The sequence below is a fragment of the Pinus tabuliformis genome, chromosome 7 (genome assembly GCF_031772625.1).
Source record: "Pinus tabuliformis cultivar Carrire ecotype Pingquan chromosome 7, CPIR1, whole genome shotgun sequence".
Taxonomy (NCBI): Eukaryota; Viridiplantae; Streptophyta; class Pinopsida; order Pinales; family Pinaceae; genus Pinus; species Pinus tabuliformis.
This window is the reverse complement of record NC_142293.1, coordinates 1,122,389,142-1,122,533,320: the sequence shown is the minus strand read 5'-3', so window position 1 is coordinate 1,122,533,320 and position 144,179 is coordinate 1,122,389,142. Positions and strand designations below refer to the sequence as shown.

Here is a 144,179-nt window from a genome sequence, read left to right as displayed (position 1 = left end):
CTTAGGAATTGATTTTAGGCTAACCCACATGAAATTTTTCCATTGTTATATTTCAGACTTCAGAAACAGAATTATTCAGAAATAATAGTGACCCAAAATGTAGATCTAGGAAAAATTCTTGATACACATTAAACATAAATGACTTATTAATGTATTTAGCAATTTTTTAGTTAATTTAAAACCACTTGGACATGTTTTTCACCACTGTTAGAAAGGTATATGACTGTTGTAGCAAACAATGAGGAAAAAGATGGTTTAGAGATCAAACCCTTAGGCTCTAGGCCTTGAAGATTACTTGCCCAAGTTGCTAAAAAGATTTCAATATCTGAAACACAAATTTTTACCAAATTTTCTACAAAAGCCCACCAATGATTAGCTTCAAAAAATCAAATATTCAAATCAGAAATGGAGCAAGGGAATCTAGGGCCAATGAGAGCTAGCACTAGGCCCAATAGAACTAGCATTGGGCTAGGAGAAGGCAGATCTGGGCTTAGGAACCCAAAAACTTGAAACCCTTGTTCTGAAAAAAAAAAATAATAATAATAATAAATCAAATAAAATAAATAAATAAATAAAGATAAAAATAATAATAATAATAATAATAATAAATAACTAAATAAAAATTATATATATATATATATATATATATTACTTTAGATCTTCAGATTTATTGCAAAATTTTTAATGGTTGGCCTTGTAAAAAGATTTGGGATAAGATATTTCCCTCCACGGCCTAGATCTGTCTCAAAACCTCTAGATCTACTTGAAAAATCTCAGATCTGAAAATTTACTTGGCTGATTTCTCAAATCTATTCCTGCAAACAATCTCTGAGCCTAGATCTTGCCTTCCAAGGACTATATCTAGCTCAGATATGAAGATTTACTTAGCTTATTTCTCAGATCTATTCCTGCAAACAATCTTTGAGCCCAGATCTTGCTCTCTAGGGTCTAGATCTAGCTCAAATCTGAAGATTTACTTGGCTGATTTCTCAGATCTATTCCTGCAAACAATCTTTGAGCCCGGATCTTGCCCTCCGGGGTCTAGATCTAGCTCAGATCTGAAGATTTTCTTGGCTGATTTCTCAAATCTATTTCTGCACAAGTGAAAGAGAAAAACCCAATACCCAATATGTACAAAAATAGAGAAAATCCCAAAAACCCAAGTGTTAAAATTAAGTTACAAAATTTCATACCTACACAAGTAAATAACAGATCTATACAAATAATTTACAAATCTATCAGATCTGAGGAGTATGAGTCCAACTCTGCTCCTAGATCTGATAATCTAAGGCTCTTAATAGCCAGATCTATCAATTTTTCCACAAAATATTTAAAAGATTTTGAAATTTTAGAGAGGTACTAGACCAAAAACACCATGCAAAAAAGATATTATCGTTAGATAAATCCTGAGGCTTATATGAAGTAGGCTCTTCAGAAAATATGTGTTGAGAGTCGACTGGTCCAACCGAGAACTATCCCCAAAAGCTCAATGAGAACCTGAGAGATCTTCTGCAAACATTAGATCAACCATCAAATCAAGTAGAGAAATAAAACAACAATAAAATTGTGAAGAAATAGAGATACCTGCTACTTCAATCAAATTAAAAATGTTACCCTAGATCCAACAAACTGAATAAGATACTTGCATTCAGATTATTCTAAGAGAGCTATTGATTGATAGTTTTCAAATAATATTAAGCAAAAATTAAAACAATGTTACCATAAATTCATGAAGAGGAACACTACAGCACGTTGAAACCCCAAAGACTTGCATTAATTCAAAAAAGTATACAAAAGAGCTTGAGAGCTTAGTACACGATCCAGAGATCAGATGATATCAACTGACAACTGGCCTCCTATTTAAAGATAAATCTTCCAATGGATAGTTCGAGTGATCATTGTCGAAGTAATCTCGACCATTGATGAGGATCAAAATTTCTTTTAATCTCATCCGTCGAAATTTTAATTATTGAAGAATTTCGAATTTTTCAATTAATGCATTTTAATTAATTCAAAAATTAATTTTTTGAATTAATTTCCTCAAAATTTTGACTTTAGCTTAACCCCAGGGACCAAAGGCTTAAAATTTAGCAAAATAATCAATTAACCTTAGTCCCTGTTCCTCCTAAAATTAAATTTTTAAAGGACCCACGAATTTTGCCTTTGGAAAATTTAAATTTACCTAGGACTTATAATTAATTAAATTTTTGGCTTAGGATTTTAATTAATTTTGGCCAGAAAATTTAATTAATTAACCTATGAGGGGATAAATTATTTTTCTAACCCTCAAGACACTTTACATCATGATTTTTACATTTTTTACATCTCAAGGAGAAAACACATTTACAAAAGACCCTCATAGAGTACCTAGTTCTGCGACACAAATATAATCTAGTAAATCAAGCAATTTGTAATAAAATAGCCTAACCAAATAGTTAGGATTATTCCCAAATCACTTTTACATAGACTCGATTTAGAACACTAGAACTCCCCTAAGATCCCAATGACAAAATCCATTCCGGCTTTGGGGTAAGGCTGAAGGAAAACTCTGCTAACCATCTGAGAATGGATAGGTGAGACAAAAAACCTGCCGGAATGTAGATCCTCACCAGAAAAGTAGGTTTACCTAGGTGATTACATACACGACATGGATCTGCTGAGATTATTTACATTATACACATGCACACTGGGTTTACATTATAAGATGATCCTCAGGCTGATGATGATAGTTGGATGGCAGGACACATCGATCGGCCGCTATCCCTTTTCCGAGAAAGGGGGTGTACTGCTATGGGTCTTTGACACATAATGGTCAACAGGCTCTACTTGGTGAACTAACATATTTTCTGAGCCTCCAAGTTCAACAAACTGAGAATGGTATCTTTCTTTCTCAAACCAAGTACCTCAAATAGATTTTGAAGAAATATGGAATAAAAGACTACAAGCTAGTATGCACACCAATGGTAACATGACGTAACCTTAGTCAAAATAATGATTCTCCCTCAGTCAATCAACCAGCATATGGATCTATGATTGGTGGCTTACTCTACCTTACAAGTACAATACTAGACACTATGCATGTTGTTGGCATTGTTGGATGATTTCAAGCCAATCCTAAGGAAACTCATCTCCATGCAATCAAGAGAATATTCAAGTATCTACAAGCAACTCAAGGTTTTTGTCTATTCTATCCAAAAAATGTAGAATTTTCACTTCATGCTTACACAGACACAGGTTTGGAAGGTAATATTAATGATGGCAAGAGTACTAGTGGAGGATCATTTTATTTGGGACCCTGTTTAATATCATGGTTCAACAAGAAACAAAGATCCATTGCTTTATCTATTGTTGAGGTAGAATATGTTTTTGTTGCATATTGTTGTACTCAACTTCTATGGATGATGCAAACATTACAAAACATCAAATCACTTGTCCTCAACCTGTACATATCATTTGTGACCATACTAGTGGTATAAGTATCTCTAAAAACCCTGTCATGCACTCAAAAACCAAGCATATTCCAATCAAATATCATTTTCTGAGAGAACAAGTGCTTGAACAAAAGGTAAAACTGGAATATGTTCCTTCAAAGGAACAAGCTGCAAATATATTCACAAAGCCACTTCCATGTGATTCCTTTGAATATCTCAGACAAAAATTAGGAATGGTTCTTGCTTCATCACTCTACTAATTATTCTGATAGATATTTCATGTTCAAGGGGAGTTGAGACTGTAAATTACCATAATTTACTTTCTATATGTGGAGCAATCCTCCTCAAATGGCCCTTCAATTGATCTCTTACTTCTCCTGGCCAGCTCCATCTCTACAATTCCTTCCTCTAACTCCCACGTGAGCTCAGTGATGGCTCTCTGCAAGCCTAGGTGACTGTAAATCTAACTGCTCCAATGCAACAACCTCCTACTCCAAAACTCTCCTAGAAGGTTGATCCTCCACTATAGCTTCAATGCCCAAACTCCCCGGCAATTCCTGCCTGGATGAACCTACAAGCAACCCCTACATGTTCCCCTTTTGCGTCCACCATAAACAAGCACTCACTGAGAAAAATGTTGAATGATATTACTGTCAAACTCCATTGGCTCTCCTCCAAGGTAGTACGAATTTCCTTCCTCGATTGGCACTCGAAGTCCACTGAAGAAAGGGATGCGATCTCCACTCGGAGACACTCGTGTGCTAAACAGCACAATAACCCAGCTAAGTGGCTCGAGAAACTAAGGTTGAGTTCAATATGTCAAAATATAAGATGTTGAAATTAGGAGAGTTTCCTTCCTTATATAGATTTTGTGGAGCACTTTTCCCTCCATTTTCCCTCCATTGTGGATCCCTCACTTAACCATCGATTTCCCCTCCATGAAAATCAAACTAGGGAATGTGTATTCTCCTAGTGTGGGTGACCCCCACATACAAGTTAACCACATTGAAATAACTTCTACTAAGTCTAGCCTCCTAATAAAATCAAATGGGCCCCATCACCTCCAAAATCGACCCCAAAATGTAGAAATTAATCATGTTCCAAAATAATTTAAGAAGGGACATTACATTCCTCCCCTCCCAAATGTTTCTTGTCCCCAAGCAACTTCAATGTTGGATGCTCGATTATGCGCTCGCCCTCCCAAGTAGCATCCTCATCCAGCAAGCTCCTCCAATGCACCAAAATTCGCTTGTCCTCAAGCAATGTCTGAGCAAAAATCCTCTCTAATTGTTGATCCCCATTGTCACTGCAAAATGTGCCAAGGTCCTAGATGTGCCACTGGATCGTGCCTAACCTCTGCATTATCCTGATATGAATGAATCCTTCAATACCAGGATCATAGGAAATCTTGTCCAACATGATTCTCCCCTCGCTCCACTCACTATCATGCCCGGTGAAAGTACCAAAAGTCCCCTGCTCCATCAATGACTCGCTAAATCCCAATGGAAGATTTGTATGATCTCCCCCTGCAGTATTTGATGCATCCCTAAAGTTTATTGAGTTGTGAAGAGTTGTGATGCCCCATTTCCCTACTAGTCCCAGAACTGTGGTGCCACCATGTTGACATTGCGCTACTCTGACTATGTCATACTCCCTATCATGCACAGTTAGTATCCTCCTCTCCTGGAACTCGATGGTGGAATACTGAAAGAGGCGAGACACATACTTCTTGGGCATCTCCACGGCACCAAGGCCTACCCATCCAAATCTAACTCACGGAGTTGCAACAGAGAATGTATGCCTCCCCATATGATGAAACCCTCTGTGAACCCCCATGAGTCATCCCTAGAGCGAACTATATCACTCTCTGCCGCGAATCCACTCATCACAAGTGATCTATCGATCCACTGAATCCCTGCATCCCATAGCCAGACCTGCTGCAGAATAGCCCTGTCAACCAATGGAATTCCTCTAGATCTCATCTCTATTCCCTACATGTGATCACTATATATGCTCCATATATCATGGGCTAATCTGATGCATGCTAATCTGCCCTATGCCTGCCACTATGTAGTATCAATGATCATTGGAAGCCACATGTGTCAAAGAGCTACCCCCTGAATGCAGCCAAAACATGGATTTGATACTCGTAATCGACTCAGGGTATGTGGATCCCTCCTATCCCTGCCAACCATCTCCCTTGGGTCTGCCATCCACCCTCTCGATAATGTGCCAATATAAGGTCTGGAGCCCAAACACATATTGGGAAACTACCTCATTCATACCTGATATCCTCTGCTCATGCTTGGTCCCGACATGCCCTGGAAAAGAGTGACACGTGTCTCCCTCGGGACTAGCTCCCTAGACGTAGGCTTGGTGATGAATGATATGCCACCCCTGCAGATGATCACCTCATTCCCCAACCTATGGTTGTCAATTGATGCACCACTCCAATTCCACTACTGAAAAGTCCCCTCCCACCCCTAGTGCTTTGAGTGTCACCCAAATATCTCAGGTGAGCTCCTCGTCCCCCACTTCTCATGCTCAGAGTGCAGAAAGTTGACATCAAAATTGATTGCACCTGGGAGGGATGTAGAAGAGGGTCAAGTGTGTGAGTCCCCATAGATACCATCAAGTATCGCTCATCTGTGTCCCTGTCGACCCTGGGTGAACTATGCCCAAAGGTATGCTCGGTGTTTCCATCCAATGGTCTCCCTGGAGGCAACACTCCAAGACCTTGTTGTGTAGTACTATACACCCCTGCATACCACCGATCATCCCAATACACCTAGACGTGTCATTGTACACTGTGGCCTACCCATGTACACCACTGGATACCCTCGACTACGGCTATGCCATCTTGTACCGTCCTGTGTCCCGTCTGTGTTCTGTACCTGTCATTCCCCACATGTACTCAATGCGATGTGAGGCACTCCCACTCCACAACACAGTCCAACATACTATGACAAACCCCCATGTGTATCCATGCCCATCTGCAAACCACTGCTCCACGCTAGATGCTCCTACCCATCCCTGAATGAGATGGCCTAAAGTTGTGTCCATATGTGTCGGCCCGCATCCAACCCAGATCATCACCTCCATTGTCGCATCACCATGCTCTCTGAGGACCTCCCCTCTAAGTCCTCCCTAAGGGATCCAAGAAGTGAACCTCTCCAAGTGTCAGTAGCGATGACACCACTGCTCTTCACCTTTGTGTCTCACACAAATGCGAAGAATCCCCAACTCCATACAAGGCATTTTCTAGTGGCTGCCAATGCCACCTCCTCCGAAAAACTCCTGCCAAAGTATGTTGATCATCCTGAAACCCCATGTACAATTGTCATACCAAGACAACCGAAGGAGTCTACCAAAAAATTGGTTGGCCATTGGTGTTGACCGAAACTCTCCTAGCGGAGGTGCACACTCGACTTCTAGTTCAACTATACCCTCTAGGTCATACTCAAGCGTATACCTGGTAAATAATAGGTGTTCCCTCCTAGATCCCAATTGTTGAAGGAAACGTAACTAGGTTTGGTCTTCGTAAATGTACTTTTGATATTTGTACTTATTCAAGAAAAAGAAATATTATTTTTATAATGTATGTCAATGAGTTTCTTTCTCATTGAAATAGGTCTATCACTAGTTAAAGTGTTATAGGTGAGTCAAATAGTCAAAATAAAAAGGTTGAAGACCTTAAGGGCATGTTACACCATGTATGAATATGTATTAAAGTCAAGAGAATACCTCCAAGCAAAGTCAATACTCCTCCTATGCAAAGGCACCATCAAAGAGGATCCTTCAATCATGTGACAGCACCAAATAAGCCATCCAAAGCAAGACAGCAAGTCGGCCTGCAAACAAGTTAACAAGTTAGCCTTCTAGTCACCCTAAAGGAGGGACATACCTCTATATATAGAGGTTATCCACTCCCTCAAAAGTGAACACACTCCTCTCTGAAATCTGCGAAGGAAAAAGGCAAGAAAGAGCGAAAGAAAAGGGTCTTTAAGGGCAGTGAGGAAGAAGGGTATAAAACCAAAGTTAAAGACGTTTGTTCTAACGCAGCTGCAGTCACACATGCGAGGAAACAGAGGGTTTTCCCTGTGGCTAGGACAGTAGCAATTCATATTCACCCATATATCTTTTTTGGGGGCTAAATCTAGGCCTACAAGGCCTCCTACTCAAGCATAGAAGAAAGACACTCGAGCGAAGGAGAGAAGGGCATACAACACTAAGTGAACCTCCCACATGTGAGAGAAACTAGGGCAGCAGAATAGCAATACATTCATACACCCATATCTCAAGAAGTATCTCATTTGTTCAAAGAAGAAGTCTACTAGAGTAATGTATAGAAGAGGAACACCTCATCTAGAAGGCTCACTCAAGGAAGGTCTATCTCTAGACAAGAAACAAACGAGGAAGACGAAGCGCTGAGGAGCGAAGTGCTGAGGAGAAAAATGTCAGAAGGAGGAAGCCTATGTGTCGGGGAACAAAGTGCAAGAAAGAGGAGAGGACTTGAATTTTTCTAGGAGAATATTCTTAGCAAGGGTCTAGGGTTTGGAATTTATCAATAGAAGCTTCAATAAGAGAAATTCACAAAAGGGTTTTCCACTCAAGAGAAGAGAGGTTTTGGCCCTCGTAGAGAGCCAACATCTTGTGTTCTTATCTTGTGTTTTGGTAGCAGTTTGATGAAGTACACACACATGCATTAATAAGAAGAAGAAGAAAAAGATTAAGCTAACAATAAAAATTAGAAATACTCCACAAATTGTTATCAATTAAAGAAGAATCACACTACACCTATTTGCCCTAGATTCTTCAACATCATATCAGAGGTAAGGTAACACATCAAGGAAAGGGCATCTCAATAAAACTCATCAAGGAAGGACATATACAAGGTTGAAGCATCAAGCCTAGAAGTCTCAATCACTTCAAGGATAAGAAGGTCTACAATCCATCATTCATCAAGGAAGTCTACAAAGCTAGAAGAAGAGCCTTACATAAAGGCACCTACAAAGAAGAGCAGATTGAAGCAGGACCTACATCAAGCTACAAGTCATCAAGAAAATCTCATCATCAAGCAAGTCCACTTGGAGAAGGAAACTTGAAGAACATCAAGATCCTAGGAAGGCAAGCCATCAAGTCTTCAAGGAGAAATAAAATCCATTACATCTCAAAATATATCAAGTACATGTCCCCTTCTGAATATACATCAATGTCTCTTTGCAAGGAAAGCAATAAATTGGTAGGTACCAATAACTTTCTTGCATGGAAGAAGAGGACTTATTTACTTCTCAAGGAGAATGAACTTCTAGAACATGTCAAAGGGAATATCACTATCCCTACGAAGGAAAAAACTCAAGCCTTAGCTAAGTACATTAAGGATGAGACAAGAGCTCAAAGGATTCCGATAGAATCAATCAAAGACTCTCTCATTCCTTATGTTTCCAAATTTGAAACATCAAAATAAATTTATGATAAGCTAGTAGAGATATTCTCGGTATCCACAACCGGAGAAGTAATATCTCTAAGGAATGAATTGTACAAGGTGAAGATAACAAAGGAAGGAATAGCCCCCTACTTCATGAAAATCTCTGAAATGAGAAATCAAATTCAAGAGCTTGGGGAAGTCATGTCTGACAGAGAGATGACAATTGTAGTACTCAATGCTCTACCTAAGGATTGGGGAAACTTCACATCAAGCATATATGCCAAGAAGGAAGCAACCACACTCAGTGAAATGTGGTCTCTATGTAGGAAAGAGGAACCCAGACTTAAAGCAAAGGAAGATGTGGGATCAAAGGAGCAAACATTTGCTACCATGGCCAAGAGAAAGGGAAATTTTGGCAAATTTGGTCCACCAAGAAAAAACAACAAAGGCATGTCCAAAATCCAATGTTTTGGATGCCAAAAATATGGACATTACAAAAGGAATTATCCTAAGCTTAAGAAGGACAACAATAACAAAAGAAAGAGGGAAGAAGCTCACATAACTCAAGAGGTGAAAGAATAAGCAAAGAATAAAAATAAGGAAGATCCTCCGTATATCTACAATGACTAAGTCAAACTATTTACGTCAAGTCTTATTTCAAGTTTTTGAGTAGTATAGGAGCATGTAGGAATATAATAAAATTGCATGGCTAGAAACATCCTCCGAAATATAGAAGCATGATGTACATAGTTCAAACTACTTATGTAGAAGAAGAATTTATAAATAAGAACAAAATGCATGGTTAAAAAAATCTTCTATAATCTAGGAGCTTGGTAAATATAGCTCAAGATATTCATATAAAAGGAGCATACATAGTATAGGATCTCATCCAGGATGAAAGAAAAATTGATCACGATTAACAATATTAGGAGACTTCCATCATCAATAGAAAGAAAAAATTTGCAAGGCAAGGGTCTATAAGATCCTATTATGGAATCCTCAAAATAAGGTTCATGAACCAAAGCATATGTCTCATTAGGAATCTCATTTATGGGATTCAAGAAAAAGATGATATGCATGCAAGCTAAGAAAGGCCACACCAAGGACAACCAAATGAAGCTAAGATGATAAAAGGAGAATCAAGATGAGGTATGTATGCATCAAAGTTTAATCATGTTATCATTTTTATATTATTGAGTCATGGGAATAGTTATATAACATAATCAAGTATGAAAGAATATATTTCACCAAGAACATGCTCGAAGACATGTACTACAATGCAGTGAAAGTCAACAAAAGAATATGCTTACATAAGGAGTATAAGATTGTTGACTACGAAGCAAGAAGAAATGATGATTAATCTAGGAAGAAAGCAATGAAGAAATGCTCTCACAAGAAGCATAAAATGATTGACCTATCTATCTAAGAAGAAGCAAACGAAGAAAGAGATCAAGCATGTGAAGAACACCATGATCACCAAGAATCACTATCTGAAAAGATACTTTGAAGATATCTCCTGAAAGAAGGCAGGACAACTCTGAGAAAGGAAGGAAGGACCCTTGACACCTATGAAGGTCTTGGAGATATAAAATATGCAGATAATTGATTCTACTCTACGAAAATGTCGTGATGAAGAAGCCATCTAGCACAAGAAAAATAAATATTGAAGCAATATCAGGATGAAGTCATGATGGGCTACTAGGTCAGAGCATGTAAACAAGCAAGTACAACGAAGCATCCATGAGAAGAGTATTCCGAAGTATGGACAGATGACAAAGGAGTATCCAAATGACAAGAAAACCTGATGTATGGCAAGAAAGACACTTTCCACAAAGGAAGCAATGACATGACAAACCAGGAAGGAATATGATTGATGGATGGTGCCCTACCTAGAAGAAGTTCGAACAAAGACTTCATGACATCAAGCAAGGAAGGAGATCAAGCAGTTGAAGGACCCACGAAGAAGAAGTTGTTGATGAATGAAAGAGTCCCTAGTTAATAAGGAGTTATGACAAGTCTATGATCAAGAGGGAGTTTTGGATCACCCCTAATTACAAAGGAGTGACAATTGTGTTTTTCCATTTCATGGGTCATGCACTAGACCAGGACTAGCAGTCGTAAGCCTAGATGAAGGTCATGAATGGAAATGTAGACACAAGATAGACTCAACATTCTTGTCTACTCTTAGGAAGAAAGAATGGGGGGATTAGGTAATCATCTGGCATCCGATACTCTTAGAGGATGTGTAGGGTATCCAAGACAAGAGTAGGCAAGAGGACCGACATCCTTTGAGGGTTGGGAACCCAAGACAAGAATAGTCCTAGAAGGTCATATTTAGAGAACACCCGGTTGGGTATGTACCTTGAGAGACAATCATGAAGGTGTCTATAAACAATTGGTCTCGCTAGCATTGTAGCTCATGGTCTCATGAAGAAATGGAGTTGTTAGTCAATGCCTTGCACTATGACAATGTTGATGGATATGATGCTATAACAGATGGATTGCAAATTCGGTTTCTCTTATGTGAATTATTCAAGATTGATAATAGCCAAACACCTTGTATTGTTGTATGAATACCTCCCTAGTTAAGAGGGAGTGTTGAAGGAAATGTAACTAGGTTCGGTCTTCATAAATTTACTTTTGATATTTGTACTTATTCAAGAAAAATAAATATTATTTTATAATGTATGTCAATGAGTTTCTTGCTCATTGAAATAGGTCTAGCACTAGTTAAAGTGCTATAGGTGAGTCAAATAGTCAAAAGAAAAAGGTTGAAGACCTTAAGGGCATGTTACACCATGTATGAATATGTATTAAATTCAAGAGAATACCTCCAAGCAAAGTCAAGTCTCCTCCTATGTAAAGGCACCATCAAAGAAGGTCCTTCAAGCATGTGACACCACCAAAGAAGCCATCCAAAGCAAGACAACAAGTCAGCCTGCAAACAAGTTAACAAGTTGGCCTAAAGGAGGGACATACCTCTATATATAGAGGTTGTCCACTCCCTAAAAAGTGAACGCACTCCTCTCTGAAATCTGTGAAGGAAAAAGGAAAGAAAGAGCGAAGGAAAAGGGTCTCTAAGGGCAACGAGGAATAAGGGTATACAACCGAAGTTAAAGAGGAAACAAAGGGTTGTCCTTGCGGCTAGGACAACAGCAATTCGTACTCACCCATCTATCTTTCTTTGGGGCTAAATCTAGGCCTACAAGGCCTCCTACTCAAGCATAGAAGAAAGACACACAAGCGAAGGAGAGAAGGGCATACAACACCAAGTGAACCTCCCTCACGTGCGAGAAACTAGGGTAGCAAAACAGCAGTACAGTCATAAACCCATATCTCAAGAAGGATCTTGTTTGGTCAAAGAAGAAGTCTACTTGAGTAAGGGATAGAAGAGGAACACCTCATCTAGAAGGCTCACTCAAGGAAGGTCTATCTCTAGACAAGAAACAAAGAAGGAAGACGAAGCGCTGAGGAGAAAAGTGCCGGAAGGAGGAAGCCTATGTGTCGGGGAACAAAGTGCAGGAAAGAGGAGAGGACTTGACTTTTTCTTGGAGGACATTATTATAAAGGGTATAGGGTTTGGCATTGATCAATAGAAGCTTCAATAAGAGAAATTCACAAAATGGTTTTCCTCTCAAAAGAAGAGAGGTTTTGGCCCTGGCAGAGAGCCAACATATTGTGTTCTTGTCTTATGTTTTGGTAGCAGTTTGATGAAGTACACACACATGCATTAATAAGAAGAAGAATAAGATTAAGCTAACAAGAAAAATTAAAAAGACTCCACAGATTGTTATCAAGTAAAGAAGAATCACACTACACATATTTTCCCTAGATCCTTCAACACCAATGCCAGTCAGGGCTTCCAGCATCCCCAGTGTCTGGAAACTCCTGCTGAGCTCCACCTGGGTGCACTACCATCTCCATAGTCCGCTCCACCAGGTATCAAATCATAATCTCTCGCCACCCAACCCCAAGAGAGGGATCGAATGCACGAACTCCCGCACATAGAACAGCCCCAGCATGCAGGTGTTGCACCCTGTGCAACTCGGGTCGTCTTGTCTTGCTATCCTGGTCAATACATATAATCTGACTAGGTAGCTTTGTCTCCCTCTGTCCAATGGGCCAAGGTAACCTAACAATGTTTCCAGCCTCGTCTATGTATGCCTGAAGAGGGTTGCTTTCACACTCCAATGTGCACTCTAGCTGCACCAGTAGGGAATCCAAATGCTCCCCAACGTGATTCAATCTGGTCGTGGACTCGGCACAAACCGCTCTCATGCCCTCTAGCTCCTCATTCTACTGCAGAATTGCCTCTCGCATTAACGCGGCCTTCCTTTTTAATGCTAGAAGGTCAGCCTGAAACAAATGGAATTTTCGCGGGAATCTATCACCTATAAACTTGGTCACGACTCCAGATACCTTAGCAATTCTTAGCATCTCATTCATGGGTGGCACCCCCTCAACAAATGGCTCTATCCTCTCCACCAAGGTGTCAACTAGGGCTATCAAAGAGGTCTCTAATAAATATGACTCCTGCGCCACACCAATTATATCGATGTGCTCCTCACCATATTTTGGGCTCTCAACATCATGCTCAACCTCCTTCTCAGACTCCTGATATCTAAAGCCAGGTCTCCACCAGCAAAAGTGCCCCCCTGTTCTCACCCTCTAACTGTATTTGTCTTGTCTGCTCCTTTGCAGGGGATCTGGTGCCCTAATCTGGTCGACTTTCCCCACACGATGTAGATGGTTTCACCCCCACAGCCTGCTCACCTCTAACGTCTCTATTGTAAGGGTGAAGACGGGTTTGGTCTGTCGCCCTCCTCAACTAGGCCAACTTCTCATTGTCCCAATGAATTCTACCCCAGAATTTCTGCATATTAGATTTCCCTTCAGCCATGGGTTTGTCTCTGGTTTCATCCATCACTACGCACTCATACCCAAAATTTCCATGATCTTCTAGCTAATTTCCCACATCTGGGCCAAGATCATGCTCTGATACCATTGTAATGCTCCAAACTAAGGAAAATAGTGCTATGCAAAGCAAATAATAAAACAACGCCATAAAATTGAAACATTCAGTGCACACCCATAAAAAGTCCAGGAATATTCAACAACAGAGCCATTTTATTATAATTTGGGAGAAAAATACAATAATGTGGAAGAGATGAACCTGGGCTTGCTTTAATGGCAAGTGTGATCAAACCCAGGTGGTAATATGTCAAGCCTAGATAGCACAATAACCACTACAATGATGCCCTGCACTGGCCCTGTGAAACTGTGATGTATTCTGCAAGGATGATCTTGGAAACCCCACCTCTGGTGCTCAAAAAATTACGGAAAATTAAGCCCGACCTATCCAACAAATACTCAGAATAACCCACGAAGGAATTAGCCAAATTTTGACCTTGGAATTTTGGCCCAAATTCCCCTTAGCTCCTTTAGCTGTTGGTTGATTTGGGCCCAGAAAATTCTATAAAATTACAAGTGTGATCCTTGCCCAAAACCCAGAAAGGGTTTCCCTTGGTTCCAACCTTCAAAAATTGACCCTTCATAGCTTGGCCCTCCTCCAATTTCGAATTCTGCTGCTGTGACTGCTCCTATCAATCTTTGTTCTCCCAACTCCAACAATCCTCCTCAAATGGACCTCCAAGTGATCTCCTACTTCTCCCAACCAGCTCCAGCTCTACAATTCATTCCTCTGACTCCCACGTGAACCCAGTGATCGCTCTCTACGCAGGACCAGGTGATTGTAAATCGCACTACTCCAATGCAGCGACCTCTTGCTCCAAAACTCTCCCATAAGGTCGATCCTCCATTGTAGCTTCAATGCCTAAACTCCCCCAGAAGTCACTGCCCGGATGAACCCACAAGCAATCCCTAGTGTTCCCCTTCTGCATCCTCCAAAAACACAAATTGGCTGAGACAAATGTTGAATGATATGACTGTGAAACTCCATTGGTTCTCCTCCAAGGTAGTACAAATTGTCTTCCTCATGTGGCAATCGAAATCCACCGAAGAAAGGGTTGAGATCTCCGCTCAGATACACTCGTGTGCTAAACAACACATTAACCTAGCTTAGCAGCTCGAGCAACTAAGGTTGAGTTCAATATGTCAAAAGATAAGATGCTAAAATGAGGAAAGTTGTCTTCCTTAAATAGATTTAGTGGAGCACTTTTCCCTCCATTTTCCCTCCATCATGGGTCCCTCATTTAACCATCGATTTCCCCTCCATGCAAATCGAACTAGGGAATGTGTATTCCCCTAGTGTGGGTGCCCCTCACGTACAAATTAACCACATCGAAATAACTTCTACCAAGTCTGGCCTCTTAATAAAATCGAATGGGCCCTATCACCTCCAAAATCAACTCCAAAATGTAGAGATTAATCATGTTCCAAAATAATTTAGGAAGGGACATTACAATTATGGTCTTCTATTTGATGTCATTGATTTGATGCAGTCTATTGGTTCAGGGGACACAACTCTTATAACTCTAAAAGATCCTTGTTGGCATTATGGCTCCATAAGGATATCTTGTTGCATATATTTGTGCATGTCTGGATTCTTCTACAATTACTACTGGAAATTTATATGTTATAATGTTGTTATCAAATATTCATGTTGCAGGTTCCTATATGATATATGGAGGTTGTTGATAACTATCATGATCTTACAACCTCATTGTTGAGGTCCTAGTTTTGGTTATAGATATGTCATATATGTCCCTTGATGTAAAGGTCATGTGGAGACCCATGATGTAATCATTGTAATATTCAATCATGTATGGGTTATTGGGATCAAATCATGCTTTGTATGTCATCCCATTATTTTGGGCAATTGATGTAATAATGAGTCAAAAATGTAAACCCAAATGTTTGGGTATCTGATGTAATAATGAGTCATTGGTGTCATTTTTGGTTGAGTCATTTAAATATCTTCAACACATGCTTAGGGGGAGCATGGTCAGTATGCAGTTTCTACAAAGAGGGCCTTCATTTAGCTTTTGGTCAACGCTTTGCCCTTGATGCCAAAGGGGGAGGGACGCTTGGTGTTTGGGAGAAGAATGCTTGGAGAAAGTCTTGGTATTTGCAGGTGTGTTTGCAAGTTTTACAGGTGTTTACAGATAGTGACCAAACACCAAAGTGGAAGCCATCAAGTCAAAAAAGGAGATTGTTGGCATTATGGCTAATGTGTTGTCCTTGATGGCAACCTACTTGATAAAGATGTCAACATTATGGTAACAGGATGATTATGCAGGATGGTACAAATGTGACAGTGATGATGGACAAAGGAATGTCAAGTTCAGAAACAGATGAATGATAAAGGTGAATTTTGGGAAAGTATACATAGATCCTATGCATAAGAGTCGCATACATACGCGAGTATTGTAAAGAAAAGTCACGTACAGAATCTACACCATGGTAACTTGAATACCAGGGGTATTTACCATAGTATTGGCCCATAATAATGAGTGCATCAATGGTTATTTGATCCCGTCAAAGAATGCCAATGGAATTATTAAGGAATTGGCCTAAGGTATTGGCTAAGGCTAAAGCTATCTAAGGAGATGGAAATCAAAGTGTTAGGTGTGCAAGTACTGTGTTTTCTATGAATGATTTGATTTGATTTGAGAAGACTCGGATCTGAAAGATCGGAAATATATTGACATGTTTGCTTAGTATATTATTTACTGCAAATGTTTAGTATCGATGAAACTACGTTGTTATGATCTAAACAATCTATTCAAAATATAATGAAGGTCGCGAAAAGTGAAATTGTGTTTACAGCGAAATTTTTCAGATCTATACGCAGTTATGTTTAGGCATTGTCATGTAAAGACATGACTCCACCTTTGAAGGGTCACATATATATTTTGCGAAATAATTCTTTCAGTATGTGAAGATTTGTACACGGGTGTTGTGCATGGTAAGCACATACATACACAGATATCCCTTATGAAGGTCGCGTACATAAATTAGGGTTTGATTTGCTAATAGATGTTTACAGATCTGATCACTGATGTTTACAATTGATGATTAGTTTACTCATTGATGTATGTCGATGATGTCTTTATTATGATTGAAGTGACGGTTGAACTGTGCAAGTTTAATGGCACAAAGGTTTATGATCTGTAAATGGTTTAGAAATATGTGATTCACTCTATGATCTGTTGATTTTTAATGTACCATGGACAAGTGGTCTCCCATGAGCTAGTCTCTACCTAGGGAAAAGTGTCCAAAATAATTCTTTTCCTAAGTGTGACTTTACAAAGTGAAAGTGACTTTATAAATGGTAAAATCAATGTTAAATGATAAAGTGGTGACTTTAGACATAAAGTACAATGTGGGTATTTTATTTAATGAGTGAGTTAAAAAATAGAAAGTGAGAATTAAATGCACATTTATTCTCATCTCTTGATCTAAATGAATCTGAGCCATTAGATCTTAGGGTTGCCCAAAAGTCATTTAAAGAAACAAAAGGGGGAAAAGAAAAGAGAGACTACATTCATTCTTCATGAACAGATTGGAGAAAGGAGACTGAGCGTTGGAGAAAAGTTCTGAAAGAGAAATTTGTTGCAGCAAGCTGAAGGAGTGATTTATGGGCAAAGCAAGGCATGGAAATAAAAGCATAGAAGACAATAGAAGGTACAATACGAACAACATTGAATTATGTGAGTTGCACGCTATTTGAGAGAAGTTTTTGAAAAAAAATGAAAAAAAAAATCGTACAGTGGTAAGGAAATCCATACAGTCATATACGTACAATAAATATTTTCAACTTCAAGTGGGCACAGAAATCAAGGCAAAGTCGGCACGATTTTCAAGGAGTTTTGGGCTAAAGAGATAAGTTGTATTTTGTTGTTTTGTTGTTTTGTTTTGTCTGCAAATGTATTTTTCCTAAACTTGAAAGATAAATAAATTTGAAGAGCTCTCTAACAGGTTTTCCCCGGAGAAGATTGAAGGGGTTTTTCCTGGGTCTAAGTTGAGCAAAAATCTATGTGTATTTTTATGTGTTGCTAGTCTGGTTATGTCCATATTTATTTTCAACATGTGTTGATAGTCCCATGTCTTTTAATCTGAAAATTTCATTTCCATAATTTTATATGTTGAATGTATGTTTATGGGAAAATGCATTTAACTAAATGGGAGTGATAAGATAAAATTAAAACCAGGTTGGGATTGCAGGAAACTTTTTTTTAGTCATCAAATTTCAACATTGTATCAAAGCTACAGGTTGAAAATGGCAATTTGAACCGCAGACAATAGTTTGGGACAGAAAACAGTGGTTTGGAAAACAAACTGAATTTTTGGACAGCAAACTGATATTTTGGGACAGCAAGGTGAAATTTTACACAGACTGAACTTTTGGGATAGGAAGGTGTGCTGGAAAGTTCATTTCTCCATTTTATTGGTTTTGTAAATTTTGGACAACCGTCGTGGTCATGTTCTTAAGGATAGATAACACACTAAATGAGATATCCAACTATGTCGTTTGGAAGGACATAATTCAAAGAGTGTGAGGAGGCAGATGTTTGGGACATAGTGCGGCAAGTGGTTGTAGTTCCTACTGTTGCAGATGAACTTGTTGAATTCACAAAAAATAATGCAAAGGCAAAAATGATTTTGATGAACAATCTGAAGGATCATGTGGTTCCCTCAGGTGAGAGGAAACACATATGCATATCAGATGTTGACAGCTTTAACCACTCTCTATCAGAGTACCAATGAGAGCAGGAAGATGGTACTCAAAGAACAATTGAAGAACATTAGGATGACAAAGGCTGAAAATGTAGTTCATTATCTTAGCAGGGTCAAATAGGTATGTGATGATTTGATTGCTATTAGTGAGGCAGTTGCACCCACAGAGTTAGTCAGGATAGACGTAGCGGGACTTTCTAAGTCTTGGGAAGTATTTGGAGATACTGTTACATCTAGGGAGAATCTTCCCAATTGGGACAAATTCTGGGATGATTTTGTGCAGCATGAGATACGGAAGACTAGCAGTGGTGGGGTGAAGATAGCAAATGAGGATGATATAGCCTTGACAGCCAGGGGGGAGAACAAAGGGAAGGCCAAGAAAGGGGCCTCATCAGATGAGGCTAAGGAAAAGGAGAAGAAGAAGAAAGATACAAATATGTCCAAAGTCAAATGTTGGGCATGTCAGAAGATGGGAAACTATGCTGCTACGTGTCTTGAGAGGAAGAACAAGGGGAAGAAGGGCACTGCAGCTTCAACAGAGGTGGAGCAGTTTGCTTCACAGTTTGACCAAGACTTTGCATTTATTACTTCTACATCTAGTAGGAGTACACCATTCAATGTGTGGTACACAGACAGCGGGGTTTCCCGCCATATGACAAGTGCATGGGAGTTGTTTTTAGAGCTTGCAGAGAGGGCACTTGATATTGAGATTGTACTAGGTGATGACTGCATTGTGAGAGCTATTGGTGTGGGGACTGTGACCTTTGAGAGGGAGTCTTTGCCTCCTTTCAAAGTCATGGATGTTTTGTATGTTCCAGGGATGAAGAACTTGATTTCAGTATCTGCTATGGAGGAGAAGGGGTTTGACGTCACTTTCTCAGGAGGGCAAGTATTGATGCATCCCAGGGGAGCTTCCATCACTTCGGCCAAAGTGATTGGAGTCCTCTCTAGGAAACTATACAGGTTTAGTTTTCAGTCAGTAGGAGCATTGGTGGGTAGCACATCTAGTAGCACTCACACTAGTACCACCAGCAGTAGAGACTTGTGCGAGTTATGGCACCGGAGGATGGCACATATGCATCATGGAGCTTTGAGAGTACTGAGGGAGATCACTACTAGAGTTCCTAATTTTAGTGTCGAGCATTATGAGGTTTGCAGAGGGTGTGCTTGGGGAAAGTACACCAAGTTCCCATTCCCAACAAGCAGCAGCGGATCTACAGGTATACTAGACTTGATTCATACTGATGTTAGTGGTCATATGTCTCATGTGTCTTTGGGTGGTTATGAGTATTATGTTATATTCATTGATGACTACTTTAGGAGGACTTGGATATATTTCCTTAAAACCAAGGGTGAGGTCTTCACTCACTTTAAAGATTTCAAAGCTCTTGTGGAAAAACAAACAGGTAGGAAGATTTGGGTCTTGAGGTCACACAATGGTGGTGAGTACACCGATGGTGGGTTTTCTGACTTCTGTGCACAAGAGGGCATTTGCAGAGAGTTCACGTTTCCTTACAGCCCCCAGCGTAATGGGGTGTCTAAAAGGAAGAACAAAACTATTGTTGGGGCTGCTAGAGCGATGATTCATGATCGGGGGTTGTCTTTGTTTTCGTGGGTTGAGTACTGCAATACTAATGTTTATCTTCAAAGCAAGAGTCCTCATAGAGTATTGGGGAATATGACTCTGGAGGAGGCTTTCAATGGAGAGAAGCCTCATGTGGCACATCTGGAGGAGCAGAGGACGACGCTGGAACCCATGGCAGAGAAGGGTATCTTTATGGGTTACAACGAGACTTCGAAGGCCTATCAGATCTTCATTCCTCCTAAACGGAGAGTGTTAATTAGGAGGGATGTGAAGTTCGAGGAGGAGAGGGCCTATTGAAGATCACGGGAGTATGATGAGAGAGAGTCACAGACTTCTCCTTAACAGGGAGGTCAAGTACAGGGAGCAAGATCTCAAGGTTCTGGATTGACTGGTACAGCAAGTACTTCAATGTTAGTGACATCTGTGGCATCAGTTGCGAGTTCACTGAGCACTTCTTTAGGGGGTCCACTAGTATAGAGTTCACATGGCACTTCAGCTGACATAGGCACAGGTGCCAATGCAGGTTCTTCGAGGACAAGTGCTAGTACAAGCACACCAGGGTCAGTTGGAAGACCTTCAGGTTCACCAAACTGGGGGGCAAAGGATGAGGTTCCCTATGGGGAAGCTTCTTCAGGGAAGAGGAGGCCCAAGTGGCTTCAAGACACCTTGAAGGAAGAGGAGTCCGTTGGTCCTCCGAAGAGGGTAAATAGGGAGAGTGTGCCACCTGAGCAGTTTTGCAGTTATGTAGCCAAGGCTACCAGCATTGTTGACTCTGAGCCTACTAGCTATGAGGAGGCTGCCAGCTAGGAGGTATGGAGAGAGGCTATGGTGGAGGAGTATGCCTCTATGATTAAGAACAATGTCTGGGAAGTGGTTCTTAGGCCTGAGGGAAACTCAGTTGTGACTTCCAGGTGGCTCTACAAAATCAAGCATGTTGTGGATGGCAGCATTGAGAAGTTCAAGGCGAGGTTTGTGCCTAGAGGGTTCTCACAGATAGAGGGATTTGACTATGATGAGACCTTCACTCCTATAGCTTGGTACACTTCTATCCGATCCCTTATTTCTATTGCTGCAAAAATGGGTTGGCAGATCCATCAACTGGATGTGAAGACCACATTTCTGAATGGAGTTATAGAGGAGGAAGTGTATGTTGAGCAGCCACAGGGCTTTGAGGTACTTGGGCGAGAGACCCATGTATGTTGGTAGAGGCGAGCACTCTAAGGAATTAAGCAATCTATGAGAGCTTGGTATTCGAGGATTGATACTTGCTTGCAGCAAATGGGTGTCACGAAAAGTGATGCAGATCCGAACCTATACTACATTGTTGTAGGGGATGGTTCGCTCATTCTTGTGTTGTATGTTGATGACTTGTTCATTACTAGGGCAGAGAGACTGATTAGTGGTTGTAAGGAGGATCTTGCTATGGAGTTCGAGATGAAGGACATTGGGTTGATGCATTACTTTTTGGGGCTTGGGGTGTGGCAGGAGGAGGGCATATCTTTCTGGGGCAGGGGCAATATGTTGTGTATGTGTTGAGCAGATTTCACATGGCAGACTGTAGACCCATGTCTACACCGATGATCACCAACTAGAAGAAAATTCATGCTTCATATTCTAGTTTGGTGGATCCCACATTGTATAGGTAGCTTATTAGGTACTTGATGTATCTGGTCAACACTAGGCCATATATATGGTTTACAGTGAACATGCTTAACCAGTCCATGGTTGAGCCCAGGAATGTGCACTGGGTAGCTGCAAAGCACGTTCTTCGCTATGTGCAAGGGATTGTTCATTATGGTCTAGACTATAGGCAAGGAGATGGAGTGAGGTTGGCAAGTTACACAGATTCATATTGAGCAGGTTGTGCTTCTGACAAGAAAAGCACTTCAGGGTGTTGCTTCGGATTGGGTTTGACAATTGTGCCATGGTTCAGTCGAAAGCAAAAGTCAGTTGCTTTGAGCTCTTTTGAGACTGATTATATGGCTACTAGTCAAGCTGAGGCCATTTGGCTTCGCAAGTTGTTGTATGGCCTATTTGATCAGGAGTTGAGACTGACGGTTATTCACTGTGATAATCAGGGTTGCATTAAACTCGCGGAGAATCAAGTGTTTCATGACAGGTCAAAACACATCGACATCAAATATCATTTCATCACGGACTATGTTCAGAAGGTGGCAGTGAACCTAGAGTATATATCAACAGATGAGCAAGTGGCCAATGTTCTCACGAAGTCCTTGCCAAGAGGCAAGCATGTCCATTTCAGGGACAAGATGGGTGTGGTGAGAAACACTTTCCTCAGTAAGAGGGAGTGTTGATTTTTAATGTACCTTGGACAAGTGGTTTCCCATGGGTTAGTTTCTACCTAGGGAAAAGTGTCCAAAATAATTATTTTCCTAATTGTGGCTTTATAAAGTGAAAGTGACTTTATAAGTGGTAAAGTCAAAGTTAAATTATAAAGTGAAGATGGGTGAGTTAAAAAATAGAAAGTGAAAATTAAATGCACATTTATTCTCATCCATTGATCTAAATGAATCTAAGCCATTGAATCTTAGGGTTTCCCAAAAGTCATTTAGGAAAAGAAAGGAGAAACAGCATTCATTCTTCATTAGCAGATTGGAGAAAAGATGTTGAGAGTTGGAGAAAAGTTCTAAAAGAGAAATTTGTTTCAGAAAGCTGAAGGAGTGATTTCTGGGCAAAGTTGAGCATAGAAATCAAGACATAGAAGACAGCACAAGGTACAGTATGAACAACATTGAATGTTGTGAGCTACACGTCGTTCGAGAAAAGTTTTTGAAAAAAAAACAAGCAATCTGTATAGCGGTACGGAAATCCATTTAGTCTGTACGAAGTCTGTACAGTGCAGTTCGTACAGTCGTATCCATACAGTACATATTTTCATCTTCAAGTTGGCACAAAAATCGAGGCAAAGTGGGCACAATTTTCAAGGAGTTTTGGGCTGAAGAGATAAGTTGTATTTTGTTGTTTTGTTTTGTCTGCAAATGTATTTTTCCTAAACTTGAAAGATAAATAAATTTGTAGAGCTCTCTAATAGGTTTTCACCAAAGAAGATTGAAGGGGTTTTGCCTGGGTCTAAGTTGACCAAAAATATGTGTGCATTTTTATGTGTTGTTGGTCTGGTTATGTCCATATTTATTTTTAGCATGTGTTGACAGTCCCATGTGTTTTAATCTGAAAATTTCATTTGCAGAATTCTATATGTTGAATGTATGTTTATGGGAAAGGGCATTTAACTGAATGGGAATGATAAGGTAAAATTAAAGCCGGGTTGGGATTGCAGGAAACTTTTTTTTAGTCATCAAATTTCAACATGGTCTGTAGCTGGTGAAATGGTCTGTGAATGATTCGGTGATTAGTGATTTCATTGTTCAGTGTTATGAGAACTGTACACGGATATTATACAGAGAAAGCACGTATATACGCTTGTTTTATTTAGTACAGTCGCGTACACAATTTTATATTTATTGATTTTGGTTGGGTTTTGCATTCAATGTCTTGATACTTTGGAATTTCAATTGATTTACAGTGTGAAAGTGTTTAAAATTCAGTGCTTCAGTTTCTTTGGGTTTATAGTTGACATGGGTCCAGGTGGCCTTCAGGTTGGTTTGATGATTGTTTAACAGGTGGATTCAGTTTGAAACATTATGAAAAGTGGTCCACAAGGAGCCGAGGGTAGCAATTTTCAGAAAGGGAGTTGTAGCTCCCTTCCAGTAGGTGCTAGAAAACAAGAGAAGGTTGTAGCCTTCTGCAGGTGGGTGTCTGCGTACTGATTAGAATCTACCCAATACAAGATTGTAAGAAGTTTTCCTTTATAATAAAAGAAGAAGACATAGACGACGACAGCAATGGTTTTCTCCCACATTGGGTTTCCACCTAAAATCTTGGTGTTCGTGTGTTGATATATTCCTTGTGTGTTGATGATCTATTTGGATCTTACTGCTCATGGTTACTGTTTAATTGATGATTAATGAAGTAATGATGCACTGATTAAAGATGAACAGACATGAAATTAATGATAAATTAGTTATCTAGATATACGCGAGTTGTTTTAATCACAATCGCGTACATACACTTGTTTCCTTAATGGCAATAGTGTACATAAATCAGAATAAGAAATTGAAAAATTGAAGGGTGTAAAATATTGATTCACCCCGCCACCCCCCCCCCCCCCCCCCCTCAGTATTTTTCCTAACACAATTCTCCCTTTTTTGTCGCTTCAGGGCCTTAACCCAGTGGGGATTTCCTTTAGTTGTTGGTTCTAATATGTGGGGTTTGGTACCCAAGTACTTTCTCCATTTGGTTTTAAAGGAGTCAAGTTAGGTTCTAATTCTCTCTAGCAGGGTATTTCCGTAGTCGCTTTGTCTTAGTTTCAAAAGTTGGGTAAATGCGAACTCCATCTCGTTTCAAAAGTGAAAATTATGTGGTATGTTTCGTGTATCACTATAACTCTCTGGTCTTGTTCTTGTTTTGTGTCTTCCTAGAGGGGTTTCATTTGGTGGTCTGGATAGATGACGTTGTGATATATGGGTGACATCCCATATTTGATCTCATTACAACATATTTGGTTTGGTGGGTTGGTTGTCATACTTTCACGAGCCCTTTATTACGACATAGTTTGTGCCATAGCGGTCTCTGGGTACAACCAATTCCTTGAGTTTACTTATTATTCTCCCCTTTTGGTTCACAAAGGCTTAAATTCCATTCCTGGGGTCAGTGGCACTCGTTTCTACTAGCCATTATGTCTCCTTTGCAAAGAATGTCAAGTCGTCGAGGTGGTTCAAGTGGTTCTTCTTCCCACCGACATCAGTTGTTTCGATGGGAGTCAGTGGGTAATTACTTCGATTTTGTCCCTCTTCAGATCAGGAAGGAAATTCTCCTTGAATCAAAGGAGTTTGGCGTTCAAGCATACTTCTCATATTCAAAAATGGGAGGTGTCTCATTAAAGTGGATACCAAACCTATGCAAATTTCAAAAGTGCAAGCTCCATTTCCTACATTCTCTCACAATACATCAGCAGATGGAAACTCTGCTATGTATGGTCCTCCGAGACAAGTAGGGCGACAACTATAAATTGTTTGCAAGACAGGAGGACATCAAGCAGATCCTTAGGAATATCTGCTACAACTTGGACGATATTGTAACTCAGCTAACAAGGGTGGAGAAATTTGTGGTTTCAGACTCTGGTACTGAATCAGGGGAGCTCAACGACACTCCTGTTGTTATCAATGCTCTCACTGACTGTGTCTTCTCATGTTGCTCCTCCTCAAGGGAGTTCCTCACCCCTATCTCCTGTCATCATCGCCAATTGAAGTGGAAAACACCCTTTCGGCACTCGTTTCTTTTTTGATGGAAGTTGATGTCAACCTACAGCAGCGGTGGTCGTTCCTTGAGGCAACGTCATGGTCAACTTCTATATTTTTGGTTTCAGTCAACTTCTATACTTATGCTTCTACATTGAATGAATCTGGTTTTGCTTTTTGCAAAGGGTTCAACTGATGTTATCATTCATAGTTTTTGGACAAATGTACTGAAGATAGCCAAGACCTCAGTAGACTTGTGTATTAATGGGTTATAGGGTACACTTGGATGAAGCTTCTATCTCCCACGGTTGTTTTTTGTGACTTAGAAAACTATCTATGCTTGATGTAATACTTTTATAGTAATAAAAGCATTCGAGGAAGCTTAAAAAAAAAAATAGAACCTTGGAAATTCATAGGATCTTCTTTCAGATTCACGTGGGAGGTGATTGAGTGTATATGGTAGTGAAGCTATACTTTCTAGTGATGGAACGTTGAAAATCCATTGATTATAATCCCTTGAAGACTTGTATGATAAAAGAATTTAGTATTGTCGCTCTATAAACATGATGATGACTTCTATTCAGTCGAAGAATGAAGAAACACTGTTCATATCATAAATTTTATACATACCAGTGCATTCATTCTGCTTCTTTGAGCATGTAATTCCTCTTGTTATACTTGAGATAATGCTTTGTGGATCCACGGCATGATTGAATACCTCAGTTCACTGGCACAAAAAGATTACTCACATTGATTTTAGGAAGAAACTTGAAAAAGTGCGCTAAATAATGCCCAGTAAATTAATATTTTACATGTTTCTCAGCTGTCCAAATCATATGAATACCAAACTTTCGCTGTTTTCAAGTTCCTATGCTACATTTTTGTGGGGTACAATTGCACATATCATACAAATATGATAATATGTTTAAAGGGGCATACTCCTTTGCTGCAACGTTTGGAGACAGTCAAGAATGCATATAAAATTGCAGAAATACAAAATGATCATTTTCCTCTAGGAAGGAACATTCCTCGAAAAGAAGTTTGTCTGCAATTGAGAGTCCTATTTGCTTTAAATGACTATTTTAGTGTGAAAAGTGCCCTAGGGAGCACCTTAATTGGATTAAATTGAATGCAATGTTCAGTCAGCAACAATCAAAATGTTGAATTGGAAGCATTTTTTCCCTTTTGGGATACGTTGCAGAATGGGAAATACAGTCAAAGCAATATGAGTTTTGAAAGGAATCAATAAAGACAATCTCATGCACAACTCCACACATCCATTTGTCTAATTCTGATGAAAATAAATTAGGTGGTGACAGTTTTGAAGGTTTTTTTTTAGTTGTTTACACACTACGTTAATGTTTGACCCTTCTTGAATAGATGCTTTGGAGCAGCTCTTCCATGGAATCATCTTTCCCTTCGAACGAGCTTGCTAATATGGAAGGATTTCAATTCACAATATTCTTATATTTCATCTATTGCCTGGATTAAATATCTATATGCAAGCTTGGTTAGGAATGTAGAAAACTGTAATGCTTGTTTTACATTGTGAAGTGGATTATGTTTTGCAGGTAGCATGTTACCCAGGGAATTCCTTTATTATGAATGTAAGGTGTTTATCATGTCTGGGAAGACATAGGATTATCTTAAAGGGTGGACATTAAATAGAAGCAAATAAATTGTTCGACTCTACAATATAATATCATTTTAAGTTACAGAGAAAGAAGCAAGTAATGAGAAAATAAATTAATAGAGCCAAATTATGAAGAACCTCATATAAAATGTGAACTTCACTGGCTAAATAGGATTATGTAAATAGCAAAAAGGGGGAAACAACTAAAATGCAAAACAAGCTACTCAAATCAGGGAACAAAATACTCACTTAAAATGGACACTAATCATTGTTATACACATTGGTATTGGTCACAATGCCTGTGATAGAAATTAATCTATCAGCTTCTACCTTTCTGGAAAAGCAGATTTTAAAAATCATCTCCAATCAATTTGTTTTCCATTGCCCTCAAATGTCTAACAATGGAACTGAAAGCAAATCTCCACATTAGATAAGAGTATAGAACTAAACTGTTAAATTTCTTGCAGCCAACAAAACAAACCCTCAATGCTCTTTGATAGATCAAATCTGTGTTGTAAACTCATATGCAGTTATCTTCTATGGATAATCCTTTCTTCCATACAAAATGCTATCTCTTTATCTTCAAAATCAGAAACAATAACTCAAATGTTATTAAGTAAGGTTCAGTCCATACCTAAATGAGATGCATAATGAATATGTCTTGTGAAATTATATATCCATGTCACTGAAACTATTGTATTTTTGTTTTAGAATACACATATGCAATGGCATTAAAGCCTATGGGTATAATGAGTAATTTCGAGTCGCCATTCTACCAACATTTCATTGGACCTCCAAATACTGATCTTCCAGATAGTCTCAACTCTCACTTATGCATCTGTAAAGCATGTCAAGGCTGTCTGTTGTTCATGCCTCAGCCTCAACCTTGGCCATATCTAAAACAACTTGAGATCCTTGAGGTGACAAGCAAATCATTGCCCAGATGCTAAACATAGTGATGTGGCTCCAGCATGCAATTCAGTATGCACATTCCATGACAATACAGGTATTCTGTATATATCACTGTGATATACAGATTACACCTCCCGGTCTTCTTATCTATAGTAACAACCAAAAGTTTTCAAGTACACCTTCCATGGAACCTTAAAATGTAAAGATATTAGTTGTTATAAACTTTCTCTAAATATAAGCATAATCAGAGCTTCACTACGCTGACACTGCATAATTGAACTCTGCTAATAATACATAGAACTTCTAGAATGTTTTCTTGTGACACGTGACATGTCTAATAATGTATGGAATAAAGTGATTTTGAATCTGCATTTTCAAAGTAATGTCTCCCTTGCTCATAAATAATTGCAAAGAATAACAGCAGCACAAACTCGTTAGACACATGATACAGGGTAAGGTACCAACATATGAAATGCACGCAAAGGGTGAAAATGCTAGCAACTCTCAGTGCAAGTATCATGTTTATTGCCATTCTGAGGATCAAAATCATTACACACTTCTTTGTCTTCAGCTGAATCACAACAATGAATAGCAGGTTGATTAATACCAAAGAAGCCCACAAGCACTGCTGCACCTCCAAGATAATCTAGTAAGTGAGGCAGGTTCCCTCTCAGTGAATCAACTAATGCTGCCAGAGGGACCTGAATTGTCAGACCAGCCGTTGCTACAGTAGGTGTGGTGAGAAGTACAGCCTTTGCCCACAAATAGTCACTAAGCACATTATCAAGCAGTCCTGAATATCACAGTAGCCAATCTTTAGTCAGCTATCCAAATTTGTATGGGTACCTTAAGCAAAATGTATGAACAAACCAGCCAATTTCAAGGCAACGCAATAAAATCTCAAATTCACTAACTTTTCAATTTTATCTATTAGAATTTTATATAACCCTCTGCCTGGTTATATATTTTATAGGATGCAGAATAACGTAGGATAAACTGAAAACCTAAGGACAAAAGCAAAGACGCTAAAATAAAAAATTAGCTTTGCAAACATGTGGTTCCAAGGGATTGTGTCTGTTCTAAAATAAAACTAGTCAGTCTGTTTTGAAGTAGATAAAAGTGCTTCCACAACTACTTAACTTTGCTGGAAGGCAAGGTCTATAAGTTCATGCAACATAGATGGTTCATTTAATAGTGACTAGAACACAGAATAGCTAGGTCAGTAATACAAAGTGAATTAAAATTGGCCAAGGAGTAGTGGCATTATAAAATTCCATCTTCGTTAAAAATTCTGCCAAATTTATTATCCTCTTCCATAAGGTAATATAACAACACTAGTAATGAAGCCAGGGTAGCAAAAGCAGATATAGCCCTATGCCTGAATAGATATTTTATAGAATGTACAATAACAGATAAACTGAAAACCTGAGGATAAAAGAAAAGAGCTAAAATAAAAAAGCTACTTTGCAGACACAAGTGGTTCCAAAGGTTTAAAATAAAACAAGTCAGTCTGTTTTGAAGTAGATAAAAGTGTTTCTACAACTAGTTAATTTTGCTTGAACACAAGGTCTATAAATTTATGCAACATATATGGTTCATTTAACAGTGACTGAAACACACAACAGCTAGACCAGTAATACAAAGTGAAACAAAATGGGCCAAGGATTAGTGGCATCATAAAATTTCAGCTTCTTTACAAATTCTGCCAAATTTATCATCCTCTTCCATGAAGGTAATATACTAATACAATAACACTAGTAACAAAGCGAGGACACTGGAAGCAGATATTACAAAAATAACCCGTCATTTCTATTGAACAATCGGTCATCAGAGTTATTAAGAGCCAAGATGCCAACTCATTATAACCCCATTCATCATTTCTCCCACCTGGGTCCACATAGGGTTGGCTTTCCCCTTCCCCTTGCCCACACCTTGGGTCAGGGCTAGAATGATGCCCCGGAGGTTGATTTAGCTGAAAAGAAAAGCAAAAGTATAATTGGCCACATTCAACAAGAAAATGTACCACAACAAGCAAAAGATAGCCGAGACATACACATTTAGCACGTGGGCAAAAGCCAATACATGAGCTCTACCCCATCATCATGGCCATCACCCTGGTTCCTATAGGCCCTAGATGAGCCTCCTTTATCATTTAAGAACCCATGATTGTCCCAACCCCTAGTGAGCATTGAACCGTCCTACCTTAAAAGGGGTATCCATTGCTATATCTCACACATCATGCTCTCACCCCTTGAGCCCCTAACAATTAATTAAAGAAAAATCATAAAAGGTAAAAGCAGTGTTGTTACAATCACGATATTATCGTTTAATCGCAATTATTTCAACTAAACGATAAAATCGCGCATAGTAATCGGATAAAAAAAAAATTGCCCGATTTTTTCGAAAAAATCGTGGAAAAAATAATTAAAAATAAATAAATAATTTTATTTTTTTAGGAAGAGGAGGTGACCCAAGCTATCCTTGTCACAAGTAGAGGACATGGTCTACCTCCTGTAGCTCCTAGTTCTTCAACTTCTAGAGCACAGCAGACTCCATAGTCTACTACGGCCTGCCAACTCCACCGACATCTACATCTAGAGGAGCAAAGGAAATCAGTAGTAGTAGACTTTAGTTATTTGGTTCATTTCATTGCATATGACATTATGACTCATGATATGAGATACATTATTATATTTTTTGTTGATCTTTTGAGGTTGAGTTGGGACTCAAGAGTCAGGACTTACTATTAAGGACATGATTCACTATTATGCGTGATTTTAGCGCTAGAAATGATATTAAACATCTTATATATTAGTTCTTTTATCATATTTATGTGTCAATGTATTTATTTTATGTTGTAGATGGTTTAGATATTAAAAAAATTGAAAAAAAATGAATATTTTTGTACCAAACGATTTTTTCCCAATTATTACCGATTTTTTCCCGATTATTATGATTTTTTCCGATTTTTTCCTCGCGCCGATATTATCCCAATAACGATTAGTGCAACATTGGATAAAAGGCATATAAAGAAGGGTGGAAAAATCAAGGTCGAGGCACCTCATGTACCACCACTGCTCCCTCCTATACATTATATACCCAAATGTGGGCTTTCCTTTTACTAGCTACCCTTGTACCCTAGCATGTGGCCCAGGGCTGCCCCCTTTCATTCCCTACTCCATTCATCTCTTTATCACATGCCACCACCTTTTAAAGGATGTACCTTGGACATATTATCCCCTTTAGAAGTATAAAACACCCAATGGGATACTTGGTTAAACCCATTTAGAGCTTGGAGACATTAGCACATGCCAAAGCCCATTATGGAAGGGTATGTCATTATGAAGTTCCCACTTGTTGTTCATGGTTTGTAAGCTCCTTTACTCGATTTCCTTGATGACTTGTTGTACTGGAAGGCTAGGGGATGCATTGAATCTTATGCAGGATTACAGATGGTCTCCATCTTGGGTTTGGTCTCCCTATATGGGATCCTAACCCTCTAGAGGGCTACATTGGCACACGTAAGGTGTGCGTTGAGAGCCATTGGCCTCCACAACAATAGACATCACTCCATGGATCCCCAGAGATGTTCAGAGATTGCTCTAGATTTACGTATTGGACGAGGAAGATGCACTTGGTTCACCTTTGCCCAGGCAGCCCCATAGTTGTACCATGCACTGGGCAGATGACCCAGGACTGGTACGCTAATGTAGCGTCACTTACACCATCATTTAAGCACTTACATATGGTCTGCAGGCATCTTCAACTTACTTGGAGACCCATGAGGTCACTTGTGTGCCCTCACAACCAATGGGAGCATCACAGGTTTATTATGTGGAGAACAAAGGGCCAACCCCTTGTCCATTTCTTTTGGAAGTCCAAGACATCATTTTGGCACTTATGGACTTCATCAGGTCTCTGGGAGAGCCCAACGACATGCATTATTGATTATTCGACCTCTTGGGAGGCTTACTATTTTGTTTATGAGCTAGTTTGGTGGGCTTGTCACCAAAAGATAGTTATTTGCACATTATTTTAGCTGATGGGCTAATGTAGGCTCAAATTAGGTAATTCAAACTCCTAATGAGTGTATAAATAAGAGAGACATGAATTCATTTTGTATCATCATTTGGATTTGGAACTTGTATCTCTTTAGATATTTTCGCTATCCTTCTTGGAGGGCAAATTTTTGGAGCATTGAATGAATTTTGATGTTTGGATAATTTTCATATGTCTTGGAGCTTCTTGATGGCAAGTTTTTGAATGGTTGGATATATTCTTACACATGTACATACATCTTAATACTATTCTTCCTTTCTAATTTTGTCACATACATTGTTGTTGGGATTTCCTTATACTAGGGCTTATTTGTTGCATCTCTTATGCGAAGTGTGGAAGTTTTGTTTCTGGATAGTGAGTGCTTCATGTATGGGCCATGGATAATGAATGAATGTTCCTAGGAATGTTTCATTACTAAAATTCATCTTGATAAGCCATTTATCTTGCAAAACGACGTATATCGTCTTTGAAGTTGTTTTTGTTGCTACCCTAGTGCCAAGTGAAATTGTCTTTGAGGCCTCCTTGACCTAGAAAATTCGAAGGTCCATAGTCATAATTCTACCTGACTCCATTTCTCCCCAAAGGATTAGGCACTAGTCCACCCAAAGGTGATCACCTTAAACCTACTCCCCTTCTCCCCTTTCCTCTTCTCTAGGTCTAATCCTCTAGGTCGCCTAGGGCATCAATTATCTCACAATCTAGCCATCCAAATACTTCGATTTTTGGTCCACAATTGCGTTGGTGTATCCTCAAGAAGCCCTCCAAAATTCATGAGATTCCGACAGTGGGATCTTGAAATATCGCAAGCCCTAGCTCGAAGACCAATTCTTGCCCTTGGTTTCCCTTAGGCTAGAAACCTCACTGGGATCCTTGCATTGCCTTTTATTGAGAATTCATTCCTTGATCTCTTTCCCCTCCCTAATTAGGTCAAGCACATTATTGGTTGCTAAATCTTATCTCCTTGACCTAACCTCGGGTCCACTTGGTCCCATGTGGTCGCATGCACTATCAAGGTTGATTCTTCAAAGATCACCTGGGACCCAAGTTTCCACAAGAATTCTAAGGCTTAGGGACCTCCTTTATAAGGCACATACTCAAAACCTAACCCTTGAAATTCTCCCCAGGCCCTTCCTTTGAGAGCCTTCCATCTTGTCTTCCAAGACAAGCAAGCCACATATTTGAGCCTCTTTTGTGAATAGGCTTCCGTGATCACCCCTCACCCTATCATTGGTCCATCCATTTCGTGATCCTTATCATAACAAGTCTCTTCCCATCGGTGAAAGTTTGTAAAGAGTAGGGAGCCTTAGCCAAGGTGACAGTGGGCTATCGCTCCATTGCTGCCCTTACCCTAGTATTAGCCCTTCAAGGATCCCCTTTTAGGACCCCTACTAGTTTGAGCAACAACATTTTGGCGTCGTTACCAGCAACAAAAGACGTGTGTTTTGTTCCCCGTACGACATATTGACATACCATTATTGGCGCATCCAATGGAAAAACGAAGCCCTTGTTCTTCATTAAACTTCAAAGTCAATGCTTGTAGGGTGAAGCAAGCATTTGTGAAGGCAATTTTAGTTCAGCCTGGCGACTCCCATGATATCAATATATCAAGATCAATGGCTTCTAAAAAGTTTCATGGGTGGTTTCCTGCTTTGGATATCACATGGGTTCAAGGATACCCAAATTGCCTGGATTGGAAGTTTCTGCAAAATATGCCACAATTCAAGGGTGATCCATCCACAGCAATGGACCACATAGAAAAACTTATGAAGCATGCTTCTGAAGTTAATGTGGTCCATCTAGACAGCCTCATGGAGTTATTTATTGCTTCTATTGAATACAAGCACCGAGGTTGGCTTGACTCGTGTGAGCCTGAAAGCATTTCATTGTTTATCAAGTTGCTCAACAAATTCATAGAGTATAAGGGACCCAAATTCCAATCTAATGAAGCTGCTTGTGAAAGCCTAGAGGAAGCCCTCCAAAGGGAAGGTCTCATTAGTCAAGATGAAGAAGTTGGAGATAACCTTGAGGATCTTAGTGATGAGCAGGAAGATGAGTCCTCATTAGGTCCACATAATGAACAAGAAAGCACAAGTGTTGGGAAGGATGAGTTTATGGAAAATGAAATTGAGACCAACCTTACCTTTCTCAAGGATATTACTCCCGATGACTCCTCTTTTGAGAACCTTGAGAAAGTTGATCCCATTAGCCCCTTGGAAGATGACATTGAAGATTATTTCCGCATTGAAAAGGAGAAATGGGAAGTTGTTGGGCCTCAATTTGATTATGCTCCCATTTATGATACCGACAAAGAAGATGAGGCTGAGATTGGTTTTCCCTTTATCTCGGGCATTACTTGTGATGACATATCCATCGATACCCTTGGGAAGGAGAATTATTATTTTCCCTTGCATGAAGAGGGACAGTTGGAAGTAATTGATTCTCCTTTTAATGAAAACCCAATCTTTGATGCTTATAATGAGGAAAGCAATGAGGCTCCTACCTACCCACCTTATGATTATATATTCAAATCACTTGAGCCTTTAGATTATGATTTTGGGGAAGGAAAACTCATTGAATATGACACTTCACCCTTCCCTTTTCCTTTCCCTCTTGTTCATCATCTTGAGTCTTCCTCAAGTGCGTCCCTCATCCCTTTTGGTATGACCTTGAGTGACCATGACCCTTTTCCCCCTTTTGAATATGGTGTCAAGGAAGAACCACTCATTGAATATCCTTTATCTCCTTTGACACATCCTCAGGATTATGATCACTCCGCAACCTCTCCTCTCCAATGTGACCACCATGAGCAACCTATTTGTTGTACTCCTGTCCCTCACCCTTCGTTCCCCTCCCATCACGACCTTGTGGCATCAACAAAGCATAATATTATAAGCAATGATTGTGATAGGGAGTTCTTGAGAGTGATTATTCATTCCATCATTGTGTACTTAGAGGGAGAGCCCCACAATTCTAGATTGATCTATCCCCCTTATAATAGGGCTTCCTTTCACATAGAATGGAGATCATGTTTTCCCACCTCCCACCCACTTCACCCTCCATATGATTATGTCTGCATTTGCCTTGAGTTTTGTTTCATGAGTAATCATACTAACAGGCATATGTACAGTGATATGATGATATGTTGGTTGCACTGGATTTATGATTACGCTTAGTATTGGCCTCACTATATGCATGTTAGAGTAGGATGCATTGCATGTTGATTTTCACATTAGAACTAACATCATATGATATTTCTCATGGTAGATTAGCTGCATTGAAATTAACATTTGCATATTTTATTTTTCTGTTGCTTCTATGACCTAACACTAAGCATGGGTGATCATAAGACACCGTGAAAACATGTTGCCCCGTGGGTTTAGTCGTTAATATGTGCAGGTGACAGGTCCACGATAACTAAGATATTGTTGGAGTTCTCGTGACCTCTTGTTCGAATAGCTTCGTCCACTTCTTCGAGAGATCACATCCCAGTTGGAGCCAGATGTTACCCACCATTTTGTGGGTGATATCCCTAGGAGAAAAAATTTCTCCAAGATGGTCCTCAGCCGGCATCCAGCAGCCACCAACTAGCTCGTTGTGCCACTTCTCTGCCACCTAAGCCATCCATGTGGTCCCTCACCCATCTGTCATGATTGTATGTTTGAAGGTGGACCTCCTAAACCTAAAGGTATGCCTTGTCATTTGGTAACCGAGTATTGTAGTTTACATATCATGGAAACTTTTGGGCATGGATTAATGGGGGGATTTGGCGAAAAGAGTGGGCTAGGTCTGTGCTCTTGTCCCTTAGACCTTTTTTGGATGTTAACCTTGGATTCTAGTCTTGTGGGATATCTTTTACTAACCCTTTGGCTTTAGGGATGGTACTTCATGGGAAACCTTGATTTTGGTGGTGTGGTCCTACTCCCTCATCCACATATATTGGCCCCTTTCCGCTCATTATAACCCCATTAATCATTTCTCCCACCTGGGTCCACATTCCTCTGCTAGGTCCACATAGGGTTGGCTTTCCCCTTCCCCTTGCCCACACCTTGGGTCAAGCCTGGAATGATGCCCCAGAGATTGATGCAGCTGAAAATAAAAGCAAAAGCATAATTGGCCACATTCAGCAGGAAAATATACCACAAAATGCAAAAGATGGTCGGGACAAACACATTTAGCACATGGGCAAAATCCAATACATGAGCTCTACCCCATCATCATGGCCATCACCCTGGTTCCTACAGGCCCTAAATGAGCCTCCTTTATCATTTAGGAACCCATAATTGTCCCAACCCCTAGTGGGCAATGACTCACCCTACCTTAAAAGAGGTATCCACTACTATATCTCACACATCATGCTCTCACCCCTTGAGCCCCTAACAGTTAATTAAAGAAAAATCATAAAAGGCAAAAGGCATATAAAGAAGGGTGGAAAAATCAAGGTCGAGGCACCTCATGTACCATGATTGCTCCCTCCTATACATTATATACCCAAATGTGGGCTTCCCTTTTACTAGCTACCCTTGTACCCCAGCATGTGGCCCAAGGTTGCCCCTTTTCATTCCCTACTCCATTCATCTCTTTATCACATGCCACCACCTTTTAAATGATGTACCTTGGACATATTATCCCCTTTAGAAGTAGAAACCACCTAATGGGATACTTGGTTAACCCCATTTGGAGCTTGGAGACATTAGCACATGCCAAAGCACATTATGGAAAGGCATATCATTATGAAGTCTCCACCTATTGTCCATGGTTTGTAAGCTCTTTTACTCGATTTCCTTGATGACTTGTTGTACTGGAAAGCTAGGGGATGCATTGGATCTTATGCAAGATTGCAGATGGTCTCCATCTTGGGTTTGGTCTCCTTATACGGGGTCCTGACCCTCCAAAGGGCTACATTGACACATGTAGGGTGTGTGTTGAGAGCCATCGGCCTCCACAACAATAGACACCACTCCATGGATCCCCAAAGATGTTCAGAGATTGCTCGAGATTGACTTATTGGATGAGGAAGATGCACCTAGCTCACCTTTGCCCAAGCAGCGCCACAATTGTACCATGCACTTGGCAGATGACCCAGGAATGGTATGCTGATGTGGTGTCACTTACACCATCATCTGAGCCCTTACAGATGGTCTACAAGCATCTTCGACTTACTTGGACACCCATGAGGTCACTTGTGTGCCCTCACAGCCATTGGGAGCACCACGTGTTTATTATGTGGAGAACAAGGGGCCAACCCCTTGTCCATTTTTTTTGGAAGTCCAATTTATCATTTTGGCACTTATGGACTTCATCAAGCCTCTGAAAGAGCCCAACGACATGCACTATTGATTATTCGACCTCTTGGGAGGCTTGCTGTTTTGTTTATGAGCTAGTTTGGTGGGCTTGTCACGAAGAAGATAGTTATTTGCACATTATTTTCGTTGATGGGCTAATGTAGGCTCAAATTAGGTAATTCGTACTCCTAATGAGTGTATAAATAGGAGAGACATGAATTCATTTTGTATCATCACTTGGATTTGGAACTTGTATCTCTTTAGAGATTTTCGCTATCCTTCTTGGAGGGAAAATTTTTGGAGCATTGAATGAATTTTGATGTTTGGATAATTTTCATGTCTTGGAGCTTCTTGATGGCAAGTTTTTGAATGGTTGGATATATTCTTATACATGTACATACATCTTAATACTATTCTTTCTTTCTAATTTTGTCACATACATTGTTGTTGAGATTTCACTATACTAGGGCTTATTTGCTACATCTCTCATGCGAAGTTGTGGAAATTTTGTTTCTGGATAGTGAATGTTTCATGTATGGGCCATGTATAATGAATGAATGTTCCTAGGGATGTTTCATTACTGAAATTCATCTTGATAAGCCATTTATCTTGCAAAACGAAGTATAAAGTCTTTGAAGTTTCTTTTGTCACTGCCGTAGTGCCAAGCAAAGTTGTCTTTGAGGCCTCCTTGACCTAGAAAATTCGAAGGTCCATAGTCATGATTCTTCCTGACTCCATTTCTCCCCAAAGGGTTAGGCACTGGTCCACCCAAAGGTGATCACCGTAAACCTACTCTCCTTCTCCCCTTTCCTATTCTCTAGGTCTAGTCCTCTAGGTCACCTAGTGCATCAATTATCTAGCCATCCAAATACTTCGATTTTTGGTCCACAACTGCGCTGGTGTGTCCTCAAGAAGCCCTCCAAATTTCATGAGATTCTGACGGTGGGATCTTGAGATATTGTAAGCCTTAGCTTGAAGACCAATTCTTGACCTTGGTTTCCCTTAGGCTAGAAACCTCACTGGGATCATTGCATTGCCTTTTATTGAAAATTCATTCCTTGATCCCTTTCCCCTCCCTAATTAGGTCAAGCACATCATTGGTTTCTAAATCCTATCCCCTTGACCTAACCTCGGGTCCACTTGGTCTCGTGTGGTCCCATGCACTATCAAGGTTAATTCTTCAAATCACCAGAGACCCAAGTTTCCATAAGAATTCTAGGGCTTAGGGATCTCCTTTATAAGGCACATACTCAAAACCTAACCCTTGAAATTCTCCCCGAGCCCTTCCTTGAGAGCCTTCCATCTTGTCTTCCAAGACAAGCAAGCAACAGATTTGAGCCTTTTTTGTGAATAGGCTTCCAGGATCACCCCTTGCCCTATCATTGGTCCATCCATTTCATGATCCTTATCATAACAAGTCTCTTCCCATCAGTGAAAGTCCATAAAGAGTAGGCAACCTTAGCCAAGGTAACAGTGGGCGATCGCTCCATTGTTGCCCTTAGCCTAGTAGTAGCCCTTCAAGGATCCCTTTTTAGGACCCTTGCTAGTTTGAGCGCCAATAGACCTCTAGCTGGTGTGACCAATTAAATTCGGCCCTAGACAAACTACTCAGTCCTCTTTGGTGATGACTCTGATCTTGAGTTTGGCAATGGATTCGTCCCTCCAAATTATGCTACTCATCCTCTGCTTAGGCTTGGAAATTCGACCCCCTTACCTGCAATTGTTTCTGCAATAAACCCAAATGGAAGATCTGAAATAATCTTCCCCAAAAGCTAACTAGGGTGGCACTCGAAGTCCACCGAAATTAGCTTGAGTTTCTCTTGAAACTCTTTGTAATGACCCATCTTTAATGAAGAGAGCACAAGAATATTAGCATGCATATGATAGTTACATATGCATGTATTGCATGTACTGCACTATTATATATATATATATATTCTAAATTAACTATAAATGTTGAATAACACAACACCGCTTCAGATAGAAGTTACACCCTCACCCATCACCAAACATATTGTTTAATGTGTCATAATTAAGGAGAAAATACCCTAAATAATTTCAATGATATAAATTTAAAAGTATAAAGTAAATATGTTTATAAAGAAATAAATGTAAAATTTAAATTAAATATAAATATGGTTATATATTTATATATCCCATAATATTAATAAATTATATTAATAAATTATTAAAATGTGAAATTTAAATCAAAATAAATAAATATTATAAACTAAGGGCATTTATAGAAAACTAATAAACCTAATACACATGTCAATATCCCTGTAGTTTTGGTCAAATAGAGTCACATGTTACAAAGGAAGGTGTCACCATGTAGGGAGCAGTGACAGCCAAGAATTGATACATAAAGACGGAAGGGGAGCATGAAAAAGGGGGGAAAGGAAAAAAATCAGTTTTTGGGGAAAATAGAGGATTGCCTTCACCTTTGAAATATAGTGCAGAGAGGAAAATACAGAGAATGGTGATAGAAAATCAATCTGTTTGAGGGATGAGCCAGGGGCTCGATTTTGAACTGAGAACTGGGAAATTTTGAGTTGTTCTTGGAGTTTTGGGCACGGGGGCCAGTGGACTTCCAATTCGAAGTTCTCTGGATCTGGGAACCGCAGAGGTTGATCCCAGATAGGCAAGGAGGAATCGGTTGGTTTGGTAACGGAATCAGAAAACTCGGAGCAACGTGGACCAACACCAAATGGGAGAATCAGGTACACAATTGCATTTAATTTGATAGAATTTTACAAGAAATTTGTCCATCTAGTTGAATCTTAACTACAGTCTTTACATTTGGTATCAGAGCTATGTTAAACTCTCAGACCTGTTAAAATAAGGTTACAGCCATAATAAATGAGAATTATAAATATTGTAATCAGTATTATTTTTTGTAATTTTATAGTATTTTCTGAAGTATCTTTTGAAATCTTAAGTGCATAGGTAGTATTATTTAACAGTACGCTTCCCTTTATAATTACTTCCCTTTATAACACTGCCCTTGATTATAGCAGAAGCTTGTTGCTTCTACTTTAAGCTTCTACTTGTTGCTTCTACTTTAAGCTTCTACTTGTTGCTTCTACTTTGTTAGTGCAAAAACCTAAAAAAAAAAGGACAAAGTTAAACATCCCAATTCAGAATATGACCATTAAAGGAAATCCTGAAGTCATTTTGACATAAACAGAATATCAATGATGGAAAGATACATATGTACAAGAAAACATAAAGGGACATATAAATATAAGAGGAATTCCCCTTTTGGCCCTTGGTCAAACCATATACACTGCTTTTCTATTGAAATTGATTTGCACTACGCCCTGGCAGTGTCAATGTTCAGCGTCTATCAATGAATTTTCCCAGCATACGGCTTCCAAACTGCCCAAAAAAAAAAAACTCTCATGCATCAATTTATCTTTGCCACGAAGCGCCATTGAGCATTCTAGTTGTTGAAGATGTCTATTGTAGCCCTGATCTCTTCCTACTTCATCTTCTCCAGGAAGATCAGACAATTTGACAATATTTAGAAGTGTGAGAACATGCAAGCAAATGCTGAGTGCATGCATTTGCTTTTGATTCAGCCTTGGTGGTTTTGATACTCCTTGCACATTCAACCTATGTATCCACCATCTGCAGGGCACAAAATTTTGAAACCAATAACTCATAATTTAAGAGGCAAAACATGATTTGATAGGCTGACAGTGAAATCAAACATTAAAGCATCGATAAATTTCTCTGTTGATATTCAAAAAGAACATAAATTAAGAATCTTGATCGTATGCTTAATCTGACGATTTAAAGATAGAAATTCCTCCTCATTTCTTCTGGTTGCTTCCAGCATTTTATGAATGCCTTCCACATCATGAATCTATGTTGTTTCTATGCGAAGACAAGATTCAAAAAACAAAAACTTCAAGGAATTTGCCAAATATTGCACTGAAGAAATGACTATATTAATATAGTATAGAGTGAAATAAAAACAGTGTTAAATTGGCAACTAGGGCCAAACTCCATGTGGGTCGGCTTATTTATGGCAGCTGATATTTTTATTGGATCCCTCTCGTCGAGAGGTGTAGGATTGATCCAAAGATCATCCAATTCCGATAAGTATTTATGGAGATATGAATTTATTTTGTTTATGTAATTATTATCAAGCCGACCAACTCTTATGTAGGCTCTAGAAGCCTAACCGACGTGTCTATTCATCATCCTCGTTTTTAGTATAAATAGAAGGAGACTTTAACTCTTTCTTCACACTCACTCTCTTGTGATCTCTCTTCATCCTGTTTTGGGTTTGATGGAGAAAAGATCCAAAAGAAGTGCCCTAGTATCTACGCTATCCTAATGAAGATGAAATGTTGGACATCTAGACACAGGCCCTAAATGCAGTCACCGAGGATCCTCATACGCCGTATAAAGGTGACCATAATAAACCCTAGCCACAGTGACAAAAGGAAGCACAGCCGCAGTTGAAAGGTGCCCTACCACGGGTCTTGATACGCAGATCTGAGAAGTCTTGTGATGACATTGATACGCAGATCTGAGAAGACATGTGATGACATTGATACGCAGATCTGAGAAGTCTTTTGATGACATTGATACGCAGATCTGAGAAGACTTGTGATGACATTGATACGCAGATCTGAGAAGTCTTGTGATGACATTGATACGCAGATCTGAGAAGACTTGTACGCAGATCTGAGAAGACGTATGATGACATCAATACGCAAATCGGGGAAGACTTGTATGTTGTATATTGATACGCAAGATAGTCAACGTGATGAACAACTGAACAGCGTAGGCCTGTTCATGGAATTCATTATGGAATGCAGTCATGATATAATGGAACGCAGATACATACAATAAGTAACGCAGCCAAAGCAAGGTAAGGTAGATACACGCTAGGTAGTGGAGGCAATGAACACAAGCTGTGCAGTCAAGGTTATATTCACGATGTTCATTACGGATCATATACGCAGGACATGATATAACATGCAGGCAAACGAATGCACGCTGGAGAGTATTTTAAACATCGGACGTTGGACAATTTTATAAAAGTTGGACAGTTTCGTAAACGTGTTTGTATACACACAGCTATGCCCTATACGCTGTGCAGACAAACGCATCTACGTAGTTAATGAAGATACGATGCTTGTGGAACACATCAACGCAGTCAGTGAGATATGCTGCTCGTGGATACGCATCAATACAGTCAATGATAAACACTGCTCATGAGGCACTTAGCTGCAGTCCTCAGATGTAGCCACAGTCTACGCAGTCATGGTTACCTATATATGTTGTTCTTTACGCAGGGCAGAAAAATTCATACGAAGTCATTCATATGACACGCACAAGACAACGAAGCCACAGTCATAATAGAGCCATAGTAAGGAATGAAGTTGCAGTCAACCGCAGTCAAGGATGGGTCTAGGGTTTGGCTGCGTCCTCAGATTGGTTAAGGAACCACAGAACTAAAGAAGCAATTGTGGTAATGAGATAAGGGTTCAATAAAGAGATCCATAGTTTCAGAGAACAGTGACAAGCATCATATATATGCATGATCAGTAAAAGGCAGCATGATCACGATGATCTAAAGGGCAGCATGATCAGACAATGGGACTGCATGCTGATGTATGAGGCACCATCAATGAGACTGCATGCTGATGATGTATGATGTAGAATAATGGGCATGAGCAGCATGATGATAAATAGGGTTGTTGCATGGGCAGCATGATGATGAAAACAGATGAGATGGTGCTACACGGTAAGGTGTGGTAAATGGAAAAAATGGATAGGTGAAGCTGTCACCTTAGAGAATCAGTTGAAGCAGAATGTCTTCAACTGATCTCAGGTATCATCATTATAGGAAATGATCTATGCTCAGATCCAGATAAGTCAAAGTGTTGACTTCTATTGTAAATGTATTATCTCTCTCTCTCTCTCTCTTTCTCTGCTGAACTTTGAAGATAAAAGAAGATTTGATCAAAGGGTTTCCCCACACACTGTGGGGTTTGTCCCTGGCTTGCGCCACATCTTGTGTCCTCTTGTCTTGGCTTGTCTTCTGCATATTATATTTATGTTCTATCTGCAGTTTATCGTAATGCTAATGTGATTGCTAACTGTGAAAATTTAAATGTATTGCTCTAGCATAGAACATACCAAAACTAACAAACAGAGCACCATTGTAAACTAACATATTCATCCACGAATCCCTGAGAGGCTGAAATACTGGATGAACCCCTCGAAGATGCAAAGTGGCACCCAGGAATAGCATCTCAGCCAAGCTCTCTATGTTCAGCTTCCACAAGCATAATAGGTGATGAAATGCGACCCCAACTTCATGACGCTTCTCTCATTGTGACGTTGCTATTTCCTGTCCCTCAGAGGAAGATTTCGACACCATATCCTTTAGTTCCTAAGTGTTGTGGTGGCTTGACTCGTCAGTCTCATCGCCTCACCATTTGAACATCTCGTGCCATTGCCCTCAGCTGCCACAGTCATGGCATATGTGATGTTGCGCCATATGGTAGTAAAACTGTTCACTCTGGATCACGGTCAAATGCCTTTCCTACTACTGTTTACAAATAAATATAAGGCAAGATATTCGACACCCGCCCAGCTAAACGATTGCGTGTTAAATTATGGCGTGAGATTGGTAGTTTACCTGACGCGTTGAAACTCATTTCTTAGGTGGCGTTTGGTGTCAAACAATGATATTAATTATCTAAACCTTTGACGTATGTCAACCACCGGAGGATAAAGGAATATACGGTGGTGTGACGGTGGAGCGCTCTGGTGTTGATACATAGGTTTGCAGGTTTGAACCTGTGACCCTTTTTAATCGTATATGACGTCTGGCTATAAGGCAGATGTCCACCAATCCGTCAGAACGCTCTCGGGCCTTCACCGCCTGAAGCTTGAAAGGTCACAGACGAGACGTTCATCGAGAGACGGGTGGCAGTGGAGACCCCAACCATCAAAAGTTTAACACTCACAGTATTCGCGCTCTAACCTGAGAGCCATCATAGGCATATATTAGTATGTAATGACATGTATTAGTCAAAATATTATAAACAATCCAGAGCACGATACCAAACCAAACCAAATCTCAGCTCACAGCACAACGCAACAGAGCAGAGCCAAGAAATAAACACGTTCTGGTCACACACACATGTTGTAGGGCCTTTAGAAAAGGCAGCGCTTTTCCTGAGAATCCACGCTATTATCTATGCATTTCCTGGGGCAAATCTGCATTAAACGATCTCGACTGAACTACATTTCCGGCACCTGAATCCATATTTCTCCCATCTTTGCAGCATTTGACGAAGAGGAGGCTGAAGCGCTCCTCGGCTTAGTAATTTAATTGCATTATATTATTATTTTAAACATTTTGATTCATTACCGAGTCTCTGAGACTCAGAAAATTAAGATTGACTAAATGTTTATGTCTGAGGCATTTTAAAGTCGGGTCTTATATGAAGAATGAGCAATCTGAACAGCCTGGATTTATTTATTGAGCACAAAGATCGCTCTGATATCCATTGATCTAAGTTTGTCGGCGATCGAGGATCTTGCAAATGGATCGGAAGGTGTTCCTCATCAGTTCTGCTGGAACGAGTGGCTGTCTGCAGAAGGGAACCAGTCGAATTCTGAGAGTTTTGGACAATGGAATTTCGATTTCTAGAATTTTGTCGCCATTTAACCAGAGCCCGGATGTGTACAGCTATGAGCGTATATTCAAGGTTTCGCCTTCATCGGGGAATCCGAATGAACTTGTAATTGATGTTCTTGGAACCTTCAACAAGGGGGAAGAGACGTTGAAACTTTGTTGCGATTCCGGAACGGCTCTGCTTACTGCTCTGTTGAACAAGCTCGTGGCATCAGGACAGATTTCTTTCTTAAGAAACATAGCCATCAGAATTTTGGACTGACTAATACAATATTTTGAGTTAGGAGTGCTTCAATTGTTAAAATGAAGAGTGCAGGAGTTCGACAAGGGAGACATGGTAAACCCAGCAAAGCAGATTAATTTTCAAGACATTATTAAAATGCAAATGCTGGCTAATGATGAGCATGTGTTGCTACTATACTTCAAGTCTAGAAAGATGAGACTATCATTGAAAGATTCCTTACCATTCCTTCAAGCCATTCAAAAGAATATGAAGACCAATTTGAATAAAGATTTAGACATCGGAAGGATAACAACGCCCGCAATGATTGAAAATGTGTCCAATGAACTAAGAAAAGTGAGGGAGTCCCCAGTTCTGTATGAGTTTGAAGTTTTAAAACGCTTGGATGCAAGTAAGCAAGTGCGGGAAAGGATAGTATCTCTGACAAATGAACATTTCATTGAGAAGTCAAATGATCAAGTTATTGAAATTCATAGAGAAGAAATGCAGTGGTAGGAGATGCTTTTTCTTGGTGTGCATATGATTGAACTGTTCATTATATTTTGAATGGATGTTGTATGATGATACCCACCATTTTTCAATGCGGCCATACTTCTATAGAAATCAAGAGTTAATTCAGTAGGTTGTATTAGTAGAATATATCTCCAGATATCAGTATCATTAAAAATATCTCCATAAATCGTTTTCACTAGAAAACATCTCCAGAAATCACTATCATAACAAACAACCGATCTTGTGGTCATTTCATCTCAAGTCAATAGCCTTAGTTGAAATGTCTCTCTCTTGATCAAGAAAGAAGGGCTTCCCAATTAAGAATCAAGCCCAATCTCAACATCCTCCCAATTTGATCTGGTCCACTGGGGAATTCCATCACAGGCTGTAGCTCGTGCACATCGAGTAGGAACCAATCAAGACTTTATGCTTGGAGGTAAATGGCGTCTCCTAGTGGACTGGGCTGAAAGTGATCCAGAGCTTGATCCTGATGAAATGGCAAAGGTAAAAGTGGCATTTGTAGGAAATCTTCCAGAGAATACCAGTGAGGACTTCTTAAGAAAACTTTTTGAACCTTTTGGGAAGTTGGAGAGAGTTGCGATATCTAAAAAAAGAGTAATATGCCTGTGGGGTTCATCCACTTTAGCGAACGATATGAACTGGATAAGGCAATAAAAGAGCTGGATGATAAAACAATTGAAAGACCAGACAAAAGCCCAAAGTTTAAGATACAGGTCACAGTTGCAAAGCTTGTAGAGTAAACAGTTCCTCCATGAGGTATGATGGTCAATTACTTGTTTAATTGAAGAAAGGGGTTAATTTGCCTGCAATGGATCCATGGTGGATGAGAGCAATTGACCAAGAGCCTAAAGAACCAATCACCATATTATAAAAGATGCTATTGAGCATGAAAATGGTTGAGCTGGTGTGCAAGACACAGTTATCTACATGGGAAGCATATAAATTAAAGCAAGAGTGGTACTCTAAGTTGGATAATTCTAGTGATTTTGATTCAGTGCGTGGTAGTTGGAGCGATGAAGATAGTGCTCCTGACATTTCTGGGAGAGCAGGTTATTGTCTCCTGTTAACACTCATAGAATTGAGATTTTACAAAATAGTATTTTGGGGAAAGAATTTCAGAATGTACATTCTGATGCTGGAGAATCTCTCAACCCTTCTGTAGAATCAGTTAAAGAAGACATTAATGATGCCTCAGTGTTTGAAGGTAACAATTTGGCAGATGAAGAAACACACTTGGATTTGCAGAACCGATATGTTGAAGCTTTTTACCATGAATCTCAGGACATAGAGAGAGGTTTCCTTAAAAGAACACTTCCAATTAAACTAAGTGGCGAATTAATTCAATAATATGTAGAGTTTAACATTAGGGAGAGAATAGTTGAATTCACAGGTAAAAAGTTCAATTCAGATTTTTCAAAAGATTCCCATATCTTGAATAAAGGATAAAGATTGAGACTTAATGGATAATTTGTTTGAAATATAAAATGATGTCAACATAGCAATACAATTGGTTCCAATTAGTAGGTTATGTGCCTTATCTTCTGTTGTGGTAAAGTCTAAGAGCATTGACTTGATGAAAATGATGGGCAATCGGAAGTATACAGACAGGGGAGGCAAAGATGCTTATATAGCAAAGTGAGGCATAAATCTAAAACAACCATGGAAATACATGTTGAATGTTATATTATAAAAAATAAAACAAAACAAAACAAAAATAGACACTAGAGGTACAATGGAAAGGCATGAAGGATCTAGCAAATTGGACTCTTTAGATGTCATGGAAGGGTCCAAATACCACAATAATACCTATGGACTAGTGAATTTGTAGAACGACTATTACAATTAGTACAAGTAGTCATTAGTGATATTGTTAAAAAAATAATAATAATAATAAGCAAGAAAAGGTCATAAAGCTACATATATTATGTTGTAAACAAAAGCATTGGAACTCAATACAAGACATGGGTTTCAGGACAGAGAAAGGAAATTTATGAGCAATGCTTATCACTTTGGCATGACATTTTGCACTAACTTTTCAAGGAATGATTGTTGAGACAGCATTCAAACCTAATTTAGCAGTCCTTATAATTGATAAATACAACCTGAGCACAGGTCCCATGAGCATAAATACAACCTATAGGGTCGAGGTATTGAAAGAGTACTACCATTTAAACATAGAGCAATGTATGGTGTATTATTGTTAAAGGAAATATTGAGTACAAGATATGTCCCCAAATGTTGATGCATACCATACTTTGATCTGGGTATTTCAAACAATATATATATATATATAAAGAGAGCACAACAAACAACATTATTGTTAAAAGGAATGAATTGAGATCTGTCTTTGCTAATGACTATCCATATGATGCATTTTGTTACCAAGTAAGATAATAACCAAGCTAGTTGTTACTGGAGCAAAAACATACAGATCAATGAATGTTTGAGACATAACGATATGTGTTGGTAAGATCAAATATCAAGTGCAGTTAGCAATTCAAAACCATAAGTTTCATGCTCAATCAATACACGAAAGAATGATTTCAAATTATTATGCTTAGCATTGCTAGTACATGGATACCTATATAAATCATGACTTACGTTATGGATGTGATATCTATAATTTTATTTTTATTTTACATATCAACATGAATGATGAGATGGAAATAAAATAATGAATACACTTGCCTACTTGATGTGAAAATGAACTTACAAATATATTGGTTAGACATAGCCAAGTATGTTATATGAACTTAAAGATCAATATCATAGATGAGAGTTATTAAGAATGCATAGAAAATCATTATCTGAATACAATTGATTTTGAATATATTGATGCATATGTTATAATTTGTAGGCAAGTGTTTACATTGCAGATAGTATCATTACAAAACCAACTACGTGATAACAAAACTCCAAGAACAATTGAGGCTCAATGAGATTCCATGATAGGGTATTGACCCTAATTCTACTAGAAGGGGTGGAGGTGTTGCCCACCATTTATCCTCCAAAACCTGGAGTCATGGGAGGACTGTGTGAATCACGCTCCCCTAGACGTGTGATGATGACTGCTGGATGTATACTGGGAAACCAAGTCGATATAGTCGATGCTGCCATCCTTAGAGTTATGAATGGTTAGGTCAGTATAACTGACGCCATGGCATACTCCAGTGGAGGACGGATAGGATGGGAGCGGAAGAGATTAGGAAGGATAGGATGATTTTAGAATAGCTTGGGAACCTGGTTGGGGCAAGGCATGACCATTAAAATTATAAACCTAGAAGTATTCAAAACACCAATTTTATAGTGTCCTCACATTAAATAAGAATTTAACCTCGATACGCAACCCTAACAAGAATATACTAATTGCTAAAATAAGTATTAATATACGATAAAAACTTTAACTTCGGAACAAAGTTTTCTAAAGGAGGGGTGTATGTAATGACTCATCTTTAATATAGAGAGCACAAGAATTTTAGCATGCATACAATGCATGCATATGATAACTACATATGCATGTATTGCATGTACTGCACTATTATATATATATATATATATATATATATATATTCTAAATTAACTATAAATGTTTAACACAACATTGCTTCAGATAGAAGTTACACCCTCACCCATCACCAAACATATTGCTTAATGCGTCATAATTAAGGAGAAAATACCCTAAATAATTTCAATGATATAAATTTAGAAGTATAAAGTAAATATGGTTATAAAGAAATAAATGTAAAATTTAAGTTAATTATAAATATGGTTATATATTTATATATCCCATAATATTAATAAATTATATTAATAAATTATTAAAATGTGAAATTTAAATCAAAATAAATAAATATTATAAACTAAGGGCATTTATAGAAAACTAATAAACCTAATACACATGTCAATATCCCTGTAGTTTTGGTCAAATAGAGTCACACGTTACAAAGGAAGGTGTCACCATGTAGGGAGCGGTGACAACCAAGAATTGATGCATAAAGATGGAAGGGAAGCATGAAAAAGGGGGGAAAGGAAAAAAATCAGTTTTGGGGGAAAACAAAGGATTGCCTTCACCTTTGAAATATAGTGCAGAGAGGGGGAAATACAGAGAATGGTGATAGAAAATCAATCTGTTTGAGGGATGAGCCAGGGGCTCGATTTTGAATTGAGAACTGGGAAATTTTGAGTTGTTCTTGGAGTTTTGGGCATGGGGGCCAATGGACTTCCAATTCGAAGTTCTCTGGATCTGGGAACTACAAAGGTTGATCCCAGATAGGCAGGGAGGAATCAGTTGGTTTGGTAACAGAATCAGAAAACTCGGAGCAATGTAGACCGACACCAAATTGGAGAATCAGGTACACAATTGCATTTAATTTGAAAGAATTAATTTGATAGAATTTTACAAGAAATTTGTCCATCTAGTTGAATCTTAACTATAGTCTTTACACTCTTGAACTCGCTTGAGCTCCTTCAATTGTCAATGAGATAGAGAGGAATAGAATCATTTGCAACTGAGTTCCTCCTCTTTTTATAATTCTTCATAAAGCCTCCCTCTAGCTTCTAGTCTTGGCTTTTTTTTCCTATTATTTTATTGGTGAGGCCATTTTCCACTAGGAGACTTTTTTCTACCATTTAAATAAAATAATGATTTGCTACCATTCCAATAAAATAATAATTTGCCTCCCTTCTCCAATAAAGTATTATTTTGCTGCCATTCTCAATTAAAATAATAATTTCTGCTTTTCTCTCACAAAATAATATTTTCCCCTTTTTATTTAATATTACAAAAATTCGCAAAACTCCTTAGTGATTTTTGCATTCACCAAAATTGGGAACATTACATTAATCCTCCTTGTTATGCCATACTCTAAAGTTCCTTGTTAAGGGTTTTTGACTTTATTTCATGCCATAGTTGATTTTGTGTTCAAAGGTTTTCCCCTTGGAGAAATCCCTTCTAGTGAGACCATGACTTCATGATTGTCCTTGATTAGTTGAGGGGTTAATTTATCTATCAAGTTCTAAGTTCTAACCTCTTGCCCTAATCCACAACACTAGATAACCAACTTAAAAGGGTTTCTTCTTGCTCTCATCTTGCCACTTCATTCCTCTTGACTCCATAGCCCTACAAGGATATTGGCACTAATCCCCATATCTCTCCATCATTTTTTTTCTCCTTTTATAAAACCATAAAAATTTCAAAAATGTTTTATTGAGGCTACCTTTGACATCACCCTGTGCTCTTTTAACTTAGCCTTAGTGGTTCTCAGGGGAGCCCCACTCAAAGCTAAAGAGAAGCCAGCCTAAAGAGGCAAAGGTAGGTCACTGAGGTGACAATGGGGGGCCTATCGAGGCCCCACTTGGATTCTATGGTGTGGGATAGAGCTTTCACCATTCTAACTTACAATTTGATCAGTAACAAGACATAATAGTTTATCTCATAGCAAGAGTCACTTCTGTAAATGACAGGAGAAAACAGATGAGTGGTAAATACAATATCCCATTTGTGGATATTAATATCAACGTCCGGTGATGGATAAAAGCAGCTAATGGGACTATGAAGGTACACCATAACTCTCCCTTGGTGTAGGCACTGAGGGGGTAGGCAGTCATAGGTGTTAGGAGTCAGGAACTCATGCCCCATCTAAAATATTAGACTTTGAACCTCCAGTTAAACAAAAACCTAATGAATTCACCTTTAGAATTCTTTAGAGTGCTGCCTACTTGATCAATTTTGTTCTGGTTAGGCCTGATTACAATAAGTTGCTGTATGATGTATTCCCTTGAAGAGAGAGAGAGAAATATAGATTTGATGATAGGCAGGCAGGTGTGAAGATAAACACTAGTAGAAAGAAAGAAGGATTAAAATAGAATAGAACTTGATTAAAATGTCCACCAGACAAACTGGCCTATGGGACGGAACAGCTTATCTCATAAAAATAGTCTCTTCTATAAATGACAGGATAAAACAGAAATGAGTAGGAAAGACAATACCCCATTTGTGGACATTAATATCAACGTCCGGTGATGGGCAAAAGTGGCTAATCAGACTATGAACGTACATCATAACTCTCCATTTGTGTAGGCACTGAGGAGACAGGAGGTCACAGGACCTCATGCCCCACATCTAAGAAATTTGACCTGATTAAGAACTACATAGCCAATAACATAGAGTGAGCCCAAGGAAACAAGGGTGGTATCCCACAAAGTCCTGAAAAATAAAAGAGGCTGAGAAGGTAGAGATACAGTTGTCTATATATAGTACATATGGACATGCATGCACACATCCTTGAATAATGTTTTTTATTTCCAGGTTTAAACACATTATGATGGCTCAATTTCAATTTCCTAATTGTACAATTTCTGCATATATCAGCAACAGACTCATCAAAAGAAATTTGTTTCTTATTTCAGTACAATAGATGGATAGTCTGCCATAGACCCTTGAGAAGAAAGACTGGCAGGACTAAATTTCATTTGCCAAAATGCACAACCTATTTGACAGTGAGTTCACATTTAAATGGAATTAATTTGTTATAAGAAACATCACAACATTGTCCTGAAAATTTAGAAAGGCCAAGAAGGTAGAGATAAAGTTGTCTACATATAGTACATGTGGACAGGCATGAATATAACCTTTATTATTATTTTTATTTTCAGGTTTATACACATTGTGATGGCTCAATTTCATTTCCCTCATTACAGAATTTCTGCACATATCAGCAACTCATCAAAAGAAATTTGTTTCTTGTGTTTGTACAATAGATGGATAGGTTAGCATCAAGGGTTAGCTCAAGCAGTTGTGAGTCCGAAGTGAAAACCCCCACAAAAGTTGGGGAGGTCATGGTTTCAACACTTTTGATCCCCTTGGGGTTAGGCTCCATAATAAGAGCCAATAGTCTACCCTGTTTACCATCCATGGATCATGGGTAAGTACTTGGAGGGTTTTCCATGTGGTGTTTCCTGACAAAAAAACAATAGAGGGATAGGTTGCCATAAACCCTTGGAAAAAAAGATCGGAAAGACTACATTTCATTTGACTAAGAGCACAGCCTATTTGACAGTGACCTAACATTTAAATGGAATTTATTTTGTTATAAGAAAATCACGAGCATGTTTCAAAAGTGGTCAGATAAAAATTCAATACTTTTGTTTGTGCTCTGAAGTCATTTTTATATGATCTTCGTTGTCCTAATTTTTAATACCTTTGGACCTCTGTTATAATTATTAAGTATTATTAGAGTACTGGGGGTTGTGGTTTAGGGGAAACGAGTTCACCCTAAATTGAAATTAATGCTTGCTTACACAGCTTTAGGTTCTAAGAAACAGGTCACTAATCAAGCTGTTTCAATCTGATATATGCATTAATTGTTTGGATTTTGTACAGCATCGCTGTCCATTAGGATGCACCCAGAATTCCTATTAGAGAAACTCTACCTTTAACAACCTAAGCATGAAAATAATGCATGTAGTCTCAAAAATAGATTGCATAATCTAGGAAATGCAACCATTTCGCTGATCTTAAATTACCAAAAGTTCAAAATATTTGAAAGAAAAAATCACAATAAGCACATGGAGAACTCTTCTAACCTTTTCCAACAATGAGGCCAAACTGCATTAAAGTCAGCCTATGAAAAGGTTCAATCTTTGTAAAGTGCAGGATAAGAGCTGGGGGCAGAAATATCAGTGCATTGAAAAGTCCAAGGAATCCAAGAAAGTGTGCAGTGCTAACTTGTCCTTCTCCCTTGTCTTCATCTGGAATCTTTTTGCGGATCAAAGCCGTGTATAGAGCATAAAAGACTGCAGAGAGTATACATAGAAAATCGCCAAGAGGTGGATTTGAAGCAATTTCATTTTTCCCTGTTTCTGAGTCACCCAGGCTTACAATTATTGTCCCCGCCATACAAAAAAGTACACTGAATAGCTTCACCCATGTGAACTTCTCCTTCAATATTGCCAGAGACACCAGGAATGTGAAAAGACTGGAAGTGCTGCTTAATATTGTATTTGACTGACAAATCAATGGCAGAATAAATAAGTTGCTATATTAAAAAGATTCTTTCTAATTCTTTCCTTAGATAAAAAACAATTGTCATGAACATCCTACATGATTTAGTTGATGAATTTCAAGGGACACACAAAGATATCATTTACCATTCAAAATAACATAAAGACTCCATGAAATGAACACTTGTTAAAAGCACAAGTTTGTGATCGATCTTACTGTAACAGATGTATACTTGAGAGAGAGATTGAATGTGAGCTGGGCCAAAAACCAAAAAGGACAAATTAACAAGCTGATTTTAGCTGTTTCAAGCCGTGTCCAGCGTCCTCTCTCATCAACCTTCTTCAGACAAATTGGATGATCCAGGTTTGCATATTCATTTGGCGATACAGAAAAACCTCTAACCAGTGGTTCTTCGTCAATATCTCCATCTTCTGAGTTGGAGTTGTCCTCAGGTTTGACTGCAATTGGTGGAATCTGCCTCTCATTCAACATGTCATCTTGCAAAAGACTTGCATTCTCAGCAGCTTTTAGTTGCAACTGGGTATCTTGTTTGTTTTCTTTGTTAAACTGGGGCCAGAGGTTCCATGCAGATGACTCTAATAACCGGCCAATTTCAACAATTGGAATATAAACCACAAAAAGAGAGTTGCAAATATACGTAATAAGAAAAGGAGAGACTCCACCATCTACAACAGACTGCACAACAAAGCTGGCAGCTATCCATATCAAGGCAACAGTGATAATGTATATAATGCCTAGTGTCCATCGCCATGTTTGGCTCGTCATTTCTGTCGTCTCACAATGCTGTTAACAATTCTTACTTTTCAAAATTAATGTTCACCTTCTCCATGTTCCCATAGTTGATGAGAAAACTCAGACAGCTACCGCATGCTCCAGTTGACTGCAACAAATAAGCAGGAAATTGTTCTTATGCGAATACAATCAAAGTCCCCCCCGACCCCTCCCCCAAGATCCATAAAAGTTTGTGAGGGTTGACAACAAAAAGTTACATAACCAAATCAATATAATATGTAATAACCTGGAAAAGATCTTTGCAGGACCAACCCGAAGGTCCTCACATGAAAATCAAAGGGGTTTCGTATCAAAAGATATCCATAAAATCTACAACAAATAAAACAAATATGAAACATCTTGTAGGTCCCACTCTTTCAAAATTCCGTGGGATACAGTTTTCTCGACATTCTGAATGTTGGTTTTGGGTGAAAATAGTTTTAAGCTACATCAAGACTGCTCTAAGTGCAAAGCTAAATCCCCTCAACATCATCAAAGAATAAGCCCAAAGTATTCAACTTACCATTATGCAAATACAATCAAAGTTCCCCCCCCCCCGGCCCCCCGCAAGATCTATAAAATTTTGTGAGGGGTTGACAACAAAAAGTCAACCAAATTAATCTAATATGTAATAACCTGGAAAATATCTTTGCATGACCAAGCTGACATTACTCACGTGGAAATCAAAGGGGATTCATGTCAAAAGAAATCCATAAAATCTATGACAAGTAAAACAAATATGAAACATCTTGTAGGTCCCACTTTTTTAAATTCCTTGGGCTACAGTTTTCTTGACATTCTAAATGCTGGTTTTGGGTGAAAGTAGTTTTAAGCTACATCAGGAGCGCTCTAAGTGCAATGCTGAATCCCCTCAACATTGTCAATAAGCCCAAAGGAAGGTCAGCCAAAATTCAATGCCCCTCCAGTACTACCCCTCTAATAAAATGGATTTTCCACACTTCTTAAGAAAATGAAATTGGAACAAGCAACAAAAAGACAAAAAACTGTCAGCCATCTATTCACTTTCACTCACAGTCAGACAAGTTGTCCAGATGATGAAGGCAAACGTTTGCAATGTTTTACAGTTTCTTCCTTGTCAAAAAGTGCTGGTGAGAAGCAAGTTAATTTGGCATGCCGACTGATGAGAAGCCACCACTAGATAAATGTGTATGGAGATTCACGTTTTTTGACAAATCATCAGCATTCTAATTAAAGAATTCATGAACTAGTAGAGTCTAAACAATTAGCCATTACCATGGCATGGAAAAAAACAGATGTCAGAGTGGTTGCCACTAATGCAATTTGGATGCTATTAGAGGGAGTGCCTATGTGCACTGCAACATGTGTGCATCCATTCATATATGTACATAATAACAGATTTTATATAAATAACAGGACACATCCAAACAGGGCCCATGTCCTCTATCCTACATGCCAGACATGGATACGTGAAGGCACGTGTCCTGTGAGTCACCATGTCCCTCACAAAGAAGTTTTTATTTATAGATGAAGAGCTCAACAACCTTTACAATAAAATAGCATTCGATCTCTAACAAATCCTAGATCAAGGCTCAAAAAACTAATATCCTCTGACAAACCTAGGAGAATCTAGACAACAACAATAAAATATGCTGGACTAATATCACATATACAATGGATTAAGTTACATGCCTATACAAAGTGGACACCTTCCTCAAAAGTGGAACAAACATGGTCAAAATACAATAGAGTTCCTCATCTATGGAGGTTGAACTCATAAAAATAATTCAAGGTATCATCAAAAAGCTCCACATAACCTTCACACATGTGGATCCCACAAATATGAAGGTCACCACCCCAGAATGCTCGAAAAAGTGCTCAGAATGTCTACACATGTGAACTAGACACCTCCCAAGATGGGTCGCTCTAAATCAGCTAATGTCCTCCTCAAATGATGTTAAAAGGAGTGGAAGGTAGGCATATGTGGCTGTCAAATGCAACAACCTCGGTCAAATGGTCCAAAATGTTGAGAAATCTAGGAGGGCAGCAGATGTAGGTGATTTCTCTTATTTTGATAACTACTTGTGATGTATTTTTACTTTAGTTGATTAACTTCTTCTTTCCTTTATTATTGTTAGAGTTCTCTATCATCAAACAACTACCAAATCATAAAAAAAAATGAGATAATAGGACACAAGATGTAGGCAATCAGCGAGGGCCAAAACCTCTCCAACTGAGAGGAAAACCCACTCTTATAGAACTTCAATTGACGAATTCCAAGACCTATGACCCTTGACCAAGACCAAGTCAACTTTCCTTCTTGAATAGCTTCCAACAACAAACTTTGACCCCAACAACAATTTCTGCAACTTCGACCTAGCAGCGTCAACAACTTCGACCTAGCAGCTTCACAGCTTCGACCTTAATGCAGCTTCAGCAGTTTCGACCTAGCAGCTTCATAGCTTCGACCTAGAAGCAGTGTCACAGCTTCGACCTAGAAGCAGTGTCACAGCTTCGACCTTGCATATTCACAACTTCGACCTAAAAGCAACTTCACAGCTTCAACCTTGCAGCTTCACAGCTTTTACCTTGCAGTTTCACAGCTTTGATGCAGCATCACAGCTTCGATGCAGTTTCAAAATTTCGTCTTGCCCAATAACTGTAGAAACCCTAACAAAAGAGAGAGAGAGAGGCTCAAAACTTTGAACTTGTTCTTCTTCTTCTTCTTTGTATTTTTCCACCTTCTATCTTGAGCAGATCGAACTTGCTTGAGTATATCCAAATGAGGTCGAGTTCCTTCTTATATATAGGCTTTTGAGGGGTATGAATTGCTATCTTTAGGCTGACTTGCCCCTTCATGTAGAACGACTTGATCTTTGCGCCATGACGAGGTCTTGGAGGGTCTTTTGACTTTATTTTGACTCAATAATCTTTTCTTTACAATATGCAATATGCCCAAATGGGTCTTCAATACATGACAATGACTCAATTGACTTTATCACAAACCTAGAAGCACTCAATGGGTGCTTGATCTAAAAATAAATTTCCCTTGAGCATGAAACCCATGCCTCAAGAACAACAATAATAAATTTATTTTTCCCTTTACATTAAATACATAAAATCATGATTACATGACATTATTAAGACCGAACCTAGTTACATATTTCAACACTCCCTCTTAACTAGGGAGGTATTCATAAACCATACAAGGCACTATGACAGTCTCAATCTGAAGAATTATCATAAGAAGAGTCAGATTGGTAACCCATTTGTTTAACATCATATCATCCAAAATTGTCACATAGCAAGGTCTTGACTAATAGCTCTATCTCTCCACAAGATCAAAGCACAATGCTGGCAAGACCAATGATTTATAGACACCATCATCATTGTCTCTCAAGGAACATACCCCACCCGGGTGTTCACAAGGTATGTTCTTCCAAGACTATTCTTATCTTGGATTCCCAGTCCTCAAAGAATATCGGTCCTCTACGATTACTCTCATCTTGGATGCCCTACCACATCCTCTAAGAGTATCCGATGTCAGATGCTTACCTAATCCTCCATTTTTTCTTCCCAAAGTGAAGAAAAGAATGATGAGATGAAGAATGTAACTAGCTTTGGTCTTCATAATTGTACTTGTCAAAAAGAAAATTTATTATTAAAGAATATGACTTATTAAAGCATGGGTTTCATGCTTGGGTCAATGTTTTCTAGGTCAAAGCCTCCATTGAAGGCTTCTAGGTTTTGTCTTGAGTCATTAGAGTCATTATCTTTTTTATTAGACCCTTCTTGGGTTTTCGTATCATGTAAAAAGAATTATTTTTGAGTCAAAATAGTAATTTGTCACCTCCACACCAAGTCGGCCCTACCCCAAGAAATTGACCTACATGAGGGCAGTTTGACGCAAGGTCACCCCTGCTTACACCCACAGTTTGCATGGATTATGCACATAGCCTGTCTGTCCCAGGAATTTTAACTCTCTGTTGAGTTAAATCTTCAATATTAAGGTTAAGGCCCCATTAATCAATTGCTATGTGGAATGATTTACTAATGCCCAACATAGGCTAACCCCTAGTCCATATACACTTATTGGGTCTTAATCACCCCTCGAGCCTTTACATATGACTTTATTTAACCTTTCATTATAATCCATCCTATCAGGACTCATTCACCCTTCATAACCCTTATTAAACCTTCGCTAACCCTTTAACCGCATATATATAACCTTCCCCTCTTTAAAATTGGTTACATATATTTTAACACATAAAACCTTCCATCCTTTGATAATATTGAACTTATATATAAAACCTCATATATCCGCGCTTAATCCTTTATAAACCGTTTACAAAGGAAATACCCGCAAAACATACCTTTTCCGCCTTTATACGGCCTCTGCACAGATATCAATGCTCCCTTTATCGCTATCGCTAATCGCTCCTCCGCGGGTTTCATTAACACCAGGTTCTATCGCATCTGATATGCGATAACACAATATCGGATTTCAAATATCATTTACCACGCCATATGACTTATCGTACCTTTCCACAGCGCTGCACTCCGATCCTCGAAACCCCGATCGCCGATACCTCCAATTGCCGATCAAACAACTTGCATGACAACCCTCCACCGTCGATCTGCACTCAATGGATCTGATGGTTCACAACGATTTCGGGTGCACAAATTGCACGGGGATTAACCATCCAATAAAGCGGTTTCCTCTCTCCTCCTCGCTGCTATGTGTCGCTCGGTTAGTGGAATCGAGTGACTACTCCCTTTGACCACTTACCACTTAGACCTCACCCGTAATACCACTTCCTGTTGCGAAACTACTTTCCCTTGTGAATTAACTTTCGCACTTTTCCACCATGCGATTTAATCCTAACCGTTGATCATCCAGATCCAACGGTTACTGTGTGTCGATACTCCACTTCTCCGCTCTTCTTTTTTTACTTAGATTTTACGTTGTTTTCAGTTTTTGCGATGGTTCTCGGGTTTCTTCAAAAGAATCTGGGTCTTCGCTATTTCGCTGCGCACTCTCTCTTTGAGCTTAAACTCTGCACTCTCCTTTGATCTCTGTCTTTACAGAGCTCTACCTTGTCTTCTAATGGATTCAATGATCCATCGTGATCCTCTGTCTCGCTCTCCTCTTCTCTGTGTTTCGTCGAATTCTGCCTGCACACATCTATTACAAAATTCCAATTCACTATAATTCAACACTCGAAACACACATTCGAACTCAAAATTGAGTTGGTTATATCAATAAATATAAACAATGATTACAGAATGAGATCTCTGTCTCTCTGGCCTGATGTTCTAATATCAGTGGCCTCGGTTTACACTCTGCCCGTAGGCTTACAATCAAACCTATCTCACCTATCTATCTAGCCTCTAACTTTCTAACCTCTGACTAACTTCTGATCATGCCTTTTAGGCTTTCATTTATACAAAGGGATTCTAAAACCAATTTTTGGTTTAGATCCATAAACTCCTCAACAAAATTCCTAAATCTCTTCCTCATTCCTAAAACTCCTCTCTAATCCATAAATTCATGAACTGACTCCTAATCTGAGTTTTACAGTTAATTCTCAAATCCCTCAATCTCTCAACTATCCTAATTCTCTCATGTTCTCCTACATTCGAGAACATTTACAAATATGCCTCACCATATTCAATTAAATCCCTATTCTAGCTTCTCTCATTAAAATCACTCAAAACATTAATAATTACATTTAATTCACACTTAGGAAACCAACTTCCTTGAAAACACAATACCCCTATGTCTACTAAAATACAATGATTTTTCTTGGGTTGAATGCTCCTGCATCAGACTCCCAAAGTAGAAAGTTTTCATGATCTCCTGATCATGTGTGTTCATAAGTTGATAGAAAACCTCCAAGGTCCCAAACTTTAGTTTGTAGTTGTCCAAACGCTTTGCACCTTTGTTGCTGTTGTATGTCAGTTGTCTTTTGTTTCATTTTCTTCTCTTCAATCAGTTTCAAACTCTAATTGATCATTCTTCCTGCCGTTGTTAATCTCCTCCATATGGATTGCTTCATAATTAACTGCCACATTTCTTCAATCTCTGTGTCCAACATATTCTGCGTTTGGTCCATACTTTGCCACTTACTTCTTCCTCTTTCTCTCTGTTTCAGGTTGTTGTTGTTGTCCACTAACTCTTCAAACTGCCATTCTTCTCCTTGAAGTTGTCGAATGCTATCACTTACTCTTACTTGTTCTTCGCTTATTCTAATTACAATGGCCTCCCTTTCATCCTTACCCTCTTTCATGATTATCTCTTTCTACATTGAATCATGATTGTCCAGCATTCTCTCCAGCAATTGAACATCTCTGTTCCATGGATTGAATTCTTCCATAGAATCTTCTTCTTCCATTTGGCTGCTTATCTGTGCCAAATTTTCTCCAGCATCTGCAACTAAACCTGCACTCATAAAACAATTGTTAAAATAAAAATCATAAGGCCTCAGTGCCTCTTCTTCTTTTGGCAACACATCAGTATGTTGCTCTGTTTTCTCCTTCTCTATCAGCACATCAGTATGCTGATTTGAATTCCCAACAGAATTCACGAGACTGTCAGCTAGTCTCTCCTCCATACCATCTGCTTCTATGATGTCTCTCTGCCCTTGTCCACTGTAGTGAACTCCTTCCTCTGCAATCACACTGTCATACTCTGAATTTTCCAGCAAATACTCCAGCCATTCAAGTTCTCTGTGACACTTCATAAGTACTTCATCATTACTTATGATTCCTGCATTTATACTTAAATTATCAATTTGAAAATCACAAGGTTCAACAGTCTCAACTGTTGCTTCACATATCAGCTCTTCAATCTGAATTTCATCTCCTTCTTTCACAAGAAATTGTTCCTGTGTTGTCACAGTTTCAAATATCAATGCATTATCAAATTCTTTTTGCTGCAATACTTCACTGCTTTTCTCATTTAAGAGACATTCTCCATCATTCTTTACTTCAGAGTTTTTATCTTCTGAAAGATACTCTTCCATACTTTTGACAGCTTCAAAAGATTGCTCATCCTCTGCAAAACCTGTAATCACATCAAAGTTATTAGATTCAACAATACAAGGTTTTACATTTTCCTGTTGGTCTGCATTTGTCCAACAGTTCAGAAAATCATCAATAATTCCTTCTTCTTCACCTAGAACTTCACCCTGCTCTGGTTCACAAATGGATACTTCCATTTCCAATTCAGCTTCTCTGAGTTCTTCAGATCTCAATTGAACACCCAGTACCTGTTCAAGCTTCATCAGCTCTTCTGCTAATTGCATATTCACCTGCTGACTTCTCTTCTTTTGTAGCCTCCTTTGTAATTTATGCCACCTCACTAGTTTTTTCCTCAAGACCCAACCTAATCTTTGGTTTTCCTCAAGTATCATCATCAATACATTGAGTTGTTCTTTCATCTCTGCAATCTCTTTGTCAAGCTCCTCTTGACTCATCCTCTTGCCATTTGCCTCGGCATTCTCTTTCTTCACCTTTCTTCTGCTGTGGTCTTCTTCAGAACCTCTGCTATGACTATCAATAGTCATTTTCTTCTCTATCTTCGTGAGCTCCTCACTCACTTACTATGAGCTACATTAAAGCCTCTACAACAACAAGTCTTCCCTGCTACCACTTACCTCACCAAGCTTTCCTCTGTACTCGGTCTTTTGGCAAGCCCTTGGTTCTCTATCTCTGGAACCTCCTTTAAGCACTCTTCTCTACTCCTTTAGGCTTCAACTCATCTGCACCTTCTCAAGAACACAATTGTCCTCTTGTATTTCAGTCACCATGAAATACTTGGTTCTAACCACTTCTTCTTTCACTTGAAAAGTCTGACCAACTTCCTTCATTACCTTGACAATTCTACCCACATCCTTTGTGGAATTACCTTTGTGATCTGCAACAATACCTCTGCAGTAACAAGTCTTCTCCTTGCTACATATGTCTCACTAAGCTTCTCTCCTTTGAGCTCAGTCTTTTAGCATCTCTCTGGTTCTTTCCCCTGGAACCAATTGAGCACTCCTCGCTCTAGGTCGCTGCAATCTTCTCACCTCCTTATGTTGTTACCTGTGCATCAATATAAAACCCACACATTCTCCAATCTTCAAATCAAATCAAACATATCATCTCACCTTCAAGATCTCTGCATGATCTTGTTCCACCATTTACCTGTACTTTGAATGGATTGTCCTCTTTTTCTTGCATCTGCAAGTTCTGCTGCACTTTATCTCTGTGTGCCTACTATTTATCAGATTAAAATATGATCTTCCTTGCCTGCATACACATCTTAAAACACAACTCTGTTCTAAGTCATTTTCTACAGAATTCCCTTATTCTGTTCTGCTATCAATTGTTTCAATCACAATTATGCTCTGATACCAAATGACGCAAGGTCACCCCCGCTTACACCCACTATTTGCATGGATTATGCACATAACCTGTCTGTCCCAGGAATTTTAACTCTCTGTCGAGTTAAATCTTCAATATTAAGGTTAAGGACCCATTAATCAATTCCTATGTGGAATGATTTACTAATGCCCAACATAGGCTAACCCCTAGTCCATATACACTTATCAGGTCTTAATCACCCCTCAAGCCTTCACATATGACTTTATTTAACCATTCATTATAATCCATCCTATCGGGACTCATTCACCCTTCATTAACCCTTATTAAACCTTCGCTAACCCTTTAACCGCATATATATAACCTTCCCCTCTTTAACATTGGTTACATATATTTTAACACATAAAACCTTCCATCCTTTGATAACGTTGGACTTATATATAAAACCTCATATATCCGCACTTAATCCTTTATAAACCATTTACAAAAGAAATACCCGCAAAACATACCATTTCCGCCTTTATACGGCCTCTGCACAGATATTGATGCTCCCTTTATCGCTATCGCTAATCGCTCCTCCGCGGGTTTCATTAACACCAGGTTCTATCGCATCGGATATGTGATAACACAATATCAGATTTCAAATATCATTAACCACGCCATATGACTCATCGGGTCCGCCCTTATCACCTTTCCACAGAGCTGCACTCCAATCTCCGAAACCCTGATCACTGATACCTCCGATTGTCGATCAAACAAGTTGTGTGACAATCCTCCACTTTCGATCTGCACTCAATGGATCTGACGGTTCACAATGATTTCGGGTGCACAACTTGCACGGGGATTAACCGTCCAATAAAGCGGTTTCCTCTCTCCTCCTCGCTGCTATGTGTCGCTCGGTTAGTGGAATCGGGTGACTACTCCCTTTTACCACTTACCACTTAGACCTCACCCGAAATACCACTTCCTGTTGCGAAACTACTTTCCCTCGTGAATTAACTTTCACGCTTTTCCAACATGCGATTTAATCCTAACCATTGATCATCCAGATCCAACGATTACTATGTGCCGATACTCCACTTCTCCGCTCTTCTTTTTTTACTTAGATTTTACGTTGTTTCAGTTTTTGCGGTGGTTCTCGGGTTTCTTCAAAAGATTCTGGGTCTTCGCTATTCCGCTGTGCACTCTCTCTTCTGAGCTTAAACTCTGCACTCTCCTTTGATCTCTGTCTTTACAGAGCTCTACCTTGTCTTCTAATGGATTCAATGATCCATCGTGATCCTCTGTCTCGCTCTCCTCTTCTCTGTGTTTCGCCGAATTCTGCCTGCACACATCTATTACAGAATTCCAATTCACTATAATTCAACACTCAAAACATACATTCGAACTCAAAATTGAGTTGGTTATATCAATAAATATAAACAATGATTACAGAATGAGATCTCTGTCTCTCTGGCCTGATGTTCTAATATCAGTGGCCTCGGTTTACACTCTGCCCGTAGGCTTACAATCAAACCTATCTCACCTATCTATCTAACCTCTGACTAACTTCTGATCATGCCTTTTAGGCTTTCATTTATACAAAGGGATTCTAAAACCAATTTCTGGTTTAGATCCATAAACTCCTCAACAAAATTCCTAAATCTCTTCCTCATTCCTAAAACTCCTCTCTAATCCATAAATTCATGAACTGACTCCTAATCTGAGTTTTACAATTAATTCTCAAATCCTTCAATCTCTCAACTATCCTAATTCTCTCATGTTCTCCTACATTCGAGAACATTTACAAATATGCCTCACCATATTCAATTAAATCCCTATTCTAGCTTCTCTCATTAAAATCATTCAAAACATTAATAATTACATTTAATTCACACTTAGGAAACCAACTTCCTTGAAAACACAATACCCCTATGTCTACTAAAATACAATAATTTTCCCTGGGTTGAATGTTGCTGCATCACAATTCAACCCAGCAGAAAGGCTATATAAGGAGAGGCAATTCGACCTATTTGTCACATTCACTCAACAAGTTCGATCTTCAAGCAAGAGAGGCAGAAAAAGAGTGTGAAGTAGCTAGAAGAGGACGAAGTTTGCTGGGAAAACCTAAGACGAGTTTTGGGTTATCTTTCTCTCACAAGTGCGAAGTTTTTTGGGCAGTTGCTGAGGCCGAAAATTTGTGTCTACTACAAGTTCAAATTTTTGAAGTTGGGGATCAAAGTTCAACTATTGGGGGAGCAAAATTTTGGACTGAAGTTGTTGTTGGGAAGTTGTCACTTGGAGTAGTTTGTCAAGATCATTTGTTGTAGGGAAGGGTTGACTTGGTGGTTGGAGGAGGTATTTGTTTAGGTCTAAAAAGTCTAGAAGTGTCTCATATTGATTTGAATCTACTGTAGAAAGAGTTCTTGATTAGGTTTTCCCCTTATAGGGGTTTTGCCCTGGTTGAGTGCCTACATCTTGTGTCTCTTGTTCTTGTGATCTTCATACACATATAATTTGGTAATTGCTTGATGAAAGATAAACTAATTAAGAAGTAAAGGAAGCCAACATAATTCACAAGTAATTATCAAGAAAGAGGAATCAAACCCTAAATCCTACTAGCATTGATTTCTCAACATGGTATCAAAACTAAGGTCGAAGAAGGGTGGAGATCACTTTGTTGGCTTAGAAGAAAAGGTTACTCCCTCTATGGAAAGTTACTTGAAGATGGGATTCAATATCATAAGAATTGCAGGAAGCTAGATTGGAAGGATCATCTACAACCTATCTAGGAAAGTCAAAAGCAAAGGATTCTTGGTTGCACTTACAGGTACTCTTGATGATGACAATGCATGGATCATTGATAGTGGAGCATCAAGACATATGACGGGAGAAAGTGGACAACTTCATACTCTATCAAAGGAACCATCATCTCATGTAGTGGAGTTAGGAGACAACAACAGTTATGCAGTCAAAGGCCTTGGATCTACATCATTGAAGCTGGAAAATGGAGCAAAGCTACACCTCAACAATATACTCTATGTTCCAAGTTTGAAAAAGAATTTACTTTCAATTTCTTGTTTAGAAGATAAAGGAGATAGGGTTGCCTTTGTAGATGGTAAAGTTTTGGTTTGGGGAAAGGATTCAAGCATTGATAAGGCAAAAGTTATTGGAGTTCATGAAGGAAGGTTATATAGAGTTATAACACCATCTCCTCAAGCCCTAGTTCACATGGAGATCAATCCTATCGAATTATGGCATAGAAGATATGGGCATATTCATTATAAAATAATACCCTCTCTTAGTCAAATGGTAAATGGCATCCCCAACATCAAGGAAGATTGTGAAGGAGTATGTAAGGGATGTGCTTTGGGAAAGAATACAAGAAAACCTTTTACAAGTAGTGATACAAGACCTAAGGAAATATTAGACCTCATTCATTTCGATGTGTATGGGCCAATGTCTAACAAATCTCTTAGAGGCCATCTTTATTATGTGACCTTCATTGATGATCATTCTAGAAAGACATGGCTCTACCTTCTCAAGACAAAGGACGAAGTATTCGAAAAGTTTAAGGAGTTTAGATCTGAAGTGTAGACCTTAATTGAAAGAAAGATAAAGACTTTGAGATCCGACAATGGTGGGGAATACACTTCAAAAGAACTAATAGCATATTGTAAAGAAGCAAGTATTAAGAGGGATCTTATTGTTCCCTATAATCCCAAGCACAATGGAGTTGCAGAAAGGAAAAATAAGACAATTGAAGAATGTATACGAACTATGATATTTGATCAAGATCTACCAAAGTTTCTATGGGGAGAAGTAGCAATGACAACAGTATATATACAAAATAGAAGTCCTCATAGAATCCTTGAGAATATGACACCTGAAGAAGCATTCACAGGGAAGAAGCCATGTGTGGACCATCTCTAAATCTTTGGGTGTCCCGCATACATCCATGTTCCAAAGGACAAGCAAAAGAAATTAGATTCTACAAGCATTAAAGGAATCTTCGTTGGCTACAATCTTTCTTCAAAAGCATATAGAATCTACATCAAGGAAGGAAGACAAATTGAAGTGAGCAGGGATGTTATATTCGATGAGAATCATGCCTACAAAAGATCCAAGGATATTCCGATCGATTCTGATGACGAAGATATACCATTATTTGAAGAAGAAGAGCATCATGATAAGACAACTACAAACCAGAAGGAAAAGAAGGACCAAGTGAGCCTATTCAACCTGTGATCATTCCTGAAACAAGGAAAAGGCCAAATTGGTTAAAAGCTACACTTGAAGATGTCGAAGGACATGAAGCTACTAAAGAAACTTTAGAGAAAGCAAAAGACCAAAGAGATATTCAGGATATGTAGCATATATGACAAAATTGATAGAAGTTGAACCAATTACATTTGAAGAAGTTTCTCATCAAAAAGAATGGAATAAGGCAATGCAAGAAGAATATCAATCCATTATGAAAAATGGGGTTTGGGAAATAGTTCCTAGACCAAGTGACAAATCAGTTGTCACTTCAAAATGGATTTACAAAATCAAACATATGATTGATGGAAGCATAGACAAATACAAAGCAAGATTCGTTGCAAGAGGTTCCTCACAAAAGGAAGGCATAGACTATGAAAAAACCTTTGCTCCTATTGTCAGGTATATTACTATAAGATCTTAGGTTTCAGTCGCTGCTACTATGGGATGGAATATCCATCAAATGGATGTCAAGACTCAAAACAGCTTTTCTAAATGGAACCATTGATGAAGAAGTGTACATTGAACAACTGGAAGGTTTTGAAATAAATAATAGGGATACATATATATGCAAACTCAAGAAAGCCCTATATGGCTTGAAGCAAGCTCTTAGGGCATGGTATGCAAGAATGGATGCATATCTCTTAAGAATTGGGTTCGTCAAAATTTCTACAGACGCAAATCTCTACATCAAGGTGGTGAAGAATGAACCAGTCATTATACTACTATATGTGGATGATTTGTTTATTACAGGTGTGGAGCGCAAAATACAAGAATGCAAGAAAATGTTGGCAGCCGAATTCAAAATGAAAGATCTGGGACTTATGCACTATTACTTGGGCTTGGAAGTCTGGCAAAAACCCAGAGAGATATATTTGGGTCAAGGTAAATACATAATCAAGATATTGCAGAGATTCAGTATGATGGATTCCAAGCCTATGACTACTCCCATGATCACTAATCTCAAGAAGTTGAGAAGCTCCGACTCTAGTCTCGTCGATCCTACTAGCTATCGTAAGTTAGTGGGCTCCCTAATGTACCTGGTAAATACGAGACCTAATATATGTTTTGTTGTAAATGTTCTTAGTCAATTTTAGTTGGAGCCTCCTCATGACCATTGGATAGTTTCCAAGCATATTTTGAGATATCTACATGGCATTATACATCACTGCCTGAAATATGATGGAAAGGAAGTTAAGTTAACAGGTTTTACAAATTCTGATCAGGGTGGCAGTGAGACTGATGGAAGAAGCACTACCGGTGGATGTTTCAGTTTGGGATCTACAATGATTTCGTGGATGAGTAAAAAACAAGATCCTGTTGCGTTAAGTAGTGTTAAAGCAGAATATGTTGTTGCATGTGAAGTAGAAAAGGAAGTTGTATGGTTAAGAAAAGTTTTGTCAGATTTGTTTGGAAAGACTCTGGATCCTACAATTATAAATTGTGATAATCAAAGCAGCATCAAGATGTTTGAAGGCCATGTATTCCATGCAAGGACGAAGCATATCAACAAGAAGTACCAGTACATTAGGAGCTTGCTATAAGATGGGGTCATGAAGCTACAGTATATTCCGACAGATGAACAAGTCGTTGATGTACTGACGAAATCTCTTCCAAACAAGAAGTTTGAATATTTTAGAAGAATGCTTGGGTTAGTTGATATTACAGATTTGGTCGGTAAGGAGAGATGAAGAATCTAATGGTGGATGCTTGGGAGGACATCTGGTCGGCCTATGTGTTGATGTCTAGATCTTGAAGAGGAAGGTGGCATTGGTCATGGAGCTCTGACCTTGGATACGCACCTAGATCCCTAGGTTGATGGTTAGCTAGCGATCCTGATGGTACCTAGAGTGGCTAAAAGCTTGAGTCCATCTTAGTCCCACCCAGATAGATTACCCTGGTTAGGTATCTAGTCTAAAGCACTGAGTGTGCTAGAACTCTTCGTAGTTCATTTCATTTTGAAATCTTCCATGTACTCTCATATGTATGTAATTATGAATACCTCCCTAGTTAAGAGGGAGTGTTGAAGAATGTAAATAGCTTCGGTCTTCATAATTGCACTTGTCAAGGGAAAATTTATTATTAAAGAAAAAGGCTTATTAAAGCATGGGTGTCATGCTTGGGTCAATGTTTCTAGGTCAAAGCCTCCATTGAAGGCTTCTAGGTTTTGTCTTGAGTCGTTAGAGTCATTATCACTTTTATTAACCCTTCTTGGGCTTTTGTATCATGTAAAAAGAATTATTTTTGAGTCAAAAAGGTAATTTATAGCCTCCACACCAAGTCGGCCTTGTCCCCAAGAAATCGGCCTACATGATTCAATTCAACCTAGCAGAAAGGCTATATAAGGAGAGGCAATTTGGCCTATTTGTCACATTCACTCAACAAGTTCGATCTTCAAGCAAGAGAGGCAGAAAAAGAGTGCGAAGTAGCTAGAAGAGGGCGAAGTTTGCTGGGAAAACCTAAGACGAGTTTTCGGCTATCTTTATATCACATGTGCGAAGTTACCTAGGTAGTTGTTGGGGCTGAAAATCTATCTCTACTACAGGTCCGCAATTCTGAAGTTGGGGGTCGAAATTTTGCTGCTAGGAAGCCGAAATTCTAGACTGAAGTTGCTGCTTAGAAGTTGTCACTTGGAGCATTTTGTCAAGATCATCTATTGCAGGGAAGGGTTGACTTGGCGGTTGGAGAAGGCCTTTTTCTAGGTCTAAGAAGTTTGGAAGTGTCTCATCTTGATTGGAATCTACTGAAGGAAGAGTCCTTGACTGGGTTTTCCCCTTATAAGGGCTTTTCCTGGTTGAGTGCCTACATCTTGTGTCCCTTGTTCTTGTGATCTTCATACACATATAATTTGGTAATTGCTTGATGAAAGATAAGCTAATTAGGAAGTAAAAGAAGCCAACATAATTAACAAGTAATTATCAAGAAAGAGGAATCAAACCCTAAATACTACTAGCATTGATTTCTGAACATGATGTGTCTATCTCTCCCTCTCAACTAAGGAGGATATACCCATTCCTATAAAGCAATGTACCCATTCCTATAAAAGGAATGTACCCAAGCTCCCTCTTATTCAGGGAGTTGTCCAAGCTCCCTATTATTCAAGGACTTGCTTCCAATAGCTTTCTGCTCAAGGTGGAGATCATGGGACTATCAGTTGCTTGTGGGGCTCCTTCTTTCGATGTCATGAATTTCATCTTCAACATTATGGAGCCTTCATCTTTTGGGACTTCTTCGTAGGGCATTGGCCATCCATCACTTTCCTTCACCAGTCATGTTAGTCATGTCATCCTTCTCTTCATTGGAAAGTGATCTTCTAATCCACATTTGGCTCTTCTTCATACAGCTAGCTCTTCTACGTAATGTTTCCTTTAGGATCTTCCATCCAACCACATGAGTGCTTAGTTGTAGATGACATCTACAACTCTCTTCCAGTAGCCCTGTATCAATCCATCCAGATGTTGTTCAAAAATAAAAAATGAACATCAAATCAAAGTTACCTTTTGTGATGGCCTTTCATCATGACATCTTGCTTGCAATATCAACATCTTGCACATTCATAAGCACATCTCCAAGACTTTCAATGTCAAGGGTCTCCTTTCTTTACAGACCTTATCAGGGTCTTCATGCCTTCTCTATGGAGATGTCATGGCCAATTCTTCTAGTCATCGGATGTTGATATCCTTTTCTACGTGACCATAGTTGCATCTTTCACGATCTCTTCTTTCTTTCTTCACATATTGCTCCCCAAGAACTTCCATCCATAGTTCCTTCATCTTTGTCAACCACCTCATATTCCATATGAGGACATATTATGTTGATTTCATCTAGTCAATATGTGAACCATGCCTTCATGCATATTTCCAAAGAAGGAGACACCTTTTCTTTGATCATGCTCATGAGATAGAGTATTTACCCATGCAACCATATGACCACATGAGTCAATTAAATACATGCATAGATATCTCTTTCCTTCTTTTGCTCATCTAGCCTTCCTTTAGCAGCGTCCTTTCCTTGATTGAGAGTACTTCAACCATCGCGACTGTAATGTTCCTAAGTAGGAATGTAAGAGATATTAAGCAAATAAACTGTGCAGCAGCGTATAAAAATAAAGCACACATCAAACATCCATGAAAACGCTGCCAATAAGGAATTGTTGAGCCATATTATTAAAAATCTGCAGGCTAGATACAATATGAAATGGAATGGTGCACTTGAGCTTGTCCCGGACTCCCAATGAACAAGCAAGACCAAGCCCAGGTGGGAAAATAGTTGAGCTGAAGGCTGCCCAGTTGTTGCACCACTTTGCATTGCGTTGCCCCAGTAAACTGCTACCCTGCTGAACTTCGACTAACTGGAAGGTGCTCAAAAACGGCCCAGAAAATTGTGTGCTTTTAACCCTGGACTCCTTGGACAAAACCCAAAAGGGAATTTAGTTGGTTTTGACTTTGGATTTTCGACCTCCTTGGAGCCTCTCCCCAGCTTCGACTACCAATTTCAACTTGCAGGAAACAGCCTGCAAATCCCTCTGCAAACTCCTCCAAAATGTTGGTTTTACCTGTGCTATTCAACTCCTAGCTCCCCAGATGGCTCTTGGCCAAGATCAACTGCTCCCCAAGTACCACGAATTTGCTGTTGGATGGCCTTTATGCAGTCCCTCTGTCTAGGAATTCGACTGACTGTTGCGCTAGTCTAGCTGCCTGCAAACTCCAGCGAAAATGCCTTCTCTATACTGCCTCCTCAACTCCCGAATCTCCCAGCAAGCAATAAATCCCCTTGCTGGCCTTCAACTCCTCTTGTGTGTTTTTTGGCTACCCAGGAATACACAATTCCCTCTCTGCGTTGATGGCTGAAGTTTGTAGCTGTCCCTGACTCCCTGACTCCCTGAAACTCTTGTTAGAACAGCCTCCCTAGGGCAGGCACGGATGGTCCCCCGAAGTAGAGGTTGAATCTCTTGCGTGAGAGATTCATGGCTAAACAGCCAGTAGGCTTGCTAAGCATCAAAGCGTACAAGTGATTGTTTGTTTGCAAATGTAGAAGATGGTTGAAAATGAGAGTTGGTCCTCCTTTTATTACCTTGGGCCTCCTTAGCCTCACATGGACCCCTCCATCCACCCATTCAATTTCCCTCCAAGCACATTGAGTGGCCAAGTTCGAATTCCCCATGTGGGTGGCCCCCACATTCCACTAGCTGCTAAATAAAGTCGAAATTGCCCCATAGTTCCTAAGTCTAAGTGTGGGGTCCTCCTCCTAAGTCAAAATTGTGCCAAAAATGTGTAGCAGCGACCTGTGACTAATGTTTTTGAGAACGAACATGACAATCCTCCCCTCCCAAATGTTGCTTGCCCTCAAGCAACCTCAAAGTTGGGTGCTCTAATATGTGCTCACCTTCCCAGGTGGCATCCTCATCTAGCAAGTTCTTCCAACGTACCAAGAACTCCCTGATGGTCCTGCTCCTCAATCTTCTTTCCCTGCTCTCCAAAATGGCCTCTGGTTCTAACACCAAGTGACCCTCATCATCCAGCGGGGGTAGATTAGTTGTTGTCGTCACCTGTTGTCCCAACACCTTCTTCAGGCATGAGACATGAAACACATTATGAATTCTACTCCCTGGAGGCAGCTCCAGCTCATAAGCCACCTCCCCAACTCGCCTAGTCACTCGGTAGGGCCCATAGAAGCGTGGTTGTAGCTTCTCGGCCCCCTTCTGTTTCAGCGTAGACTGCCTGTAAGGCTGCAGTCGGAGGTATACTAAGTCCCCCTCCTCAAAGTGCCTCTCTGTCCTGTGTCAGTCTGCATAAAGTTTTTGTTGATTTTGGGCTGTCACCAAATTATCCTTGAGAGCCTTGAGGATATCTTGGCTCTCTTGGACCCAATCTTTGGCCTTTGGGGCCCAACTATCTCCAAAAACAATATCAACAAAAGTCAGTGCATCATATCCATAAAGGGCACGGAAAGGAGTCATACCAATAGACATGTGGTGTGTAGTGTTGTAGCAGTACTCGCCCAGATGCAACCACCGAATCCACGTCCTCTGCTGACCTATCACATAGTTCCTCAAGTACCCCTCCAACCACTGATTAACCCTCTCTGTCTGGCCATCAGTCTGAGGGTGATAACTGGTGCTAGGAGTGAGCTCCATCCCAACCAACCTGAAGAGTTCCTGCTAAAAGCCACCCATGAATCTGCTGTCCCTGTCGCTTGCTATGTTCTTGGGGAGCTCATACAACCTAAAAACCTCCCAAAAGAACAACTCGAAAACCTGTGCAACCGTGTACCTAGTGGGGATTGCGAAGAAGTGGGAAAATTTGTTCAACCTGTTGACCACTACGTATATGCAATCCTTCCCCTGCACTGTGGGGAGCCCAATGATGAAATCCATCGAAATACTTTCCTATTTCCCCTCCGAAATGGGAAGTGGTTGTAGTAGTCCTGCAAGGTGGGTCAACTCCCTCGTTCCGCTAACAGGCCTCACACTCCCGTACGTACTGCAGCACATCCTCCTTGAGGCCCTTCCACGTGAATCTCTCCCGAACAGCCATATAAGTCTTCTGGAACCCCTGGTGTCCGAACAGTGGTGAATCATGAGTTTCCTGGAGTATCCTCTCCCTCAACTACGAGTTAGGCACTAAGTAAATGCACCCCTTGTAATAGATGACCTCATCCATCACACGGTAACGCTCATTTGCATGTGTCCCCTCCAATACCTCGCATGTCCTCCTGTCCTTGGAGTACTCCACCAACAACTGAGCCCTCCAATCCTAGCAGATGCTCATGAGAGATAACCCAGCTGGTCTTCGAGATAGAGAATTGACCACCACATTGTGCTTCCCCCGCACATACTCGATGTCGAAATCATAGACCTGCACCCCTCTGACCCAGCTCTGTTGCCTATCATTGAGGCCCTGTTGCCCTATGAAATGTCGAAGACTGTTGTGATCCGTGTTCACTCGGAACCAGTTGCCCACCAAGTACTGGCGGAACTTGGCCAATGCATGTATAATGGCCAGCATCTCCTTTCATATATGGAATATGACAGCTCATGCGATAGGAGCTTCCGGCTTTCAAAAGTTATGGGATGCCCCTCCTGTGACAATACTGCTCCAACTCCTACCCCGAATGCATCACACTCCACCGTGAATGGCTGGGAAAAGTCTAGAAGTGCCAAGACAAGGCAACTGCTCATCACCTCCTTGAGGTGATCAAACACAACATGTGCTCCATCAGTCCATGCGAAGGCCCCCTTCTTGGTCAAGTCAGTGAAAGGCGCTGCCAACTAGGAAAACCTTTTGACAAACTTCCTGTAATAGGTGCAAATGCCCAAGAAGCCCCTCAGCGTAGTCACGTCTTGGGGTACTGGCCAATCCCGATGGCCCGAATCTTCTCCTCGTGAACTTTCACCCCATCTGCTCCAATGATATGCCCTAGGTAGAGCATCTCTGTCAACCCAAACTCGCACTTGGAGAGCTTGGCATAGAACTGTTGCTCCTCCAAAATGCGCAATACCTCCTCCAAGTGTTGGAGGTGCTCCTCCCACGTCCAGCTATAGATCAGGATGTCATCGAAGAACACTAGCACGAACCTCCTCAGTTGTCCCCGAAAGACATGGTTCATGCATGAATGGAATGTGGTTGGAGCGTTGGTCAGCCCAAATGGCATGACCAAAAACTCAAAGTGCCCATAGTGGCACCGAAAGTTGTCTTCAGGATGTCTTGATCCCTCACCCTGATCTGGTGGTACCCTAAACGCAAATCAATCTTAGAGAAGTACTTGGCTCCTCTAAGCTCATCCATCAGCTCGTCAATGCGGGGAATAGGGTACCGGTTCTTAAGAGTCTTCCGGTTGAGGGCCCGGTAGTCAATACACATCCAAAGGGTTCCATCCTTCTTCTTCACCAACACTACTGAAGAAGCGAAAGGACTGGAACTTGGCCTGATATGGCCCAATGCAAGCAACTCCTGGATGGCCTTCTCTATCTCGTCCTTATAGGCTTTGGGATGCCTATAAGGAGTAGTGATCACTGCTTGTACACCCGGCTCCAACTCAATGGTGTGCTCAAATCCTCTGTCTGGTGGTTGCCCTAGTGGAATGTCCCCAAACACTACTGCATACCTGTCCAGTAAAGCCTATATGTCTGCTAGTGGTGGCTACGTCTATTCCCCAGCCTCTAAGATTCTCAACTCAACTGCCCATGCAATGTCCCCATGTCGTAGATCTGCCTCCATCTTGTGGGTCGAAACTGTCTGAGGTGGGTAAGACTGCATGCCTCTCAAGATAACCCATTTTCCATCTAGCCCAATGAGCTCCATCTCTGGTTTCCTCCAATCCGTCATGACTCGCCTAAGGGAATACAACCATTGGACACCCATCACCACGTTGGTGTCTAGCACATCGACCACAAAGAAGTGGTCTGTCATCAAGTAGTTCCCCATAACTACTATCAAGGAAGGAACATATCTGGTGCACCGGATGATACGGTCACCCGGCACTAGGACTGAGAAACCCTCAAACTCTGTTGTGGTGAGGCCCATCCTCTGGACCAGCTATGCATCTATGAAATTGTGGGTAGCCCCATTGTCCACCAGCACTAACACCCTCTGTCCCTGTACAATGCCTCTTATCCTCATTGTCAAAAACTTAGGAATCCCGCATAAAGAAACAAGGACTCCTCCTACTGGGGCAAGAGATGCCCCACCCTGTGGTGGTGGCGATGGTGACCGCTAGACTCTCTCCCTCTGTCCCACCACAATCCTACTCCATGTCATCCTCCTAGTCACTGTTAGAAAAGACCTCAATGTAGTGTGCTCTACCTGCAGTGCACCTATGGCCAGGTGCCCAGGGCTCTCTGCATGTGAAGCACAGCTTCCTCCTCTGGAGGTCCTTCCGTGTCTCCTCATCTAACTGCCCCCTCCCTTCTGTGGTCCTTGGTGGTGGGGGTCGAATCTCATGCCCCTTCTGTGGGAAAGGGGTCTATGCAGGAAATGTTGCTCTAGTCTTGGGGATGACCCCCTGTAGATCTTTGGCACACAAGACTGCCTCCTGCAGCGTGGAGGGTCTGTGTGACTTCACCAGTCCACGCAGGGGCTCAATCGAGCCCTCAATGAGGGTATATACCCTCCTTGCCTCGAATAGATCTGGGACCATCACTGACACATGGAAAAAATTTGAAAAGTATTGCTTTAGGTTACCAATTTGGCGTAGTTGTGTCAGCTCCCTGAAATACGCCTTTGGATCCCTATGATTGAATCGCTCCACCACCCTCCGGGTGAAGTCCTCATAAGAAACAATCTGGGCATGCCCTAAGGTGGTCAAACCATCGAACCACCAATCATGGGCTTCCCCCTCCATGTGCAGCGTGGCCATCTTAATGGCTTCCTACTTTGTCATCCTGTTGAGTTGAAAGTATGTGTCCATCTTTTCAACCCAAGCCTTGGTCGTGCACTTGGCAATGCCATCAAAAGTAGGGAAATACATCCTCCCTATGGTTCTCTGCAGCTCATAGTTCTGGGTCCCTTGTCCTCCGTACCCCTTGTTCCTCTCACTCTGCTTGAGCTTGCAGTAATCTCTGAAGGAGAGGGCTTCTTTGAAGTCTTCATCCATGGTCTGCCACTCTCTGAAGTAATCCCCCATCTGAGGAGGGTCTTGTGCCACTAGCACGAAAGAAGGTAGTGTAGCCCAAGTCGGCACACTGACTAAAGGGCACTGCGCTGCTAGTGAGGGGTGATCGAAAGGCTGAGAGGCCCCGGAAGTTTCTCCACATAGAAACCCTCTAGGTGTGGTCCTTTCTTTGTTTTGTGACTTGATCTCCTCCAACATGTCTTTCTACCCCTTGGCCAAGTCACTCAAGGCCCTCAGGTGTCGCAAGCCATCTCCTCCCTGATCTTGGGCTTTGTCATTTCCTCCTCTCCGACCACTGCTTCCCTCTGTCCTCTGTTCTGGAGTAATTTCTAACTCCCTTTCTCTTCTCTCGTACCTCTGCCTATGGTACGTGATGTTCTGCTGGTCTCCATTCTATTGGTCCCCTTCTCTCATAGGGAATAATCCCCACAGTTGAGCCAAGAACTAGGCTCTGATACCACTGTAATGTTCCTAAGTAGGAATGTAAGTGATATTAAGCAAATAAACTGTGCAGCAGCATATAAAAATAAAACACACATCAAACATCCATGAAAACGCTGCCAATAAGGAATTGTTGAGCCATATTATTAAAAATTTGCAGGCTAGATACAATATGAAATGGAATGGTGCACCTGGGCTTGTCCCAATGAACAAGCAAGACCAACCCCAGGTGGGAAAATAGCTGATCTGAACGCTGCCTAGCTATTGCACCACTCTGCGTTGCCCCAGTAAACTGCTACCCTGCTAAACTTCGACTAGCTGGAAGGTGCTCAAAAACTACCCAGAAAATTGTGTGTTTTTAACCCCGAACTCCTTGGACAAAACCCAGAAGGGAATTTAGCTAGTTTTGACTTTGGATTTTCGACCTCCTTGGAGCCTCTCCCCAACTTCGACTACCGATTTCGACTTGCAGGAAACAGCCTGCAAATCCCTCTGCAAACTCCTCCAAAATGTTAGTTTTATCTGTCCTATTCAACTCCTAGCTCCGTGGATGGCTCTTGTTCAAGATCAACTGCTCCCCAAGTACCACAAATTTGTTGTTGGATGGCCTCTGTGCAGTCCCTCTGTCCAGGAATTCGACTGATCGCTGCGTTGGTCTAGCTCGCTGCAAACTCCAATGAAAATGCCTTCTCTATATTGCCTCCCCAACTCCCGGATCTCCCAGCAAGCAATGAATCCCCTTGCTGACCTCCAACTCCTCCTGGGTGTTTTCTGGCTACCCAGGAATACGCAGTTCCCTCTCTGTGCTGATGGGTGAAGTGTGTTGTTGTCCTTGACTCCCTGAAACTCCTGTTAGAACAGTGTCCCTAGGGCGGGCATGGATGGTCCCCCGAAGTAGAGGTTGAATCTCCCGCATGAGAGATTCGTGGCTAAACAGTCGGTAGACTTGCTAAGCAGCAAAGCGTACAAGTGAGTATTTGTTTGCAAATGTAGAAGATGGTCGAAAATGAGAGTTGGTTCTCCTTTTATTGCCTTGGGCTTCCTTAGCCTCATGTGAGCCCCTCCATCCACCCATTCGATTTCCCTCCAAGCACATCAAATGGCCAAGTTCGAATTCCCCAAGTGGATGGCCCCCACATTCCACTAGCTACTAAATAAAGTCAAAATTGCCCCATAGTTCCTAAGTCTAAGTGTGGGGTCCTCCTCCTAAGTCAAAATTGTGCCAAAAATGTGTAGCAGCACCCTGTGAATAATGTTTTTGAGAAGGGACATGACATCGACCTGTTGTACTCCTTTGTCACCATACCATCATCCTTCTAAACAATGAATCCCATACAAGGTGGAATTCTCAGCGAGACACTTGCTTCCTCCAAGAGAGGTGAACCTTCTAATGAAGATTCCAATAGAGGATCTAGATTATCCTCATCCGACAAAAGCTCCTTTCTCATGATGATGATGTATGATGAATTCCTTCTATCATGCTAGATGACTTTCTTTCAACCATATGCACTACACATGCTTTCAATGAGGTTACCAAGAGCTACTTCCTTTATATGATGGTTGTTGCATCCATGTAGATTTCTACTATGCTATCATGAGCTATTGCTTCAACGGTATGCTTCTAGTATGACATCATCTTCTAAAAAGATGCATCTCGTCATAATGCTTCTCATCTTGACTGCCATGGTGGAGGTCTTTTCACCTCCCACTTCTCCTTGCTATGTATTGGAGAAACCCAAATATTGAAGATCTATCCCTTTAGATTTCTTCTCATGAGGTTCTATCGTTTCATCAGTGATATGAGCCTCATTTCTTTCTTTCCTTTTGTTGACCTTCTTGAATTTTGGACAATCTCTCTTGTAGTACCCATATTCTTAACAGTCATAGCATCGGATCTTTGACATATTCTTCGTCTTTTTCTTAGGACCAAAATTCCTAAACTTTCCTTTCTTCTTAGCCATGGCAGCAAATGCTTGTGCTTGCTCGTTTGATCGTACATTGCTTTTTGCATTCACCCTGATTTCTTCAATTTTACACAATGACCAAAGTTCACTAAATGGGGTAGCTTCCTTCTTTCCATAGATGCTTGATGTAAAGTTGCCCCATTCCTCTGGTAGTGCATTGAGCACTATGGTGGTCATTTCTTTGTTAGACATTATTTCTCCCAACTCTTGTAGTTGGTCTCTTATTTCTGATACCCTCATAAAGTATGAGGCTATTCCTTATTCCTTTGATATCTTCATCTTGTAGAGTTCTTGTCTTAATGATATCACTTCTCCTGTGGTATTTATGGAGAACAATTCTACTAGTTTGTCGTATATTTCTTTTGATGTCTCTAGTTTTGATACATAAGGTAAGAGGGGATCATTGATGGATTCTATAAGAATCCTTTGAGCCCTTACTTCCCCTTTCATATACTTTGCTAGAGCTTGAGCTTCTTCCTTTGGAGGTTTAGTGATTGAGCCCTTAACATGTTCCACGACTTCATTTTCTATGAGGATCAAATCTGTCCTCTTCTTCCATGTAAGAAAGTTTGATGACCCAACCAATTTGTTGCTTTCCTTGCAAAATGAAGTCATTTTGATAGCAGATTCAGTCATAAATATAAAGGTACTTACTTGTCAAGTGAAGATTCTCTTTGATGACAATGTCTTCAACTTGATGCCTTCTTGATTTGATGATGATAGAAGATGTCTTCGATGAAAATGTCTTTGTTCAAAAGTGATCCTTCAATGAGAGGGAGATCACCTTGATTCCTTGATGATGATGACAATGCCTTACTCGTAGCCTTTTCTTTGATGTAGACGTTTTGCAGTCCTTTTCTTGAGTAGAGATAAGGTCTTTGAGGTCTCCTTTTTCTCGAGGTGATGGTTGAGCAAGGTTCCCGAGAATGTCTTCAAGTGTAGAATCCTTCTTTGAACGATAGAGGGTTTTGAGGTCTTCTTTAGTAACTTCCTTCTTCAAGATGATGATGTAATCCTTGTCCTTGTTATGTCTTTGAGATGAGAGGTCCTTCTCGATGATCTTCTAGTGCTTCGGCCCTCAAGTGTCCTTCTTTAAGTTGTCTTTCCTTGCCTTGTCACCTTAGCTCTGATACCAGGTTGAGAAATCTAGGGGGGCAGCAAATGTAGGTGGTTTATCTTATTTTGATAACTACTTGTGATATATTTTTACTTTGCTTGATTAACTTCTTTCCTTTATTATTATTAGAGTTCTCTATCATCAAACAACTACCAAATCATAAAGAACAATGAGACAATAGGACACAAGATGTAGGCAATCAGCCAGGGCCAAAACCTCTCCAACTAAGCAGAAAACCCACCAGAATTCTTCTCTTCTTATGGAACTTCAATTGACGAATTCCAAAACCTATGACCATTGACCAAGGCCCTCCAAGACCAAGTCATATTTCCTTCTTGAACACCTTCCAACAACAAACTTCAACCTTTCTCCAACAACTTCGACCCCAACAACAATTTTAGCGACTTCGACCTAGTAGCTTCACAGTGTCGACCTTAATGCAGCGTCAGCAATTTCGACCTAGCAACTTCACAGCTTCAACCTAGAAGCAGCTTTGACCTTGCAGATTCACAGCTTCGACCTTGCAGCTTCACAGCTTCGACCTAGAAGCAACTTCGATGCAGTTTCAAAATTTTGTCTTGCCCAGTAACTGTAGAAACCCTAACAAAAAGAGAGAGAGGCTCAAAACTTCAAACTTGTTCTTCTTCTTTATCTCTGTCTAGCTTCTATCTTGAGCAGATTGAACTTGCTTGAGAGTATATCCAAATGAGGTCGAGTTCCTTCTTATATATAGGCTTTTGAGGGGTACGAATTGCTATCTTTAGGCCGACTTGTCCCTTCATGTAGGTCGACTTGATCTTTGTGCCATGATGAGATCTTGGAGGGTCTTTTGTCTTTATTTTGACTCAATAACTTTTTCTTTACAATATGTAACATGCCCAAATGGGTCTTCAATACATGACAATGACTCAATTGACTTTATGACAAACATAGAAGCACTCAATGGGTGCTTGACCTAAAAATAAATTCCCTTGAGCATGAAACTCATGCCTCAAGAACAACAATAATAAATTTGTTTTTCTCTTTTCATTAAATACATAAAATTATGATTACATATGACATTATGAAGACTGAACTTAGTTACATATTTCAACACAAAAGAGCATGTTGACCCCTTAAAATGAGTGATTATGTGGCATGTGTGTCATCCAAGACAGTGTGCATGGTCTTGTCACAATGCCCAATGCATGTCTCACAATGCCCAAGGTAGTCAAATTCCCTAGGCAAGGTACAAATCGGCCTAAGCAATCATAGATCCCAAGGCAGTCATGGATATCTATGCAAGTACACAAATCTCGACACAACCAATGTAACATAATGATGAGTCATGCTTCAATATATGATTCCATGAGGTAAAAAAACATTAGGTGTCATTTTCTAACTTCTTCATGACTCATTGAATTTATGTCATTTACTAAGTGTGTGATAATGGATGATAATAGACAATTCACATACAACTCAAGCCTATTAAGCTTAAACCTGATTTTTATGATTTTTCTTCCAATGAACTTTTCAAACCTAACCAAAGAATAAATTCCCTATAGGATCTTGAAACAAAGCACACAACAAGGCCCCAATAAAGCAACACATCATAGGGTTTGGAGGTGATTTTAAGTGATTTTCTTGAGGGAGTGAGAGCCAAGCTTAGGATATATTTTTTAGGGTTTTTATGGCTCAAACAAAATTGGATATTAAGGTAATTTTCTGCAGTAAATTCTATGTTGCGAGACAAGTAAAAAGGTAAAAAAGAAGGTGAAATTTGGGCTTTTTGTGTCGGTTGAAAAGGGGAGGAGACTAGTGCCCTGCTATGTTTGGACAATGGGGTCAAGATGCACCTTGAGGGGGAGATTCTTCAGAGGATCTAAAGGGCAAGTAGGGCAGTCAAAACAAGATCCTACAGGTCCTCAATCTAGCAAAAGAATTACTACAAAAATTGGAAGGGAGGGACTTTCAAGAACCATACCACCTCCAAAACTACTAGGGAATGCTTTTACTTGAAAGGAAATGAATGATGCTTTTGTTTACAAGGAATAGTAAGGCAAAGATTCACACACTTCAAGCCAAAAAACAAGAGATAGGATAGAACTTAGCTCTCCAATGTAGTGATACCACTCCTCTATGGCACCCAAGTAGTCTTTGACAATTCCAAACCTGCAATAAAACTTTTACTAGTATGCTCCAAGAATCATGTACCGCATTTCATGAAAGGTTGATCATCCATCAGCACAAAATCTTAGACAAGAGACAAGTGCAAAAGAGTTCTATTCCAATAGCTTCCAACCAATTTACAAATGAAAAGGAGGCTCTTATGTATAGATGAAGAGCTTAACAACCTATCTCCTCAATCTATGCTCCAAAAACTAATATCCTCTAACAAACTTAAGAGGATCTAGCCAAAAACAATAAAATATGGTAGACTAATGCCACATGTACAACAGATCAGTATAGATACCTTTACAAGTAGATGCCCTCCTCAAAACTAGAATAAACACAATAGATTCCTTCATCTAAGGAGGTCCATCTCATAAAAATATTACAAGATATCCACTTACCACTTGGTCACCCTATTTAACCATGGTTGTACAGGTTTTCCATAGGCTGGGTCGAACCACACTATTTATATAATCCATAAATTGGATTCTAATGCAAATCCAAACAACTCAAAACAATCATGGTGGGCCACACCTTCTCCAAGCTCTATGCTACAGTCCTTCATATGAAGCTCTCTAGGGAGCTCGATAGGAGACTCCTTAGAACTTGGGGACAAGCAGGGTTACTTGCTACACATCAAACCATCGATCCCATCCCTACACTTTGGGCCATCATTGAGGAGGCACAACATTGCCCTTTGAAAGTCTATTGTTGCTTTGTAGACTTCCAAAAAGCTTTCAACTCTCCCATGAGGCTTTCTTCAAGAGGTGCAAAGGCATCAGTATTTTTGAGACACTCCTAACCGCCATTATGTGCTTGTACAAGTCGATCCTTGGTCATTTGCGCACTGCATGTGGGATGTCCAACATCATCAAGAGTACCATTGGGGTCAAACCAGGGTGCCCCCTATCCACCACCTTTTTTGGTATTACTATTGAAGAAAGTGTAACTAGGTTCGGTCTTCATCAATGTAATTTTGATCTTTGTACTTGTAAAAGAAAAGAATTATTATTTTTGTCATTATCAAGAATGGATTTCTTGTTCATTTGATAGGTCAAACACATGTTTAAGTGCTTTTAGGAAAGTCAAAGAGTCAATGTAATCGTTGAAGGCCCATGAGGGCATGTTACAGTTTACACCATGTAAATCTATGTACTAGAGTAAAAGAATGACCTCCAAGCAAAGTCATAAGCCTCCTCCATATGTCGGCCTCAACAAAAGAAGTAATTCGGAATTTGAAGAACAAGTCAGCCTCAATTGATCAAGTTGGCCCAATAGGAGGGACAGACTCCTATAGGTTGGGCCATTCGACCTCACCTAAAGAGAAGCAAGTGATCTCTGAAATCAGCAAACGACAAGGCTAGAAAAGAGTGCAAAAAGGGCAAGAGAAAGAGTCTCTACTTCAGCGAAGAAGGAAGGGTAGAAGGCCGAGTTTGAAAGGTCTATTTCTGGCCCAATTACAGTCACACATGCGAAAGAAAAGAGGCTCATTCTGCTGCCATATCAGACCTACTATTACAGTCATACGAAGAGGCTTGAGTGGGCTGGTAAAAGAGTGCTAAGTAGGCCTCTTACTCAAGCAAAGGAAGAGACTACTCAAGCGAAGGAAAGAGAGCAAGCCAAGCTGCAATTCTTGAAGGTATCCTCCACACATGCGAAGAAAAAGAAGCCATACTGCTGCTGTCCCAGATCTGTAACTACAGTGAAGAAAAGAGAGCTCGGTTGGGTTAGGAACAAGGTCTTCTCCTCGATTAAAGGAAGGCTCCATCTCAAGTGAAGGAAGAAAAGAAGAATGTCTCTTCTATGGTATGCATGACTAGGGTTGTTGCAGGAAAGTCATAAGTGAAAGAAGGACGAAGGAGGAGGTCGAAGTGCTGCAAGAAGAAATAATCTTGGATCAAAGGGAAAGGCTTGACTTGTGCTTGGAGGATCTTCTTGTCAAGGGTCTAGGGTTTGGCATTTGTCAATTGAAGCTTCAATAAGAGAAATTTGCATAAGGGTTTTCCTCTCTAGGAGAGAGAGGTTTTGCCCTGGCTGAGAGCCAACATCTTTTGTTCTTGTCTCCTTTTGGTTTGGTAATTGTTTGATGATAAGAGAAGATTGTGCTAATAAGGAAAAGTAAAAAGTACCTCACAAATAGTTATCATTGTTAGAAGAATCTCATCATACCTAGATGCCCTAGATTCTTCAACATGGTATCAGAGCTAAGGTGACACATCAAGGAAGGGCATCTCAAGAACACATAGAAGAGTGAAGCATTAAGATCAAGAAGCAAGGGCACACAAAGGTTGAAGCATTAGATCTACAAGCAAGGGTTCCAGATCCATCAAAGACAAGGAGGATTACCATCTCCTCTCCTAGATCCATCAATCTAAAGGCTTCTACAAGAAGGTACATCTAAGAAGGGTTCACATCAAAACTCATCATCTTCAAAGAAAGGTACTCAAATCCAGGCCCATCATTGAAGATCTCCAGATCTACACATTAAGAAGTTTTCATCAACAAGCAAATCTCTCACAAGGCACCTTGAAGGAAGCATCTTGAAGAACTCCAAGATCCAAGAAGCCAAAGCTTCAATCATCAAGGAAGCAGCAAGATCTCTTCACAACAACTCTCTCAAGTAGGTATTTTTATGTCCTCTTCTAAACATATCAAAATGTCTTTTTGCAAGGAAAGCAACAAATTGGTTGGGACTGCTAATTTCCTTGCATGGAAAAAGAGGACTGATCTACTTCTCAAAGAAAATGAACTTCTGGACTACATCAAAGGGAGTGTCACTATTCCTGCTAAGGAACAAACTCAAGCCCTAGCAAAGTATAATAAGGATGAAACAAGGGCTCAAAGGATTCTGATAGAATCCATCAAGGACCCTCTCATTCCTTATGTTTCCAAACTTGAAACATCTAAAGAAATCTATGATAAGCTGGTGGAGCTATTCTCAGTTAGTACAGCTAGAGAAGTGATATCGTTGCGTAATGAATTATATAAAATGAAGATATCCAAGGAAGAAGGAATAGCTCCCTACTTCATGAAGGTCTCTGAGATGAGAGACCAGTTGCAAGAACTAAGAGAAGTTATGTCAAACAAAGAGATGACAATTGTGGTGCTCAATGCATTACCTAAGGAATGGGGCAACTTCACATCAAGTATATATGCCAAGAAGGAAGCTACCCCGTTAAATGAACTTTGGTCTCTATGCAAAATTGAGGAGACTAGACTCAAAGCCAAAGATGATGTGGGATCAAAGGAGTAGGCATTTGCTGCTATGGCCAAGAGAAAAGGGAAATTTGGCAAGTTTGGTCCATAGAGAAAGGGTAAAAGAGATATGTCCAAAGTCCAATGCTTTGGCTGCCAAGAATATGGACACTATAAGAGGGATTGTCCTAAATTCAAGAAGGACAACAATAAGAGGAAATGAGATGAAGTCCACATTACCCAAGAAGTGAAAGAAGAAGAGAAGAAGCAGAAGGAGGACCCTTCGGATCTCTACTATGACTGAGATCAACTTCTTCACATAAGTCTTCTTTAAAGTCTTGGGTATCATAGGAATATGTAGCAGTAGGATAGAATGCATGATTTATGAGAATGGCATCTTTAGGATTATAGGAACATGTTGTAGAGATAGCTCAAATAAAGATATTCATGTAGGATGGAAGTAACCATTGAATGACCTCATCAATGCATAAAGGAATGATCATAATCAAGAAGAATCATCTTAGAAGGCCACTATCATTAGCAGAAAGGAACATATGCAGGATGAAGAGGACAAGGGTCCTCCAGTGGAATCTTCAATAGAGGATTCATGACTTTCAGGAAAAGAAATGTCTTGACAGGAATTCCACTTATCGGGATTCACAAATAGATGATATGTAGGCAAGGAAAGATGTAGCAAAGCAAAGGAGATTAAGGTAATCTCAATCTAGGAAGATGTCAAAGGAAGCTGAAATGATCAAGGAAAAGAACTAAGATGAGGTATGTATGCATCTATGTTTTTCAGTGAAAGTCATGTCATCATTTGTATCAATGAGCATGGGGAATTGCTCTAGAAGCATGGTCAAGAATAGGGTAGATCTCTCTCATTGAGAATATGCATGAAGGCATGGTTCACACTCTGATAAAGGTCAAACATGAGAAACCTATAAAGAAGCATATAAGAAAAGAGATCAGGTATAAAAGGACACCATGGACACAAGGAATCAACATCTAACAGATGTGTTGAAGCAACTCCTGAAAGAAGGCACGCGAATTTTGACAAAGGAAGAAAAAGATCAAAAGACCTTTGACACCTGGAAAGGCCTTGGAGATATCAACATGCAGGATGTTGATGATTCAAGCCAACAAGATGTCGTGATGAAGAGCCATCTCGTAAGGTACTATTTGATTTGATGTTATTTTTTATTTCTTGAATAATATCTGGATGGGGTCATGCAAGGCTACTGGAACAAGAGTTGTAAGTGTAAGTACAACTAACATTCATGTGGAGGATGGAAATTTCAGAAAGAAGCATGATGAGAAAGAAGTAGTTATATGACGAAGGTTCCAGATATGTATCAAGAAGGACACTTTCCATGAAGAAAGGAATGACATGACGAACTAAGAAGGAAAGTGATCGATGGTTGATGCCCTACAAGGAAGAAGCTTGACTAGATTTCATGACATCAAAAAGGGAAATTGATCAAGCAGCTGAAGGACCCACAAGAGGAAGTTGTTGATGTAAAAGGAGAGTCCCTAGTTGAAGAGGGAGCTCTGACAAGTCCCTAATTAAGAGGGAGCTTGGGCAAGTTCCTGATCAGAAGGAACTTGGGTACATTCCTTTATAGGAATGGGCACATCTTACCTAGTTGAGAGGGAGAGATAGACACAACATCCTTGTCTTCATTTGGGAAGAAAGAATGGACGATTGGGTAATCAATCTGGCATCCGATACTCTTTGAGGATGTGTAGGGCATCCAAGATAAGAGTAGGCAAGAGGACCGATATTCTTTGAGGGCTAGGAACCCAAGATAAGAATAGTCCTAGAAGGTCAAACTTAGTGAACACCCAAGTGGGTATGTACCTTGAGAGACAATGATGAAGGTGTCTATAGTCATTGGTCTCACCAACATTGTCCTCTGATCTAATGAAGAGATAGAGTTGTCAATCAAAGCCTTGCTGTGGAAACAATGTTGGTTACTATGATGCTAGAGCAGATGGATTGTCAATCTGATTTCTCCTATGTGAATTCTTCAAATTGAAAATGTCCAAACACCTTGTAATGATTTATGAATACCTCCCTAGTTAAGAGGGGTGTTGAAGAAAGTGTAACTAGGTTCAGTCTTCATAAATGTAATTTTGATCTTTGTACTTGTAAAAGAAAAGAATTATTATTTTTATCATTATCAAGAATGGATTTCTTGTCCATTTGATAGGTCAAGCACATGTTTAAGTGCTTCTAGGAAAGTCAAAGAGTCAATGTAATAGTTGAAGACCCGTGAGGGCATGTTACACCATGTAAATCTATGTATTAGAGTAAAAGAATGACCTCCAAGAAAAGTCATAAGCCTCCTCCATATGTCGTCCTCAACAAAAGTAATTCGGAATTTGAAAGACAAGTCGGCCTCAATTGATCAAGTCGGTCCAATAGGAGGGACATACTCCTATATATAGGGTCATTCGACCTCACCTAAAGATAAGCAAGTGATCTTTGAAATCAGCGAAGGACAAGGCTAGAAAAGAGTGTGAAAAAGGCAAGAGAAGGAGTCTCTACTTCAGCGAAGAAGGAATGGTAGAAGGTCGAGTTTGAAAGGTCTATTTCTAGCCCAATTACAGTCACACGTGCGAAAGAAAACAGGCTCATTCTGCTACCATATCAAACCTCCTATTACAGCCATACGAAGAGGTTTGAGTGGGCTGGTAAAAGAGTGCCAAGTAGGCCTCTTACTCAAGCGAAGGAAAGAGAGCAAGCCAAGCTGCAATTCTTGAAGGCATCCTCCACACATGCGAAGAAAAAGAAGGCATACTATTGTTGTCCCAGATCTGTAACTACAGTGAAGAAAAGAGAGCTCAGTTGGGTTAGGAACAAGGTCTTCTCCTTGATTAAAGGAAGGCTCCATCTCAAGTGAAGGAAGAAAAGAAGAATGTCTCTTCTATAGTATGCATGATTAGGGTTGCTGCAGGAAAATCATAAGTGAAAGAAGGACAAAGAAGGAGGTCGAAGTGTTGCAAGAAGGAATAATCTTGGATCAAAGGGAAAGGCTTGACTTATGCTTGGAGGATCTTCTTGACAAGGGTCTAGGGTTTGACATTTGTCAATTGAAGCTTCAATAAGAGAAATTTGCAAAAGGGTTTTCCTCTCTAGGGGAGAGAGGTTTTGCCTTGGCTGAGAGCCAACATCTTGTGTTCTTGTCTCCTTTTGTTTTGGTAATTGTTTGATGAAGTAAGAGAACACATTCTAATAATAATAAGAGAAGATTGTGCTAATAAGGAAAAGTGAAAAGTACCTCACAAATAGTTATCATGGTATCAAAGCTAAGGTGACACATCAAGGTAAGGCATCTCAAGAACACATAGAATATTGAAGCATTAAGATCAAGAAGCAAGGGCACGCAAAGGCCGAAACATCAGATCCACAAGTAAGGGTTCCAGATCCATCAAAGACAAGAAGTATTACTATCTTCTCTCCTAGATCCATCAAAAGGGACTATCATTCTGGGAACAAAAGAAAGCCTTCCATCTAAAAACATCTTCAAGAAGGGCTTACATCAAAGACTCATCATCTTCAAAGGAAGGTACTCAGATCCAGGCCCATCATTGAAGATCTCTAGATCTACACATTGAGAAGTTTTCATCAACAAGCAAATCTATCACAAGGCACCTTGAAGGAAGCATCTTGAAGAACTCCAAGATCCAAGAAGTTGAGACTTCATTCATCAAGGAAGCAGCAAGATCTCCTCATCACTAACACTCTCAAGTAAGTATTTTTATGTCCTCTTCTGAAAATATCAAAATGTCTTTTTGCAAGGAAAGCAACAAATTGGTTGGGACTGCTAATTTCCTTGCATGGAAAAAGAGGACTGATCTACTTCTCAAAGAAAATGAACTTTTGGACTACATCAAAGGGAGTGTCACTGTTCCTGCTAAGGAACAAACTCAAGCCCTAGCAAAGTATAATAAGGATGAAACAAGGGCTCAAAGGATTCTGATAGAATCCATCAAAGACCCTCTCATTCCTTATGTTTCCAAACTTGAAACATCTAAAGAAATCTATGATAAGCTGGTGGAGCTACTTTTTAGTTAGTACAGCTGGAGAATTGATATCGTTGGGTAATGAACTATATAAAATGAAGATCTCTAAGGAAGAAGGAATAGCTCCCTACTTCATGAAGGTCTCGAAGATGAGATACCAGCAACAAGAACTAGGAGAAGTTATGTCAGACAGAGAGATGACAACTGTGGTGCTCAATGCATTACCTGAGGAATGGTGCAACTTCACATCAAGTATATATGCCAAGAAGGAAGCTACCCCGTTGAATGAACTTTGGTCTCTATACAAAATTAAGGAGACTAGACTCAAAGCTAAAGATGATGTGGGATCAAAGGAGCAAGCATTCGCTGTTATGGCCAAAAGAAAAGGGAAATTTGGCAAGTTTGGTCCACAGAGAAAAGGTAAAAGAGATATTTCCAAAGTCCAATGCTTTGGCGGCCAAGAATATGGACACTATAAGAGGGATTGTCCTAAGTTCAAGAAGGACAATAATAAGAGAAAAAGAGAAGAAGCCCACATTACCCAAGAAGTGAAAGAAGAAGTTAAGAAGCAGAAGAAGGAGGACCCTTCGAATCTCTGCTATGACTGAAATCAACTTCTTCACATAAGTCTTCTTTAAAGTTTTGGGTATCATAGGAACATGTAGCAGTAGGATAGAACGCATGGTTTATGGGAATGGAATCTTCAGAAATATAGGCGCATTATGTAGAGATAGCTTAGATAAAGATATTCATGTAGGAAGGATGTAGCCATTGGATAGCCTCATCAATGCATAAAGGAATGATCATGATCGAGAAGAATCATCTCAGAAGGCCACTATCATCAGCAGAAAGGAGCATTTGCAGGGTGAGGACTACAAGGATCCTCGGGTGAAATCTTCAATAAAGGGTTCATGACTTTAAAGAAAATCAGATGTCTTGATAAGAATTCCACTTATGGGGATTCAAAGAAGGATGATATGTAGGCACGGAAAGATGTAGCAAAGCAAAGGAGATTGAGGTAATCTCAATCTAGGAAGCTGCCAAAGGAAGTTGAAATGATCAAGGAAAGAACTAAGATGAGGTATGTATGCATCTACGTTTTCAGTTAAAGTCATGTCATCAAGTGTATCAATAAGCATGGGGAATTGCTCTAGAAGCATTGTCTAGAATAGGGTAGATCTCTTTTCATTGAGAATATGCATGAAGGCATGGTTCACACACTGATAAAGGTCAACATGAGAAATATCCTCATATGGAGTATGAGGTGGTTGACAAAGAAAAATCTATAAAGAAGCATATGAGATAAAGAGATCAGGGATAAAAGGACACCATGGACAATAGGAATCAACATCCGACAGATTTGTTGAAGGCATCTCCCAGAAGAAGGCACGAGAATTCTGACAAAGGAAGAAAAAGATCAAAGGACCCTTGACACCTGGAAAGGCCTTGGAGATGTGAAAATGCAGGATGCTGATGATTCAAGTCAAAAAGATGTCATGATGGAAAGCCATCTCATAAGGTACTATTTGATTTAATGTTATGCTTTGATTTCTTGAATAATATCTAGATAGGTTCATGCAAGGCTACTGGAACAAGGGTTGTAAGTGCAAGTACAACCAGCATTCATGTGGTGGATGGAAATTCCTGAAAGAAACATGATGAGGAAGAAGTAGCCATATGACAAAGGTTCCAAATATGTATCAAGAATGCCACTTTCCATGAAGAAAGGAATAACATGACGAACTAACAAGGAAAGTGATGGATTGTTGTTGACCTACAAGGAAGAAGCTCGACTAAATTTCATGACATCAAGGAAAGAAATTGATGAAGCAGTTGAAGGACCCACAAGAAGAAGTTATGATGAAAAAGGAGAGTCCCTAGTCCCTAACTAAGAGGGAGTTTGGAGTCTTGGACAAGTTCCTGGTCAGAGGGAGCTTGGGTACATTCCTTCACAAGAATGGGAATATTCTCCCTAGTTGAGAGGGAGAGATAGACAAAACATTCTTGTCTTCACTTGGGAATAAAGAATGGAGGATTGGGTAATCATCCGGCATCTGATGCTCTTTGAGGATGTTAGGGCATCCAAGATAAGAGTAGGCAAGAGGACCGATATTCTTTGAGGGCTGGGAACCTAAGATAAGAATAGTCCTAAAAGGTCATATTCAGTGAACTCTCGGGTGGGTATGTACCTTGAGAGACAATGATGAAGGTGTCTATAGTCATTGGTCTCACCAACATTGTGCTCTGATCTAATGAGAGATAGAATTGTCAGTCAAGGCCTTTGTGGAAACAATGTTGGTTACTATGATGCTATAATAGATGGATTGCCAATCTGATTTCTCTTATGTGAATTCTTCATATTGAAAATTTCTAAACACCTTGTAATGATTTATGAATACCTCCCTAGTTAAGAGGAAGTGTTGAAGAAAATGTAACTACGTTCGGTCTTCATAAATGTAATTTTGATCTTTGTACTTGAAAAAGAAAAGAATAATTATTTTTCTCATAATCAAGAATGGGTTTCTTGCCCATTTGATAGGTCAAGCACATGTTTAAGTGCTTCTAGGAAAGTCAAAGAGTCAATGTAATTATTGAAGACCCATGTGGGCATGTTACACTATGTAACCTATGTAATTATGTCAAAGATATATGTCAAAAGTGATCCTCCAAAGCACAAGGACAAATCTCCTCTTTAAGTCGACTCAAAGAATGAATTTTGGTGCACTTGAAGTCAAATCGGTCTCACTAGCTCAAGTTGGCCCAAAAGAAGGGACAGACTCTTATATATAGGGCAGTTCGACCTCATAAAAGGATCATCAAGGTGATCTTTGAAATCAGCGAAGACAAGAGTTAAGAAAGAGGTGCGAAAAAGGGGCATAAATGTGATTTGAAGGCAGCGAAGAAGAAGGAAGTGAAACCAAGTTTTGGAGGCTTGTTTTAGGGCCTAATTCTATTACACATGCGAAGAAACGAGGGCAATTCTACAGTCACATCAGATCCACAAGTGCAGCAACATAATCAAGTTCGATTGGTCTAAGAAAAGACTTCTAATAAAGACTCCATCTCTAGAGAAGAAGAGGACACCTAAAGCGAAGGAGAGAAGCAAGAAAAAGGGCCAAGTACAAGCCTATATCAGCCACACGTGCAAAGAAATCAGACCGGCAGTAGGGTAAAGGGGATCAGCCTCTCAACTCGTAGATATCTATCAAGGAAGGTCTCATTCTCTAGCCTTTCAAGGAAAGGGAGGATTGCCAAGCGAAGTAGAGAAGGAAAGGAAGACTCCAAAGAAGAGGTCTCTAAGGAGACCTAGGGTTTCTACAGTTGCCGGAAAAAGAGCTATTAGTTGTCGGAAGAAGTGCGAAGGAAGAGATCAAGGTGCAAAGCAGAGAAAGCATTGATCGAAGAACAAAAGGAAGAGAGATTGTGTCTTGTGCTTGGAGGATCCACTGGTTAAGGGTCTAGGGTTTGGCATTTGTTAATTGAAGCTTCAATAAGAGAAATTTGCAGAAGCATTTTCCTCTCTAGGAGAGAGAGGTTTTGCCCTGGCTAAGAGCCAACATCTTGTGTTCTTGTCTCTTTTGTTTTTTGGTAACTGTTTGATGAAGTAAAAGAACACACTCTAATAATAATAAGAGAAGGTTGTGCTAACAAGAAAAAGGAAAAAGTACCTCACAAATAGTTATCATTGTCAGAAGAATCTCATTATAACTTAGATGCCCTAGATTCTTCAACAGAAACTCGATATTTTAGTGCATCATGATTAGCGTTGTAGGCTTGTAGTATCTAGATGCCTCATGATGATCATCTCATGAGATACACCTTTTTGTTTTGATGCAATTTTCTTTGATCTTATTAAGACTTGTAACTCATAAGAGTCAGGACAGATATCATATTTTAGTATTGATGTTTGATGTACCACTTGACATCTTGTACATTTTATATAGTAGTTTTATCTTCATATTTATGTGACAATGTGTTTATTTGATGTTGATGTTGCTTTAGAAGTTTAAAATTTTGAAAAAAAGTGAGTATTTTTATATTTTTTTAAGTTTCCCAATAATTTCTTATAATTTCCTTCATATTGTCGATAATTAAAATTTTTGAGCCCTGGCGATAAATTGCTGATAACGATAAATATAATATTGGTCTGCATTTTTTCCCAATTTGGAGGGTGTGAAAGAAGAGCACTTCTTGCTCAAGATCAATGTATTGTTGAGCTAGGACGATTAGCAAAGGGTCGGAAGGACACTCATCTTCCTTTGGTTGTTCCTCGGGGGTAGGTTCTTCAATTACAATTTACCTATCACACTTCAACAAGGAGAGACTTAGCCTTTTCAGCTTATAGGCATGAGCTACAGGTCTCATTGTTTAGGAGTTTCTCAGAGTTGCAGCCACTGTGTCAGCATTACATCCTCATAACATAAAGGGTAGAACTAGTTGGCATATATGCCTCTGAAAGCATCCCAAGCGTAAATTGGAGGTTGGTTGGAGGTTACAAACTATTGGTTGTATGCTTGCCACCATGTAAGGATTTGCTCTTCCATGTGGACCTCAACTACAAGGATCCTCTAGGAATCTGTCAACGTAAGTTGAGATTTGAAATAAGATTCAATGTTGCACATCCAAGAATCGATCTTTTTTGTTGTTGAAAGCCCTATCAAATTAAGGCACCAATAGTTTAGTGTCCAAGTTGAAGATCTACTAAACAATGGGAATCATTTGGTGAGTAGTGGATCGAGATCAAGGTTGGGGATGGGCCAATTACTGATGGGTGATGAGTTGTTGGAACATTCTCATCGTATCATGCATCATTTTATCCTATAACTCCTTAAGTTTGTTGTTGAGTAACAAGGTTTTCTAACAATAAGCATTGCCGCTTTTACATTTCTTCAACCAAGACTTGGGCAAGGCTAGAGTCCTGAGAGTCTCCTGTTGAAATTCTGATGTTCTATGCTGTAACAATTACTTATTCCAAAACTTCTTTTTGTTGCAATATCAATTAAGAAATTGTAGATAGAACGTAAACCAAATGCACAATTGAAGACAGCCAAGAACAAGATGAGACACAAGGAATTTAGGCCTAATGACCAGGGCAAAACCCATAAGGGGAAAACCCAACCAGATTCTTCTTCTATTAGATATCAATTGTTCAGCAGATATACAAAGTACAATGGGAGATCAAGAGAATGAGTAAGTTCACCCAAATCTGAACAATTTGCGACATGAAGATCACTGGTAGTAGCAGTTTATGCAAACACTGGATCAACCTTCAAGTTTTGCTTTTACTCTCCAAGTCTCTCTCCCTCACAATCTTCTTCAAGTCTCTCCAATTCTCTCTCTCAAGTTTGAATTCTTCTTTCACAATGCACAAGTAGTGAGAATGAGATTATATGAGATACATATATATAGGAGCAACAAATTTTGGTCATAAAGAAGGAGCAATACACATGCCTTGTGGAGGGTTTACATATGCCATTTACGGAGGTACGCTACCTTTGTAACTCATGCCATTAAGGAGGTACGCATGGCTTTCTAACTCATGCCATTGAGGAGGTATTCATGCCTTAGTAACTTATGCCATAAAGGAGAGAATGTAACATATGCATTAAAGAGTGCATAAGAGGAATCTTTTATGACATGCTTTAATGGGTGTGTAAGAGGAATATGTCATGCTTTTAATGAGTGCATAAGAGAAAGTGCAACGTATCTATTAAGAGAGAGAGTAACATATGCATTAATTGAGGGGAGTTACATATGACATGATTGAGAGACATGAATTTCCTTTTAATAATAATATAATAGTATCATAAAGGATAATAGTAATAGTAATAATATTGATGATTAAGTCGAGATTGAACTATTAGGATTGATTGATGATAAGTTAAGTGATTGTCCATCAACTGTAATTGATTACCAATTAATGCAAGGTGCTTTATTATTTTTGGAAATTCATACTTGAGATGCTAGACATGACTTTCTATTTTTTGAAAGTCACTCCAGAATTGTTAGAAATGAGATTTTAGATAAGGAAATTCATCCCTGAGCTGCCAATTTTCAACATCTCCTAACTCAATGGCACTTTTATGGGAGTTGTGGAAATTAGGAGATACTACAACATACAGGGTTTTATAATTAGAAATAGAGATTTACATGCTACAAGCAAAACTAAAGGAAATTCAAAAAGGAAGGGCCAGAAATGGGTAAAAAATTGTAGTCTACAACTTCATGAAATAGTGAAATAAAGTAGTCTATGGTTGTAGTCCCACAACCTGTGGAGCCTAAAGAAAGATTCCAAGTAGGAAGAAAATTCTAAAGGAGACCAAAAAGGCAAAGATCTTAGGAGGCCCTAAACGTAAGACTCTAATACCAATTTATATGAGCGCAAAACAAGAATGTGAATACTTATATACAAGAGAAAACAAGAGCAAGCAAGTATGCAATATGAGAAGAGACGATATTGCCAGAATGTATGCATACCATACACTCTTCATTGTATTATCTATTATAGAGAACAAAATTGTTAGGGGAGTGATCAAAGTTTACCAATCTCAAATAAAATAAAATCCAGGAGATGAGTGATCAATTTGGACCAAATCACCTAATAGAACAAAAGAACAAATACAAAGTACAAAAGTGTAAATTACAGTTATAATAGCTAATCTAATTAAGTCCACAAGCCACTAGGACATTGCGATTGTTTTTAATCAACAACATTAAAGGTGAAAGTTAGTGTTCGGGGTTAAACCATCATAATTTCCCAAGGGTGTCATAAATATGTAACATAAGATGATGTATGTGAGAAAGTACGATGCAACTATGTTGCATTATTGCTGCAGCATCATTAAAAGAAAAAATGTTTCAGATTCTCTCCATAGCCGTGTGTTTTATTTGTATGCTTGTGCACTCTAAAAATAAACAAAAATGTCTCATACAATTTTTCGTGTTTGGTAAATGACAAGAGGCATTTCCCATGAGTTTCCTAGAGCATTTCAGAAACGAGTACATTTCTGAAATGTATCCCTTAGAGAATGGCCCCCAAGGAAACATTTTGTATAATAAAACTTAAGGATAATTCAAGGCCTTCCTAATTGAAAATGAATTTTATGTGCATGGAATGCTAATGGCATTGATGATTGCACATGCTTTTTTTTAATGTTTGAACTTGGTGCACTCCAAAAATTAACAGAATCGTCTTCTAGAAGTTTATCTGTTTGGTAAATAACACGAGACATTGCCCATGGGTCTCCTAGGGCATTTCGGATATGGGTACTTTTCCAAACTGCCCCCGAGGAAACGTTTCCTATAATAGAGCCTAAGGATAATTCAATGCCTTCTTAATTATAATGAATTATATATGTATGGAGTCTAGACTGCTAATGGCATTGAGGATAGTCACTAAAAGCCACGCTATACGTTAATTGTGTTAATGATTGTCAGTATGATATATTATGCCTTGGGGCATACCTTACGTAATAGATATACTTGTGGCAATAATTGAATATCAACACAGAGAACCTACTGCCCACTATCCTACCATATTAGATATAGGTCTATGGATAACCCTTTAGGTGATATGCAGTCAAGTCTAGGTGAAAATGTTAAGTAAATATTGGCCGAATATATATCCCTTGTGTTAATTTTAGGTATGTTCTATGCTTAGAGCAATTTATTACAATTTTCACAGTTAGCTCAATATCTTTTCCATATTAGCAATCACATCAGCATAATAGTAAATTGCAGATAGAACATAAACATAAATCGCAGAAGACAAGCCAAGACAATAGGACACAAGATGTGGTGCTAGCCAGGGACAAACTCCAATGTGGGGAAACCCTTGATCAATTCTTCTTATATGTTCTTCAATAGTTCAGTAGAGAGAGAGAGTACATATACAACAGAAGTCAACACTTTGACTTATCTAAATAAGAGCATAGATCATCTCTAAGAAGACGATACATGAGGTAGCTGAACTCAGTTGAAGACATGTTGGTTCAACTGATTCTCCAAGGTGACTCCATCACCATGTTGCACCTATCATTGTGTTGCACCTCGTCATCATGTTGTACCTCACTGTGTTGCACCATGTTGCATCCATCATCACCATGTTGCATCTCATCATGCTTCACTAATCATGATTGTACCCATCACTGTACTGCATCTCCTCATGCTGCACTATGTTGAGCTCTTCATTGCACTATGTTGCACCCAAATGCATGTTGCAATACCTCATCATCCTGTTGTTGCAATACATTCTTGTTGCTGCTATATGCCCATCATTACCATGTTGTCCCATTGTTGCACCATACTACACCATGTAGCCTTCATCATGCTACCACCTATCACATCATTATGCTACGGTACATACTGTGCACAGATCTGCCCCAAGCCTATCCATGTTGTCTCTTGTTTTGAGGTGATAAGGCCTGCTGCCTATCACAGTACAGCTGTCATCTACAGCTCACTCCAAAACCCCTTGATTGCAATTCAAACAATCTTGATTGGGCTTGGCCTCAACAGCCCTACACACATCTCCTTGATCCTAGAGACAGCCTTGTTCAAGACCTGTTTGCACCCTCAAACAACCCTCAAACTAATCCGCACTTCCACAACAACTTGGCCTCTGATCTAAGCTCTCCATGTTGTCCTGAAGTGACATTACCTTGCTGTCTCTTCTTGCTGCAGCTAGGGCATCCTGTCATCATCTTTATGGTTGCATTTAGCTATGTATAGACTGCGGCTAAGGGCTGTCCTAAACCTTTCCAAAACAGCATAGGATGACTGCGTTTAGGTCTTACCTTTAGACATCGTAGGGCATCCTTTAAACAGCAAGTTAGGGCAGGCTAGGGTAGCGTATAGGAGCAGGTTAAGGCAGCGTGTATAGACCTTAGTTCTCCCTACTTGGACTGCAGCTTGGCATCCTTTAGAGTTTAGAGAGCGTGTATGGGAGCCTCTTTACTGCAATTACGGTGTCCCTTTAGGCAGCATATTAGGGCAAGTTTGGGCAGTGTATAGGAGCAGGGATCTCCTCTCTTGGACTGCGGCTAAACCACCCTCTTTAGGACTGCGGCTAGGGCAGTATTGAACCTCATCATGACTGCGGCCAGACTGTGGCTAGGGCTCCTTGTTTAGTCTCCTTTCCTCCTGCATCTAGGGCTTCCTCCTCTTAGACTTCTCTTCCACTAAAACCCAAAAACAAGTGGAGAGAAATCAAGAGTGAAGTGTGTGTTCAAATGACTATCAAGTCACCTCCTTTTATACTAAAACGTTGAGCACACGTGGGGGTTATTTGGTTGCTGGTTGACCTTGACGATTTGTCCCATTACACAAAAAATTCATATCTCCATAAATACTTATCGAAATCGGATGATCTTTAGATCAATCCTACACCTCTTGATGAGAGGGATCCAAGAAAAATATCAGCTGCCATAAATAAGATGAACCACATGGAGTTTGGTCCTAGTTGCCAATTTTAACACTCCCTCTCAACTAGGGAGAACTCCATCTGTTGATTCATCTACCAGACTGTACTATCTCTGCCATCAATGCCCTGCACTGCTTTGCTCTGCTCTGCTCTGCTGAACCATGAAGAAGAAGAATTGATTGAGAATGTCTCATACCATTCTCTACTGACCCAAAGTCGATCCCAGATAAAGAGAGTGCTCAATAGCGCTCTTACTGACCTGAAGTTAGTTCCAGATAAAGAGAGTGCTCAATAGCGCTCTTACTGACCCGAAGTCAATTCCAGAGAGTGTGTCATACCACTCTTACTGATCCCAGATCAGTTCCAAGAGAGAGTGAGCTATATCACTCTTACTGACCCGAAGTCACTTCCAATTGATCCTAGATCAATGTCGATCATCCTAGCATAGGGAGTACAGTAGATACACAATGCGTCCTTTAGTACTACTATGGTCCCTATCCTCATTTCCCTGCTCATTGGCCAAATGAGAGGTACTTCCCATGAGTCCCAGACTGCATGGGTAGGGTGCCTCGGCAGGAGAACCACTCATCCTGCCCACAAGCCGCCACGAGGTATCACAGGGGAAGGTTGAACCATTCACCCTATACACAGCACACCACTAGGGAGGGTGAGTCGCCCTATGGTCGCTTGTTGCTCCAAGAAGTACCCCAAGCCCCCCAGAGCTCCCAGAGCTCAATGCATGCATCATACAGGACCCTCATACGAAGGTCTCTCAACGACTCCAAGTCATTCTCGGAAAGTCACGAATTTGACCTTTCCTAGGGGCTTCGACAAAATGTCGATGACCTGCACATTAGTCCCAATGCAATGGAGCCTTCTTGCTCATCGATGTACCATATCCCAAGATAGTGGTACCTGATGTCTATATGTTGGAGCCATCATAGAATACGGGATTCCTCAATAATCAAATCCCCCTCTGGTTGATACAGAAGATCATGGTGGTATCCATCATGTGTACAAACAACTCACTGAAGTGCTTCCCCAACCAGGCAGCTTCACACGAGGTCATACTCGTAGCTATGTATTCGGTTTCAAAGGTGCTTGAAGCGACCGACTTCTGCTTCCTGCTCATCCAGAGTATCAAAGCAAAACCCAAAGAGAACCAAAGCTAAGAAGTGCTCTTGCGATCCTCCACACTGCCTACCTAGTCAACATTCGAATAATCATGCAGCTTCACATTTTCGGCAGTGTATCTCAATCCTTGAGAGATTGTGCCCTAAGGATATCTCAGAAGATTCTTGGCACCAATCTAGTGAGGTTCAACCATAAATGAGTTCAACATGCTAACTGCAAAACATATATCCAAACGGAAGTTCACCAAGAACATCAATGCTAGTATGAGTTTATGAAACTCAGAGGCATTTCCCAAATCAAGTCCAGCATCACTACCACATAACTTCTGAATGTTAAGCTCCATCGAGGTAGTCACGGGCTTGCAGTTTACCATTCCAAGTCCGCAATCCAACTCCCTCTTACTTTTGCAAATGAGAGGGTCTGCACCTGTCAGAAAGAGGTCATCCTCAGAAGGTGCCAGTATGAGAGGTCTATCATCCATAGCCTTCAAGCAAAGTTTTGGATCGGCTTCACTCCTAGTGAATCTCAGCTTCATCAGACAGCTATCAATCCTCTCATATCAAGCCCAGGGTGTTAGCTCTAAATCATAAAGAGCTTTCTTCAACCTGCATACATGAGATTCCTGATCATGAATCTCAAACCCCTCAGGTTGTTCCAAACCTGTGGACCTGCTACATGAGGGGAATGGTCCCCTTGTAAGATTTTCCTTTGGTACATCTCGGACATGTACCTTCATGCTCTTCTTGAATTCAGGCATCCCTATCACCATTTGACTCACATCGGGTAGGGCCCCATAATAAACATACCTCCAATGCTATAGATGAGATGTGTCAACTGACATGGTCCCTAATGGACTTCCTGCAACTTGATACAAATTGCCAATCCTGAACTCAAAGATAAAAGCATCTTTGAAAATTCTATTTTCAAACACGTACCTTTCCATCGATGAATGCCACCTTGAAACCTTTGACTTCCATTGCTAAAATGGACACCAGGTTCTTCTTGCAATCAGGTACATAAAGAGCTTCTTTTAAATGAATCGAGTTACCCTTATTCAATTGAGGGGTAACATTCCCTACACCCTTTCCGGGATAGGTGGTATTGACTCCAAGTATAATCCCATGATTGTTTCCATCTCTACCAAATTAGAGAGAGCACCCTTCTATTTGATGAGGTGCCTTGAAGCACTACAATCAATAAGCCAAATTCCCAAAGAGTCTGGAGGAGAGGGCTAATATAAGATAATGCTTCTTTATCTTGTCAGAAACAACATTTGATTCTTCATACCTAGGGTTCGTTGCTTTCTTTGAAGAGTTGGCTATTTCCTTGATGACCTGCATTACCTGTCATTCCTTTGATCATTGAAGATGTACCTGGAATGATTGTTATCTTCATCAAGTTATGTGTCCCTACCATTCGAGCACTCCTTCGCATAATGGCCAAACTTATTGCAAGCAAGGCATCTGTTGGAAATAATACTGAGAGGGGCGGTGAATCAGTATTAGTCAAGTCAATAATCTTATTCTTTTCATACTTAAATTTATATACGCTACTTCAATGAAGGTAACTCGCGTGTACACGCAACTGTGTTTAAGGCAACTAGCGTATATCCAGCAAACTTATGATTCAGTTAATTCATCATATGTTGATCTTTAATCAGTACTTCATTAACCATATAAACAGTAACCATGTGCAGAAATATCATAACAAACCATCACACATAAGAAACACACATGAACACCAAGATTTAAGGTGGAAACCCAAAGCGGGACAAAAACCACCTGCTGCTGTCTTCTTTTAATATAAGAAAAACCTGTTTACAATCTTGTACTAGTGCAGACTCATACCTGTACGCAGGCACCCACCTGCAGAAGGCTACAACCTTCTCTCGTTCTCCAGTTTCTACTGGAAGGGAGCTACAACCCCGTAGCTCTTGTACTAGCCGATCTGTTTACTAGTACGTAGGCGTCAGCCTACTGAAGGCTAAAAGAATGTTCAATGAAATTAATTCACATGGAGCAAACAGCTCAATGATAATACAAAGATATTTACAAGAATAGAAACATCAGGTTTCTATGTAGAATATAGAACAAACAGTTTCATCTAAGAAACTGCTAAAAGAATAAAAATAGAAACATCTAAGAGACTGAGCATTACTAAATAGAGATATATTCTAATACCCTCCCTTAATGCTCAATCTATTTACAACACCAATAGACCCGCGAAATTTTACAAATTTATCAGGACCAAGAGGCTTGGTGAAAATATCGGCGGGCTGCTCTGTTGTGGGAACATAGTGCAACTGAACTGAGCCGTCTTCAACCAGCTGTCGAATGTAGTGGCAGTGAGTTTCCACATGCTTTGTTCGTTCATGAAAGACTGGATTCTTGGCAAGTTTGAGCACTCCCTGATTATCACAAAACAAAGAAGTAGGCTCTGTCTGAAAAACATGCATATCTGCAAGCATACGACGAAGCCAAACTGCCTCACAGGCTGCCTTAACTGCTCCCCGATACTCTGCTTCTGTTGAGGAGAGAGCCACTACCTGTTGCTTCTTACTAGTCCAAGTAACAGCTCCAGATCCTAGACTAAACACATACCCAGCTGTAGATTTACGGTCATCAACCGAACCGGCCCAGTCAGAGTCAGTGTAGCCACTGAGAATAGGATTGGAGCTGCGAGTATATAAGAGGCCATAATCAGAAGTACCACGCACATATCGTAGCACCCGCTTTGCTGCGATCCAATGATCAGCTTTAGGAGCTGACATAAAGCGAGAAATGTAGCTTACTGCAAAACTGATGTCAGGTCTGGTAGCAGCAAGATAGATGAGACTGCCCACTAATTGCCTGAATAAAGTTTCATCCACAAGAGGAGAGGATGACTGTGCTGAAAGTTTGAGCCCTGGTTCCATAGGAGTCGTGGCCAGTTTGCAATCCTGCATTCTGAACCTTTCCACAAGATTTTTGGCATACTTGGACTGAGAAAGAAAGATCTGATTTTCAGTCTGCCACACTTCAACCCCCAGACAGTAATGAAGAAGTCCCAAGTCTGTCATCTCAAAAGTTCTGCATAGATCTTGTTTGATCCCATGGATCAAATGTGCAGAGCTGCCAGTAATGATAAGATCATCCACATAGACAACTACAAACAAGATATCATCACCAGTATGCTTGATATACAGGTTTGCATCAGATGGACTCCGCTGAAAACCCTGATCTGTCAGGTACTGATCAATTTTCATGTACCAAGCCCGAGGAGCTTGTTTCAATCCATAGATTGCTTTAACTAACCGACACACTTTCTGTTCTTGACCAGCAACCTTGAATCCTGGAGGCTGCGTCATGTAGACTTCTTCTTGGAGATCACCATTTAGGAAAGCACTTTTTACATCCATCTGATGAACTTTCCAATTGAACTGAGCTGCTAGGGCAAGAACAAGCCGTATGGTACTCATCTTGGCTGTAGGAGCAAAAGTCTCCTCATAGTCGATGCCTTCCTTCTGTGAAAATCCTCGAGCCACAAGCCGAGCTTTATACTTGTCTAAGGTTCCATCAGCTTTGTATTTGACTTTATACACCCATTTGCAGCCTATGGGTTTTTTGTCTGCAGGAAGATCAGAAAGTGTCCATGTGTGATTCTTCTGAAGACTCTGAAATTCTGCTTCCATAGCCTGTTCCCACTCAGATGTACCCTTAGCCTCTGAATATGTTTGAGGCTCAAAAGTACTGTGAAGGTTAGCCATAAGAGCAAAATTGACTGTAGACTGTTGTCTGTTCTTATGCCTAGAAGTTCTACCTTCAAGGAGCTCATCATCCCGGAGATCACCTATGGTTTTAGCCCACCATTTAGGCCGAAGAGAAGAAGAACCAATATCAGGATTAGAGGAACCAATATCAGGAGGAAGAGAAGCAGGCTCAAGAGCAATAGGAACAGCAAGAGGGGGATTAGCTTCTGGAGGAAGCTCAGATAGAGTAGTATCAAATCCTGATGCTACATCATCCCTCCCATCAGATGGACTGACTGGAAGAAGAACACTGTGAGGCGGATCCTCAGAGCGCTGCTCAGAAGAAGAAGACTGAAAGAATCCTCTGTCTTCATCAAATACTACATCTCGACTGAAGCTAAGTCGACCAGTGGCTATATCTATCAGCCTATAAGCCTTGTGATGATCACTGTAACCTGTCATCATGAGTTTCTGACTTTTGGAATCCAACTTAGATCGCTTAGCAGATGGAATCCAAACATATGCAACTGAGCCAAAAACTTTGAGATGACTGATCTTAGGCTTACGACCAGACCACACTTCTTCAGGAGTCTTCCCTTTAACAGCCTGAGTAGGGGATCTGTTAAGAAGGTAAACAGCAGTAAATACTGCTTCAGCCCAGAATTTGTTTGGAACACTCCGGTGTTGTAACATGGAACGAGCCATTTCAACAACCGTGCGGTTGCGACGCTCGACAACACTGTTCTGCTGGGGAGTGTAAGGTGTGGTTAATTGACGTTTGATGCCATGAATATCACAGAAGTTGGCAAAAGCTGAGGAACAAAATTCCCCCCCATTGTCGGTCCTAAGGGTCATGATATTACAACCAGATTCGTTTTCAACTAAAGTTTTAAACTTCTGAAAGGTACTAAGAGCATCAGATTTATTTTTTAAAAAATACACCCACATCTTTCTACTGAAGTCATCTACAATAAGTAAAAAGTATTTGCAAGCAGTGATAGAAGTTGTATTCATAGGACCACAAATATCAGCATGAAGTAACTGAAGTACCTGGGATGCGCGCCAAGATTCTCCATTTTTGAATGACGACCGATGTTGCTTTCCCGCTTGACAGGCGCTGCATACCCCCAACTGCTGAGTCTGAATATCAGGTAATCCTGACACAAGTCCCTCCCGAGAGAGCTGAGAGAGATACTGCATATTGAGATGCCCATATCGCTGATGCCATAGAGTACTGATGGGAGAGACACGAGCTGCTAGAGCCACTTCTGGAAAGTCACCGGTGTCAAGTAGCCTGTATAGACCATGGTCCTCGAGGCCAGTAGCAACTGTCAGACTGGTCTCCCTGTCAATGATGGAACACTTGTGTGCACTGAACACAACATCGAGCTGAGGAGAATTCCTCATAATCTGACTGACAGAGAGCAGATTAATCTCCATACCAGGAACATAGTATACATTTAGAAATATGAGCGTGCGTCCACCAGACTGAATTTGAACTGTACCCCTGCCAGCAACAGTGTACTTTTCACCTCCACCAAATACTACTGAATCACTGAAAGGTGAGAAGTCAATAAACCAGTCACGCCTGTGAGAGAAGTGGCGTGATGCACCAGAATCAATGTACCATGCAGAGGAAGGAACATGTTCTGAAGACCTTTTAGCCATAAAGGCGTAAAAGGCAGAATCTGTCTGCTCGGAATGTTCTGCAACATTCGCTGTCTGATGTGGCCCTCCCTGTTTCTTTTGTTCAGAAGCAATCCTCTGCCTGCAATCTTTCTTCATGTGACCGAACCTGTGACAGTAATTACACTGTACACTTTTCTTCCTGTTAGGATCAAAAGACTGAGATGATCCTTTCTGCTGAAAAGACTGAGAGGACTGATATTTTGCAGCAAATGCATTTTCCGAGGGCACTGATGAAGTACCACTACCAAACTGCTGTTTCCACCTATCTTGCTGCAGAAGTTTGGTACATAAATCTGAAAACTTCAGATCAACATTTGTGGTTGTAATGTTGAGTGTTTCAATGAAGTGTTCATAAGATTTTGGTAGACTCTTCAGAGTAATGACTACCATATCTTCTTCCTCCATGGTCCGACCAATGGCTTCGAGCTGATCTCGAATGTCTTTAATTTTGTTGAGATGTTCTTGTAAAGACATATGTTCATCCATCATGATGGAGAACAACTGATTTTTGAGAAAAAAAGCTCTGCTTTTATCAGATGTCTCATGCAATTCTTTCAACTGTTGCCAGATTTCAGCAGCTGTCTTGCCAGAAGGGATCTGTGGTAACTGATCATCAGCGACAGAGAGCTTGAGAAGCATAACAGCCTCTCGATTTCGATCATCAAATTTATCTTGATCGGTCTCGGCTGTACCTGGACGAAGCTCTTTGCCCAAAATGAGTTGATCAAGACGCCTGTACTCAAAAATGGTCAACATTCTTTGTTTCCAAATGTTATAGTTGCTGCCATTAAAGCGTTGATTTCCTTCTAACATCAGATTGGTAAGTGTGGCCATTTTCACAAAGAAAATACAGAAGTATGACACACAAGAACAATGTAGCTGACTGTTTATCCTGGTGTAAATTAAAGAACAGACTTTGTCCTGCTAAAAAAAATTTTACCCAGCAAAGATATCTCTCCAGTCTAAAACAATGGTAATACTGCTAGCACAAAATATATATATTTCTGAGAATACAGTTTCCCACAGGAGCATGCAAGTCTACCACACTTGTATAGCTTGAAAAGAAGGCTGTCAGGATACCAAAAAAATTCCGCTGATAAAAAATTCCGGCAACTAGAACCACAAATACCTCAGATAAAAAATTCAGGCAAGCACCACTGATTGGTAACGCTGAATTCTGCTGATAAAAAATTCCGGCAACCAGAACCACAAATACTACGAAAAAAAAGTTCCGGCAAACACCACGGATTGGTAATACGAATATCTAAACAGACTCAGAGATATACTTCACGTCACGTCTCAGCTGTTAAACGACTCAGAGATATACTTCTCAGCTATATACGGCTCAGCTATAGATCCACAGGTGAATATATCTACGGGTTTCAACTGATAGATTGGTTTCAACTGTATATATGAACCCGTATTATGTCTGTATATACCCGTATGTATAAACCCGTATTATGGACTGTATATAATAACTGTATATACGGGTTTCAAACGCCACGGGTTTCAAATACGGGTCGAAAATATATAATCACACCAAACTATATATCCACAGGTTTCAAAATGCGTATCCCGTGGAGCTACGCCGTCTTAGCTCAGCTGGTAGAGCGCGTGGCTTTTAACCACGTGGTCGAAAATATATATCCACGGCAAAATATATATCCACGGGTTTCAGATGTGTATTCACGGGTTTCAATTAATATCCACGAGTTTCAAAGAATACACACGTATCCACGGGTTTGACAGTTTTGAAAATAAAACCACAAATTTGCCCGCAGATCGAAAAACCACGAGTCTGACTTTCAAACAAACAAATGAGTTTTGAGAGAAAACACCTGGATCACGAATGCTGAGAAATTCCACGGTGTGGTCGAGTAGCCGCCAGGTGAAGAAGAAGATAGCTGGATCCACGATTCCAAGCAAAACTGGCCAGCCAAAAAAATCCCGCTCCCACGAAAACAGTCACCGCCACAAAGTTATTTCTTTAATAAAATGATCATGCAAGAGAAGAATCCATTTCTGTATCGAGATGGACGACTGTAAGCTTTTATCACAGCGAGCAAAGCCGAGGCTAAGACTCAGTGAAGGCTGCCTGGCTTACAGAGGGCTCGACCTTAGAAAGGACTCAAGAGATTACGATGCAAAGAGAATTACTGTTCAAGAAGAATCTCTTAACCTTGCTCTGATACCATAAAAGAATGTTCAATGAAATTAATTCACATGGAGCAAACAGCTCAATGATAATACAAAGATATTTACAAGAATAGAAACATCAGGTTTCTATGTAGAATATAGAACAAACAGTTTCATCTAAGAAACTGCTAAAAGAATAAAAATAGAAACATCTAAGAGACTGAGCATTACTAAATAGAGATATATTCTCTTAAAGGCTCCAACATTCACTCGTTTTTCAGCTGCTACTAGAAGGGAGCTCCAACCCCCTGGCTCTTGTATTGGCCGATATGTTTACCAATACGTAGGCGTCGACCTACAGAAGGCTACGACCTTCTCTCTTCCTCCAGGGACCACATTTCATAAATTTTCAGACTGGATACTCCTGGAACACAACACCATAATATGTCATCCAATTTTCATACTAGACCTATCAACAACATTGAAGCTCAAAATACAACCAATCATTGAAACTCAATCATCAATCTCTGAATCACCCACAACTGAATCACTGAAGGCCCATCATCATTGAAGCAAATCACATTCAATCAATCTGAACATTTAGTATACTGTCATTAAAACACAATCACCAGAACACAGAGCAAAACCTAGAATTTCTGCAACAACACCAGATCCAACTGCAAAATATCATATTTCATAATGTATAAGCTACTCTGATGAGTCGAACCAACGAGTATATGCACTTTTACCAAAGCCAACCAGCGTTGCCATCTGCAAATATTAATACATAATTTTGCAGCTATTCCAGACTTCAGTTATACCCAGATCATAGCATTTACAGAACAACACATGCATCAGTATTCAAATCTAACTATACATGATCAAACCACATAATGATAATTCATTTCAAGCCTAAAGATCTCGATCCATCATTATATCTTATCCCTCATCAACCGCTAAGGTTCATCTTTGGTTCAGATCAAGCAAAGCACCATAAGCCGATAACCTGCATACTAGATCTCACACTTCATCAAATATTCAATACTTGCACACCTGGCCTAATGATCTTCTCCTCTTTTTATAGTTTTAGGCCTTTCTTAATACCATGGACCAAAACTACTTAGGACCAATACCTTGGACCAAATACCTAGGGTCAATACCTCGAACCAATACCATGGACCAAATACCTCGAACCAAAAACTTATTTTTCCAAGGTATACGCGCTTTTCCTTCTGTGAAAGTGCGTGTGTATGTATACACTACTTGTGGTCAGTGAACCTGCGTGTATACACAACTTGGTCAAGGTGAACCTGCGTATACCTCTCTTTCTTCATTCTGTGTAGTCTGATCTGTAATTCTTTGTTGTTAACCTGTTGTACTGTGATCTTTCATTTGAGTGAGTTGCCATCAAGGACAACACTTGTATCATAATGCCAACAATCTCCCCCTTTGGACTTGATGGCAACAACAACACCAAGTCACTCTCCCCCTTTGACATCAAGGGCAAAGGGTGGACCAAGATATTCTCCCCTTTTGATATACATTATGTTGTCCATGCTCCCCCTGAGTACATGCTGAATTATCTGATTGAGCTCCCCCTTTGTACATGTTGAGATGCACTATATCATCCATGCTCCCCCTGAGCATATGCAGAGTCTACAAAAATATTTTCTAAAAGAATAACATGACTCTATAACTCAACTAAGTGAGTATGACCTTCCTATCACAATTGACTCATACATACATCCATCTCCCAACCAAGTGGGGATATACCAAATTTGACTCATCTTCCCAACCAAGTGGGGATATACCAAATTTGACTCATCCTCCCAACCAAGTGGGGATATACCACTTGTTTATACATGATAGAAATTACATCGTCCATCCCATGCAAAGTGGGGATACAAATTACATCATATGACCAAAAAGGACTCATCAAAAGACTACGACAGACAGAGACAAATTATTACATCATGGGTCTTTATATGACCTTTACATCGAATGATATACATGACATTTATAACAGAGACCAAATATCTAAACAAGACCATGATAGTCAACATCAACTATCATACACCATGTATGATCTGCTCCATAAGTATCTGTCAACAGCATCCAGACCAGCAACCTGTATATGTCCATCATTAGTTCCCAAGATATGACAGTGTAAATATCATCAACCTGTGACAAAGTATGTTTGCATATATCAACTCATCCTCTTGATCTCATCAAGATCAACTTGCTTCGTTTCCTTAGAAAGAGCCTTATCATAACCTTCCATGAATCAACTAAGCATATGTCATATCTCCAAGCGGTAGCACAAAATCATTCACATCATATCATATGTATGTGAAAACACCATAGACATCATCTATGATCATAACATCATTATCAAGAACTGCATGATCTTTCCACAAGAACCTTCATTATATCATCACTAGGGAACATCCCACATCATCAACCATGATAATCAACATATGTGAGTATCAACCTATCATCATAAAGTAAGAACTCATCATCATTATGTGACTAAGTAAGCCATGTCTTCGAATATCCATATCTTCAAATAGCTATGTCTTCATGAGACCTACAAAATCCTCATTCTTTTGGCCAACCAACAATATTTATCAATATGCAACTTAAGTAATCATCCTTGTATCAGTATATTGTATATCCATCAAAGAGATAGCAATATGTATCTAGTAAATCATGAGCTCATGGTCATTTGTCAAGATTTCTTGATATCATCAACAGCAACAATCCTCAACCATGTGAGAGCCAAGAACTATAGGAATCTTGCATCATATCTGCACCATATGAACTTTATGCATCTTTGAAGACATGATGTCAGCAACATAAAAGAAATAAATGGCTCATCATCAAATAATGAAGTTGTGTACTCAAGCTTTGTACTTCTCCTTGTCCTTATGAAGATCATCATGTAAGCAACATATATGTACTATATGCATCATCAAAAGTCATTTACAATCCATAAATCTGATCTGAATACCAACTTATGCAATCCCAAATATCATCTGAGATTTTATCATGGGCAACTCATAACTGTAACATAGAAAGCCATATAAGCATTATCATCATTGATTAGGTACCAAAGACTTCTAAACATAATGCCAACAATGCTTTATTAGAAGCATAGCATGTTCTCCCCTGAACCTGTTCCACCTGTTCACTGTCAGATCTGATCATTGCATATGTCAGTAAGAAGTATCAAGGCATCATCATCAATCAAATATACATCAAGTTATTAACAACTTGTGAGGATCAAAAGCACTTCTAAATAACATCCACAGACTGTAGTCATCTATCATCATGACAGAAAATATAACTGATAATTGTCTGAAACATATCAAATCAGTTTTTCTGAGTCTATCCCACTGCATTTTTCTTCAAACCACATATACACGACTGTGCAGCTTCTAACTCGCGTATATACACGACTTGTCTTCACGGAACTTGCATATGAGAGTTAGGACATTGAGGTTCCACAATTTTAGCTCCCTCTAAGTCTATCATGTCTGTATACTTTGTTATGCCACATCTTTCTGATTGTACTTCCTTTTTCTTCCATATCTTCAAGTGTGATGATGTTTTCTCCCTTTGGTATGGTGGTCGAAATTTGCCCATGCATTTCTTTGCTATATGTCCAAACTTGTTACAAGCATAACATCTTACATATTTCATATTCCTTCTATAACAGTCAATGGCTTTGTGACCAAACATATTGCAGGAAAAACAATATCCCTTAAAGAACTTGGAACGTAATGATCCTTCTGTGTGACGGTCTTGAACCATTCTACTTCTGCATCTGGCTGCAATATGTCCAAAATTATGACATATAAAACATTCAACATTGTCCATTGGAGGAAATAACCGACTATCACTTTCATAGTTAGGAGTAAAAGATTTTCTTTGAAGACTTTCTTTCCGTGGTTGTTGATGGGGTTGACCTCTCATCTCCTTGTTGAGCATTTTAGATTTTGCATTAGAGTTCCTTGCCTCACCTTGTGAGCTAGATACACCTTCAACATATTCATGAAAACCAAGACCAGTTTTGATGGTAGGAGACCTTTGACTACTAAGAATATTATCCAAAATCTTAGTATTGTCTTGAAATCCTAACAGTTTATCCTTTTCTTCTAATTTACCTTTTAAGATATTTACCTCAACCTGATATTGCTCTTCTTTTTCCAGATATTGCTTCTTCAAGATTTCTTCAGCCTTTCTTCTTTCTTCCACTTGTTGCCTTAAATTGAGAATCTCATTTTCTTGTTCTTCATCTGCTTGAGGTAGTTCTTCATTCTGCTTATTTTCTAGATTTTCTCTTAGAGAAAGGATCTCAGCTTCAAGACTTATATAGTAACTGGATCTGTCTTGACGTCTCTTGATTGTTATACTCTGATCATTTATTTAATTTCTTAATGATGTCACTTCATCTTGCACCTTTTGACATTGATCTTCATTTTCCTTGTATTCCTTCCTTACTTTGTTTCCTTCCTCTAGCTGAGCTTTTAATCTGGTAACTTCTTCTTTGAAGGCACACTCCCTTTTGTTAAATAGATCTTGTTGATCTCCGATTTAGTCTTTTAACTTCTGTCTCTATGTTTCTTTCACGATCACTTCCAATATCTCCAAATTTGCATGAACAAAGAAAAGTATCACTAGAAGACCAAAAATTTGTACCTGATGCTTCATTTGCTTGTCCATCTTCAATCTAAGGTGATTCGAAATCTGAATACTTGCTTCCACCTAACGGCCAATTGTCTCTCCTGCTGTCATTGTTCCTTTGAGTTGTCTTCTTCTTCTGAGGCGCTTTCTTCTTTAGCTTCTTTCCCATTGTTCTACGGATCTCCTTCAAGCGATCAAGCTTCTACCAAAGGACCTGCTCTGATACCAATTGTTGGAAATAATACTGAGAGGGGGGTGAATCAGTATTAGTTAAGTCAATAATCTTTTTCTTTTCATACTTAAATTTATATACGCTACTTCAATGAAGGTAACCCGCGTGTACACGCAACTGTGTTTAAGGCAACTAGCATATATCCAGCAAACTTATGATTCGATTAATTCATCATATGTTGATCTTTAATCAGTACTTCATTAACCATATAAACAATAACCATGTGCAGTAATATCATAACAAACCATCACACATAAGAAACACACATGAACACCAAGATTTAAGGTGGAAACCCAAAGCGGGACAAAAACCACCTGCTGTTGTCTTCTTTTATATAAGAAAAACCTGTTTACAATCTTGTACTAGTGCAGACTCATACCAGTACGCAGACACCCACCTGCAGAAGGCTACAACCTTCTCTTGTTCTCCAGCTTCTACTGGAAGGGAGCTACAACCCCGTAGCTTTTGTACTAGCCGATCCGTTTACTAGTAAGTAGGCGTCCGCCTACTGAATGCTCCAACCTTCACTCGTTTTCCAATTGCTACCGGAAGGAAGCTCCAACCCCCTGGCTCTTGTACTGCCCAATATGTTTACCAGTACGTAGGCGCCAACCTATAGAAAGCTACGACCTTCTCTCTTCCTCCAGGGACCACGTTTCATAAATTTTCTGACTGGATACTCCTGGAACACAACACCATAATATGAAGGCCACATTTAATCCAATTTTCATACTAGACCCATCAACAACATTGAAGCTCAAAATACAACCAATCATTGAAACTCAATCATCAACCTCTGAATCACCCACAACTGAATCACTGAAGGCCCATCATCACTGAAGCAAATCATATTCAATCAATCTGAACATTTAGTATACTGTCATTAAAACACAGTCACGAGAACACAGAGCAAAACCCAGAATTTCTGCAACAACACCAGATCCAACTGCAAAATATCACATTTCATAATGTATACGCTACTCTGATGAGCCGAACCAGCGAGTATACACACTTTTACCAAAGCCAACCAGCATATACATCTGCAAATATTAATACATAATTTTGCAACTATTCCAGACTTCAGTTATACCCAGATCATAACATTTACAGAACAACACATGCATCAGTATTCAGATCTATACTATACATGATCAAACCACATAATGATAATTCATTTCAAGCCTTAAGATCCCCATCCATCATTAGATCTTCTCCCTCATCAACCGCTAAGGTTCATCCTTGGTTCAGATCAAGCAAAGCACCATACGCCGATAACCTGCATACTAGATCTCACACTTCATCAATTATTCAATACTTGCACACTTGGCCTAATGATCTTCTCCTCCTTTTATAGTTTTAGGCCTTTCCCAATACCATGGACCAAAACCACTTAGGACCAATACCTTTGACCAAATACCTAGGGTCAATACCTCAGACCAAATACCTTGGACCAATACCATGGATCAAAATACCATGGACCAAATACCTCAGACCAAAAACTTAGTTTTCCAAGGTATACGCGCTTTTCCTTCTGTGAAAGTGCGTGTGTATGTATACGCTACTTGTGGTCAGTGAACCTGCATGTATACGCAGCTTGGTCAAGGTGAACCTGTGTATACCTCTCTTTCTTCATTCTGTGTAGTCTGATCTGTAATTCTTTGTTGTTAACCTGTTGTACTGTGATCTTTCATCTGAGTGAGTTGCCATCAAGGACAACACATGTATCATAATGCCAACAGCATCTACCTATCCTTCCACCCTTGGATCCGGACTTCCCATTGAAGTGATCTTTAGGTAGGCCATCAATGGTTCCGCTGCGCCACTTGGATAATATTCTCTGCTTTAACTTCACCCTTGGTGAATTTGAAGTGGGATGAGGAACCCATTGAGCCTTTTGTCCTTTCCAATTGTCTTTGGTGATTGCTCTTTCACTCTTGCTTGGGCTTTGTCTTCACCTCAGCTATGATACCATGTTAATTTTAGGTATGTTCTATGCTTAGAGCAATTTATTTCAATTTTCACAGTTAGCTCAATATCTTTTCCATATTAGCAATCACATCAGCATAATAGTAAATTGCAGATAGAACATAAACATAAATCGCAGAAGACAAGCCAAAACAAGAGGACACAAGATGTGGCGCTAGCCAGGGACAAACCCCAATGTGGGGAAACCCTTGATCAAATATTCTTATCTATTCTTCAACAGTTCAGCAGAGAGAGAGAGTACATATACAACAGAAGTCAACACTTTGACTTATCTAAATAAGAGCATAGATCATCTCTAAGAAGATGATACATGAGGTAGCTTAACTCTGTTGAAGATATGTTGCTTCAACTGATTCTCCAAGCTGACTCCGTCACCATGTTGCACCTATCATTGTGTTGCACCTCGTCATCATGTTGTACCTCGCTATGTTGCACCACACTACACCCATCATCACTATGCTACATCTCATCATGCTTCACTAATCATGATTGTACCCATCACTGTACTACATCTCCTCATGTTGCACTATGCTAAGCTCTTCATTGCACTATGCTGCACCCAAATGCATGCTGCAATACCTCATCATCATGCTGCTGCAATACATTCTTGTTGCTGCTATATGCCCATCATTACCATGTTGTCCCATTGCTGCACCATACTACACCATGTAGCCTTCATCATGCTGCCACCTATCACATCATTATGCTACGGTACATACTGTGCACAGATCTGCCCCAAGCCTATCCATGTTGTCTCTTGTTCTAAGGTGATAAGGCCTGCTGCTTATCACAGTATAGTTGTCATCTACAGCTCACTCCAAAACCCCTTGATTGCAGTTCAAACAATCTTGATTGGGCTTGGCCTCAACAGCCCTACACACAGCTCCTTGATCCTAGAGACAGCCCTATTCAGGACCTGTTTGCACCCTCAAACAGCCCTCAAACTAATCCGCACTTCCACAGCAACTTGGCCTCTGATCTAAGCTCTCCATGTTGTCCTAAAGTGACATTACCTTGCTGTCTCTTCTTGCTGCGGCTAGGGCATCCTGTCATCATCTTTGTGGCTGTGTTTAGCTATGTATAGACTGCGGCTAAGTCTCCTTTTTGCTGTGTCTAAGGGCTGTCCTAAACCCTTCCAAAACAGCGTAGGATGACTGCGTTTAGGTCTTACCTTGCTGCGTATAGATGATCCTCTAAACAGCTCCCTTCTTGTTGCGGCTAAGTAGCCTCTGTTGACTATTGTTAGGGCATCCTTTAGACAGCGAGTTAGGGCAAGCTAGGGCAGTGTATAGGAGCAGGTTAGGGCAGCGTGTATAGGCCTTAGTTCTCCCTACTTGGACTGCGGCTTGGCATCCTTTAGACAGCGTGTATGGGAGCCTCTTTACTGCGGTTAGGGTGTCCCTTTAGGCAGCATATTAGGGCAGGTTTGGGCAATGTATAGGAGCAGGGATCTCCTCTCTTGGACTGCGGCTAAACCACCCTCTTTAGGACTACGGCTAGGGCAATATTGAACCTCATCATGACTGCGGCCAGACTGTGGCTAGGGCTCCTTGTTTAGTCTCCTTTCCTCATGCATCTAGGGCTTCCTCCTCTTAGACTTCTCTTCCACTAAAACCCAAAAACAAGTGGAGAGAAATCAAGAGTGAAGTGTGTGTTCAAATGACTATCAAGTCACCTCTTTTTATACTAAAACGTTGAGTACACGTGGGAGTTATTTGGTTGCTGGCCGACCTTGAGTCTTGACAATTTGTCCCATAACACAAATAAATTCATATCTCCATAAATACTTATTGGAATCGGATGATCTTTAGATCAATCCTACACCTCTCGATGAGAGGGATCCAGTAAAATATCAGCTGCCATAAATAAGATGGCCCCCGTGGAGTTTGGCCCTAGTTGCCAATTTTAACACCTTGCTTATGACTCTCAAGCGAAACCCATTTTCGTTGGTCTTTTAAGCTATAATATGGGTAGCAGTAGATGCCCTTTCCATAAGGCCAACAAAATCTTTCTTCCTAGGAATTAAAAATAAGTCCAAACAAGGAGACTACAGCAAGAACTCTATGCTCTTTATGCAGCGAAGGGATACTCAAAAGGGTGGTTGGATGAAAGAGGCGCGACCATTATTTACTTTCTGCTACAGTACTTCTCCTCAGTCAGTCTCTGAGATGGGGGATCCCTCAACCATTCCTCCATGCATTCTCCCTTCCAACTTAAGAAGAATTAAACGTGTCTGTTAAAAAATACGATAAGGTTGGGAGCTGATCTGAAGGATCCATCCAAGAAGAAGCATATGGGATTGATTATGCATATGAAAAAGGGTTGGAGTAGGAAGGTAAAGCGTGCAGGGTGAAGCTGGACTCAAAGAATATTAATTTCATATAAGGGCTTTAAAGAGGAGATGCAGTTAACCAGATTAGTTTTATCATTCGATGCAGTTTTTGGACAGAGTTCTGGATGCATGCGCTGGAGTACCTAAGACTTTATAAGCTTATAATGGTAAGGCTCAAATCTTCGTATGATAATGGGGTCAAAAATATAGTATCAAAATAGTCAGCCACCTGGGTTAGCTGTACGGAGAAAATAGCATGCTCAGAAACTCTTGGATTTTATAGAAAAACAAATGATCTTTTGTAAAACGACAATTTCCAGAAGATGAGATTATTCAAATAACTTATTTACCATTTCTTTTATGGTCAACTGGTGTTTTATCTTAACTGGTCTAAAATTTACCAAATATTCATACTTTCAATAACCATCGAAAATGTTTCACGGGAGATGCTTTCTAAGGAAGCATTTTGTGATACCAATATTTGACATAGTCATGTTGTCAAGATGTAGACTCTTTCCAGTGCTTCAAGGAGCATAGCTAGTCAAAACAAAAGCTCCTAAACCTGGTCACTTTGATTAGATTAGCAAAGCCCTCATATGTGATGGGGGCACTCCAGAAAAATTCTTGTTAGTTTTTAAGAGGCTAAATTAAAAATCAAGACCACAATTGCAAATGATGGGCATGAATAGACTGAACCAGAACAAGTTGAGGCGGATGGATTCCAGCAATTAACTTCTGTAAAATCCCTTCTTATTTCCTTTGAACATCATTTCATAGCATATCAAAAAAGAGTATCTCACTTTGATCTAATGGTTACTGGGACATCGCGCCAATTTCAGTGGAACATTTTGAAGTTTCAATAGCCTGCGAGGCCACGCACTCGAAAGTATCTATCTCGTGGTTTTTATAAAACAAGATTGGCAATTAGCACTTTCATTGTTGAATACCAGCTAAATTTCTACATTTAAAAAAATGCCCAAATCCTAGATTCGGCGTAATAGATACCTGTCCTTAGTATAATCTAGGGAGATTTGGTGATGCTTACCTTTGCTTTGCTTTCAGTGGAGGAACTCCAATGAATTGAAATTTGAGGATGCTCGAATGCTAGAATTTGAAATAGAATTGCCGTCCGGATGATAAAATTTTACGAACGGCGTATGTCCTGTTGATGTCGCCCACAAAGAGGACGACTGTATTATCGTAAAACGAACGAAAAGGAATGCAACAGAGAGAAATAATAAACAGGAGGCAAGAGTTACATCTTAAGAGCAAAGCCAACCCACATAGACTCGGCGTGATGTTTGATGAACCAAAAAAGAGATGCGAGTTCGATTCGAAGGAAACAATCCCTGTTACCTTCGCTTCTCACACAAACCTTGTTTTTATTTCATAAAGTTCAAATGTCTTTAATCACATGCATGTACTTGTGTACAACAATAAATAAAATTCCATTTTTTTATTTTTATTTTTTATATGGGGATAGTCAATTTTAAGAAACTTGATTATGAACAGAGTTTCTTGAAACTGTGCCTTAAGAAGGGAAATAGTCTCGCTTTTATAACTACTTATAAGGTTAATTATTTTGTATTTTTTGTATTAGTATATTTTTTTATTAGATTGTGATTTACATATTTGATATGAGTTTGTCTTTTTTATAATTATTTGTATAATGCTTGATTTTTTTACCTAGTTGAATATATAGAATTAAACTATTTTCATTTTTAATTCAATATTTATGATAAATAAAAGCCTTGCATGGTAGATATTAAAAATTGAAAATGAGATTGCAGCTATCTATGATGAACCAAAAATGAAATACTGAAAATGAGATTACAACTACTATCTAGTCTATTGCAGAATCGTTGGAACGAGGGGAGGGTTTTGAGCTCTGAAGCGAGGATGGCCAGGGTTTTGGGCGCCGCCGACATACTGCGCAGCACAGAGGCAGAGTCGACAGAGTTTCCATGGAGGTTGATCGCCGGACCAGCCCAACTAAATACGCCGAAACGGATCTGGTACATCAAAGGTCGAGACCATAAACCCTCTGCAACGAATCGAGCCGCGGATGAGCAATGGTTTGCTCACAGGTCATGGATGGCTTCACAATTTCTGATTAAGGGTTTTTTTTATGATAAACCTTCTGCCTTTACTGTAACAGGTTACCGCAAACATTCAGATCTGCAGAAGATAATGCAACCCTACCTTGATCCGCAGTCTCCAAATGCGATTAAGGGTGAGAACGAAGTGGATTGGCCGGAGATGATCGCGCGAGCAGGAGCTAAAAAGAATATTGGCCCATTTCCAGTTGGAAGAAGCAGGAGTGGCTCAGATCAAACAACAGAGAGCCCTGGGGAGAAAAGAACACGAATCGTCGGTCTTGAAACAAATAAGGCACGCTCAGAACCTAAGGCCATTGAATCCAAAAAACGGATGATAGGTGATGGAACACCACCAGATCTGGAAAACGCTCAAGGGAAACAGGGCTTGACTAAGGACGATCCATCAGATCTAAAACAAATATTCATCATATCTGTAGAAGGCAAACACTGTTGTGTACAAATCAAGGAGGGGATGGATGTCCAGGAGCTTAAAAAGCAGATCCAGATCAAACTGGGAATTCCGACAGCATACCAGAGTCTCATATTCTCAGGGCTCAGTATGCAGGACCAACACACTCTCCAGCATTATGGGGTTGTCAAAGATTCAACCATCATCCTCAATCTAAGACTGCGAGGCGGATGCAAGGGAACCAGCTCAAAGAATTCAGGCTCTTTCCACGATGCTGTAAAAGGAAAAGAACCAAAGCAACACAGACCAGCATCCACACCAGAGCTTCCAGGACCCTACATTATGGAACAGAAGCCAGAAGCACCTATACTTACCGTAACATTGCCAGAGGTAACAGATCTATACTCAGATCTAACTCATAATGCTGTTATATGCAGATTTAACGGTTATTGGCCCAAAGCTGATGCACTGCACCAATGGATTTACACAACATGGACAACCAATTGTGAAATATATCTATGCCCTAAGGGATTTTTCATAGTCAGATTTAACACAGAGCTGGAACGAGACAACACCATTAATCAGGGGCCTTGGTTTTGGGGCAATGCTGGTCTCTTTCTCACACCCTGGTTCCCGGATTTCGACGCCAATACCATGGTAGTATCGACAATGCCAGTATGGGTAAGGCTACACAACCTACCACTGCATTTCTGGCATCGAAAAGCTTTAACAGCCATTGGGAACTCTTTAGGAAAACATCTCAAAATAGACGAGGACAGAGCTAACCGGGGAATTTTTACATATGCCAGAATATGTGTAGAAGTGGACCTAAGTCAAGGACTCCCAGATCACATCACATTGAATTTTAATAATTCACTGTGGACGCAACAACTAGATTATGAGAACACGGCTTTCAGATGTCGCAGCTGCTTGCAGACAGGACACCTCCAATATGCATGTCCACTGACTTCTAAGGAGTCTAAGGGGAACAAGGAACAGCAAAAAAAGTCAAAAGGATGGCAGCACACGGAACCACTGGAGGAGGAGGCACTAAACACGGAACCCACAGACATATATAGGAGACAGGAAAAAATGCACGAAGAAAACACTGAAGGGACCAATCTAGAACCAAACAGCATGGTACGGCAGCAAGAACTACAGCTGGAAATAAGCGATGCCAAACGAGCACATAGTACAGAAGGATCGGACTCGGACAAAGAACAACCTGGGCACATAGAGGAAAACCAACTTGCCATAATTGACCCCACTGCCAATTCTGGAGTCTGGCGAAAAGTGGAAAAGAAAAAAGGAAGGAAAATATAGGCCGGTAGAAACAATATTTAAAAAAAAAAAAAAAAAAAATGTTGTATTCCTGTCACCACAGGAATAGTCTTTATGTTCTATTTTTCTGTTATGCTGCCTGTTATTACAGGAACAACCATTTGCATATGCTACAAGCATCTACAAAATGTAATTTTATCAACATGAATAAAATTACGATTTTTTCCTAGGGGAAAAAAAAAGCCTTGCATGGTGGTTTTTGTTGAATATAATTCAATGTTTAGTGCAATATGTGGTGTAGGAGGGGAACATGGAGAAGTATTTGGTGTTAGGCTTTCTATTAAATGACATACAATTCATTGTTTCACTAGTGTTGTTAGTTGACGACGATCCTCCCAAGGAATTAGTTCCATGGCGACATTGCGTCAAATGTTCGACCGCAATGACTTGGTGATAGTGTTCACCAAAATATCTTTTCATTCAAGATAATTTTGCCTTCTGTCAATGCCAAGATACTTTGTATTGTAGATTGTGCTGAGTACTTATATAATGTGGGTTTTTTAATATATGGTTTTTTAAAAAGTGTGTAGAGGTAGGAATATGTACAAAGGTGCAGAAGTGAAGATGTGTACGGAATGGAAACATGGAGGAGGGAAAATAGTTGACATTATATTGTTAAATGACATATAAATCTTCATCTTGTGAGTCTTGTTAGTCAACGACCATCAGCAATTTTAAAAAATGCATTATGACTTTGTCTTAGGGAATTAGTTCTGCGTAATTCCCTGATCACGTTGTGTGAAGTGTTCGTTCAGGTTGACTTGGTCAATGTCGAGATGGCTCGGATGGTGTACAAAGGAAAAAATATATACAAAGGTGCAGAAGTAAATATGTGCGAAAGGGGAACATGCGCAAGGGAAAATAGTTGGGTGTTAGACTCTATTAAATGACATATAAATCTTTGTCTCATGAGTCTTGTTAGTTAGCATTTTTCCACAATTTTAAACGATGCATTATGAAGTTCGTCCAGAGGAATTACTTCCGCGATGACGTTATGTCAAGTGTTTGGCCAGGCTAACTTGGTCAATGGTGGGATGTCTCAAATGGTAGATATTGTGTGCTTTCCTTCAGCGATGGTTTTTGTTGGATATAATTGAATGTTAAATGACATCCATGGTATGGAAGGGGAACATGGGGAAGTACTTGGTGTTAGACTTTCTATTAGATGACATACAATTCCCCATCTCACAAGTATTGTTAGTTAATGGCCATCTGCAATTTTTAACGATGCATATGAGTTACTCCTTAGGAATTAGTTCCGCAATCACATTGTGTCGAATGCTTGATTGCAGTGGCTTTGTGATAATGTTCACCAAAATATCTTTTCATTCACAAGATAAAATAAGATAATTTTTCCTTTTGTCAATGCCAAGATGCTTTGTATTGTAGATTATGCTTTGAATACTTATATAATGTGGGTTTTTTAATATATGGTTTTTTAAAAAGTGTGCGGAGGCAAGAATATGTATGGAGGTGCAGAAGTGGAGATGTGTGCGGAAGGAAACATGTGGGAGGGAAAGTAGTTAATATTAGACTGTTAAATGACATATAAATCATGGTCTCACGAGTCCTGTTAATCAACGGTCATCGACAAATTAAAAGGATTCATTATGACTTCGTCTCGGGGAATTAGTTCCACATAATTCCTTGGTCACGTTGTGTGAAGTGTTCGTCTAAGTTGACTTGGTCAATGTCGGGATGCTTCAAATGGTGTATAAAGGCAGGAATATGTACAGAGGTGCGAAAGTGGAGGTGTGCGAAAGGGGAACATGCACAAGGGAAAATAGTTGGGTGTTAGACTTTGTTAAATGACATATAAATCTCTGTCTTGTGAGTCTTGTTAGTCATCGACTTTCCACAATTTTAAACGATGCATTATTGATTATGTCCCTGGGAATTACTTCCGCGATGATGTTTTGTCAAATGTTTGCCCAAGATGACTTGGTTAATATCAAGATGCCTTGAATGGTAGATATTGTGCATTGAATTGTCATTTCATGTTAGTCAGTAGCGCTCCGCAATTTTAAATGATGCATTATCGAGTTTATCTCAGCGAATTACTTTCGCATTGACCTTCTATTAAAAGTGTTCAGTCAAGATGACTTGGTCAATGATGGGATGCCTCGGATGGTAGGTACCATGACCTTGATTTCTAAAAGCATGTCTTTACATAAGTACCACGACGTGAACATAGACGATTGTCATGTTTGTAATCACAATAGCTAGCATGCAAGTAGTGTGCACAAGACTGAAGTTTTGTGGGGAACAATGATGCATGGAACTTAGGGATGTGTGGAAAACAGAAAACAACAAAATCTCAGTCATTCTGTATACATTAACAAAATCAAACATAGCAACTAATAGAGCCATAGAAGCAAGAACTCAAATCAAATTTAAAATCAATATTATACATGGAACACAGATGTGAGACACAAAAATCTTGTCAAATGTTTATATTCATATTGATCAACAAAGCATCAGATATAATATATAACATGAGAGCAGTGCTTGGAAAACATGTGGTTAATTAATGCGTATGTTCATAGTCATAGGCTTCAAAGCCATAGAAAATTTGATACAAAACATTATGTCATAATTCTTTGCATCATTCGTGAGTAGACTCATAATATACAAAATATACCAAACTATAGTAAAAAAGAAATCAAGGATGTCAAATCTTCTTGATGTTGACAATGATATTGTCCATCGAAATTGTAAAGGTTCTAGTTATTGAGAATCCACGTAACAAGAAAATAGTTGTTGAGATGTTTTATTTGTATTTCTGCAAATGATATATGCAGAAGCTTTGGGAAGAAGACTTGAAGAAGGTCCTTTGAAAGGGTGCAATCTAGCTTGCCATCTACATCCTTGATTGTACATTGCAAATTGTGTTCATAAGAAAATAATGTTTTGTCAGCACAATTTGTGCAATAAAACATGTTATCTACTAAACAATACATTGCTCTAAGTAGTTGTTTACACTCATTGCAGAATGGCTTGTATGGCGAGAAAAACATATCAGTTAGCTTGAGGATTCCAGTAACCTGCAGTAGTTTTTTTGTGAATAGACATACAATTTTGTTAGATTTATGGTACATAAGCAATGTAAGGAAAAGAAAAAAGAGCAGTATAAAGATTAAATAGTGGCAAAAAAAAAGAATAGAAGAAAGCTTATAAAAAGTTAAAATGCAATTGAAAACTTACTTGGACATTTGTTTTTAACAAAGTCTATAAACCAGATTTAAGGTTACAAAGGGTCAAAATGCAATAAAATAACTTGCATGGACATTTGTTTTTGCAAGGGTCTGTAAATAAGATTTTATTGATTCATCGTTAAGTGAATCAAAGAAACTTGATAAACATGTATATATGATATGCGATCCTTTTGGACCACTTCAAACCATGTTTTTTAACCAAAGCATGATTGTCTTTCCACTTGTTATATCTTTTTGCAGTTCAGTAAACTTTTTGTTTATACTGTTCAGCCAAAGCACTTGATAAAAATTTAAGTGAAAAATTAAATTAGTTGCAGCAAAGAGAGAATGAAAACATAAATTCCTTAACTAACAAATGGGGAAAAAGGGAAAAAGTGAAAAGGTAAAAAACAAACCATAACAAGACATAAGACTCGACATAATATTGTGGCATTTTCATCATTTGTTTCACCATCTTTGACATGTATTTCAAATTGATGATTGTTTTGTTGGCATTTTATAACAAGCGCTACAAAGCTTTGAATTTAATAGTCTATATTGGCTTCTAAAAGTGCAACAATCGCAGTATCTGGAGTAAGACGACATTCAGAGCAAAGCATTGGTATTGTCTCAATAATAGATGTTGGAGACAATGAGATGTTGTGACTAGCATCATCCCTTTCATATTCACTTTTTTTTATGATGTTGAATCTCATTATACGAACATTGCTCCTAACAAAGAAATATGACAAGAATCGAGAAATTAGCTTATCACTTATGTTGGCAGTTATTGTAATTTGTCTATATACATCAACAAGATCAACATAGATATGACTTACAACATTTCTATTGAACTCATGTTACAAAGGTTAATATTGACACCATTTCATGTGATTAAATATTAAGTCGCTAACAAGAAAGGATACGAGAAAGAAAACAATACTTGGAACGAGTGATATTTTGTTGCCACCTTCTTCTTCTTCTTTTTTAACTCAAAGAACAAAGAAAACGAATATCAAATATAAGATTGCCACTGTTTATTGCAGAGTTCAATACACGCTAACATGAATTGCATCATGATTAGTTCAATATGCATCCAACAAATCGACCTAACAACAACCAAGGTCAAGACTTTTCCAAATGTGGTCTATTTGAGATGCTAAATTTGGAGTATAAATGTGTGCAACTAAATTGATTCCATATATTTAATTAGTTGTTTTGTTCTTAGGCTATTTGAATGCATGGCAACATTGAAATCACCAATAATAATCAAGATATAATGGTCATCAAGAATGTGTAATTTGGCAATTGATATTGTTTCAATGATAGTAGAGACAGGAGTAAAAGGTGCAACATATATGTTCATTATGCAAATTGGTCATGTAACATAGATATGTAACATCATAATTGCATTGTGAAAGCTTTTTGTTTCAAGTATGTGTATCTACTTTTTTATGCAAGGAAGAACACCATCAATAGCACATGGTGAATTCAAATTGAAGTCAAGAAACTTACGTTCACTAAATAGGAAATATGTATGCGTTTCTTGCAAGCAAATAACCATACTATCCATAATGTCTTCGTCTACTTGAATATCATCAAGATGCACATGCAAGCTATGTGTGTTCAGAGAGACCAATGTAAGTACATTGGAATCTGCAAAATACTTAGGAAAAACATCAAAGTTCCACGATGCATTTTCAATCAAGTGCTTCATTTCTTTGTCTATCTTTTTGTTAACATGGAAATTTTCATGTGTTAAATTTTTAAGCAAGAACAATGAATCCATGGTTTTCACTCGTGAAAGAGTTGTGTACACTAACCCATGTGTTCTAATGTTACTTGGGTCAAACACAAGTATTTCTAAAGTCAAGCCTTGTGCTCTATATATTGTCCTAACACAAGCTAGTTGTACTAGAAATTGTCTTCATATTCGATAATGACTTTTGCTTCCAAATGATGGTATTAGCTTTGCAACAAAAACACTTGTTGCCATGTTTTCTCAATATTTGCACCATATAATACTTGGAATTTTTTTCTTTGTAATTTTCCGATAAATGAATCAATATATTATATCCAAAGTATATCTTATCCATTTTCTCCATTTGAAGAATAAGCTTTCAATATTCTGTTAACACCATTAACAAGGTCATATTCGATGTTGTAGTTTCCAACATATAATTCAATGAGCATATTTTGTTTTAGTAGTATTCTCACTAGAAGTATCGTTGTTTTTTCATAAGATGCAAAGTTTGTTTGAATACTTTCAACTTTATCAAATGCTTCAAGCACTATTAACTTTGTATCCACATGCGACAACATTTTTTTATTGTGTCTCTACACATCTTTATTTCTATAAAATCGATATGCAAAAAATGGATTAATTGGTGGTGCTCTATAATAATGATGATTGATGAATTCTATGTTGGCATTCGACTAGACATTCAATCTCATTCTATTCAAAATTGAAACGAAAGCTATATCTTTTTGATGCATTGGAATATGCAAAACATAGAACTTTACTTTGTCTTGCCAAAAACTATATGGCACTCTCAACTTGTTCAATATCAGGTGTTCAAAGATCAGAGAGTCTTTGATAGGTTGTGCTTGATACAAGTCACCACACATTATCAAATCAACATTTCCAAAGTATTTAGTAGGAGTATGTTTTATTTCACACAATCATTTATCAAGATGATACAAAAGTGTACAACCGACAAGAGAAATCTCATTGATAAGCATGACACAAACATGTTCAAAGTGTTTGGACAATGTATCAATCTTTTCGTTGTTTAAAGGAAAGTATTGAAATTTGTTAAAAGGCACGGAAAAGGCAGAATGCAATGTGACACCACCAACATTGAAGGTTGTTTTTCTTGTATAAGCTACTATGACTCCTTTTAATGTAAGTGGATCGTATTCAACTTTGCTATTGTACATGCACACAAGAGATTAGAAGATTGATATTGCAACATGTATTTACAGTGCCTGCATCTCCAGTTAAAAAAGATATATTGGTTTCGAGGGATTTCATTTCTTCTTAATCAAGATATATTTTAATATTGTTGCTTGTTCTTTGTTCAATTGTCTTTTTATGCTATATAATTCTTTGTCTTCTAGTATATGTGGTTGTTTTACAATATGGTAAGGTTGATCAACTGATATTTTTATGTGTTTCATTCTATGAAAATAATGGAGGTCAATATCAATATTTTACTCTTCATATTCTTTACTTGTGTTCAAGAAGAGACCATTGGAAATTGAATTGCTTTCTTCCATCACATCTCTATTGAAATCTCCACAATCATTTATTTCAACAATGTTTAATGTGTCATCAAGCTCACCCCACGCTATAGGAAATGTATAAGTGAACACTTGTTCATTTTGCCTTATGGTTTCTTTTAGCGTCATACAGGCATTCATCCAACTATAGTACATAGTTTAGCATGTAGGTTTTCACAATCAATAATATGTTGATGTTGAGAGCTTCTTTTGAAATACTGTGTCGCGTCCTTGATGTGTCCGAAACTATGTCCCACGTTTCGGGTAAACACTCCACCCATCTTCAAGGAGAAAAGTATTAGATTGATAATATGAAGAGTTCCAGACCAAGAATAAATAGAGAATGAAGTGACCATTAAGAGATGTGAAGAAATGAGAACACTGATAATGATTTCGTAATATTTTATTAGATTTGAAGAGTTAGAATTCAATTAGGATGAATAAACATAATTAAATAAATAAATTTAGGTAAATAATGAAATTAAATAAGTTTAAGAAAATTGATTAATTATTTAAAATATTTATAATATTATTTTAAAAGAAGGAAATGATTAAAATTGCGTTGGAACAAAGGATTAAAATAAAATATATATTTTCAGTGAAAGGTGATAATAAAATGGAATTGAAACTAAATTATGGATTATTAATTTGAAGAATGGATTCTACTTAGAAATAAAATATTGGTGAAAGTGAAATTAATACAAATAAGGGAAAGGATTAAGTTATTATTATTAAGATATTAAATAGAATAATGTTAAATTAAATTATAATATATAATAGATTACAATAGAATTATGTTAGAATTAGATGTGTTAGAGTACATATCTTTAAAAACATATTCATCAATCCTATATGGCACATATAGCATCAACTTTTTTCAATAAAACTTGTTTAGGTCTTTATGTTCACTATATCTCACGAATCTTATGACAAATGGCATATCACCATGTTTTCATGTCTTGCCCTTTTTTGTATAACTTGATGTAAACTTTACTAAACAAATGTGTTCAATAGTTGAATGTCATTGCAAGTAACAATCAATAATTGAAGCACATAACACATCCTCTTAATCATTTTGTTCTTGTTGTGATTGTTTCAGTCATTTGAGGATAAACACCTTTTGATCTTTGGGAGAAGTATTAACGAATATAGTTTCTTGAAATTGTACGCAAAGGAAGGGACAAAACAATATACACGGCTTGGTGTGCGAACATTTATTGCAAGTTTAGCAAAGATTTTCCAAGCGAGACGATTGTTTGCATAGTATCAAGGTTTGTTTTCCAATATTATTCTCGAATATGTTTAAAAGTTGTTGTATGATTCTATCAAATATTGTCATGTAAGAGCTACAATATTTGGCTGTTGCATAAGAATCAAGCACAAATTGAGCATATGTGCTTACATTCTACATTTTTGGAATATGACAACAAAAACTATTTTTCCATTTGTCAGATGGTCTTTTTTTCAATAAAATTGTTGTTCATTTTAAACTGCAATTTATGGCACCAATGTATTCATGCTTGAACAAACCCAAACCTTTCAAGAAGTTATCAAACATATATGTTTCAATGTATGTAGCATGTTCTAGTGTTTCGAAAATAAATTATTTTTGTCATATGTAGATTCAGTTGGTTCAAGTGTAGTTGTTTTCCTCATTGGAGGAACGGGAAAATTGAACCTACAATGAATGTTTTTTTTCTACAAGACTTTGTATGATGATGATGTTGAATTGTTTTAAGATCATTTGCAAGAACTTGTGAATCATAAGATAAATATGTATCTACAAATTTCTCTATCTCAACATTCATACTTTTGCCTAGATCGATGCATTCTTTGTCCATAGCAGCATGGTCATGTTGACTTCCTCTGTTTTGGATTTTTGTTACAAAAAAGGAGCCTTGCAATTCACCAAAATACTTCTTATTATGGGAAACTAGTTGTCGTAGAGCACCTATCCTATTGTTGTAGTAACGTACACATGTTACTTGATCATTTCTTAATAAGATATGAATCATGTTTTTTGTTATCTCAACAGAAGGATTGCTTTTGTCCTTGATAACTTGTATCACATTGACTAGTGGTTTCCAAGGATGGTCACCACAACTGAAGGAAACAAAAAAATTCAGTGGGACCCAATTGTCGTATCATTACATAAACCTTCCAACGTAAACCAAGAAAGCAATATGGAGATGTGCATATTGTTCTTAGATCCATGTAACCAATTTATGGTTCAAGAATATAATCTAAATTTGGCCTTCATTTAACATCGTTTTCTAGCATCTTTCAACCCTTTAGTTGTCCCTTTCTTATTCTTACCCAAATAGAATTGATAACTTGTCTAAGTATAATGCATATTGCCTTGTAAAACAAATTTGTGACGTGTTATGCAAAGTCATGGTTGTGGTGAAGTAAAATTCTAAGTGCGGATACAAACAATTCCTCTAGCTTGATAGTGAGTCTAGCCATAGACAAGACATTCTATGGAATATTTCCTTAGGTTATAAGCAATTAAGAGGGCCTACCTCTTAGTACGCTTATCCCATTTAGTGATGGCCTTGCTTGCTCGCTCCAGCTATCTCCAGTTTCCTTCTTCGAATACCATAAACAAGTACACGACAACAAACAACAACCGTGATAATAGACAAATTGTAATTCAACCTACTTAACAAGTCAAGAAGCATTAAGCCATAAAAATGTGAGATGACATATCATGTAGGAAATCAATCGATAGTTTCATATATATTAAATCAAGAAGAGATTACAACCGTTGTCTTGACGTTATTGTTCTCCTTCAACAAAAATAGGTTCCCACACACTTCCATTAACATACCATGATGGCCTCAACAATGATAGTTTTAAGGCTCTTCCCTTTAGTCTTCACACTAAACCAAATTCACACTTCACCCTCACACACAACTAGAGAGCTACAACTATGGATAACTTGTTGATCACTCCAAACTTAATTAGCACTAGCACACCAGCATTAACACTAGCTTGTGCTTGGGAAAAAGGGAGGTTTATATAGCATGAATGGATGGAAGATGGTTCCTCTTCTCATGGGAGAAGGCCTTATCTCTTGAGGTAGTTCCATCCTTATAGGGGAAAGGATCCCAAACTGACATCCTCAACTCCATCCAGCCCAACCATTTACTAGACTTCTGTCACGAGCTTCTATAGCTGGAAGCTTTGGCTCCTTATTTAAAAACATTCCAAAAGAGGATCGACGCGACTGGAACAAGGCTCAGTCACTCCGGTCGGTGCTAGGGATAGGTATAATCCCTACATATCGGTGCGAGAAGAACAAGGGTCATTAGAGTCAGTCTTGTAAACTGGGAAAAACAGAAGATTTTTGGGAAATGTGGCAAAAGGGAATTGTTTTGCTCATGAAGAGGGACACAATGGGAGTTTCTTCATGAAGGGAAAGCATGTAGGATTCACTGTAGATGTCCTATAGGATCATAGAAAGGGGAGTACAGGGACAATGACAAAATTCTGTGTAACAGATGCCCCCTAAAGTGTGAAGGCCGAACTAGAGTGAGGGATGAAATGCTTTATGAATTAGTGTGGGGAATCAAAGTCTATAGTCGGAAAACCTGCAAGAAAGTACAAATACATATACATAACTGAAAACTCTGTCAAATGATACATAAATCGTGGTATGGACGCATCCATCCAGAGAATGATCATGTAAATGGATCCAGGCATGGGTGCAACCATCCGATAAAGAAGATTATATCGAAACCAAGGTATGGTCGCAACCATCCAATGATGAGAAGGATCACATATGATAACTCATGGTATGGTCGCAACCATCCATCTAAGAGAGACATTTATATTGCAACTTAGACTTTTGTAATATGAGCCCAAGGTCTTGCACTCCAACACGACCCGATCAAAGTACAGATTCTAACATGTGGAACAAATGTGTTGATGTCGAACATGCTAGAAAATCGCTTGATTACCAGCCGATGATGTGAACTGTTAACAAGCGCGAGAGAAACCACCAATAATGACAATGGTCCTCAAGGTACTATCAACACAATTCATGGAATGTGAATAAAGGAACTGAAGTTGAAAACCCATGAAATCACCCGATTGAAAGCCAATGATGTGAACTTGTTGTCAAGTGCGAAGAACTTTCCATTAGGGCATGCAAGCTCTAAGGTACTGGAAGGGAGTCTCTCGGTCAACTTCCTGGATAATGACCTAAAGTCGATAGGAAGCGACTGTGTCGAAGGAGGGCCATAATGTATCCCAGATCATCGACATGAGACAAAGAGATGCAAAAATGATTTTGGATGATGAGAATCAGGGGTAAGTGTAACTGCAGAAGGACAATTCTCGAACATATCGGCGACACAACTGGAAGTTTGGCAGCTTTTTGACCCATAGGATCGATGGTCATGATGACGTGGCAGAGATAAAATGGAAGGCAAAAATGAACGGCCCAACCCAGGAAGGTCAACGATAAAAAGGATGATATCCCATCCCAACACGAAGCAGAAAGTGTCATGTTCAAGAGTGATCTGCCCACACAACTAATTAGATTTCCAAATTTTCCCCCACCATTCCTGGCAGGTACCCCAATTATTTTTAATCACAAGCTTGAAGGGGATGACATATGCTTGCACTGTAAGTTCATCCTTCGGACGAATCTGACTTAGTAAGTTTAATGAGCCCTAGGAGGAACAACTCATGTTCGTCATGGTGACAAATCCGATGTCATTTAATATTTTAACGAGTCCGAAAAAGGTGTAACTCGGTATATTTTTCATGTTTAGAGAGTTTGAAAAAGACACAGAAAATAAAACTCCACATGGTCCCTTTTCGTACATTTGTGTCTCTCGAGCCCAAAAAGGTAGAAAACGATACTTGAGAGAATCACTTGACCATTTCAGTCAAGGAGTACCTTTTTCATAAATAGTGCATCCCAGCCAAAAAAAGGGGTAAACGTATACTAGGCGCACTATGTTTCGCATCCGCATCCGTTAATGAGTTCGAAACAACAAGGGATCGGCTATCTTTTCGTCTTTAAAGGGTCAGAAAAGAGCTTGAAAGCGGACCCCCCATTTTATTCTCTTTTACGAGTCAAAAGGGAGAAACCTTGGTATCTTTTCATTTGAGTTTTACGAGTCGAGAAAAGAGTTGAAACGTGACTCAGCATCATCGTCGAACATCCATCACCTGTTGCTGTGCAAAAAAGGTAAAGTGCATTATCCAATTCTTGAGGCAAAATAGGTCAAAAATACTTAAAAACCCTAATATTTCATGAAAAACTAAATAAAAGGAGGGAAAAGTAAATATTTTTTACCATTTACCATTTTACCTTGTTGTGAAAAACTTTTTACCCACTTTTGCCCTAATTTTTTCCGGAGCAGATTGCAGGAGATCCAGGAGGTCATTTACCGAGCTGCCAGTTGCAGGTAAGAGCCAAGTCCCTAAGCTCCATTTCCATACTGTTTATTCCTATTTTCATCCATTTTTTGGATTTTTGAGGGAGGTTTTGGCAAAAAAAAATTGCCCTAAATCGGCGCGATTTCCGGGCACAGAATCGCGCTGGCTGAGGGTAGTTAAATTGCCCAACCGCACTATTAGCGCAACTATTTTTAAAACAAGCGTGTAGGCTTCATGAACAAGGAAAAAACCATTTTCCTCTCAAATCCACCGTTTGAATCCAAATTTTACTTGCCAAAAATGATTATTGACTTGAATACATGGTTTTTGCAGGAAAGAATCGTCGAAAATGGTAGACTGGAAAGAACGTGAGCACGAAGATGTGGACACTCAAGCAATGAATGATCCAAATTGCTTGAACGCCTTGAGGAACTGTGGGCTCCTCAAGTTCTTTCTCACACCAAGGATGTGGGCTCAACTTGAGCTACTTCGATACCTGATTAGTCTCTGGGACATAAATCGGGAAATATTCATCATTGGTGACCAGGAGCTGGAGTTAGAAACTTCATACATATATTTCATCACAGGACTATCCCAGAGAGGGGAACCAATCAACCTATATGGGTCACGACCGATTGGGGCAAGCATATCCATGCTACTTGCCAAACATTGCCTAGAAGCCCTCAAATCCAAGAGCGACAAGATTGTATTTCCAATGTGCGAGATCTGATACTGAGAGTGCTACTGTTTACTATCAACAGAGTGGCAGGGTCCCAAGCAGAGCATGAGACTATCAAGTTGAAATTCCTATATGCTATCGACTGTACAACACCGACGATCTTCAATTGGGTGAAGGCCATGAAGATCAACATGAAACGTTAGCTGACAAAAGCTAAGGCGGGGAATCTGAAGCAATTTTTCTTCTGATATGTACTAGTGACCTTTTTCTTGGAACGTGTGTTGTTGTTCCAGTACCAACTGACTGAGGTAGATTCGCCGATGCCACAAGGCCCACGGATGGTCCGTCGGAGTATTTTGATGCCTAGGATCATTGGGGGCCAGCATATGTCTTACAAGCCCGCCTACTTTTCATGGCTACGATGATAGATGATCGTAGTGGAAGACTGACTATACAGCGGTACCGACTTCCGCGAAGATCCAGACATGCCGCTGCCAGATGGGGAGGATTTCGACGACGAAGGTAAAAAATCTATTTTTAATTTTTTAATTGTTATATGTGTGTGTGTGTGTGTGTGTGTGTTTATAACATTCTACTTTATCAATGCAGATGTTGGACCAGAGCGTCCCACTGGGATGTCCCCCATAGCCAGGCGCGTCGCTCGCTAGTTTGATGTCACTCCTTATCAGAAGGGGAGTGACAACAAGGAGGATATCGCGAGGAACCTTGAGGGGTTGACTCTTGGTATCTTAGAGTATGCCTGGGCGGGAGAAATCCCATGCTAGTACCAGAGGCATACGGTGGGGGTATCAGACAGGATCCAACTATCGCTGACTTGTGTTGCACGAGTAGTTTCATGCTACCACGATCACCATGCTGATTAGTTCCTAGGTCCAACTTTTTACATTTTTGAGCCTTGCGTGCCACGAATATATGAGTCCTGATTGCCACCGATGTTATTTGAACACACATATTATTTTTTTGGGGTTTTGATGTACCAAACATTATCACCATATATATGTATATGTGTATATATATATATTTCATATATATATATATATATGTATATATATATATATATATATATGTATATATATATATCTATATATATATATATATATATATATATATATATGTATATATCTATATATATATGTATATATATATATATAGATATATAGATATGTATATATGTATATATATATATGTATATATGTATATGTATATATATATATATGCATATATATATATATATATATATATATGCATATATATATATATATATATATATATATGTATATATATATATATGTATATATATATATATATATATATATATATGTATACATATATATCTATATATATACATATATATATAGATATATACATATATATATATATATATATATATATATATATGTATATATATATATATATATGTATATATATATATATATGCTCTATTTTCTTGCTTACTATGGTACAAATAATTTGTTTTGGATTTTCACATGTTTTGTAAATGTTTATCCAACACAAAATTAGCTAATGCATTTGTCAATGTATTCATGCGTCTAGGAATATGATGATATGTAATGTAATCAAAATTTCTTTCCATTAGATGTATACGTAGATACATTCTCAATCTCCGAGGGTTTCTGACGGAATATTTCCCGTTGAGTTGAAGGGCAACAAGCTGTGAATCCAGGTTGACAACCAACTCTCAAATGTCAAGAGCGATGGCTTCTTACAACAGTTCGATGACTGCAATGTATTCAACAATGTTATTAGTTGTGCGACCTAAACAAATACCTTGAAGATCAATCAACTCACCATTAGGGTCATAAATGGCCCATGTCGCGGAGGATAGATTCTAGGTACTACGGAAAGCACCATCAGCAAATCTGATGTGAGGAGTCACAGACATCTGCAAAGCATGGGAAAAATATAGTAAATAGGAAATTTGTTTGAAAACTAACACACTAAACCACAGTGCAAAAAAATGAATGACACACTAATGTACATCAGTAACCATGCAAGACGACCTAAGCATAGTACTTTTTGAGATAAAGCCCATTTCGGGGCTTGTCCAAAGGATTGCCTTCATAATCAATTAGCTCATAGGCGCCTTTTTGCAACACTTGTTTAAAAATGTAAGGCCCTTGCCACATGGGTTCAAAATTGCCTACCCCCAGCTTATCATTAGCTTGATCGTATAGTAAAACCAAATCACCCTTAGAGAACGTGCGAGGGGAGATCGACCGATCGAAATTGGACTTGACTTGCTTCTTTTGTGCTTCGATGACCAAAGCAACAAGACGACAAGTCTCATCCATCCGTTCTAAATTTAAGAGGCGCTCTTCCTGAGGTGAGTTTTCGGGGAGAAGTTTGAAAACTAGCTTGAGTGAAGGAATTTCGCATTCAATCGGTAACATTGCTTTTAGACCGTAGACGAGTTGGAATGAGGACTAATGTTCGCCCAGTGGGCTAATTTTCCATGATTTTTCCACAAAAAAGATTCGCCAATTTCCAATTTTATAAAAGACGATTTGCCCAAATTTTAGAATATAAAATTATTTTACCTTAAAAATCGCCAACATTATAGAGAGACTATATATAAAATAATTATAAATTTGATTAATTTTACAAATATATCAATAAACATTTATAATTTGCATATTAGGGATTAGTGAGATTCGCCAATGTTTTAAACTTCCAGAAAAGTTTCCATCCTTAAAATTTTCCTTGGGTGAAACCAATTGTATCTTTGGTCGAGGTTTGGTAAGCCCACAAAGCTTAAAAGAGCATGAGATGCCAATTGGACTTGTGCATCCAAATAGTACGCTGAAGCATTGTAATCAAAACTTTGTTCACAACTTCAAATTAACTGTTGGCTTGAGGGTAATACGAGGTTGAGCCATTGTGGCACAAACCCAACATAGAGGTCAGCTCAGCCATCATGTAATCTCGAAAATTGGAGCCATGGTCTGTGATAATGGCTTGAGGTACGCTAAACCTGGAAATAACAGGATTGAAAAGAAATTGAGCCATTGTTTTACTGTTTGCAGAATATGTAGGCATCGCTTTGGCCCATTTGGTGAAATAATCCACAACAACGATAATATAACCATGCCCCCAGCCGAACGAGGGTTACATGTCATATAGTCAATGCCCCATTTGGCAAAAGGACCAATGGTAATAACGGGGTGTAGGTGAGTGGGTGGGGCACGCATCTTGCGCTGGTAAATTTGGCATTCATGGCACTTGCGAACAACAAGGATGCAATCCTTAAAAATGGATGGCCATAAATAACTAGCACAAAGGATTTTTTGAGCGGTAGCATAGCCAGACATATGACTGCCACATGCCCCAGAATGGCAGTCATTGAGAACTCTCTCAGCCTCCTCGAGAGTAAGACATCGGTGAAGAACTGAATCGACATCGACACAGTATAAAGTATCTCCAATAATACAGTAGGGTTGGGAGTGATGTCGAATCCGTCGGTGATCATCCTTAGTCAATGTGGACCAGAATGTGGATTTTTGGAGATACACAATGATATCATGTACCATGGGTCAAGGGTGTTGATCAGGAAAAGAGTCTAGTTCGGAAGCTATTCATCTACACTAGTGGGGAGAGACGTAGAAGGAAGGGAGAAAATCAACTCGGCAAAAACTAGTGATTTCTTAGATTTGGCAGTAGTAAATACCAAATCGAATTCTTGCAGGATGAAAATCCATTTAGAATACTTGCCCCCTAGAAAATGATGAGTCGGGATGTAGGTCATGGGGTTGCATTCAGAAATCACAGTAGTAGTGCGTAAGAGAATGTAGTGCCGAAAGTGCTGAACAACCTGTACGACAACCAAAGCTAACTTATCGACATGGTCATAACGTGTTTCAGTGTCGAGGAGATTGCGACTTAGGTAATAGATAACATGTTCATTGACTTCATCATCGTCTTGAAATAATACCATAACAATGGTGCTAGGGGCTACAACTAGGTAAAGGAAGTAATTGTGATGATAATCTGGGGGATGCAACAAAGGAGCATTTACGAGGACAACCTTGAGGTCATCGAAAGACTTTTGGGCAACCTCATCCCAGGCAAAGGGCATTCCTTGCTTGAGAAATCAGGTGAATCCTAAAGCTATCCCAATATAATTGGGTATGGAACGAAGGAGGAAATTTGCTTTTCCCTGCAGGCTCTACAGTTGGTGCAACAAAGATTGAGGGGGGGGGGGGGGGGGGGGGGTAAATTAACAATGGCCTTGACTTTAAGTGGATCAAGGTGAATACCATCCTTGGAAATGATAAAGCTGAGGAGTCGTCCAGATTCAATGCAGAAAACATATTTTTACGGGTTTAATCGAATGTTGTAGTGTCTACAACGAAGAAAAATTTGCCAAAGATGGTCATGGTGATCTTGGCGCTTACGAGAATGAGCAGGAAGGTCATCCCAGTAAGGTTGAATGATGTTGTGAATGTCGTGAAACACATAGGACATTGCCCGATAAAATGTGGCCCCAACATTTTTTAGGCGAAAAGGGAGATTTGTGTACGCGAAAGTACCCCACGGACAGATAAAAGATGTCTTTTCTTGATCAACCAGTGCAATGTTAATCGGGTTGTAACCAGAAAAACCATCCATAGAGGAAATTTTTTTTCTCCCAGCACATTCATCAATGATTTGATCAATGAAGGGAGTGGGATAGTTATCCTTAGGACAAGCACGATTAAGATCATGGCAATTAATGCAAATGTGAATCGTGCCTTATTTCTTTGTCATCAATACAATATTTAACACCTAATCTGTGAGAGGGATCAGATACATGAATCCATCTTTGAGAAGTTTTTCAACTTCACCCTTGATAGTGGTTGCTTTCCTAGGGTGCACTGGGCAGAGTCATTGGCGAACGGGCTTCACATGAGGATAAGTTGGTATTTCATGCACAATGATGCTAGGATCAATGCCAAGAATTTCTTCATATGACCATGCAAACACATCATGAAATTCTTGAAACAGACGAGTATAGATCTTGATCTCATCCGGAGAACAAGTTACCCCGATATGGACATTTTCAACGATACCAGGCTTGACAGAAATATCAATTGGCATCATTTGGGTAATATTACCCAAATTTCCTTCCGACCATACTTCATGAGTCAGGATCGATGCTAAAAGTGGGAGGGAAGGAAACTGAGAAGAGAACTCCTCGAGACTAGTAGACATGACCATCGGGCGAGGCAAGAACGAGGAACGATGATGAGTATCGTTCCAAGGTGGTTCCTCGAGAGACATTACTTCCATGATACTCTCGTCAACAAGAAAAGTCTTAGCTAAGGGATCAGGAGATTCCAAAGCACCAAGCCATGAGGATTGAGAATATGTATTGAGAGAAGTCCTCGAAACAGGAAAATCAGAGGATACAGAACTTGAGGCCAAAACAATTTCCACGTAATTGATTTTGACAGGACTAAGTGGCATAACCTCGCCCCAAGTATCAACAAGATCTGGTGAAGGTATGACCCAAGGATTAGATTTGACCAAGATCATATTGACAGAGGCAACATGAGGAGGTGCGAGCGGAAAAAATTCTCATCAAGGCAGAATATTTAAAAATACCTGCCCCCACACTGTCATAAGGATCACTAGCATGCTTGACATACGGAACATTGCCATCTAATGAGGAAGAGGCAAAGAAGGATAGTTGGTCGATTGTGATGATCTTGCCTTGATGGGGAAAAAGAATCACACAGAATAGGGAGGAGGCTACAACATGCATGGCATGGGTGTAACTCCGTCTGAGTAGAAGATTATAATTAATATTAGCGTCAACAATATCTACCTTGATGTGTACTGTCTTGCCCTCCAAAGTAATGGCAAGGTTAGGTAAGACACCGAAGGGTCACGAATCGTGCCTGTCGAAAGCTTCCAAAGTGTTAGGGGATTGGTTCAAAGTAGGAGAACCAATTGCCTTTCAGCAAGCGACTGACATGATGCAGGTTGAAGCACCTTCATTGATGACGGTCCCATGAATGATTTTCTCACTGATGATTACCTGAAAGAGAAAGGCAATCTGATGAGGGAGGCATGGAACGTGGTTCTCTAGATCAAAACATATTAAATTGGAATCGGTAGGATCAATGCCCCCAATAGTTGACAACAAGGATTTCCGCTGAGACATACAACTTTGGAGTACCTCGAGAGCCGACATAGTTGATGGCGCCTGAGCCAAATCCTCAACAATATTATAGTGTTGAGTGGCTCGAGCGTTGGGATTATACGAGGAATTCCTTAGCACACCTCGAGAGGGTGGTCAAATGGTGGAATCAGGGTTAGGGTGCTCAATATGAAGAGGGCTAGAACTCGGGGTAGAAGAAGAAGAGGAGGCTTCTTTCTCTTTCCCCACTGTTGGAGCAGCAGTTTAATAATCTTTTGATCTAGTAGCCACATTAATATGCGTACTCATCATGAACACTTGAGATCGCGAGGAAGCATATGATTGATGTTGGTCTACCATTTGAGTCTGTTGAGATGAAAATGACTCTTTCAAGACAGCTGTGGTCCCTTTGAGAAAACGACTAACTTCAAATCGTTGGGGACAATCTTTAGTTTAGTGATCCTCCTTGCAAATGAGGCATGGATACTCAGGCTTCCGTTGTGAATAATCACCAGCATACGGCTTAGGAGGAACCTTTTTTAGGGCATCGACATTACCCTTTCCTTTGCCTTTCTTCTTACCTTTCGAGGATTTGTCTGTTGTGGTAGACTGGACAGTGTGGACCTATAAGGTTTTACCAAGGCCAGGTGGATTCTGGGAGGAACTATTGGAAGCAATGTTTGAGACCGACTTCTCTTTGGAAGAAGATTTGGCAGGGGTTTGGGACACTAAACCAATTAATCCATCAACAGGAGGTGTAGCCTGTGAATTCGGTGTCATGGGATCGGATGATGGCCGTGGAGCATCGGGTAGTAATTCATACAAAGTGCTAGATTGAGAATAAATGAGATCTAAGTACTGGGCATGAGCAATGGCTTATTCTTCGGTAACGCATCCACCCATAGCTATATCGCGAGAAATTGGAGCAACGAATGATTTGGTAAACCATTCGTTGAGCAACTAATCAGGAATATCAAATTTGATCAAGTGACGTCTACGTCTCCATTCACGAATGTGATTGAAGATGCGTGTCGCAATATCTTGCTTAAGCAATGTGAGCAAATAGGTGCTAGTTTCATAGTGAATCGACAACTGGAAATGTGTGAGGAAAGCCATGGCTAAAGAGTTGAATTCATGGTAAGTACTTCGAGGAAGCTTGATGTACCACTTGGTTGCAACACCTGTGAGGGTTCATTGGAAAACGAAGACGAATAGAATCATCAACGTAGGAATTTGAAGAGCACCAAAGGTGATATGTCATCACATGGGCTTGAGGATCTTCTTTTGATTTTCCATCGAACCTAGGACAATCGCTCAGGATCTTGGACGAAACCGAAGGCCAGTATGGTGAATGAAGAATCAGATCATTTTTGAGTCAAGGCACATCTGGCAATTCTAGTGTGGCCAAGAACGACAATTGAGTATTGAAAGGCATTGGAGGTCGATAAGCGGGTCCAATCGGAGGAGCCCATCCCTGCTGGTAAGGATTTTGGCCCCATAGTGGAGGGTTTTGGCCATATGGCATTTGATTCTGCCCCCACTGTAGGTTACCTTGGCCGTAGGGAGGATTTTGACCTTGAACACCTTGGAACTATCTAGTCATAGGTTGTTGATAAGCAACATATGGGTTAAGAGGTTGTTGAGCCTGTTGACCTTGGACATATGGATATTGCACCTGTTGTCCCTGAACATATGGGTTTTGAACTTGTTGCCCCTGAACAAGAGGATTTTGGACCTGCTATCCTTGGACATAAGGATTGTGCACTCATTACCCTTGGACATAGGAATTCTGGACTTGTTGCCCTTGGACAAAAGGATTTTGTACCTGTTGCCTCAAGACATTAGGATTTTGGGCCTACTGCTACAGGACTTGACCCTGGCCTTGTCCTTGTAAGGGTTGACCCTGTTGATATGTATATAAGGGTTGTTGTTGCCTGGGTTGGTTTTGCTGCTACAAGGATTGACCTTGCAGCTGTAAAGGTTGTCCTTGTGGCTGCAGAGGTTGGCCTTGTGAAGACATAGGCTAGGAGGTTTGTGAAGCATACTACATCTGCTGTTGTATGTTTTGTTGCAACTGTTGCGAGGGTTTCCCCTACAGTTGTTGCAGTTGTCCTTATTGCGGTATCATCTATCCCTGTTGTTGCGTGGACAACCCTTGTTGCAACAAAGTTTCCCTTGTTGCTGCAGAGGTTGTCCTTACTGCTGCAAAGGTACTTGAACAGTTCCTAGGAAATTTTTGAACTGTATCTGGCCATAGCCACCCTGAAAAGTGGATGGACGAGGCTGAACATATTGTCCATATTGAAGAACGTAAGGCGTATTGACCATTCCTTGAGAACCATATGGAACACAAGGAGCTTGGTAATGAACCTGACCCTCATAAGGCTATTGGTACTAGAAATTGCTTGACCCAGATAGACCAACAGTATTTTGGACCTATTGGTACTAGACATTGCTCGATCCAGTAGGACCAACAGGGTTTTGGATAACACCAGAAGAAGGTTGGTTCATGCCAACCATGTGAGCCTGTGAGCTACTCACATTGGTTGTTCCTGACATCATAAAAACACTTAGATTATGCCCCCCAGGCGGTGGCATAGCTACCCCCCTTACTAGAGGGATCAAATAACTGATAATAACATTCTTCGAGACCATCGGCTGAACCAGACGGGTGACTGGAATGGATGAGACAAGAGGTTCGAAACGGTGGGTTGCACTGGGACTGAGATAATGTCCTGTTGGGAGGTCAGGTTCGCAATAAACGGACTTGTAGTAGGCATGGCACCAGATGCCCAAATAGGGTTGTGATAAAGTGATGAGCCACTAGGTGTACCTGAGACCAATTGTGCTAAAGTCACATAAATAGTTGGAAAATCCTGATACACACCGATGGGAATGCTCCCTGTATAGGGGAAACCTTCAGGAGGAAATTGATGTTCTTCCTCTTCGACAGTGTGTGGAGTAGAAAATTATGATTGATCCGAAGAGGTAACTAGAGTGTCGCCTTCGGGTTCCATAGTTGGGAACAAACGATGACGAATGACCAAAGATGTACGAGGGGATAATTCCAAAGGAACACTTGGTTGATCGTACAGACTGTACGGACGCTGCAGTGATATCACAACAGGGTTGAACAAAATATTCAGAGGATATATAACCAGTCCAAGCTGATCATTAGTAGTCGGTGAACTCTTAGGAGTCTGAATGGGATTGTCTGGAGATTCCGGGCCAATATCAGCAAGTGACCCAGCATCTGAAGTAGGCAGAGGAAGAGATGAAAAAGGTTGAATGCTCAGAATGATTCCGAGTTCAACACCTTGGTCCTCGAGTGACTCTGGTAATTCAGGAAAAGGCTCCTCAGACAACCTTTCAGACAGAGGAGAGGAAGAGGAACTAGGTGAACCAAATGATTCAGCCACGATGACCTTGTCTTAGTTAACAGGAAAAGATAGATAAATTTCAAGACTTTAAGATGTACTTTAGGGAAAACTCACGATTTGATATAGAAAAGACTAACAAGACTTTATGAGATTGTGGGTAATCAATTTTTTAAGACTCATAAATAAACTGGTGCTCTTTCATGTTTTAAGAGTCGAGAAAGAAACAAAGATGACTCTATCACTTTCGATTGGAAACGAGCTCGAAAGGACAAGCGCTCGAATGATCTTTTAAATTTAATGAGTCAAAAAGATCAAATGATTACTTTGGATGATCTAGGTAAAAAGGATTACTAGGCAACCGTGAACTACATAATACCTCTTGGCAAACCGAGAAGTACGGGCAGGAAATCTCCCTGAATGTTGTGTTCGGTGTATCATGTTTGCAAGGCGGCAAACTCAGCTTCCTATGGATAAAGGATTGCAACCTAGAGGGGTCTCCTGTTATATACTCGACGGTATGGGGAGCACAAATCTGTACTAACACTGTCTAGTACCGAAGCTAACGATAGCTGCTAGGTTTAAAGATGTCACAACACGTCTCTAGCCTAGACCTTCTAGATGTGATCGTTAGGTTTCAAATGTGCCTTAGGTTAATTGAGTTCATTTTAAAGTTTATCTTGAATTATGTCTCGATTTTCAGGCCTTAGCGATGTGACTCAAAAAAGCCCTGAATGCAACTAAATGAGATAAGACCCTTTCAATTCGATGAGTTGTCTACACTAGAGAGGGTAGAAAACACAATCAAATGCGAAAAACCAAGCAACTGAAAGCAAAATAATTTTTCACTACTTCACTTTTCGAGAAGATAAACTAATGAAAAATACATTCCAATTCCTAATTTCCTAACAAGTACACTTGAAAAGTCCTTTCAAAAGCAAAGAGAATTAATTTTCTTTTCAAATTCCAATGCAATCCTAGTCTTCAATGATGCTAACTACCGTAACATATTGATGCAACAAACTAGAATTTTGTACTTTTCATGAAATGACAAAATGAATTTTTCATAAAACACTTCAATGAAAAAGTTTCGAGACAATTGATTTTCAAGCAAATGAAAAACACGAAAACAGAATCTCTTTCAAACTAATGAAGCAACGACTTTACCAAAAACAAGACAAGCGATGTGATCTATGCCAGAAAAGAGACGTTTAGACAAGAGAACGAAACGCTTCAAACATGG

General features: G+C 39.5%; 1 protein-coding gene across 1 annotated transcript; it reads right to left on the bottom strand.

Moving 5' to 3' along the window:
• Positions 1 to 27,669: 27,669 nt before the first annotated feature.
• LOC149251462 (EamA-like transporter family) lies at positions 27,670 to 118,384 on the bottom strand. Its single transcript, XM_089459452.1, has 4 exons — positions 118,047 to 118,384; positions 53,989 to 54,673; positions 53,355 to 53,775; positions 27,670 to 28,799 (listed from the first exon to the last, which is right to left on the bottom strand). The coding sequence occupies exons 2-4, from the start codon at positions 54,556 to 54,558 to the stop codon at positions 28,501 to 28,503; spliced, it is 1,290 nt and encodes a 429-aa protein (XP_089315578.1). The 5' UTR covers positions 54,559 to 54,673; positions 118,047 to 118,384; the 3' UTR covers positions 27,670 to 28,500.
• Between the last annotated feature and the right edge of the window lie 25,795 nt (positions 118,385 to 144,179).

What these genes read in the sequence shown, in the direction of transcription:
- LOC149251462 (XM_089459452.1), bottom strand. Translation starts at nt 54,558, where the DNA reads ATGACGAGCCAAACATGGCGATGGACACTAGGCATTATATACATTATC. An exon ending in TCAAGTATACATCTGTTACA is followed by an intron (nt 53,776 to 53,988) that starts GTAAGATCGATC and finishes TTGATTTGTCAG; the next exon opens with TCAAATACAATATTAAGCAG. An exon ending in TGGCCTCATTGTTGGAAAAG is followed by an intron (nt 28,800 to 53,354) that starts GTTAGAAGAGTT and finishes TGTGATATTCAG; the next exon opens with GACTGCTTGATAATGTGCTT.